At 46.1% G+C, this 137,822-nt stretch overlaps 1 protein-coding gene across 3 annotated transcripts; it reads left to right on the top strand.

Moving 5' to 3' along the window:
- Window positions 1-39,641: 39,641 nt before the first annotated feature.
- On the top strand, window positions 39,642-135,052 carry RCAN1 (regulator of calcineurin 1). 3 transcript variants are annotated; one of them, XM_032396935.1, is made up of 4 exons: window positions 39,642-40,060; window positions 127,538-127,711; window positions 130,234-130,393; window positions 133,285-135,052. In XM_032396935.1, the coding sequence occupies exons 1-4, from the start codon at window positions 39,818-39,820 to the stop codon at window positions 133,455-133,457; spliced, it is 750 nt and encodes a 249-aa protein (XP_032252826.1). In that variant the 5' UTR covers window positions 39,642-39,817; the 3' UTR covers window positions 133,458-135,052. The 3 variants fall into 3 exon arrangements, with proteins under 3 accessions (XP_032252826.1, XP_032252828.1, XP_032252827.1); XM_032396937.1 differs by lacking the exon at window positions 39,642-40,060 and adding an exon at window positions 40,433-40,662; XM_032396936.1 differs by lacking the exon at window positions 39,642-40,060 and adding an exon at window positions 123,336-124,909.
- The last annotated feature ends 2,770 nt before the right edge of the window (window positions 135,053-137,822 follow it).

The following is a 137,822-nucleotide window of genomic DNA, read 5'->3' as shown; positions in this document are numbered from 1 at the left end:
CTCTCTCTCTCTCTCTCATTCTCGCTCTCTCAAATAAATAAATAAATCTTTTAAAAAAAAAAGTGAGCACCACATCACAAAATTAAGTTATCATCTCTGTATAATATAGTCATGAAATTGTCCTTTAGAAAAACCATTTCCATTCTACTCACATTGAGCTTTGAGAAGACCTACCCATCCATCCATCATCCAATCCACCCAATCCACCCATCCATCAATCCATCCATCCATCATCCACCACACCACAATTTTTTTCTGAGGACCTTTCTGTGGCACAGACTCAGCTAGTGTTGGAGAAATAAACACAAATGCAACAAGTGTCCCACCCTGCTGTGGAAAAACCTTACTACACTATAAACCTGCTGATGTTCATGCTGGCTCATTGCTGGTGTTTCATGCCATGCTTCCTCAATAACTTTGATTACGCATTTGTTTATTTTGAAGATATTTAACCACACTCTATAAACTCAAATATGCCAAGGCCATGCTTTGTAAAAATATTTTTGCTGCTCATATTTTGAAGCACATTTCTTAAAAACTTGGAGTGAAATGTTTGAAATGTATTTTTGTTCATTTATTCAGCACTCTTAGAATGAGATCATTTAGCTCATGACTGTTACACCCCCCAAATCTTACCAAGATTTGAGCTTTCCTTTTTAATTTGGTTGAGTTTAATCTGATTGGACCAGAAAGAGATAAAGCCTGTGAAGGAGGGTCTACTTGAGCCTCAGCTCTGTGGGCACACTCTCCCCAGAGGTGCATGGGTGTCATCAGGAGAGTGGTGAATTCAGTGACCTTGGGAAGCCCCTTTCACTTGATGGGACATCATCCTGAGTGAGAACCTTGAATCAGATGATTGTGGGGTTACTTCAGTACTCCAATTCTGTAATCTGTAATCTATGATCTAACATCTCACATACTTGGAAATCACTAATCAGAGCAGAACAAAGCTGAGAATCAGGAAGTGAGCAGAAAAGGTCTCCCCGAGCCAAAAACAATATAACTGAGTTTGCCTCTTAAAGTGTGAATGTTTCCCCAAGGATGAGCAACTGAGCTCTCATTCCAAGCCCATGATTCTATCCTAAATTCAATCGAACCTATTTTCTGGTGTCTTGATCCAGAACACATCACAAACAGCAAAATAGGAAGGCTGAAGCAGTCATCTTCATGAAAACAAAATGCTTAAATTAAAAGCAAAACACTGCTTACAGTTTTAAGTCTTAGTTAGCAATGAGGTTTACTTCCTTATTTCAAATGAACCAAGAAATGACTTATTGATTGAAAGAAAGAAAGGAAGAACCCAAGGAAGGGGAGGGGGAGGGAAGAGGGAGGGAGGGAGAAAAGAAGGAAGGAAAGAAAGGAAGGAAGAGCCCTATATGCCTAGCACATAGTACAGAATAATGAACCAAAATCTCAAAAGCAGACTGGTGGTTGCGTGTGTTGGGGAAAAACAATATAGTTATTTGGTTCTATTTTATTATATTTATTTATGAAATGGCACAGTATTATTGGAAAAAAGCCCCATATTTAAATATTTCAGGTACAGTGATTTAATATACATACATTATATATAACTACTTATTATATGTTATAATTATCCATCTTGCAAATAAAGCATTATAGTACCAATTCGAAATTTAACTAGAAATTTACATGGCACGGTAATTTCTGCCCTTTATACTTCCTTTATGACTGTCTAAATGAGGTTTAAAATTCTTCCATAATTCTATTGCAAGTATGGTTACTGAGAGCAAGATCAAAGACCTTAAAGACTGTTCTGTCTAGTTCCCTCTTCTAAATAGATTGTTATGCATTCTGCCGCTATACAGAGCATTCTTTATACACGATACATTATTTTAAATCACTTAATAATCTCATCAACCCTGAGAAGTGGTCACTGCCCCGGAGTAGAAATAGGGGATGCCACAGAGTGAAATGACATGGGATTGAACTGGATTAAATTATGAGTTGTGAATTTGACTCTTTAAAATGATTTTTTTTCCTGAAATATTTCCCTGAGGATAGCTTGATCACTTTCAGGCCCTTGTATAAAAAATATAATTGTAATAATCATCCTTGGCAGTCGTGAAATAAGACGTTGTGTTCCACTTTTTTCCCCAGCTTTATTGAGATCTAAGTGACATATCGCATTGTGTAAGATTTAAGATGTACAACATGATGATTTGATGCACATACATATATATGGCAAGACGATCACCACAACAAGGATACTTAATACCTCCACCACTTCACTTAATTAACATTTTTTGGTGTGGTGAGCAACATTTAGGATCTACTCTCTTAGCAACTTTCAAGTATACTTCCAAGTATATTTCAGTCTTGTTAACTGTAATCGCCCAGCTATAGGTTAGCTCGGCAGAACTTACTGATCTCATCACTGTAAGTTTGTACCCTATGATCAGTATCTCCCCATTTCCCCACCCCCAGCCCCTGGGAAGCACCAATGTCTTCTCTGTCTCTATGAGTTCAGGTTTTGTAGATTCTATGTATCAGTCAGGTTGTGCTCCTCCTTAATGTGGAACTCTGTTTTGGGAACCTGCTTCCCTCTCCATGCAGGTGGCTGGCTTCAGGCCACAGCCTCCGTCTTGTAGGCTCGCCATGAAGGTTGCTGCCCAAATCCCACCCCTATTCCTACCAGCCTGCCAACACTGCTGCTAAATCTTGTTCTCTGTTCTCTTGTTTATTTCTTCTTGAAAATAGGGCCAGTTAGTGCCCTGGAATGTGAGGTCCTTCCTGTTCTTTAGCTTGTAAACAATTGCCCCACCAGAAGCAGTGATGAGAGGCACAAGTACCTTCCTCAGACCCTGTACTGTAGCCCCCAAACCCATAAAATATTCTGGAAAGATCCCAGTGCCCAAGGTGTTCTTGGCGGAGTGGAGGGTCTCCGTAGCACCTGGCACTTTTCATATATCCGAAAGCAGCAGGTGGGGCTCTGGGGAGCCCTGGCTTCCTTCTTCTTAGCTGTCTGACTTGGGGCAAGAGAATGGGTCCTTCTACTAGGGGTGTTATGAGTCAATCTGTACAAAGTATAGCCAATCCTTATTATCTGAGGATTCAAATACTTCGTAAAACTTTTTTCTTTATTTGTATACATTCGCATCCCCATTTATACTAGTCAATATTTGTAACCCAAAAATCAAGAGAGTCCAAGATAATTGACCAGCCCTTTCTCTACTGAGACAAGGATGGCAACTTTCTCGCCAAGAAAAAAAAAAGAAAGAAAGAAAGAAAAAGAAATACATCCTTACCATCCAGCTGAAAGATTCCCTCTGGAGGGCTCCCGACTCCATTTGCAAATGGAAGCAGGCTTTCCTTAAAAGCCCATTTCGTATTTAAGTCCCTGGTTTCACAGATGACACTCACGGCATTTATTAACATACAAGATTGTCTTTAAACAAAATTTCAAAATAAGCCAAGGGCAGACCAGCTCTACTTTCTTCCTCTTTTACTTGTGCTTGGTTTCTGGGTGTCTTTGGACAAGTTTCCCAACCTTACTATTGGGAAGTGGTCCCTGCCCTGCCCTTACAAGGTTATTTGGGATGAAACAAGAAGTTTGCGTGAACAAAACCCAGGAACTGTGGCCATAACCAAGGTAAAGCACTGAGAGCAGACCGTCGGTGCTCAAAGGCAGCAGTGCCCAAGCCCAGCTGTGCATCACAATAGGAGGGGTGCCGGGCGTGTGTCAGAATGAAAGGTCCCCTGGCCCTGTCTCCAGAAATGATTTATCCAACTGGTCGGCCTGGAGGCCCTGGTGTCTGTTCCATTCCTTCTGCAGGAATGTCTCGCGTTCTTTCAGGTTTGGGAAGACCGCCTTGAGGATCACACATCTACTCCTTCGTGTGAACTTGGGTCAATGAGCTCCCACACCAAAGAGCATTTACACTTTAAGTCCCTACCTCTATTTGGGAAATAAAAGCTTTGCACCCATGAACATGTTAAGAGCAAGTGAGAAACTATTTTTCAGGTAGAGAGTCTTTGACAGTTCCCTGAAGTTAACCCACCTGGGACCTTTGATGAAAGAATAAAAGGAAGGTATATGTTGGTCATATGGGTGTTTATAGTGAAGGAGTGAATAAGGGACTTGGTGGGTGTGAAAGCAATGCAGACATACGGCAGTCAAAGGGGGAGGGAATTCTAGATTGTTTGAAGGAATAAGAAAAAGGGTAAACAGCTAGATTTCAAAGCAACCTTATTTGGAGAAGATTTTGTATTTTTTGGATATAATTATTCTTCCTTGTAAATCTCGGTGGTTTATAAGACATTACTGGTCTCCATGTCTCTGGTGCACTTATGTGCATTACATCTGAAAAAATCCAGTTGGGTGAGTGCCGGAGCATTCGATATACACCAAACTTGAAAGCTGTTTTCTAAGCCTGTCTTTACACCAGGAAGTTGAATTTTCCCAGAATCATACTGGCTCATGTTTCAATAAAAACTCAGAGCTCACAAAATGTGGGTTACGGGTTGTATTTTTCTACTCTTGGCTAACCGATTCTTGCCTTTTTGTTCATTTGTTTTTTGCTTCTGCTTTAAGTGTGTGTATACTGCTATAAATTCAGGTGGCAGGTCTCCTAGGTCGAGATAAAAAGATGTTTCACCTCCCCGAGGACTTTGAGGGCTTTGTTCCAGTTTTCTTTCATGGGATTTAAAGGCATAATGGTTACGCTGCTGTAAGCTGAGCAGTTTCTAAAGTCACAAAAGCAAGTCCCGACCAGGCACCTCCCTGAAATAGGTGTTTATGCACCAGTCAACAGCTGGGAGTCAGCAGAGAGAAAGACCCAGGCTCTGTCTCTGGGAATATGGAAGTCTGCAAAAAAAAAAAAAAAAAGGTTGACCCGCCATCTCCCTTTTAGGGTTGTAGCAACAAAATGAGCTAGCTGGATGTTCTAATTACAACAAGGCACCATAATCCAAGTCCCCAAAAGGCGCGTGGATAGAATTCTGGAGGTTCCTGGGGGAAAATCGTATTTTATATTCATGAAACTCAAATTTGGCAATTCTTCCAGGGACGAATGTAAGGAACAAACTATTCCAGTAATTGTAGCTGGGGCTTTATCCCCAACAAAAATCAGAGACATTTTTTATCCACTTCGAGAAGTGAGTTATCTTAAAGTGTCATTTCCGTTCATCACTACTTGGAAATTTCAGTAGTTATCAGACCTGCCTCTGGAGTTTATGTAATGGGTTCATAAAGAAATACATATATTGTTCCTTCATTTCTTCTTGTATTTCTTCTTAATCACACATTTCTTCTTATTGTCTGCTAATTGCATTTCAGTATAATTGGCTTCCTTTGAGATCCTATGCATTTGATCTTAGGCGTTGAAAGTGTTCAGAGAGGGCTCACCAAGCTAGCAAAGGGATCCATAGCTCAGAAAAGGTCAAGAAGCCTTGAAGTAGAATTTGTTTCTCAGTGGTATTTTAAATGAAACCTATACGTGTATCTTAAGAGGGGTACCAGTTACACAGGTATATTGATTTGTCAAAATTGTTAATGAAAACAATCTAAATGTCCTCGCACCAAGACATGGATAGACAAACTGTGTTATATCCGTACGAAGGAATACACCTCAGTAATGAAAAGGTCCAGCTATTAATACATGCAACCACATAGATCAATCTCAAATGCATTACGAAAAATGGAGGAAGCTAGACTCAAAAAGCTCCATAACATATCATTCCACTTATCTGACACTCTTTCCAAGCCAAAACCATACAGACAGAAAACAAATCAGTGTTGGCTGGGGGCAGGGAGTGGGGGTGTTCCTGGCACAGGAGCAAGGGGATTTCTGGAGATGGAATTTTTGTATTTTGATGTATGTAGATTTAATAGATTTATAGATTAAAATGCTATAAATACGGCCCATTTGCTAGTTGCCTAATATCCCCTATCTTTCAGCTCTCCCTAAAGATGCAAGTGGCTGGCAGCCCCATCCTGAGCATGGAGGGCACCCCTGCATCTCTCCCGTTTCTCCCTCTGTGGCTGGCTCCCCTGGTCCCCTCTGGCCCCCAGCTCCTATGTCTGCCCCGCCCCCAGCCCGTCTCCACCGCTGCATCTCTTCTCCTCCTCATCTCCGCCTCTTTGCCTTCATTTTCCAAACACACCACTGCACAGAAGGTAATTGGAGTAGTTAGGACGTAATTTATAGCCCAAACTTGTGCACTTTTAAAAGTGAAGGTGATTATGCTTGGGCTACAGGTGTAAACCACAAGACTGACCCAGCAAACGAGGACCCACAGCTTCACGGCACAGCAGACGTTTACTTCAGAATCAGGGCTAACGATGGGCACTGGGTGAGTAGGTAGGTGACATCAGAGCCAAACAGGTCCAAAAAAATGTCAAAAAATTGACATGTGGCTTCTTAAGGGCGTTAGGTCATTCCTGGCCCCAGAAGGTGTCACTAGCCTGCTGTTTATAACAGAACTAACACTCTCTCTCTCCACCTCGCCCTGAATGCTCCCCCTTAGCTTGCTCACACTCGTCCCAAAAATGCCCAGCAACAGGCTTCTCAAATCAGCTTTCTCCTGATAGGAGCCGTCTCTCTGCTCCTGAGCTCCAAAACAGAGGCAGTCACACTGCTAACTAACACACCATGAGAGTGGACCATCTCGTTTCAACCTTTGAGACCTCCATGAGGTACCTGAAATGACTAGCCCCATTTGAAAGATGAGCAGGTTGAGATTCAGAGGTGTCAAATATCCTCGGTAAGTGGCAGAGCCAGGAGTCCAAACCAGGTCTCTCAGGCAGCACGGGTAACGTGCAAACTCCTACATCCGGCCATAGTTAAGCTTGCCTCACCCAAGGGCACCTAGTGCCAATGTCAGGCACGTGTTTGCATGTGTCTGCCTACCTTCTTGCTTGATTTAATTGTTTAAACAACCAAACTAACTCAGCAGCTGACAAATAACCTGATGATTTCCATTGCATTCAAACCTCAGGAGCTTAAATAATCAGTAAAGGTCAGTCTGAGCTCACGAACGCAGGCTCAGGAATCAAGAAAACATTCTTGTTCTTGGTTCTCGAGTCGTGATGACCTTGCTCTGAAGTCCAAAGTCATTTCCCTTCTAGATTTTAAAACTCAGTCTTGACACCACACCAGGTTATTTCTCTGTAACTCCAGACCTGTGAATGCAAACTGAAAATGGTGGATGGAAAAATTTAGGTTTTCATTTTCTATCCAGTGGGCATAGGTTGGAGAGTTAGAAATGCCTCCAAGGCAGGTTTTAAATTTTTCTATTTTATCCAGATGCTTGAGAATAGGAAGAAAACATCGTGGTTTTATGTAACAGGCAGTCCCCTCTTTTCTAGTGATTGTGTTGACCGCCAGTAGGTAAGAACGTAAAATGTATGTTTCCACGGAAATGATGTGATAAACTGAGAGTCAGTGTCCAGAGAAGCTTCCTCACATGAGTCCTGGGGAGAGAGCCAAAGAAGGGAGGAAGGAAGAAAGGAAGTTCCATTCTCCTTTCCCAGATCAGAATTAACCTACCACAAATTCTGATAAAATGAATGAGTTTCTAGAATCTTCCCACGTCTCCTGCACTCTTCTCCAAGGTCCCAACATTATCCTTGGGAAGTCCAGGCTCTTGGTTTTCTCCTACACCATGAGGACTCCCAGCCCACCCTGTCTCCCTTTCCCTCTTGATCCCAACCACCTACCATCGCCCTCAAACCTCAACTCTTACCTTTTAGTGTAGGTAGGTTCTATCAAGCATTAGGAAGCACCAGGACGCCTGGCTGGCTCAGTCGTTAAGCGTCTGCCTTCGGCTCGGGTCATGATCCCAGGGTCCTGGGATGGAGCCCCGCATCAAGCTCCCTGCTCAGCGGGAAGCCTGCTTCTCCCTCTCCCACTCCCCCTGCTTGTGTTCCCTCTCTCGCTGTCTCTCTCTCTGTCAAATAAATAAATAAAATCTTAAAAAAAAAAAAAAAGCATTAGGAAGCACCAACAGCAAACTCATATAGTGCTGGCTGAATGCCAAGCACTGTTTTAAGTACGTAACATATATTAACTCGTGTGATTCTTACAATAATCTTCCAGGGAAATGCTGTTATGACGCCTCCATGCTAAAGATGGAGAGACTGGAACAGAGAGGGTAAGTGATTTGCCCAAGGGCACCCAGTTACAAACCAGCAGAGCCCAGAAACATACCCAGACAGCCTGGCTCCAGAGTCTGTGAACTTAACCCTATGAACTTAACCCTTCTTAAAATTTGGGAAGCATGTGCCTAGTGCCAGGCACTGTACAGTGTGGGCGTGTGTTTAGCCCTGAGATATGCCCTGAGACCTGGGCTGTACCAGTCACTGTGCTAGCGCTGGGGACACAGGGGTAGCCAGGCCACATGGCCCATGCCCAAGTGGAGCCACACTCCTGGACAGCCTCAGACAATTAGCCAAGCCATTACAACACAGAGGAAATAAATGTTCTGTTAGGACCATGCAGGAGGGGTGCTCAACCCTGACCTGAGACTGGGAAGGTGTGGAGTGAAGCTTGGTCAGTCTAGGGTACACCTGAAAGAGGAATAGAAATTTAGCTGGTCAAAAAAAAAGGTAGGAGACAACATTCCAGGCAAAGGAGTGAGCATGGAAAACCCAGAGCAGGAAGTACAGTGAGGATGGAGCTAAGCATGGATGGGCCAGTTGGGGGAAGGGCAGAGAGCCGTCCAGAGGTAGACAAGGATCAGGCATTGAAGGGCCCTGTGAGCCCCATCAGAAAGTCTGGGCTTTATCCAAAGAGCATTGCAGCATCCCAAAGCGTTGTTCGCTGGGGGCAATATGAACTGACATGCATCTAGAGAGAGCACTTGCAGGAACAGGTTGGAAGGAGGTGGCCATGGTCCAGGATAGGGTCCACTCTCCGCAGGTCTAATGTAACTGCTTCCTGGTTCGTGGAGAGCTCCAACCTGGAAGTCTGGGCCCTGACTGTGGTTCTGGGCTCAACATCAAAGGGTGACCGAATTGGCGATATTTGTAAAGGGCTCACCCAACTGTAGGGCTGTGATTTTCCACCACTAGTTCCCAATGGGGGCAATTGTGTCCCACAGGGGACATTTGGCAAAATCTGGAGGCATTTTTGGTTGTCAGAGCTTGGGGGAGTATACCAGATAGAGACCCGGGTTGCGTGCTACGAGGCCCAACGCAGCCCCCGCACAAAGAATGACCGAGCCCAAAATGCCAGTAGTGCCCACGTTGAGAAGGTCTGCACTACTGCACAGATGACCCAAACAAAGCAACTTGTAAACAATTCAGAACAAGCTTCCCATGGGACAATGAGGGAGTAACAGCACCCTCCCAAGAGGCTAAATTCAAAAAGTCAAAACAAGTAATACAATTCTCTAAAAATATTCCAAGCAGAGAAATAAACACCGTAAAATAAATGAGCCTGCCCCTGTGCTGGACCCCAAGTCCAGTCTTCAGCTTCCTGACTTCCTGCAGCAGGCCAGCCATGGAGGTTCCCTCCTGCTCCCCGCTGCGAGCCTCAGCCGCCTCACCTGACACATGCAACAGGGACAAAGTGAGTTGGTGGCGTGCTGGTCTATCACAGACACTCAGGAAACATCCGTCTCCTTTCCACTCCACCTCCTCCCTGTAGGTCTGGAACACGAGATGAAAGGGTGTCTAGGAAGGTGAACTTTCAGCCAATCTAGAACTCACTTCTGGGATCTGGGGACAGTGGGACAGTGGTCCCCAAAAGAGTAAGGTGTCCACACCCGAGGGGTGAAGGAAGTAAATATAAGCACATATTGAGACATTTTTTATCATCAACACTCTTTAATACATATTTTTGCATATGTTATATAGTATAACATTCTCTTACTAATATATGAAATCTATGAATAAAATATTTATATATACTGTTTTAAAGATTTATTTTTAAGTAATCTCTACACCCAACGTGGGGCTCAAACTTACAACCCCAAGATCAAAAGTCAGGTGCTCCACCCACTGAGCCAGCTGGGCACCCCTGAATAAAATACTTATATAAATAAATGTGGGGTTAACATTTATTAATTAATATATTTACATATATTGGGATATTGGAAATATACATTCAAAAAATTTTTTTGCTCATGGGGTGCTCAGTCAAAAACTGTTGGCATTGACGGTAGACCATTAACATGGGCTCTAGATTGGGGTGATTCGGGGAGGGATGGGTCTGGGGGATTGTTCTATTTATCCCAATGCCTTAAAAAGTGTTTTGAGACCAAAGGTTTCTACCCTTCCAAAATTCAACTCCTCTTAAGGAACTTTTTCAGCTTCTGGCAAATGAAACTTGAAATAATCATGCAGATGATTTGGATTTTCAACACTAGGCCTGGTCCATTTCTAGCACAATCCTAGGGCCTCACTCCCCTTTCTTAGGTGGGTGACCCTTCCCATCAGGTGGAAAGGGGCCCCAGATTAAAGGTGCTGCCTCCTGGCCAGAGCTGGAAAGGAATGTTGTGTTCATCAACCCCGTCTCTCCCCATTCCCACATTCCCAAAGAGGTGGCAGATACTGCTCACCAGGGCCTCTGGATGGTTCCACACAGAGACAATAACAATACACAGTTACAGGGGAGTGGGTGAGGGTGGGAGTGAGTCATCCCCGTGAATGCCTTTTCAGTATAGCTTTGACTTTTGGATCCTATACATTCATTTTATTACATTAAAATTTTTTAAATATTAAAATTTAAAAATTATTTTGCCAATACAAAAATAATAATTAATTTTTTTAAAGAGGTTAGCAATTCAGATTTTCAAATCTCTGTCCCTTCTGAACTTTATTTGTAAACTCTGGATTTTTCTGATGACCTTTCTTCTTAATAAATCAGTGGCATCTTTATCACAACACCATACTGGCTGGTATCCCCTTCCTGTGAAATTTACACAGCTGATGTGCACCTTGTTTCTTTAAAAAGGCTCAACTTCCCCCTTTAATCTTTCCTGAAGCCAGGAGTGATCTGGTTTCAGTGAACCTTGTTTTGTTCCAAGACTCACCTGTGCGATGCATTTATTCTACAGGGAAGCTTTTGAATGGACCCACCACCTGATCCCTCCCTGGTATCCATAGGCTCTGAGAAGGTCAGAATCCTGTTTTCTTCCACTGTGGCCACTCTCCCTTCAGAAGTCTTTTTGAAGGCTGGCTGGCTCATTAGGAGAGAGGATCATATATCCAAGGTGTGTAAGCCCTCCTTTCAGGACATGTCCACCTGTAAAGGGGTTTTTGGCAGGTGACCAACTTCCAGGAATTTGCTACCTCGATCATGGGGCCCAAACTCCCCAGTCTTGGGGTCAGCCCATGGGACTTATGATGCACCTAGCTGTATCAGGAAGCCTGGCATGCTTCTACTGGGCCCAGATAAATGGAATCAAAACCCTCCCTGTAATTCCAGGGGCTGGCCCTCAGCCGGCTCTCTTGGGAGGTAATGTGAGGCAAAGAGGATCCAGAGTCTTGGCTGGATCCATGGGAGTGAGTGAAGAGGGGACTCAGTGCAGAAGGAAATTCAACGTCCTGTGCAGGAGGGAGCTTCCCTTCTCTATAGGACTTGAGTGACATGTAATGTCATCAAGGGACACGCTAGCACCAGAAGTCTTCCCCCTGGGGACAGCATGTAATTTTTTCATTGAAATAATTTCAAAATGCAATAGTTTTACTGATGTTGAAGCAGCCAGCCATTAGCACTGGAAATAACAGCATGAGGGCACCTTTGTAAGTGCCTATAATGAAGTAGCCAAATTGGCTTTTATTCATGCACGAATAAAGATTGTCTTACGGACACATTGAATAAACTTGTGATGGGAACCAAAATTTTAGTCTGTCAACATGCTTTTCTCTTGAGTGGGTGTGAGATTATAGAAAAAAATATGTTGGCCGCGCCTGGGTGGCTCCGTCGGTCAAGCGTCTGCCTTCAGCTCAGGTCATGATCCCAGGGTCCTGGGATGGAGCCCCATGTCCAGCTTCCTGCTCGGCAGGGAGTCTGCTTCTCCCTCTCCCTCTGCCTCTCCCCCTGCTTGTGCTCTCTGTCTTTCTCTCTCTCAAGTGAATAAATAAAATCTTTTAAAATATGATAAAAGAAAAATATAGGTTGGCCCCTACCCACGGTTCCCGGTACGGAGATGAAATCTCCTTGTAACTCCCTAAGTGATAAGGGCACTAGGAGCATCTTTTGTTCTGAGATTTGGTCTTTGACTCCAATTCCTGACACAGGGCTCCTGAAACACTTGTAGTTTCCTGGATGATCAGAGTGTCTTTTGTTCTAATGAGGTGACTCTGGGTGGGCTCCTGCCTGGGCTCCTGGATGGGGGCTGGTCACCAGAAAGAACAAGTCATGATTAGAAGCTTGGAATTTCCAGCCCGCCCCTCACTCTCTTGAGAAAGGAGAAGGGCTGAAAATGGAATTAATGATTGACCATACTTACGTGAGGAAGCCTCCATAAAAATCCCAATTGTATGGGGTTCAGAGAGCTTCTGGGTTGGTGACCGTGTAATGTACCTGAAGAGAGCATGGAAACTCGGCCCCTTTCCGACATCCCTTGCCCTGTGCATCACTTCTGTCTGGATGTTCATCTGTGCCTTTTAGCATACCCCTTTATGATAAACTGGTATGCATAAGTAAACTGTTTTCTTTTCTGTGAGCCACTCTAGTAAATTAATCAAACCTAAAGAGGAGGCTATGGGAACCTCTGATTTATAGCTTCTGGGTCAGAAGCACAGGTGACCACCTAGACTTGAAATTGGCATCTGGAGTGAGGAGCAATCTCATGGGACTGAGCCCTCAAATGCTATTTCCAGGTAGGGTAGCCGGGGTCAGAATTGGGTTAAATTGTAGGACCCCCAGCTGGTGTTGCAGAATTGCTTGGTATGGGGAAAACCCCCAGAGATTTGGTGACTAGAAGTGTCAGAATTGAAGTTTTCTGAGTGAAAGTAAAGTAAACACACAGTGGGGGGAAATGGTCTGTTTCTATTTTCTGACTTAATGGGACACTTTAAATAAGTTAAACATAAGCTCTGGTTTAACAGCATAAGACAGACGTAAAAACTTGTGATGCAGATGGTATAATACTATAGAGGAGGATTTGACATTATCTAGCAAATTTATCTATGTATTTGCCCTCTGACCCAGCAATCCCACTTCTAGAAATCTCTCCCAAAGATATACAGGCAAAATGCGATGGAGCTGTACACACAAGGCTAGTGACAGAAGCTCTGTTTTTAATAGCAAAAGGCAGGAAACCATCCATATGTCCATCAACAGGGAATGGCTTAACAAATTAGAAACTGGTTGAATAAACTCAGGCATAGGTACACAGTAGAATGTAGACATGAATGAGGAATAGTTCCACTCCAGAGTAGTGATTTCCAGGAAATAGCATTAACCAAAAAAAAAGCAAGATACAGAAAACAGTAAAACACACACATATTAATAATGTTAAGCTTAAAACTGTCAGTTATTTTACCAGCAAGAAAAAAAAAATGTGTTTATTCTGGAATACAAAGACAATTCAGGACAGGAAACCTACGGCAAAACCATTGGCAATTCTACAGAACAAGGGAAAAAAATACGCTCTTTTATAAACGAAAAGAGACTGGGGGAGGGGCTGTTATCAGCAGAAGGTCCATAGGAGCAAACTGTGAGTTTGTAGTGGCTTCTCATTGGCTGAGCTGTGACTGTGTCTCATTGGCTGGGCTGTTGCCGGGGGAGGAGAAAACCTTCCTTCCTCCTGCTGGGGTCGTAAAGTAGCATCCCTAAGCAAGGCACCTCTCTTCCTGTTGGAGTCAGTTAAATGCAAGTGGTAGGGCGTGAGAGCTCCCTCTGCTGGCCTACAACTCCATTGTAGCGAGGTTTCCCTTCATTAATTTTCACGATACCTGTTCCCCACATTGGGGTAGGACTTGCAGGTGAGGAGTTCTAGGATTCCCTGAAAGGTTCCTCTTTTTCTAGGCTATTCCTAAACCCCTGAGTCCCTCAGTGGTAGTCTACTCTGACCACCGTCTCCAGGTTCTGGCCCCTAGGGCAACCATCTAATTATTATTGTGGTGATGTGACGCTTTCTTTTGAGTATTATTGAACTATCCAGAGGCGCTCTTCAGAGGAAAGGTTATATAGAGACTCATGGTGTCTTATTATCCAGGCTTGTTCACTTGAGGCATTTTATAAGACCCTAAATGGTAATGGGCTAGGAGGATGAAATAAATGAATATATGTACAATTCTTTGGTTATAACATTTGCAACCTAAAATCAATCTGAACCCCTTACCTTGCATCTGGAAAGAAATGCAGTGTGCTCACTGATATTTCAGTAAATTTCCAGGGGTAACAGTCATTCCTATGGTTATTGTGACCCCCACCCCCAGTCTGAGTCTCATTCATCTAAACTGGTTTAGTCCCATCTCGCCACACCCAGTCAGGCTGGATTCCAGAACTCAAACCTGAGTCAATCAACAGATGGCATTTTCCCACCAGAGATTAGTTCAACAGTGGACCCATTGGGTGATGGGTGTGAAAGGAGGTTGGGGAGGGGGGGTAGTTCTGGGAAAAAAAACAAAACAAAACTGCTTTTTAGAGAAAATCGCAGAAAGAAACATTCTTCTCTTCCTTAGGATTTTGTCCTGCCTTGAGGTGAGACCTAGAACACTGCACCCATCTCATTAAAGGGCAGAAAGAAGAGAACCATGGGACGTGGAGCTGAAGTCTGACCTGCCCCAAGACTTACAGTTAGGTGAGTCAGTAAATAAGCCCCTTGTTTGAGCCAGTCTGAGTTGGGTTCTCTTATTTATGGCCAACTGTGTCCTGATACAGAGACCTCTGCTTCATATTCCTTTTCCCCCTGAGGTCTTGAACTCATTCATATCTCACCATTGGTGGCTCTTCTCCGCTAACCCGCATGCAGCAGGCATAGAGCACCCCTCTAATACCCTTCACCCCGAATAAGTGAGTGTGTCCATGGACTGCAGGTTTGGTCCATGCAGCTATATTGCAGTGAAAAAAGCCCAAAAGGAAAGCTCTATTTATTTTTTTTTCCTGGGAAGTTCTTCATCTATATTTGCTGCCACCTTCCACCATGTTGTCTGACCCCCTTCCCCTTCTCTATGCCATCCGAACAGTGATTCGCTCTGGGATGGGGAAGTGGGTGTGAGCAGGGAAGGCACACTGGAGCTTCGAAGTTACTGGAATGATCTGTTTCTTAATTTGGGTAGTGAATACATCGATATTTATTTTATTACTCATGAACTTATAGGGATATATTTTATACTCTCTTAGATCTAATATGTATTTCACAACAAAAAGAATTTAAGAAGCAGCTGGGGGATAAGGTGGGGAGAAAGTGGTAGCTCGCCCTTCTTAAAACAACCACAGCAGAATGCTGTGGTTCACAGATGGATGAATCGCACTCCGTCCTGCCCCCTCAGGGATGGTGTACAGCTCATCAGCCCACAGAACAAATCCCAAAGTCCTCAGCTTCAGCCTCTTGTTGTCCAACCCACTGACCCTTCCAGGACTTCTTCTGTTGCTGGTGCTTTTCCTGAAACTCCTTTAGCCCCCCAACACTGCAAGTCCCAGCCCAGAATGGGTGTGAGAGGCCTGTGCTCTCTATCTGCCTTCCTATCCTCTGAACTGTGGTTGGGATGTCATTGCACGATGTGCGTTCCCATAGGCCACAACCATCCTCATGTCCCACTGGGTGCCAGCACCGAGCACCAGGCAGGTCTCTCCCCTGGAGCTCTCCCTGTCCCCCAGCTGGGGATCAACCTGGGAGGCAGTAGGTTTGAGAACCCTTTCTGGTTTGCCAAGGACCCTACACTCCCATGCACAGCAAGCAGGCAGCCATGGCTGGGCAGTGAGGGAGTGAGAACAGGGCAAGATCCAAAGCCAGTGTCCTGCCCACGCTGTGGCTCTAGTGACCACCCTGGACCCCTAGGACTTACAGCGGAGACACATTTTTGACTCTGTGGCTTTAATGGGAAGCTCAGTTTTGTGAGTCTTTGGATTCAGTCTGGATTCAGGCCAAGGTTTTGAGACCCGTGGACATTGGGAGGAATCAAAAGATGACCCAACACAGGGCAAGTGGGACTCAAGTCTGTGTATCGAGGGAAGGAAGCCTTCCCTGAATGGCATCACCATGCACGTGATACTGGCTGAGCACACAGGTAGCTGATGACTTTGGGTTCCCATCAAGAGCTCTGCCCACTGTGGGCAGACTGTGCTCTCTTGTGAGCCCTATATCTGCCCTCTGGCCCCTCAGAGTGCCTTTTATCTCTAACAGTGACCCAGCAATGGACTTTTGTCACAACGTCCTGGGGCACTCCAGGCTACCATCCAAGGCGCTGCTTTTCTGCCATGCAAGTATTTGGGACATCAACTGGTAATCAGTAGGTTGCTTGTTGAACATGGACTCAGGACAGAGAAGCATTTATCATGGGTTGTGAGAAACATCGGATGACACAGCATTGGCTGCACCCCTGTGTGTACCAGGATGCTTGTAACTGCGACTTTCTGACCTTCCCCCCCCCCTTTTTTTTTCTCTAGACTCCTCGCTGGTCACATTGTTTAAATATTCCTGGCCAACCATACCTTTCTATTACATTCAGTGGGTCTCCCAAGACTGCCTTCTAAGCGCCAAGGTTACCTTGGTCACAAGGGGGAAGCGATCCTGTTCCCTTCGAGGTCCTACAGACAGCCCCGTCTCCTCCGTTCTGTGGTGAGTTTACCAAGTAGACCTCCAAGAGCACATTAGCACCTTCCGCATCTGGGCTGCCTGAGGTAACCACCTTACACAGGCTGAAATAACGAGTGCTCTCAGTGGGGGTGAATCAGACAGAAGGAAAACTCTCTGCTGGGCGGAGTTAGGTAGGCAGAGCAAGGAACTGGATGTGCAGGTCAAGGAAGAAAGAAGGATCAAAAGTGATGGAGAACTTGAGTGCCTGTGACAGTTCATTTTATGTCAGGTTGATTTGCCATGGGGTACCCAAGTTCTTTCTGGGTGTGTCTGGGAGGGGGTTTCTAGAGATTAGCATTTGAATCAGGGGACTCAGTAAACTAGAATCCGCTCCCCAATGAGGCTCATCTAATCCACTGAGCGTCTAAATAGAACAAAAGGCAGAGGGAGGGGCGATCCGGCCAATTGCTTCAGTGGAGACATCAATCTTCTCCCGCCCTGGGCTCTACTCAGACTGAATTTCACCACCAGCTTTCCTGAGCCTCCAGCCCACAGACAGCAAGAGGACTCCTCAGCCTCCATAATCCTGTGAGCTAATTTACCGTAACAAATCCCCCTTTCTCTATGTCCTACCGGTTCTGTTTCTCTGAAGAGCCCTGAGGGATACAGTCCCTGCACACCAGATGATCGGTGAACTCCACTCACAAACCTAGTGCTGGGGGAGGAGAGGCTGATTTTGCCCCAAGGTGGGGAGACATTTACCAAATGGGAAAGGCTGCTATCTTTGCCTTCCAGAAGCCAGTCACCGTCTGGTAAGTCAGAACCCTAAAGTGTCTCCAACAAACTCAGAGTCCATGAGACGAACTCAGACATGGCTGGATGTGGGGGCTGCTGCAGGCGTCTTACCATCACGTAGAGCCTGAGGAAGACGTGCAGGTGGAGGTGGGCAGGCAGGACAGATGGAGCGAGACCAGCAGAGGATCGAGTGAGCCCCCATGTGGGCTCCACCTCAAACTTTTCTGTTACAAAGCCAAACAAATCCTTTTTATTGATTAAACAAAGAGAGAGAAAATGCAAAATGGTGCAGCCACTGTGGAAAACCTCAAAAAATTAAACACAGAGTTATCACATGACCCAGCAATTCCACTTCTCGGTGTAAAACCCTGAAGAATCGAAAGCAGGGACTTGAACACGTATTTGTGCATCAGTGTTCACTGCCACGCTGTTCACAATAGTCAAAAGGTAAAACAACCCCAGTGCCCATCAACAGATGAAAAGAAAACCCAAATGGGGTCTATACCTACAATGGACCCTTGTTCAGCCATAATGAGGGATGATGTTCTGCCACATGATACAACGTGGATGGGTCTTGGGAAACTTTTCGTTCAGTGAAACAAGCCAGACAGGGAAGGACAAACACTGTATGATTCCACTTATAGGGGGCACCTAGAACAGTCCAGTCATAGAGACGAGACAAAATAGAGGTCATCAGGGGCTGGGGACAGGGGCAGAGAGAGATCTGTTGTGTAACGGACACAGAATTTATTTGGGGGCTGATAATGTTTTAGGTGAAGACAGTGGTGGTTATATAACACTGTGAAAGTATTTAATGCCACTGAATTGTATACTTACAAACAGTTAAAATGATAAATATTCCATTACGTATATTATACCGCAAGTAAAAAAAAAATAGAAATTTATTCTCTCAGAATTCTGAAGGCCTGAAGTCCAAAATCAAGGTTTTGGGGGAAAAAGAAAAGAGGACCGGAGTTTAGATTTTTTAGTGAAGTTTGCACAATCTACTCTGATCAACCAAACATCTTAAGTTGCTTTAGAATAAGGTGGATGATAAATACATGCATATGTACTTACTCCGAGATCCGGGATGGCATAAGATGGATGAATATTCTTTCAAGCTTGTGGACAGGTGTGTGGTATGAGACCTGGGGTGGCCCCTACCCCAGGCAGCTGAGCCATCAGATGCCCTGGAGGAAAGAGCCAGTTGAGCCTGTCCCCCTTCTCCTCCCACACTGAGCCAAGCATGCAGAACAACAGCTCAAAGCTTCTCTGCTCAGAAGCTCATTCTTTCGCTCCTCAGATTCCTTGGAAAATATCTTGGGACAGGTATTAAAAGATCTGGTCGTCACATTATTCTGATGACAAGAGTGCCTAAGACCAGTGACTTCCAGATTTTAATCATCTGAGACTTTTATAAATCGGAGACTTTTATAAATGCACCATTCCCAGAAATTCCAATTCAGCAAGTATAGACTGGGCCCAGATATCAGAATGTTTAGCCCAGGACCCCAGGAAATCAGAAGTATGTGGTCATTGGGTCCATCACAATAAATCCTGCATGAGACACCAATTTCCTGATGGAAAGAAATTTTGCTTTGTCAAAAGCTATTAGTTCGTTTTTTCAAGCTTGTATCACAGCATCGGTTTTATCAACATCAACACTATGATTACTATAGTCTTGGAAATCTCCTGGTGGCCTCAACCACTGTGGCAAATGGCCACATAACAAAATACAGTGTTGTAGGAGGTTACTTTCTCCAATTATCGATACACCATGGAATTCTCTTCTGTCTTACACTCAGGGCCATTTGAGTCCTGTTGCAGATGCAAGTGAGATACCTGGCCTGGGAGCATCGGAGGGTGACAAAACTCCTGAGCTTCACCGTCAGGGAAACAATCAAATCCAACTGTTCTCGGGTGTTGCAACTTCCTACATCAGCTCCTGGTTGATGCCGGTGGATTTGAATGTTCTGCTTCAGACTCCATTCTCCGTGTCCTTGAACCTGTGCAGTGAGCTCTGTGAATTCTCCCAAAATCTGGGGAGGGTTTGGTGCTCTCCAGCACAAAGGCAGGACTCTGGAAATTTCTAAGCTGTGTGTCTGAAAGACCAGATTCCAGAGGAGTCACCACATCCCTATCCACCAGCTTCTGGGGACTTCAGAAACAGAAAAACAACCAATTTTTGGTTGGTTCTGGAATTCATCAACATTCCACCTGAGTCCCAGAGCCAAAGGCACCAGGCTTCCCACTGAAGCCTGAGGCGCCTGCCTGGCCAGTGGGATGCACCTATACCCCAAGCTTCCTTCTGCGCCCTCATGCCTGGGACACTGCCATGCCTCTCGTTCCATCCCTCCTAGGCCAGCTTGCTAAGGGGCACCTGTACTTATGTATTCCCTGGAAGTCTTCTCATCCTGTACTCTTGTTGTCCCTTCACTGAGTGGTCTTCCTACTCTTGCTCTCGGTCGACCGTGTCTGCGGGAACCACAGCACTTTGCAAACACACTCCCCGACACCATCCTGCCTCGTCTTCACTGGGTCATGCACCAGTGGAAGCACTTAGGGCCTCTCCAACCCTGGGTAGCTGTTTGTCTTCTAGGTCTCACTGGGTGTGAGAGTTGCCCTCTGTAAAACCAGGCAGGGTCCGCCTGTGGTTCTAGAAACCAGTCCAGCTATTTTAAGCAGAAATGCATTTAATAACATTTATGTGCTTCTAAAACCTTCAGAAGGGCTGAAAAGGCAGGCTGCAGAGGAGGCTTTCAGAAATGACTCACAGGCCAATACCTCAGAATGAACCCGCCAGCGGAGCTGCCGCTTCTAACTAACTCCATGGAATGTTCTGGAATCAGGAAGCTGCACAGTCCTGGAGTCTCAGTGACAGAAGCTTTGCCTTTGCTTCCGGTAACAGGACACCTTCGGTGGCTCCTCAAACCTGATAAATCTGCATGAGAGGGGAAAAAAAAAAATGCCCCCAACTGCTGCCTCTCTGTGCACTTAATCCTGCAAATTCTACGCTCTCTTGGCCACATCCAATCTGCAGCTCCCAAATCCTGTGTGGAGCCCTGTTGGCAACGCAGGCTGGGAAATGCAGTTTCCACTTCTCCAGCCTCTGCAGAAAAGGAAAACCCAGTAGAAGGAGGTTGGAATGAATGAATGAGATGGATCAGAACTGGCATGCACCCTCACAGAGGTGTTGGGGGGAATACAGCCAACGCCTCTGCTGTCCTTATCATTCGTTCATGCATTTGTTTACTCAGCGAAGATTTATTGCCACTTATTGTACCAGGAGCTCAGTGGGGAATGAAACACAGTCCCTGCCCCCAAAGAGCTTGCAGTCTATGCTCCGGACTAAATTGTGCCCCCACCCCCACCCAAATTCATATGCTGAAGCCTTTCCCCTTAAGGTGACTGTGTTTGCAGACAGAGCTTCTAGAAGATATTTAAAGAAAAAAGCGATCATAAGAGTAGAGTCCTAACCTGATAGGACTGGTGATCTTCTATAAAAAGGAAGAGGTAGATCTCTCTCTCTCTCTCCATGGAGACACACAGAGGAAAGGGCATGTGGGGACACAGCAAGAAGGTAGCCATCTTCAAGCCAGGGAAAGAGCCCTCACTGGGAACTGAACCCATGCTGACACCTTGAGCTCAGACTTTCAGCCTCCAGAGCCGTAAGAAGATACATTTCTGCTGTTTAAGCAGCTCAGTCTATTGTATTTCCTTACAGACGCCCCAAGCAAGCTTAGACAGTCCAGCAGGGGTTTGGTCAAGAGAACAGGCAAGTATAACACAGCACGGTGGGTACCAGGGGACAAGCGCCAAGGACTCTGAGAGCACAGAGGAGGGGGCATCTTGGTAAGCCTTGCGGGGTCAACAAAGGCAGTGGGGAATCTGAGGGAACAATACATGGAAAGTTCCAGAAGGAAGAAAAACCCTGGCGTGTTCAATAGGGCTAGAAATGCCCTATTTCTAAGAGATTTGAGGAGTTTGAGGGGAGGGGCGAGTGGTCAACCTAGAGCACTGCATCCTTTACCCAGGATCCAGCCATGGAAAACACTCATGGGTGCACCACGAGGTTACTCACATGCGGCTTTGATAAAGGTAGAGATATGGCAACAACCACGGAGAGGTCCCAAAACTTCCAGGCACAGATCCCCCACTGCCCTTTCTCAGTCGCACGGGATGCCCTGATCTTCAAATTCTGAACCGCCAAGATGTGTGTGCACCATCTCTATTTCAAGGAGGCTGTGGACCTGGGTGAAGCCAATGTACCCCCACGGATCTCTACATCCATAAACAGTGTCGACAAGCTAGCTCCCAGCACCTCCAGGAGCTGCATACATAAACAGCACTTCTGCATCACTAACTAGCTCATCTCAGCATGACCTTGTCCAAGAGTCGGTAAGCAGAGAGGGTGTCCCGTCTATCTGGGTTTTCCCTGGACTGGGTGCTCGGCGGGGGGGCGGGGGGAAGGGGGTGCGCAGAGACAGGGAGATTCAGTGCAAAAACCAGGCAAATCCTGGGCAAACTTGCACAAGCTGGTCATCCAAGCGCCTTCAGGAAACTTAAGATCCGCACAGAGCTCTCCCCGTCTTGCGATAAAACAGCCCCGTCTCACACAAGAAGTAGGCGTCTTCAGACCTGCCTGGCACCCGGAGGCACATAAGGCAGGCACCCCGCCCACTCCCGTCCGTGCTCACAAGCCATCCACATCCTTCCACACACACCTGAAATACCCCTGAAGACTCCTCATCCGCAAGTGCTGGAGAGTCAACACCTCCAGCAACCGTCCTTGCGGGCTTTTGGAAGACTCACACCCCAGCTTCCACATTCTTTGGGAGCACAGCTGAGAGGCATGCTCCACACTTCCTCACAAGGAGCCACCAAGCTGGCCTCGGTCACCTGCCCACCGATGCATCCAACGTAGGCTCCTTCCCCGCCTCCCTCCCCCACTTCCCTCAGAGTTTCCCGGGATCACTTCCCTTGCGATCAAATTTTTATCTTCAGGGCCCATGACTGGGGGGAACATGGGCTGATCCCTGTCTGATCCTACAGGAAGACCATCGGAGATAGTAAAGGAGGACAAGTAAGAAGATGACGTCATCACATTTGTATTTTTACAAGAATATAGATAAAAATTCCTGCTTTCATGAAACCTACATGTGCGGGCAGGAGGCCGCGGTGAGCAGAGTAATGCCCCCACAAAGCGGTTCACGCCCTAATTCCTGCCATCTGTGAATATGTTACATGACGAAGGGGAATTAAGGTTGCTGGTGAAGTGAAAGTCGCCAATCAGCTGACTAGAATAAAGAGATGATATCGGACTAAGTGGGTAGGTCAGTGTCACTCCATGTGCCGCAAAAAGATGGAAGACGGGAGGCAGCAGAGGCACCAGGGGAAGAGAAAGAGATGGAATGACAGAAGCCAAGGGTGGATTGGGAAGACGGAAAAAGACCACAAGCCAAAACTGCACGCAGCTTCTAGAAGCCAAGAAGGCAAGAAAGCTGGTGCTGGCCCCAGGAACGAACGAACGCAGCCCTGCCCTGCAGACACCCTTGATTTTATTGAGACCAGTAACACCTGCCATGGCGTTGACCCCTAGAACTATAGGACAGTAAATCTGTATTTGGTTTAAGCACTATGTTTGTGGTGATTTTTTTTTCAGCAGCCCTAAGCAACTAATGCCGGAGCATAGACAAAACAAAATAATCAAAAATCTGGATAATATTAGAAATAAAAAATCGACTGCCTAGGATGATGATAAGCCTCATGGAGAAAACAGAGCAGCAGAGTGGGCTAGGCTGATGGACACGGCCTGGTTTTAGCTAGAAATTTTTTGTTTGCTTGCTTCAAGATCATGTAAGATGAAAACTTGTCAGCGTGGGAGGCCCCCGAAGCGATTTGACCACCATCAAGTACCTGCTCGCATTCCAGTGGGGAGAACGTGTTCAAATTTGTTACCAGCCGACTGCTCCGGGGGGTGGGGGTGGGGGGACCGCAGTCCCTTTCCTCCTGAGGTAATGCATTCAGCATTTGGGAGCAGAATGACCCCACTTGCGGGTTTTCCGTTTTGTAGGAATCATTCTGGTTATCAACGATGTTATCAGGCTAGCTGGTTACAGGCTGCAGAAAAGCCGACTTCCGACAGCCGGCCCTTTACAGGGGCAGAGACATCTGAGCGGAGATTCCCCTTGACTCAGAAGAGCCCAAAGTCACAGACACACCACGGGGCCAGAAACACCAACATGGAACCACTGTGCTTTCCTGACATGACGCCACACGCCGGACCATAAGCAGCTCTGGCACCTGGGGAAAGAACGCAGTTCTTGGTGGATAATTCTCCAAAGCAACTCAGGAAGGATATTGTGGGTTGAAAGTGACCCCGAAAAGGTATGTTGGGGTCTTAACTCTCAGCACCTGTGAATATGACCTTATTTGGAAACAGGGTCTTTGCAGATGTGATCGAGTTAATAGGAGGTCACCTTGGGGTGGGGGGCCCTGGAATCCAGTGATGGGTGTCCTTATAGGAGAGGGGGATTTAGAGTCAGAGAGGCCAGAGGGGAGGCCATGTGACCATGGAGGCAGAGGCCGGAGCGACGCGGCCACAGGCCAAGGAGGAGCAGGAATCACCCAAAGCTGGAAGAGGCGAGGAAGGATCGTCCCCTGGAGCTTCAGAGCAAGCATGACCCTGCTGACTTCTTGATTTCTGGCCTCCGGGACCGTGAGAAAGCACATTTCCACATTTCCATTGTTTTAAGCCTCCCAGTGAGGAGCAGCCCTCAGAAACTGATACACAGGCTAATCTGGGAAAGAGCTGCGGGGCTGAAACTCTGCTTGGAGCCCCTTCATAATAGGGATGATCCCCTGTCGAGGCAAAGCCGCCCACAGTCGGTCACGCATTAACCAGCCAAGTGTTCCTTCGGAGGCTGCTGAATCTGCTTGTCCCCACAGACCTGAAGCAGAGCCATAAAGCGGCTCGCCCTCATTCTCACTGCCTCCCTGCCTCTTGCCCCGTGGGTCTCCCCCACGTACCTGGCAGTTGGTGTCCCACTAAACATACCTTCTCGGCCAGAAGCCCTAAGTTCTCCCTCCTCCAGCTTTAGAGTCACCCTCCAAGGTGTTCATTCTTGCTCCCCTTTCCTAGTCAAGGGGTCCATCTCTTTGCACCCAGAAAAGAGAGCTAGAAGGCTGGTCATATTTCCAGAAGATGTGGGCAGACTTCTGGACATAACATTCCCCCCCCAAGCGCCTGTAAGAGTGCCCGGTCCAGAAAGAAGCCCCCAGTACAGACTCATTGAATGAGGGGTTCCCTCCGCTTTGGCCGGTTGTGTACGGTGGGAATCAACATCAAGCAGTGTGTATGGGCAGTATTACCTGGCAGAGATGTTTTTAAGCAAACAGATCCTTCAAGATCCTTCCGTGCCTTACCTGTGTAGCAACCTTCTGGGCTCTCCTCACCTGACCCTTCTGCCTTGGTCGGTCTGTCGGATGGAACATGTTAGGGACGTGGCCCTTGGACAGCCAAGCTCTCCTTATGCCTCGCATTTACCTCCCTCCTACCCCCACTCCTTTTTTCTCCTAGCTTTTATAAAGGGATGTGGGCATAGCCATAACATCACAAAAAAATGGACCGTGCCAAGCCACGCTTTTGCAAGTCTGCCTTCGACCACTAGGTGGTAGTGTTGCCATGGCTTGCCCTCCTTACCGGGCAATTTGCTAGCAGTGGCCCCCAAGGAGGCATGACTTCATGCTCTCCATTATTTTGACTCGTCTTCACCAATGTTACCCCGGAGAGGTACAGTTTGCAACTAATTTGTTCTGGCAAGTTGACTTCGCTTTCTTGCTTTCCATCAGGTGTTTTGTGGCCATATTATTAGACAACTTTTAAAAATGAATAGATTCTGTTCTAGAGAAGTTTGGGGATTATAGGGAAAAAATTGAGCACAAAGTACAGGGACTTCTCATCTATCACTTCGCTCCACACACAGCATACAGTCTCCCCTGTTGCTGACATCTTGCATTGGCCAGGTACATCTCTGTCATTGAGGAGCCAATATTGATACATTATTATTAACTGAAGTCTGTAGGTTACCTTGGGTTTCATTCTTGGTGTTGTATATTCTATAGGTTTGGACCAAACATGTAATGGTACATATACATCAGTACAATGTCATGCAGAGTATTTTCACTGCCCTAAAAGTCCCCTGTGACTCCTATTCATCCCTCCCTGACCCCCCATCCAAGCCCTGGGAACCACAGATCCATAGTTTTTCTTTTTCCAGAATGTCATGTAGTTGGAATCACACAGTATGCAGCCTTTTCAGATTGGCTTCCTTCTTTTAGCAATGTGCATTTTAGATTGTTCCCTATCTTTTTGTGGCTGGAAAGCTAATTTCTTTTTAGCCCTGAATAATATTCCATTTTCTGAATGTACCACAGTTTGTTTATCCGTTCACCTGCTCAAGGACATCTTGTTGGCTTCCAATTTTTGGTAATTATGAGTAAAACTGTTATAAACACATGTGTGCAGGTTTCCGTGCGGACATAAGTTTTCAACTCATGTAATATTAGGGAGCACAATTGGTGGATTGTATGGTAGGACTGTTTTATTAGGTGACTTTTATCAAGAGGTTTGACTGATGGTAAGGAATGGTTGGAACATTTTTATCTCAACACCATCTACAACATTGGGGCCCTTGCTGTTTTCTAGGGATAATCTTGGTCCTTCCTGAAATAGACATGAAGTATCACAGGGGTCCAGGGATGGGAGCTTCCAGTGTGTAAAAGGAACCCGACCCCCCCAACACACACGCCCCCCCATCCCTGTTCACTTGATTGATGAGCAAATGGACCTGCCTTTAACACACTAAGTAGAGTTCTACAGTCTAAATAAAAATAGACTGTGATTCTCTTCTGACTAAAACTAAATTCAAATGCTCAGGTGAAGTGGGTTTAGTAGAAGAAAAACTTTTTTTTTTAAGATTTTATTTATTTATTTGACAGAGAGAGACATGGCGAGAGAGGGAACACAAGCAGGGGGAGTGGGAGAGGGAGAAGCAGGCTTCCCGTGGAGCAGGGAGCCCGACGCGGGGCTCGATCCCAGGACCCTGGGATCATGACCTGAGCCGAAGGCAGATGCTCAACGACTGAGCCACCCAGGCGCCCTGAACAAAAACTTCTTTAAATAAAATAAGTTGGCGATGGTGATTCTGCATTGTAGAGAGATGGCCTTGGTCTCGCAAGTGACTCAGAAACACCCAGATGGGCCCTGAAGAGTAGTTGGGGGTGAGAGACAGGAGGCCCCCTTGGCATGCCTGCAAGGGGGGCTCAGCCTGCCCCCCCCAACCCAACTTAGTAAAAGTAAGAAACCCACACAACAAATGCAGCCTTGGAGGGAGTTGAGAATCTCCAAGGAGCCATGTAGCTGAGAGAACAGAGAGCAGCCCAGGGCCAAGATTAGCAGACGATTAGGGTGGAGACAGGGACTACTTGAAGCCTCTGTATAGGGAACAGCATCCCAGTCAACACACGGAGGCATGCACACACTCACGTGCGCGCACACACACACACACACGCACGGGCATATACACATGACGCATACCCATGCATGTATGCATATATGAGCAGGTGTGTATGCACACCCCCCACATAAACACACATGCATGCTGTGTGTGCGCACACAGACATGCACACATGCACAGACATGCATAAACATGCACGTTACACATACATACCCACAAGTACACGTGCACACAAATACTCATGCATATATACACGCACATGTACATATACACATACAAATGCACACACATGTGCTTAGGCACGGACACACACAGCACACGGAATATAGCAAAAATCCAGATGCCTCTTCCAATAAATGGAACCAACTGAGGGAAGCTAAATCTATACTGGTTAATACTGGCATCCCAAGTGAAGCCTTTCCCTCTGGCATTTGGAGGCCCCCAGGCTGCTAGCTGGCTCAACGCTACATTACAGACCATTGGTTTCCTCGCCCAGAACCCCTGTCCCTTCTTGCACAGAGCTGTCACTCGGCATCCCCACTGGACCAGAGGTCTCTGGGAGATGTGTCATTCGCCAGCAAAGGAAACGCATGCTGGCCACCTGGTCCTTCTTTCTCCGGGAAGTCAGGCTCACCAGACACAGAGAACAAGCAAGATAAACCATCAAAGTAAAACTGCTTTGGAGTCCACAGAGGCAACTCAGCAGACCGACGAGTGTTCTTAATTGAACTAAAACTCTAGAGAGAGATCAGGTAATAAAGCAATAATTTAAGAGCAGGGAAGGTAGGTAAAGAGAAGACAGAACAAGGAAGCTCTTAAAGATTAAATACAGACTAGCTCAACTCATCTACAGTGGCAGGAGGCAGAGCAGGGGTGACTTAGGGGTGCCGTGGAAAGGAAGTTTGAGGAAACTCAGCAGATGGGTATGTTCACTCTCTTGATTGTGGTTGGTGATGGTTTTGTGTGTGTCAAACTTACCAATTGTACAGGTTAAATATGTTTAGTTTAGAGTACGCCAGTTATACCTCAATAAAGTGGTTTTATTTTATTAAGATTTTATTTATTTATTTTAGAGAGAGACAGAGTATGTGCAGGGAGGAACAGAGAGGGAGAGAGGTAGGGGGGAAAGAATCCCTAGCAGACTCCCCTCTGTGCAAGGAGCCCGATGTGGATCTCGATCCCAGGACCCAGAGATCAGGGCAAAGCAGCAGAGGATCTGCACGACCTGAGCAGAAACCAAGAGTCACACGCTTAACCAACGGAGCCACCCAGGTGCCCCAATAAAGTGGTTTTAAAAATACACTTGCTCCAGGATGAGCGCTGAGTAATGTATAGAGCTGTTGAATCATTATGTTCTATACCCAAAACTGATACAACACTGTATGTTAATTATACTTCAATTAAAACCACAAATGCTTGCTCCTCAAAAAGCCATGGGAACAGTGGAAAATGAATGCAAGTTTGAGGAAACTGATTAGAATGAAGAACACACTGACCCCCGTCCCATCTGTGTAGTTACCCTCAATAAAAAATGTGCTCCCGAATTAAGCCAGACTGGGGGCTGCAGTGTTGGCTCCTCACAGAATGGCTTTCGTGTACTCAGCAATGCTTCGGTTCATGTCCCCCAGCTTGCCTCGATGGAAACTCTGAGAAGCAGTCTGATAAAATATGCTATTCCGATTGTCGGAGGGATATTGTCAATCATCCATCCATTCCCGCAGCAGTCGGTTATCCGGTGCTTGGGCCTGGGATCCACAGACACTTCCAGGCAGGTTCTATAATTATTGAATATTGAATACCTGTGTGCCTGGAATCATGCAGCAAACAAGGAGAACCCCACTCTCCCTGTTCTCAGGGGGCTCTCAGTAAACAAGGCAGAAGCAAGACAATGAAGTGTTAGAATGCAGCATGATCAGTATATTTAATGAAGGTGATAAAGAGAGCAACTATATAGAGGGGACTGCGTAGGGACACCAGATCTCATCCGAGGGGGTGGTGGAAAAGAGGGAGGAAATTTGATGGCCCTTATTTGGATGCCTAATCCTTGGAAGTTCCTGGTGATTAACTCAACCATGAATGGAGAAGGCTCCTAAGTCCTTGGCTCTGCTACCCAGCTTCGATGACCCAGCTGTGGTCCTGAACTAAGAGACTGGAGATAGAGATAGAGATGAAGACAATGGGGTAACCTCAGCCAATATTATTCCACAGGAAGTGTGGGCAGGATGTAGTGATGGTCACCTGGACTGGGGAACGGGGGAGGGAGGTGTAAGGAAGAGAGAGCAGTCCACAGAGCTCCTGCCTTCGCCCTGGTGACCGGACAGATTGCAGAGTGCAAATTAAAACAGAACAGAGTGGGATGAACACGTTTGATGGGAAAGATGATGACATTCTTGTTGGCTTTTTGATCTGAAGTGTTCTTTGGAAATTAGCCTGTATTTCAGAGGCCAGTAATGGGCTGGGAAGGTGGAAGGGGCAGAGCTTGCTAAAGCCCCAGACGCCCCCCATCCCCAGCCAGAAATCACAGTCCCAGGTCAGAGTGAAACAGTCCAGGTGGAAGAAGCTGCCCCTGATGGAGTTTTGTGCATTCTGTTTATTTGCCCTACTAGGTCAAGGTCACTCACCGGGATGAGTGAAAAATACTAAGACTTTTGTTTATATTGGTTTCTATCTTTAAAAGAAAAGAAAAAGAAAGGAAGGAAGGAAGGAAGGAAGGAAGGAAGGAAGAAAGAAAGAAAGAAAGAAAGAAAAGAAAGAAAGAAAGAAAGAAGAAAGAAAGAAAGAAAGAAAGAAAGAAAGAAAGAAAGAAAGAAAGAAGAAAGAAAGAAAGAAAGAAAAGAAAGAAAAAAAAAGAAAGAGGGAGGGAGGGAGAAAGGAATGCTCTGCTGCTTTGCCATGTGGGTTAACTCTGGTACCCATTCCCCCTGCAGTAGCCAGACTGGCAGGTGTCATGAGGATGCTCATGGCACCCTGAAGGGACAGCTGGAGCTCCAGGTGGCATGGGGTGACACAGCTCTTCACACCTTCTTTGCTTTCCAAATTTTGCTGTTATTGCAGGTCCCAAATTCCCATTAAGAGAAATTGCAAATCACGTTATCCAGTTTTTAACTAAACTCATCCTCATGAAAATGGACAAGTGCCTTACAAAGATGCCTGCTAGACAATGGTGTGAAGAGATTTCCACGGAAGGAAGCAGGGGTGAGCCGAGAGAAAGGGACCAACCGCCAGCCAACTGATGAAGTAGTTTAAGATAAATAAATAACCTGGCCCTTTGGGGTCAAAGCGACATTTAACAGCAAATGAGAAAATAACCACTTTCTGCTGGAAACATGTACTACGGGGAGAAGATTCTGAAAACAGTAGTTTGGAAAGGTTTCTATCATTGGTGATTTTACTGCCAACAAACGACGTGTGACATCTGTCAGAGCTCTTGTATCTCACACTTGAAAACTTGGAAACACAATTTCCTAACCTTTTAAAAAGCTTCCAAGGGATTCTGTGCATTTTAAAACCCATTTGTGAAACATATAAAAATGAATAACTTCCAATTAATTTGCCAGAACAACTCACTGACATCAAGGAGCATGGAAATTTACTAACTGCATCACGTAATAATAATAATAAATAATAACAACCCCTGGCATGTTTGGCAGATGGGATTGAAAAATGAATATCCTGATTTAGTAAGCAGAGTACATAATACCTACCATGTGACTCATTATGATTTCCCAAAAGGATGAAGCACATTTAATCATATCACTCCCAATAAGACATCATTAGTAAGTAACTGAGAGTTACAGAAGATTTTTGAGAAAACAGGGTATTTTTGATGGTTGATAAAGACTTTGCCTTTTTGATCTTCCAAGCTAGAGAAGATGAGGGTAAAAACATGATAAACATTCAGGAGTGCCTGGCTGGCTCAGTCAGTGAGCATTCAACTATTGATTTTGGGGTTGTGAGTTCAAGCCCCACGTTGGACGTAGAGATTACTTTAAAAAAATAAACACTTAAATTTGTATTTATTTCTCTTTTCTTATACTTTTTTTCAAAGATTTTATTTATTTGAGAGAGAGAGTGAGTGAGAGAGAGAGTGAGCACAAGTGGGGGAGGGGCAGAGGCAGAGGGAGAAGCAGACTCCCTGGCTGAGCAGGGATCCCAAGGACGTGGGGCTCAATCCCAGGACCCTGGGATCATGACCTGAGCCGAAGGCAGATGCTTAACCGACTGAGCCACCCAGGCACCATTTTATACTTTTAATAAGTTTATTTCTATGTATGTTTTATAATAAGCATCACACACATTATGAATAGAGTGAAAGAGACCTAATTTACAAATAAATGTTTTTAATTATACATAATATAGGTTATTAATATGTTATTACATACATTATCTGCATATATTTCTATATTCATAGATGATGGATGAACATATATTAATATACCATATTACATATATATTAGATACTATTGATTATAATTATTTTTTACTATATTATGCATACTATACATAAATATACTTGCTTACATCTATCAATGCATATGTATATATTATAATCATGTACATATATTTATATAATGTATGCATGTATTATACTCATACCTACATTTGTAATCCTCCTACCTTTCTCTAGTGTATTCACTCTCCCACATTCCTGGAAGACTACTTCACATCTTCTTCTCTTGCCTTAAACTCTCCATGCCACATTCCTCATCCTCACCCTCAGGTGATGGTATCACTTCCTATTTCACTGAGAAGACCAGAGCAACCACAGGGAACTTTCACTTTGCCACCAGCACCAGTGCTGAGCTTGCTACCTGCTCTCGGTGGCGATAAACGGATTCCATTCTTCCCTCTGGACCCGCCTCTCCACACTGATACTAGGTGCCCTCCCTCCTATTGGCACAAAGATGGCTCCAGAAATCCCCCTTGCCCCACCCAGTCATCAAACTTTCTTTGTCTACTGAGTCATCTCCGTTAGTACACAAACCTGGTATTTCTCGTCCCATCTGTAAATACAAACAAAGCCCTTACCTTACTCTGATTTCTTCCCATTCCTCTGTCCACCTCCATAGCACAGCCTCTTGAAAGAGTTGCTTAGTGGGGGCCTGGGTGGCTCAGTCATTAAGCGTCTGCCTTCAGCTCAGGTCATGATCCCAGCGTCCTGGGACCGAGCCCCGCATCGGGCTCCCTGCTCTGCGGGAAGCCTGCTTCTCCCTCTCCTGCTCCCCCTGCTTGTGTTCCCTCTCTCGCTGTGTCTCTGTCAAATGAATAAATAAAAAATCTTAAAAAAAAAAAAAAAGAAAGAGTTGCTTAGACTCATTGAATTCAATTCTTCTTCCCCCAGTTGGGCACTTATCTCCCACCATTTCTCCAAAATTTCTCTTGCCAAGACCAGTAATGAAATCCAAAACTCAGTTCCCCATCCTCCTCAAAGCCAACCTTTTGGCGGCATTGGACGTAGAAAACCCCTCTGTCCTCCGTGAAGCACTCTGTCTCTGGTTTCCAGGACACCGCACCTGCCCGGTGGCTCCCTGGCCTCTCAGCCCACCTTCCCAAGCACCACTGCTGACTAATGTCTGAGTTCATACCCCTCTCCTCACTCCGAACGGGATCCTGATGGCCTCATGTCTTTATATTCTATCTAGAGCTGCATCTCCCACAGCATGCCTCCAGCCTTCTCCCTGTAAACTCCAGATTCTTTACCCAACTGTCTCCTGGGCAGCTCCACTTGCAGCCCTAAGTGGTCTCTCGAGCCTAAAGTGCCCCAAAGTGAGCTCCTGATAATGTCCCCTCCTCAACCTGCTCCTCTCAGAGTCTTTATCTAGGTTAGAAGTGGCTCCTTCCCTAAAGCTATGCGGACCTAAGCCTCTGAGTCGGCCTTGACCCCTCTCTTTCTTTAAGTATGGTAGATACAATAATTGTCCCCCCAAAGATTTCAACCTGCTAAAATCCGGAACCTGTGAATATGCTATCTTACAGCCCCGGCTCCTTGTGCGTTTGTGAGCACGAGGTCGTCATTATTTAATACACCAGGCACTTCTGGGTATCACCGGCAAATGAGATGTGGTTCCTATGCTATAGGGTAAAATCAAAGAAGGAACTCATCACATCGGTTAAAAACCGTTCCTAGGAGAGGTCCAGTGATATCCTACCCCACTTCCTAAAAGGAACTACCTCCTGTTGGAATGATGACAATGACTTCAGCCTGACCTCAGGACAGTCTAGCTCAGCACACACATGTGCCTTCCAAGGACAGGCTGTGAATAGACTGGGTATGAGGTGGGACTTGTCCTTATGTCTCATCCGTCTTGCGATCTGAAGAGAAGAGCTCATTAGCATAAGAGCTCATTGGTCCCTAGACCCTGTTGGTTCGCAATCCTCTTGGGAACTTCCCAGCAGTAAATCTGAAACTGGCACCCATTCGCAGAGGGCTGGGAGAGACCAAAGAAAGAGGCCAGCCACTCAGGGCCAGTGGGTGCCAGGTTTAATAAGCAAGGGAACTTGCCTACGAGGCTCGTCTCGGGCAGCAGCGAGATGAATGGATCCCTGCATGGGCCCTAACACCAAATCTTAAAAGTGGATAAAGAGGCCCTAACCGGGTTCAGTCACCTGTACCGTACAGGTGTTCTCAACACCGCATTCCCATCTCCAGGTTGTGTCTCCCAGCCTCTGGGAGCAGGAAAGGCCAGTGGAATCCACATTCCAAGGACAAGGAAGGTGGGGAGAAGCCTCCAAATGCCCAGGTCCAGCTTACAGGTCAGCTGGCAGTCATGTCTTTTCAATGACCTTACCCAACAGGTCCAGACCCTGCCCGGGTATTCATTCCCCTAGACGCTGGCCAGAGGGGAAGATCCACTTACCTGTATTCTCACTGTTAAAGGACTTTAACATAGAAGAGAGAAGGGAGTTTCCAAGTGGGAGACACAGGACCAGGAATATAAGTATAATCTTCCATTCTGAGCCTCTCCTCTGTGCCAGGCGGAGGTCGGGCACTGTTTCTAGCCCTTCAACACTTCTGACAGGAAGCTACTTACATCACCTTTCTATACAAGAGGATTTGGAGAGTCAAAGAGGGCGAGTGATTCCCCCAAGGCCACGGAGATATAAGGGACAGAACTGAAACTTAGACCACATGTCCCTGGCTTGTGAGGCCACACGGGAGATTGCGTGATACCATGACAGGATTCCTGATTTCAGCTCAGTACGAAGGAAGATATTTTGAACAAGGAGAGCACACTGAAAATGCATGGCTATGAGTTTCCAGAGGTAGATACCTCTTTTCTTATGTACCCATCCTCGACCCCCAATGGCCTCAAGATGGCTCAAGTGACAACCGGCTTCTGGATAACCATTGAGGTACACTTTCTAGGACTTTCCTGAGGCCCGGCTACATGGCTGCCCTTGGCTACCATAAGGCACCCTACATTAATTTAACATTTTTTTCCCAAAGATTTTATTTATTTAGTTGACAGAGAGAGAGAGACAGCGAGAGAGGGAACATAAGCAGGGGGAGTGGGAGAGGGAGAAGCGGGCTTCCCACGGAGCAGGGAGCCTGATGCGGGGCTCAATCCTAGGACCCCAGGATCATGACCCGAGCCGAAGGCAGACGCTTCTCTCCTGTTTAAACTGGCTCCAGAGGCTTTGGTTACTTGCAACCAGAAGAATCCCAACTCACCTAAAAACTACACAGGTTTCAGCTACCTTGAAAGACAACTTAGGATGATAGAGAAGCCAGTGAACTCTCTAAACTTGGAAAGGCAAAAGAACCAAATTCCAATATTTCTCTCAAAACCCAGTTTATAACTCAAGCTTTCTGATTTAAGAAGCATCAGAAGACCATAGAAAATAACAGGGATTTTAAAAGTGGAATTTAATTTTTATTTTTTTATTTTTTTAAAGATTTTTATTTATTTATTTATTTGAGAAAGAGAGAATGAGAGAGACAGCACATGAGAGGGGGGAGGGTCAGAGGGAGAAGCAGACTCCCCGCTGAGCAGGGAGCCCGATGCGGCACTCGATCCAGGGACTCCAGGATCATGACCTGAGCTGAAGGCAGTCGCTTAACCAACTGAGCCACCCAGGCGCCCTGGAATTTAATTTTTAAAAAGATTTTTATTTTATTATTTATTTGAGAGGGAGAGAGAGAGAGAGTGAGTGAGTAAGAGAGTAAAGTGAGAGAGAAGCAGACTCCCCGCTGAGCAGGGAGCCCAACGAGGGGCTCAATCCTGGGACGCTGGGATCATGACCTGAGCCGAAGGCAGACGCCTAACCCACTGAGCCACCCAGGTGCCCCTAAAATGGATTTTAAGAATGAGACTTGATTAGGCTTGATCAGGGGGAAAAGTTCCTTTCCCTAAAAAAAGAAAAAAGAAAGCCAAAACAGCAGCAACAACAACAAAATAGCATATATTTTTATTCGTTTTATGGAAGGTAACAAAATAGAAATTTTCAAATGACATATTTGAGAGGTTTACTCATTTGAGCAGCCTTTGGAACAGTTAATCCTTTGTAATGGCAAACACTCATAAAGTCAGCTATTTGCCTTTTATCTTAAATAAAATGTTTAAATGTCTATAATTTCTCGAGTGTGCAGAAATGCCGTTGGCTCATTTAATAAGCATTCAGCAAGTGCCTACTGCACGCAGCCCCCTTCAATTTCCACAACAAAATAGAAAGCAATAGAAAGTGTCATCCAATGAAACTTTCCCACCTGGCAAATGAATAGGCTGGCTTTTCTGGGCAGAGGCATGTTTGCATAACTGGGCTGCATTAAATGTAAGAGACAGATGCTAAGAACAAAAATAACCAAATGTGGCTTTCTGGGCACCTCGTCTCTCATATTCAGTAATTACAATGGCCGACGTTGAGGAAGGAGTTAGGGGAGGAAAATGAACGGGAAATGGTAGGATATATTAATTAAAATTTGTGTCCCTTCCCTCATTTAAAAAAAAAAAAAAAAGAATCTCTGAGAGCAGCTCTTTACCCACGTTGGTTCCTTTCCCTTTGGGGTATCTGAACATCTGGATCAAATCTATTCCTGCAAGCCAAGGAAAAGGGAAGGCTCTCTACTAGATGCCCAACCAGGAAGCAGGAGTCGGTCTTGGATTCCATCACCACAGTTGGAAAAAGAGGAACAGCTAACAGTTCCCAAAGGACACGTTAGGAATTTTTGTACCTGTTTGATGGTAGAACAGCTCTTAAAAGATTGCCCCCAAGTTTAATGGATTTCACCCTTAGCAAGGTCTGCAATCAAAGTTAAGCAGCATCTTGGGCTTGGTTTCCACCTGTGCTGTTGACAGCACATTTTCTCTTTTTTTTCCCCTACTTGGGAAAGGCCACTGATCATTAGCGTTAGCGTCAGTGAAGGCATAAGACACAGGGGTCTGCCTTTCTTAAATTTATAAGGCATGACAAAGATGGCAGTTACTATAAAAGTTTATTTTCAAAGTGGAAGGAAGAATCGGACATTTTATGACTAAGTATTCTGCCGGCAATAGGGCAAGAACCCCAGGCATGCCCCTAGATGAGGAAGGGGTGATGTTAATCCTAATTATTGAGAGATTCCGTCATTTAGCTCTGATATTTTTTTTAAAAGATTTTATTTCTTTATTTGACAGAGAGAGAGAGCACAAGCAGGGGGAGTGGCAGGCAGAGGCAGAGAGAGAAGCAGGCTCCCCGCAGAGCAAAGGAAGCCTGATGTGGGACTCGATCCCAGGACCCCAGGATCATGACCTGAGCCGAAGGCAGTCACTTAACCAACTGAGCCACCCAGGCGCCCCGCTCTGATGTTTTGAGAGCTCTCTATCTCTCAAGCATCACGCCCAGCGCTGGTCCTGAGTACCTGAGAGTGAGCCCTTTCTTAGGATCATCACCCTGCCCCCCATTTTGAACCTCAAGCACCTCTTTCCTTTGCTCTCAAATTCTTACCTCTCACATCCCTCCATTTCTTTTCTTCTCTTTTGTTTTTCCCTCTCCTCTCCTTTTCTGCACTGTTTTTCTTTGGTTTCTTCCCATTGTTCTGTGTCCTAGAGTCCCAAGGGGCAGAGGCAGCTCAGGATGAGAGCAGAGTTGGTGCTCTGCTTTGCCATTTGCTACCTCTTTGCTTGTGGGAGGGTCATTCAATCTCTGAGCCTCAGTTCTAAGAACTGGGATTGATAATACCTGTGTGGGGGGACTATGTGAGCTGGTTTATGTGTATACCCTTAAATTAAAAGCTACCCAAATGAAATCGGTATTATTATTGGGATCACATAGACAGCTAGGAAAAAATGTCACCGTCTTTACTTTGCTGCCTAGAGAGGGAGAGGAGAGAGACGGTGGTGGGAATCCAAAGTCACTGAAGGAATGTGTGACTGTGCGTCTTAGTAATGACTAAGTCAATGACAGGTAACTCTGTCTTTACCACTTGCCTGAGGTTGAACTTGTGCCTTTCTCTTCTTAGCTCAGCAGCTGGCCAGCTGTGATGGCCTGCTCTGTGTGCATTTTAGGTCTCTTTTTCCTGGTGCATTTCCCGCTCACATGCATTGTCCCCTGGCCCTCTCTGCTTGCTCTAAGCAGCTTAGGCTAAGCCTGGATTGAAAGAGCATCCTGTCCTAAGGGTGATGACAACAGGGACCCAACCCAGCAACGGGTTGCCTGGGTGTTGTTTTTCCAAAACTGGTGCCTCATCCCCTTTGTTACCCTTTTCGGAATGTCCGGCCAAGTTTACAGAGAGTTTTCGACTCTGCAGTGTCACCCACTCTGCCACAATTCATCTAACCCCTTGTGGCCTTTAGCACATTCTCTGTTTCGTAAAGACTAGCTTCATTTAGATATAATTTACATACCATAAAATGCGCTCTTGAAAGTACAATCCAGTGACTTTTAGTGTATTTACCGAGTTGTGCAAACATCACTACATTCCAATTTTAAGAACATTTTCTTTACCCCCTCCAAAAAAAAAAAAAAAATACCCTTTAGCACTTACTGCATCTTCTCTCCTCTCCCACTCCCTGACAACCACTAATCTACTTTCTGTCCCTGTGGATTTGCCTATCTTGGACATTTCATATAAATGGGATCATATAGTATGTGGCATTTTGTGACTGGCTTCTATCACTTAGCTTGATGTTTTCAAGGTTCATGATGTGGTAGTGTGTATCGGAACATCATCCCTTTTTATGAATGAATAATATTCCACTGTATGGATGTACATCTGGCTTACCCATTCATCTGTTCGTGAATATTTGGGTTATTTCCACTTTGGGGCTATTTTTGTTTTATTTTGTTTTATTTATTTTTAGAGAGAAAGAGGAGAGAGAGCACCAGCAGGAGGGCAGGGGGTAGGGGCAAAGGGAGAGAGAGAGAGAAAGAATCCTAAGCAGGCTCCACACTCAGGACGGTGGGGCTATTTTTAATAACAATGCTATGAACATTTGAATATTGGTTTTGTGTGGACATATGTTTTCATTTCTCTTGGGTTCATACCTAGAGAGGAATTACTGAGTCCCGGGGTAACTCTATGTTTAACTTTTTGAGGAGCTGCCAGACTGTTTTTCCAAAGTGGCTGCACCATTTTACATTCCCACCAGCCATGATGGTTCCTACATTTCTTGATTTATCTCTGCATGCATATTACTACTCCACTTGGATTTAAGCTCCTAGTGGCCAGAAACCCCTGGGAGATTGTCACAATGGGAACCACAGCACACGGATATGTTCTGAATAAATCTCAGCTATTAGTTGGATATACTTTTTATTATATTCAGTTACAGTTCTTAGCTAAATTGGGTAAGCCCACTTTAGGAGAAACCACAGGTCTGATTTCACACCTTCCAAAGAACCCTACACAGAAACAAGAGTTACCATGTATTGGGTCCTTACTGGACTCAACCATATACAACCTCATTTTGCAGATAAGGAAACTAAGATTCAGGTTACTCATCCAAATAATTAACAGCAAAGCTGAAATTCAGACCCAAGTTTTCACTGCATCACGTTGTCTTTCACGGTGAAGCAATTCTATCTATTCCGCAGGGAGAGAGAGGCTTATTTGAGAACTTGTGCTTTCCCTCTATAAATTTCCCAAAGGTAGGGACCAGTGTTTTGCTCCTTTCGTTAACTCCACTTGCACATAGCGTAGCGGCAACTCAATTTACTTCTGATTATATAAATTTTGAACAATGATATAATGACTAATACGGGGAAATATAAAAGTAAGGTATTGTCACGGTCTAGTTCAATCTTTATTGCGACTATATGTGATGATATACGGTAAGTCTCTAACCCCACCCCCCCACCTTGCCAATGGCCACGGAGCCTTAGCCAAAACTGGATCTCGCTTAAATCCCCCAAAGTTGGCCTTTGTGCCTCAAAGCGTCACCGCCTGGGAACCAGAGAAGCTCTGCCTCTGCAGCTATCATTCGGGCGCCCAAGACACTGACTGGTGCCATTCAGCTGACACCAGCTGTCGGAAAAGCGGAACTGGCTGAAGAGGCCTGTGCCCCTAACCAGCATGGCCACCCTGAGGCTTCGGACTGAGGGCGGCAGAATGGGGATCACGTGAGGAGAATTCCGTTCTTTTATTGGCTTTCTCTCCTGAAAGGGCGGGATACAATAACCCGTGGGGGCCGGCCTTAAAGGGCCCGCCGCTAAGTCCGCCCGAGCTCCGCCCCCGGGGCTGGGCGGGGCCGGCGCGCGGAGGCCGCGTTCGGGGGAGCCGTGGTGACAGCCGCCGGCTGCGACGGGAGCCGGAGGGGGTTAACCGCCGAGTCGGCGGGCGGGAGAGCGCGAAGAGCGCGCGCTCGAGGCCGGCTCAGCCGACGGGGGCGCACGGGGGCGCACGGGGGCGCGCGGACTCCGGCGCGGGGATGGAGGACGCGGTGGCCGGGCCCCGGCTCCGGGCGGCGGCCGAGGCGGCCGAGTCGCGGGCGCAGCCCGGGGTGACGCTGAGGCCCTTCGCGCCGTTCTCGGGGGCGTCCGAGGCCGACGAGGGCGGCGGCGACTGGAGCTTCATCGACTGCGAGATGGAGGAGGTGGACCTGCAGGACCTGCCCAGCGCCACCATCGCCTGCCACCTGGACCCGCGCGTGTTCGTGGACGGCCTATGCCGGGTGAGGACCGGGCCGGGCGGGCCGTCGGGCGGCGGGCGGACACTTGTTGCCCGGAGGAGGCGACGCGGGTCGCGGCGCCCAGGTCCCGGCCGGCCCGCGGCAGCCTCTCCAGCCCGGGCCGCCGGCGGGGCCGGGAGGCGACCCTCAGCGACGCGGCGACGCCCCCGGCCGCCCTGCCGCGGTCCCCTCCTGGCCCGGCGGGGGCGGGGGCGCGCTCCCGAGGGTCCCGGGTCCCTGAGCACCTGCCGGGCCGCGCGCGCACCCGGCGCAGGGGCTCTCTGCGCCTCGCCTTTGACGGTGGCTGGTCACCGCCTCCCAGGGACGCTCCGGCCCCCGGGTGTCTACTCGGGTGGGAATAGTAGGGGTGGGGGAAATGAAGTAAGGGACAGCCAAGGGATGAATTCGCACCCGGAGTGGCCGGGAGCTCACACTGCCGCCCCTGGGGCATGTACCGTCGCTCTGCACTTCTTTGGGGAAGGGGCTCCCCTCATTCATAGGGAGCAGGAAACAGACGTGGAGCGGCGACGTGACTCACTGCTCATAAATAGGACAACGTCTCTGCATTCTCAATCTGCACTGTTGGAAGAAAAGCCAATGTTTGGGTGAGGATCTGTGGTTGCTCATTATCCTGTGGCTGGCCAGTTTTAGTCGAACGGTGTTGGGAGGAAGGGACCCATTCTCTAGGCCTTCAGGATAGTCAGGAATCTTGCTCCCTGAAGGGGTGACATGCCACCATCAGGACACTCAGTACATGAGGAGCTGATTTTTTTTTTTTTTAATCTACCCAGTTTAGAAACTTAGGAGGCTGAGGGGGCAGGTATGAGTAATTAATGGTGGTGGCGGGGAGGAGTTTATTTCAAATCTGCAATTAGTGTGCAGAATAAAATTTGGACAACATAGGCATTGCAGAACAAAGCCTGTCTTTGGGAGACAGGCCTCATGAGGAGAGCAGCTGATGCTTTCCATGCCTGGCTCTGGGTCTGCATATACTGTCAAGGAACTTGTAGTTGAAGGTTGCTGCCAAGAGGAACACCACTGTGGAACAGAGAATGGTGTGCTTGCGTCCCATTTATTTGTATTTTACGTGCGCATCCACTTTCAGAAAGGATTTACAATGGCTGTGTGCTTAGGTGAGCTGTGCGTGCTTTCTAAAGCAACGATTGTTACAAAGGCAGGGTCTCCCTCATCGTATTCTAAAACCTTTTCTCTTCCTGAGGCCACGGTCTAGCCAGTGCGTCGAGTCTCTTTCCTAGGGGTCTGAGGCGGTCTTTCTAATGGAGCAGGGTCAGGTCGTGTAAGGCTGTGCTTTTTACTTGGGTGTCTAGCAATTCATAGTTTTACAGTCTTCCCAGTAAGTGCTAGGGACATTCCTGAAATTGCCTTGTGTGTGATTTTGTCCACTTTGCGAGCTGTTCATTTTCACAAATGTTTGAGACTCTGCCTGGGCCAGGCACTATTCTAGGCTCTGAGGGGACGGCGGTGAGTGGCATCACAACCCTGCCTGCGGGGCTGACCTTCCTGTTGGGGCAACAGACTGTCAACAAATATTAAGTATGTCAGGAGGTGATCTTGCTATAGGAAAAAGTAAGACGGAGAAGATAGGGGAAGAGGGAGTGGGGGTGTGGGAGGGGAGGGAGATTGCTGTTTCTGTTTTATATTAGATGATCAGTGAAGAGCTTACTGACAAAGTGATATTTTGAGCAGAGACCAAGGGCTTAGCATTCAGTCCTTTATTTATTCTTTTGCTGTGTGTGGAATGCTTCTTATGTCCCCGGCACTGGCTTAGGCCCACGGGGTAGAGCGGTGAACACGAGGAGCTTTCTGCTTATGCTCTAGTGGTTGAGGAGGGGTCTGATAACTGAGAAAAATAAGTGAACAAGTACAGTGGAGAAAGTAACATAGGATGATATGCTAGAGAGTGACCAAGGAGAGGACAGGGGCTGAGTCCTACCGGTCCTAAGGGGGACACGGTGATGGTTCGAGTTAGTAAAGAACAGGTGAATCGGGGCAGGACTGAGGGAGTCAGCCAGGGGTGTTGGATCGAGGGGAGGAGGCGGTATTGCTGGAGTCCTAGGCTGGCAGGCTGGAGCTGCAGAAGTGAAGGGGTGGGATTAGGGTGCAGGGAGTGGCAGGGAGGGGACACCCCCCACTTGCCCTGGCTTTCTGGTCTCCTTGGCGGAACCCAGCTGGCAGCCAGGAGGCCAGGGAGCCCAAGCAGTGCAGTCCATAGGTGGGGTCAGCCTTCCAGAGCCCAGAGAAAGGGTAGAGGGGGCAGCGCATGGCCCTGGGGTCAGTGCAGGCAAAGAGGACATGCAGAGAGGTGTCAGCGTAGGACCACTGTAGAGTGAGTGGCCCCAGAAGATCTCTCGGCACAGCTTGGACTTGGCTGGCAGGAGGAAGCTCCTTGCGTAGATTTTGTGTGGCCAGCGTCCAGGCAGAGGGAACAGGAGGGAACAGCAAAGCCAGAAGTTCTCGGCTAGTGGCGAACTGACTGAGGGCGTGAAGGGAGCCATGGCCGAGTGAGAGATGGTAGGGGGTGGCTAAGGTTGGACACAGCCGGGGGATGGTTCCATGGGGGGCCTTGGCGGCCCTCGGAGGGGTTGGGATGTTATTCTAACAGAGCAGAGTGGAGAATTGTCTCTCAGGGAAGGAGGGTGGGTGGTCAAGAGAGGAGGCAAGGAGACCCCTTAGGCAGCTCTCGCCTCTCGTTGTCTAGGGGAGCTATGAGGATGTTTGGATTTGGGTGGGTGTGTTGGAGTTGGAGCCTGTCTTCTCCACCTGGAGGGTCCAGAGCTTCAGAAGGGGGCGGGGAGCTTTGTGCAACATTTCTTGCACAACCCTAAGCTCCCGTAAGATGTCAAACAATCAGTGAAGACACAACATTCACTGGGCTAAGGGAGTCACAGGCCCCGAAGGCAAAGAGCTCTGCTATGAGGGGCAGTGAGAGCAGAAATCACTGGGGGGCGGGGGGAAGGGGGGCCTTTGGTGAGCCTTCCAGTAAAAAGAATTTCTCCTTCCGCTGAAACCATCCCTCTAGGTGGGAAGGTATGGCTTCCGGAAGCCTTATTATTTTCAAGGCGGTTCTCCCTCAAGGCCGGCCTGATCCCACCTTTGGGTGGTGTAATGAAAATGTCCTGCTTCGGGTCTGTGTCGTCTGACCCCTGAGTGGGCGGACCACTCACTGTGTTGCTGACAGAGGTCCCTGTGCTGGGGGCTGGCCATCCCCCCTCCTGAACCAGTCCCTTGGAGGGTCACCTGGATGAGTGATGGTTAGCCTGGTAGGGCCGCTAGAACGACATGCCACAGCCTGGGTGGCTTATAAACAACAGACGTTTATTTCTCACCATTCTGGAGGCCAGCGTGGTGGGGTGATGGTCCTCTTCTGGGCTGCAGATTTCTCAATCCATCCTGCTGCGGTGGAAGGGAGGAGGGGGGGGGGGGGGGGGGGGGGGGCTTTTTCATCAGGGCACTGGTCCCATCCAGAGGGCTCCACCCTCGTGACCTGAACACCCCTAAAGGCCCCACCTCCTCATACCATTACCTTCAGGGGTTAGGATGTCAACGTGTGAATTTGGGGGGGGAATATAAACATCCAGACCACGGCAGACGATGTGAAGGAAAAAGACTGTGCCAAACTTCTTTCCCCATGTTCCTATTATTCTCTGACCATAGTCCTGATAGAAAGAAATTGATCTGAACCACCAATTCATTTGGGAATTTATGTCAGAAGTCTTTTTCTAACCATAACAGTTAGGTGTGATAGGTAAAGTTTGTCAGCCAGGTCATCGTCAGTGCTGTAAATAATTTACAATAAATGTGTTCGTTAAATGCTTGTCTAAAAAACAACTGAAACTGTATCATCATTAATTTCAAGTAGTATTACTAGAGAGATTCACGCCATTACAAATGAGTGACAACTTTTATTAAAAGAGGATCATTTTCGGGGCATCTGGGCAGCTCAGTAGGTTAAGTGTTTGACTCTTGATTTCAGCTCAGACCGTGATCTCAGGGTCCTGAGATCAAGCCCCATGTCGGGCTCTGCGCTGGGCGTGGAACCTGCTTAAGATTCTCTCCCTCTCCCTCTGCCCCTCCCCACCCCTCTCTCTCCCTCTCTAAAAAAAAAAAAGAAAAAGATTATTCTCTCTTGTACAAATATTAGCTTAGCATATCCCATTACTGTTCTGTTTTTGCGAACCTTTTTTTTTTTTCCTGAGAAAGCAAAACAGTGCTTTGAACCAGTAATTGCATGCGCTTTGGCTCATTGGCGGTGGTCCGTTGGTTCCCTAGAATAAGCCCATTTATTCAGTCCTCATCAAGCTCACCAGAAACTTAGGAGTTCTCGAAGAATATTCTGTGAGTTTCCAGACAGCGAGCATAGTTCCATAGGGTAATAGAAACAAACACCACTTTTCCTGTTGTCTGAAACATGAATGCATATTTGACTGATAGAGCTTTGCCCGAAGGCTAAGTCAGAAAATATTAATCATCAGAACATTTACTCTTCTCTAGTGAATAAACTCACTTTCCCTAAGACAAATGTCCACTTCAGATTTGTGATACTGACATGCTTTTCTTTTAGTAGCAGGAAATATTCTGAGAGTCATAAAAGGAGTTTGAGTGGTGGCTTTGAATTCTTTGTATCAGGGAGGACCCCAAGTCCCATCGCACCTTAGCTGCACATGAGAGTCCCTGGGGAGATTTAAAAATCGTCCAGGCTCCGGGCCACCCTGACCAGCTGCAGTCTCAGGGGCTGGGAACCGCCTGGAAAGAGTTGCCTAAAAATCTCCCCCAGGCGATTCTAATTGCGAGTCAAGGATGAGGACCATTGTTTTACCTGGAAGGGGTTTTGCCTGACCAGAGGCCTTGTTGTGCCGTGAAAATATCATTGAATAATTGGTCATTGGGTTCCATTTTGAGCCAGATCTGTGCCTTGATTTCCTCCGAGTCTAAAATAGAGTCAGGCTCTTGGTCTGGCGCCTCCCTCCTCTGAGTGGTGTTTGACCTTGTAGCTGGAAAGCTGGATGATTGGCTGTCAGCCCTGGAGCCCTCGCCTTTGGGAGGTGACATATGAGATAAGAGCCTGTACTTTAACATGGGGTTGCCTCCCGGGGCCTTCCTACACATCCCCTCCCGCATCCCCTCCCGCTGCTGCTCAGTCTCCAGCCAAGTGGCAGATCCTGGGCTGGTCCTCCCTAAACTCCTGCTTTGGTAGACAAGACACCATCCAGCAGTAATTGATGACTGAGATGTTTTTGAGGTCCAGGGTAGCAGGGCTGGTATGCATCGTTTCTGCTCATAAGATTGTAGGTACTTGGCGGTGTTTCTGCCTGTCCCTGTTCCAAGTCAGTCTGTGGCCGCGTGTTGGAAGATGGGACATTCCAGCAGATCCGTAGCAGGCAGGGTCTACGGCAGTATAAACTCCAGGCGCTTGCAGGCCTTTTTACCTTTCGCCCTAGTGTCATGGGCGTGTGGTTTCTCCAACTGAAACTATGCCTAAAGTTGCCCCTGAAGCCCCCTGAAGAGTAGAGAGGCGGTAAACCGATGTGGTATGGTTTGATTTACTTGGAAGAGTCCAGAATGTCGTATGTTAAAAAAAAAAACCCAAAACCTACGTGTTATATACGTGCAAAGTTTATTTGAGAATTTATCCACTATTTCCCTAATTTTAGAATTTCTGACGCTTACATAAGTCATGATTCTTCATATCCGTGAGCTCCCTTTGATCCCTCCCCAGCACTCCCTGCGTGAGCAAGTGTGTGGTTCCCTTTCAGCTCCAGCCACCGCCACCACCACGCATCGCCACAGCATTTTTCCTCAGCAGCAGAAGCTTCAAATGTCATTGCCCGTAGCTGCAGGCTTTCCGAGCCCCAAGACATTACATCAGAGAACAAAAAACAAATCGGCTTTGTGATAGAACAAAAGAGCTAAAGCAGAGGCTGCAGGTTCCGATTCCTGTGTTGATATTTCAGGCTGTAGTCTTCCTCTCTTTCCTTTTAAAAAATGTAATCAGATGGTCGAGTCCCCACTTTGCGTCTGTGTCACTTGAGGGGGGCCCGTTGGCCCTGGTCTGTGACTGCAGGACTCCAGCAGTGGGGAGGGGGGGTGGCAGAGAGAGACCCCCTCGGCATGCATGTTCTACACCCCATTGTCAGGACACACGCCAGGGGCGGTGGGGGAGTGCCAGTCCTTTGAAATACAATTCAGTGGTGAGAGAGAATTTTTTTCTTTTGTAAATACTAATCACCACCCAAAATGTGGGGATGCGTAAAAAGAGCTCTTCTGCCCTCATGGGGCAAAACAGATACGCTTTTAGGGGCACCTGGGTGGCTCAGTCGTTAAGCGTCTGCCTCCAGCTCAGGTCATGATCCCAGGATCCTGGGATTGAGCCCCGCATCGGGCTCCCTGCTCGGCGGGAAGCCTGCTTCTCCCTCTCTCGCTCCCCCCTGCTTGTGTTCCCTCTCTCGCTGTGTCTCTCTCTGTCAAATAAATAAATAAAATCTTAAAAAAAAAAAAAAAAAAAACAGATACGCTTTTAAAACATAACATTAGGAAAATATTAATTACCTTGACTCAAAGTTTGATGTTGGGGAAAGGGTTGGCTTCGTGTATGGATGTCAATCATTGTCGAAACCCTTTGCTCTATTTGATTTAGTTGGCACAGAGTGTTTTAATTAATTTATTTTTAACCTCAGGAGATTTATTTATTTATTTATTTATTTATTTAAAAAGATTTTTATTTATTTATTTGACAGAGAAGGAGATAGTGAGAGCAGGAACACAAGCAGGGGGAGTGGGAGAGGGAGAAGCAGGCTTTCCGCCAAGCGGGGAGCCCAATGCGGGGCTCGATCCCAGGATCCCGGGATCATGACCTGAGCCGAAGGCAGTCGCTTAACCGACTGAGCCACCCAGGCGCCCCTAACCTCAGGAGATTTAATTGGGGTTGATGTGCTCCCATTCTCCGTCCAAGTGTGTCCATGAAGAGGCAGTGAGTATAATAGCTAAGGTGTAGATCTTAAGCATACCTGTCCCACGCATGTATACACTGTGAGGCTGAGGAAGCTATTTGACCCCCTGTGCCTTAGTTTCCCTGCCTGTCAAGTGTGGGGGGTGATAATAGAGCATACATATTATGATGTACATAAAGTGCATATTATTATTACATATTATGATGTACATAATAGTGCATACATATTATGATGTACATAAAGCTCACTGACTGGGACAGAGTAAATGTACGATATACGTTAGTGTACTAGTTATCTACTACTGTGCCCCAAACTAACTCAAAACTTAGTAGTTTAAAACAGGAAATGTTATGATCTCCCAGCATCTGAGGATCAGGAATGCAGGGCTGGCTGAGCCTCGAGGCCTCCCTTGTTTCCCTGCCACGGGGACCTCTCTGTAGGGCAGTTCCCGACCTGGCTGCTGGCTTCCCTCAGAGCGAATGAGGAAGGACATGTGAGGGGCATGGGATTCACAGTCTTTTTGTACCCCGATCTCAGAGGGAGATCCCGCCCCGTGGGCTCCATTCACGAGAAGTGAGGGGCGGGGGGAAGTGAGGGGCGGGGGGCGTACAGCAGGACAGGACCCCGGGAGGTGGTCCCCGGGGCCATCTCAGGCTGCCGGCCGCAGGGGCTATTCATGAGTCCACTTTTTTCTTTATAAATGTTTCTTTATAAACGTTTTTGACTTCCTGGGGCAGCTAACATTCAGAACTGTTCATTAAGGTATTTTCTAATCTGATTTTTTTTAGCTTCAGCCCTAGAAAAGTTTTATTCCCCACAGTTTTAGACCCCATCACTGAACCTACAATTCCTCATTGACAGGATTAGAGCTAGGTTATTAAGTTTCTAAAGGAGCAAAAGCTGTTATAGCCACTACGTTTGTGAAGGAGGAGCTCGGGAAACTAGATCCATGTACTTTGGGAAAAGCCTGTATTTTTCCTTTTGGTACTAATTTCAGCAGGTGCAGGATGAAACTCCCAGGTGAGGTCCTGATCAACGCCACAGAACGAGTATTTGAGGTTGGCCTGAATTGAGATTTAAGAGACGAAAATGTTGCTTAATTCAGAGAGCCGAGTCTGGATTCTTTTTTCACTCAACGTAACAGTAGCTTGTTTTCCTTCCCCCCTTGATATTTCTTGTTCAACCTTCTGCTTTATTTTAAAGATAATAAAGTAGTTCCCGCCCATTAATGTGAAGGCCTTATGTGTAATCTTCTCTTTTCATCTTCCTATGAGGACTCTATGCAATAGGTATACTCTTACTGTCCCCATTCCATAGATGTGGAAACGGAGGCCAGCAGAGGCCAAGCAGCCTGTCCCGGGCCACAGGGCCAGGAAGTGCCGGCCCTGGGATTCAGACCTCATTTTAGCCAACTCCAGAGCCTGTGCAGTAACCATCTTGCAGTGTGCAGTAATGCACATGAATTTTTCATATCTTTCACATCTTATTGAAACCCCAGGGCAGCTCTGTGAAGAAAGTATTTTTATCCACAGGAAACTGAGGTTCAGATGAGTTACAGCTCTGTTCTTCTTTCAGCCATTTATTTATACTTAGCGGATGTAGCTGAGTGCTTGTGGTACATCAGTGACAGCCCTGGCCATATTTTGTGCTCTAGCAGAAGGCAGGGCCAGGGCGCTGGAGCCGGGTAGACCTGGATTGGAATCCTGGCTCCATCGCTTCACTCACTCACTCATTCACTCACTCATTCGTTCATTTGTTCATTCATTCATTCAACCAGTATTTACTGGGTGCCTTCTCTGAGCACTGTCCTGGCTGCAGGACCAGCCACGGGATCCCAGGTGAGTCTGTCACCCTCCCCAGGCCCGGCCTTCCCAGCTGCAGAAGGAAGACAGTGACCCCTACCCCACAGTCACCGTGAAGTCAGCACAAGGGGGCGCGTGGTGAGTGACAGACACCATCCCTCCCTTCATGGGGCTCACAAGCTAGCAGCAAAGACACGAAATTACATTTTTAAAGTTGTGTGTGTTATGGTACATATAACCAAGGAGCTTGGGAGATCCATAAAAAACCATGTGTCCTTGGGCTGGTTGCTCAGCCCGATCTCCGTTGCTTCATCTCTAAAGTGAGCAGGTTGAGTTGGATCATCCCTGTGAGGTCATTTCTGGCTCTCACAACCATGGGCTCTGCACCGTTCCATCAGCGGAACGCAGCCCGTTTGCCCCTTGCTCCTGGGCACCCCCACATGTTAAATCAGACTTTTCCAAGTAGGAAGTTGCTCCAGAAGAGAATTTCTCTAACGTGAATCCAGTTCTCTTCCGCCCGACTTTCCAGCCTTCCACCTGTAGGGGAGACAGAACTTGACCTCTGCTCATCCTTGGTTTTCAGCTGCAGCTCCCTAACAAAAAGATTAACAAGAGAAAAACAGTTATTAAAGTGTGCAGTGCACATCACAAGGGAGAAACCTCAGGGAGATGTAACTCAGCTTATAAGTCCTCTTGAACAAAGGACAACACTTCTGTCGAGGGACAACAGGGCAGAAAAAAGCCATCTCTGGCTTCCAAGGGCAGCGAAGTGCAGGAAGGTAAATGTGTGGGAGGAAGCTAATGGAGGAAGATTGTTTGCAGGTTCCTCTGGTGCCTTCTCTGGGCTGATAGGAGTCTAGGGTCCTCTCCAGTAAAAGGAGAATTTATATCCTGGCTTTAGGCAGAAAAAGGGGGAGAAGATAGTTTTGTTTTTTGTTTTTTTGTTTTTTGTTTTTTTTCTGCCTGTGCTCTTAATTGCCTTCAGCTCAAAATAACTTTTATATCAACGAGGGGTATTTTGGGGTGGCATATTCTGGTTCCTTCACACCCATACGCCTGCCTCCTGTCCTGCACTGGTCAGCAGGAGGCCTGTCTGCTAGTTTGTAGCTGAAGAGAAAGTATATTTCAGCCCCTTGGAAATTTCTGTAGAACCAACCTGAAAAGAAACCCGTGTCAAGAGAGCATTTTACTGACTCCAGCACCGATTCTGTCCCGTTAGCATTTGAGGCTTTGCCGAACATAGCCTCCCAAAGCCAGAACACTCATATGAAATGTGTTTTTAAAAAGTCTCTTGTTTACTGGGGACTTTTCCAAATCCCCTGATGGCTACTACTTATTGATAAGGTGACGGTATATCCCATTTGCATGTCCGATCTATGCCTGTCATCCCAGGAAAGTTATTAGTAGTACCCCCTTTGACCCTTAAGTTTGGATGATAAATTATATAATCAGTAATTTATATAATTAGTGATTAGCCCCCAATTTATTTGGCACCATTAGTGCCAAATATTTTTGTGTACATCATTTAATCCTTCTTACAACCTTCTAAGATAAATACCATATTTGCCTATTTTATAGAAGAAGAAGGCTTCTTCCCCCTTTGCAAAACTACTCATCACATAGAATCCATTGCAACTGGGCCTCTGTGGGCACAGAACCAGGGCACGAAGGGCCCTGGGGCGCACACCTTGCATTTCTCCAAGGAGGAATCAAGGCTCAGCGAGGGGATGATGTGTCCTCAGGGGTGCTCCCTGAATACTGGCTAGCGCTAGAACAGGTCTCCCTGCCCCCTGGTTTTTATGCTGCTCATTTAATTCTCTGCGAAATAATGTCCTCCGCACTCCCACTCCCGCCCCACCTAGAAGAACCCAGAGCGTGCAAATAATGAGGAGGACAGCTAGAGTCAAGTCAGCCAGGAAAGGCAAAACTGTCCCCGTGCCACTGTTAGGGGACTGCACAGAGAGAGGCAGAGTGAGCTTGGCCCCAGAGCCGATCCAAAATACCAGCACTGGCCACCAGGGGGCAGTAACCTCGCGTGTGTTGTGTGGTGGAGCCGGACTCTGACTCAGACTTTAATTCAGGCATCCACAGAAGGTGCGTTTTCATCAGGAAGCAGTCACGCCTGTGCTGCGAAAGAAGCTATTTGAAGATAAGTTTGTAGTTGAAACTTTCAAGTGGAAAGACACCTCCTCCGCTTCCCATGGAAGACCAAGGTTGTGGGAGAGCCACCTCCGGAGGAGCCCCTTCCTTGCTGCTGGGCGACACCGCCGCCTTTGGAACAGGAAACACTCGGTCCTGTGTTCACCTACAGCCATGGTCTTCCTCCTCCAGCCACGCCTGGCCCCCGTTTGTGACTTCCTCTGTCCCATGCTCCGCTGTGCAGTGTGTTGGGACTGTGACTCCAATTATCAGCATAAAGAAATACAAAGGGAACTCACTCAGATGAAACAAACGCTATTTCAGAGATAGTGGGAGTTTTCTGAGCTGGTTACTACATAGACTATTTTTTTATTTTATTATTATTTTTTTTTTTTTTTTGAGAGAGAGAGCGGGAGAGAGAATCTTAAGCAGGCTCCACGCCCAGCACGGAGCCGGACGCGGGGCTCGATCTCATAACCCAGAGATCATGACCTGAGTTTAAATCAAGAGTTGGACACTTAACTGACTGAGCCACCCAGGTGCCCCTACATAGACTACTTGTAAAAGGTAAAGCAGATAGGTCCCCAGACCTGCATGGTGGGAAGTGTTCTCTCACATTGGAGAGCCTGTCCTGGATGAGTCCAGAATTACCCACTGCTCAGGCCATGTGGTGACAGTGTTCTGGGCTGGAGTGGGGACTCCCGGGAACTCGGGCAGATCTTGGCTGTGCCTGCACACCCACCTTTGTGTCCTAAGCTGCAGATCTCGGACAGTGATGGAGACCACCTCAGGTCTGGGTCAGTACTCTGTAAACTCTTTTGCAGCCCCTAAAAACAGACCACCCATCAGAAAAATCTGCGAGGTTATCTACAGTTGAACGGTCTGGAAGACAGTTGCAGACGTCTGGCAACATCAGGCTTGGTTTGTATCTGTATCTCTCTTTCTAGCAGAGCTGAATCTAAGATGTAGCCTTCCAGCTCAACCACCTGTTTATCCCAACACGATATTTGCAGAACATTTTCATTTTTAAAATAAATTCTGAATCTGTGTATTTCTTTGAAGTGGTCAATAAATTTGCAGGACTAACACTTTGACCCTAATTTGCTCTGTTTTGTCAAATATTTATTCTTGATGTATATTGGGAAAGACTGTTACTCAACAAGATGCATTGTAACCTCCACATTTTGAGTATTTCCGTTCCGTAAAGCAAACTGGGGAAAATGATCTGGTTCTCAGCACAGTGAGTCGGCCCTAGCCTGTGGCGTGAGCGAGGTGGGGTGGCAGGTAGGGAGGTTGTATGCTGGGGGATGACTCCCTGCCCTTGCTGGAGAGGGTTTTTGTGCAGAGGACAGAATGGAGCATCCCATGCTGGAATGAAGCCATACAGCGGGCCACCCCCTAGGCTGTGGCTGAGCTTCTGAACTTCCTCTTCAACCTGTGAACAGAGGATGAGGTGGTGCGTTCACTTTTCCTGGATGCTGTGAGGATTAAACCCAGCAAGGCAGTGTCTGGGGTGGCATCTGATGGCAGGAGATACTCCAAAATATGTGTGTAGTCTTTATTCAGGACCCCGTTTTAACAGCAATGAATATATCATTAGATGATGTTGTATATTGGGTTGCCATTTAGTTTTTGTTTGTTCATTTATTACCTTTTCCTCCTTCCTTTTCTCTGCTGGATAGCATGGGGGCCACCTTGGCAGGATCACCTACTTGCAGGTTCCCCTGCTGCTTATCATTCATCTTACTTGTATGGCTCATCCCCATAAGTGCCCACCCTCTTTTATGGACAGATACATACCGTGCTTTGGTGCTGTACATGGTAAAAGGTGGTACGATGGTGAGGTTAGGAGGGTGAGCCCCAAAGCCAAGTCAGCCTGAATTCAAATCCCAGCTCTATCGGCAACTGCCGTGTGACCTTGGGCAAGTAACTTTTCTGTGCTTTGGTCTCTTTGTTTTTAAACTGGGTAATCGAAGTACCCACCTCACGGAGTTGTGAACATAGGGAACAAGGGCAGGCCACCCCAAAATGTACCACTTTGGCATGTGGGTTATTTTAAATAGAAGTTATTTAAGAGCCAGCCTGTGCAGGAAGGACACTCCTACCCCCCTCTGTCCCCCTGAAAGCGGGAAATAAGCCTCCCTGCAGAAGGTACCCTCCCTGTACCAGGAGGTGAAGAGACAGCCTTATCACCAGAAACGAATTCAGGGCCAAGAAAGCTATATAAATAACCCTGTTGCTTTTTACTAGCTTACTACCCCAGCCCAAATTCTGATTAGAACTCCTTACTAATTGAAGCCCCCAAACTTAAGTCTTCTTTGTCCTGTCAATTCCTTACGGATTTATTGTCTCTTTGTCTAAAAAGTATAAAAACTGTCTTTTTCCTTGGTCATTTCTTTGGTCAGTTTCATTATCGGGCCTCCGTGCACACATAATAAAACTTCATGGTTTTTAAAATTTTTTCTCCTGTTAATCTATCTCACGTCAGCTTAATTTTTAGTCCTGCTGGAAGACCTTAAAGGGTAGAGGAAGAATTTTTCCTTCCCTAAATAAGGATGAGAGAAGAGCATATAAATTGTTAACCTTAAAAATAAAACTGTCAGTATTATATGTCAACTGTACTTCAATTTAAAAAATAAACAGTAGTCTCTAGGTAACTAAAAATAAATAAAGCAAAATAAAGCTATTAGTTATTTTACCAGCAAAAATGGGTTTATACAGGAATAACAGAATTGCAATCCCAGACAAGCTATGGCAAAACTACAGGCAAGTCTGATAAAGCAGAGGAATCCTCTTTTACAGAAGAAAGGGAGAGTTTGGGAGGGCCGTGTAAACAAAAAAATCCATTGGCCTGAACTGGGAGTTCAAGTGTAGTGGCTTCTCATTGGCTGGGCTGTGACTGTCCCTCATTGGCTGGGCTGTGACTGTCCCTCATTGGCTGGGCTGTGACTGTCTCTCATTGGCTGGGCTGTGACTGTCCCTCATTGGCTGAGCTGTGACTGTCCCTCATTGGCTGGGCTGTGACTGTCCCTCATTGGCTGAGCTGTGACTGTCCCTCATTGGCTGGGCTGTGACTGTCTCTCATTGGCTGGGCTGTGACTGTCTCTCATTGGCTGAGCTGTTGCTGGGAGAGGAGAAAACCCTTCCTCCTCCTATGGGGTGATAAAGTAGTATCCTTGTGCAAGGTACCTCGCTCCCTGCAACTGACAAGAGGCAGGGTGTTAGCTCCCCGTACTTCTGGCTTCCCGTCTTAGTGAGGTTTTCCTTTATTAATTTTCACAAAATAAGGCGCTAACAATAATACCAGTCTCCAAATAAGTGTTTAGTACTTGTTAGCAATCTCATTAAAATTATTAAAATGCAAATATTAAAGTGTCTGTTGCTCACTGCTGTTTATCCTGTGCGTACAACAGAGCCTGCCACATAGTAGGCACTCAATAAATATTAAGTGCAGCAGTAGAAGTAAAACACATACAAATGTGTTTTAAGTCCATTAAATATTAAGCCTTATTTTCCCAGGAGTTTCCCACACATGTGAGCACACGTATGAAATTAACAGGCTGAGGTGCGGCTGAATGTAGCAAGAGGTGTCATACCAGAATATTACAAATGGCTTGTCAGCACTTGTAAGTGCTTAGATAAAGCATGTTTTCACGTGAAATGAGCGCTGCTACAAAGTTGAAAACAAACCTAAGAAACGAAACACTTTGTAAAAATAATCTCAAAATAAGACAATGGTTGTAAAAACCATTAACTAAAGCATAAAATCATTAATGCTGATGATAAATCCTAGGCTTCCTGGCACAATTAAAAAAAAATTCTGTAATTGAAAAATAAATAGCATATTTGCTGGGGAGGCTTTCTCTCACTCTTGCCATCTATTTCTTCTTTCTTCTTTCCCTTTTCTTCTCTCTCCCTTCTCTTTCATTGTTCTTAGAATGCCCTTGAGGAGACACACACGTCTTTTCAGAAATTCACTGACATCTGCTAGATCTCCATTTACTGCACCAGCCAGCCTCTAGCACCCTTGATAGAAGGTGGCTGGTCATTCCTTGCCAAATCTTGTCCCTAAGAAGGCAAAATCAGCTTGTGATCTTATCTCTGAAGGCTGCCCTGGTTTCCATTAGATGGTGCCAGGAAAGATGACCTTCTGTAATGAAATGCATGCTGTCTGCTTAGTACTCAGTGGCCTGCTGTGCTTTTAATTAAATGAACCAATCTTTGAAAACTTTATTGTTATCCCCATAGCAGCATGTCACCCACCAGTGTGTCCCCAGTTCCAGTAATTCCAGATGATTCCATCATAGGGCCGCAGCAGTGGGGACCCAAGGTTGGGCTTTAGCAGTGTGGGATCTGGGCTCATACTTCTTAGAGCCAGTTCTCTGTGCTTCTGGTCTAGGATAACTCACCCCTTGTCCTTCTAGGCAGAGAGCACTGCTATTATAAGCTGGCTTTAGCAAAGAGTTTACATACCATTGTGTGAGGTCCACAGTGTGCTGGTGGAACGGTATTTAATGGCATTAGGGAGAACTTTCTGAAGAGCACAACTCATAATAAGTACATTTGCTGAGTGCCAACCATGGCTTATTACATTTGCCTAGATTGCTGTTTGATTTGAAGAGTAATTCATTCTAAAAGTAATATTTAGGGGCGCCTGGGTGACTCAGTCGGTTGGGCGTTTGCCTTTTTCTCGGGTCATGATCTCAGGGTCCTGGGATCAAGCCCTGTGTTGGGATCCCTGCTCAGCAGGGAGTCTGCTTCTCCTTCTCCCTCCACCTCTCCCCCTGCTCATGCTCTCTCTCTCTCATAAATAAATAGAATCTTTTAAAATAAATAAATGTAATATTTGGTTGTCAAAATGAATAAAAGCATTTACTAAAAATTCCCCATCCTCTTCTCTCAACCTGTTTGTTAGAAATATCCTCTGTTGAGTTTTATGTGTACTGTTTCATGCATATTCTATGCATGTATAAACATGTATGTGGTGTATATAAAGAGATAAATGCAGCTAAATATATACCATGTATATATATTTATATAGTATCGTACTATATATGCTCTCTTGCCACTTATCTTTTTAAAATATTTTGGACATCTTTCCAATAATTCCGTGCATTTCTTTTGATGACTACATGGCATTTCATTATAAGAATGTAACATTTAACCAGCAATTTCTACTGATAGACATTTAGGTTGTTTTCTGGGGTTTTTTTTTCCCGCATTATAAGCATTATTGCAAGCAGCTCCTTATGTATATATATATTGGTTTACTTCTGTAAATACGTATGTGAGTTAGATTTCTAGAAGTAGAATTTCTGACTCAGAGGGTATAGGGATTTTACATATTGATAGATCCTGCCAATTTGCTCTCCAAAATGTTTATACGAATATATATTACCTCCTGCATAAAACTTCCTCTTTCCCCACATTCTTGCCAACAACGGTGATTATAAATCCTTTTGGATCATTGCCAAGATCATTCAGAGGTGAAAAATAGTATCTTTTTGTTTGAATTTGTTTTTCCTTAATTTGGAACAAGGTTGACCATCTTTTATGCTTATTGATCATTTGTTGATTTTGTTTTGTTTTGTTTTTGTTGTAGTTGTTGTTCCTGTAAATTGATTGTTTATATCTTTTGCTACTTTTCTGGTATGTTTCTGGACTGTACTTATGCATCTGGAAGAATTTCCTGTATATGAAAGGAACTGGTATTTTATCACATATATTGCAGACATTTCCCCCAGTTTGCCATTTGACTTTATGTAGTTTTTATCCCGCAGTAATTTTTACTCTTTTTATTTGTAATAGAGATGTAGGAATTTTGCCTTTTGGTCTTCTGGGTTTGTTTCATGCCTACAGAGTCCTTAGCTGGGCCAAGATGTATAGGAGTATGTTTTTTTCTAGTACTTTAATGTTTTATTTTTGATGTTTGCCTTTAATTCTTTTTTTTTTTTTTTTGCCTTTAATTCATTGGCCATTTTGGTATAAGGAGTAAGATAGGCTTCTGATTTTCTTTTTTGCATGTTACCTGTGAGTTCCAAATCGTATAGATTTGAAATATACCCAGGTGGCCAAATGTACTGGAATCAGGGCTCTGCTGTGAATCTTTTTGTCCATTTCGGAACCAGTTTCGTGCTACTGTGCTGACTGCGGCCTTGCATGGTGGCCCTTGTATAACAATCCATGCGACTGTTCCCCCCCCCCGTTCTTCTCTTCCAGTATTTATTTTCCTGGCCAGTTTCATTTGCTTATTCTTCTCCGCAAACTTTAGAAGCATTCACTCTGTCATGTTCAAACTATCCTCCACCCCCTACGAATAACGACATAAGAAATGCAACAACCAAACCTGTTGGTATTTTGTGAGATTGCTTTGGGTTTATAGTTACTTAGGGAATATTGGCATCTTTAAATATTATGTTTCAATAATGTTCTACTTATTTGGGCCATCTTTATGCCACCAATATATGCCAGTGTCTTTGTATAGATCCTGTCTATTGTCTTTAGTTTGTATTCATGTTTTAGATTCTTAGGTATACATATTTTTATGTAAACTTAAGAAATGTGTTAAAATATGAGCTTGCTTTTTCTATTATACTGACTTTTACTTTCATATAAAGAAAATTCTTGTTTCTATGTATTAACTTTGTAACCACCCACCGTACTAAAGTCTCTTACAGTTTCTAAGAGGGGTTCAGTTGATTGTTTTGCATTTGTCAGGTATAAAATCATATCATCTGCAAATAGTGATGATTTGCCATCTTCTTTGCAACACTTTGTGTTTTATTCTCTTAGCCACATGGCACTTGAACAATAATTATATGGTGCCAGATGGCATCCTTATCTTGTATCCACCTTCTAAGGGGAGCGTGCTAGTGTTTTTACCATTGACCGTCACCTTGGTGTGGCGGTATGGCATTTTAACTTACCTGCAAGTATCTTTAACAAATGGTTGCACACAGAAAACACATCGAGCACTCTTGTTGCTTTTAAGTAGACTCTAATCTCGCACTCGATTCTCCTTTTCAAGAAGTGACCTGAAGGATGTTCTATGAACCGTGTGTCTCCGCCTCCCCAGTCTCGACACTGCCCAGTGGGACTCTGTGTTGATGGAAAGGTTCTTTATCTCTCCTGCTCAGTACAACAGCCACTGAGCCAGTGAGCATTTGAAATATGGTGGATATGAACAAGGAGCTGAATGTTTAATTTCATTTCACTTTAATTACTGTAAATTATCACATGCTGTGGAGCGCTTAAAATGTGGCTGGTGCTACCAAGGAACTGGATTTCTTATTTTAAGTTGAAGTAACTTTAATTGAAATAGCCACATGTGGCTAGTGGCTGCAGAATCGGGCAGCATGGTTCGGCCTTCATATCATGCAAGGATAGGACACGAGCTCTAGAAACCCCCTGGTGGCCCCTTGGTGTGCTCAGAGAGGTTGGGATTGGCCCCAAATCACACAGCAAGTTCACGACTAACCTGTAGTGAGATGCCCAGCCAGGCTCCTTGTTCTCGTCTGCAGCTTGTCCCACTATGCCTGATCCTCCCCTTCCTCCTCACTTCCTGTTTCCCTCCTTGAAGTGACAACCACCTCCGGGTGTGTGCAGACCAATGAGCAGTCACTAAACACGCCTTAGCCCCACCGACTTCATCACCAGGTGGGTTGACCGTGGGGCCTGTGCCGTTGGTGAGTTTTCAGCTGAGCTTCCTTGCTCTGTTCTGCAAGGGGAGCAGGTACTGCAGGGGGCCTGGAGCCCGTCCCTGGCTGTCCAGGGCCCATGCCTGGCCTCTCTGCAGGCGGGCTTGAAAGCACCACTAGGCACTGTGTTCTAGCCTCCTCAGGAAGTGCTAGTCCTGTGCCCTTTGGGTCCAAATGTATTTTCTAGTCTTTTTCCTCCAAGAGGGTAAACATCTGCGCCTCCAGCAAGACAGCAGAATGTTGCTTCTACCCCCATGACTAATCTAAACCTGAAGGGAACTCATGTCGGCTGAGTTGGAGAGTTGGAGAGTTGGAGAAGAGTATAAAGAAAGGACAGCCAGGGCGCCTGGGTGGCTCAGTCGGTTAAATGTCTGACTCTTGATTTCGGCTCAGGTCATGATCTCAGGGTTGTGGGATCGACCCCTCTGTGCTCAGCGGGGAGTCTGCTTGAGATTTTTCTCCCTCTTCCCCTCCCCGCACTTGCTCACAGGTGCGCTCTCTCTCTGTCTCTCTCACTGAAAAAAAAAAAAAAAAAAAGGCAGAGCCTCCAGGAGGGCCCTGGGCCTGGGGCTCCAGCATCGGGTTGGGTGTCCCGGTGATGAAGAAGCCACGGCAATGCTCACAAGTCATTGGGAACTTTCCGACTCTAACCAACCCTGTCCCTCTTACCCCAGGGCTTTCCTGGGCAGTCCCTTGGGGCCACCGCTGGCATTCTCCTTGACTTTCCCTTACCGCCAGCCAGTCAATCCCATGAAGCAGGAGTGACCGACCCCACAAAGAACACTTTGCTTTGCAGCCAGGCAGTCTTCCGTGAACGTGAAGACCCTGTGAGGTACACACTGTCGCACTGTCATTCGAGGCTCCCCCAAAGGGGTAGTTCTCAGCTCCTCTTCAGGAAACATTCTCTTTTATAGCTGTGTCTCTGACTGCAACATCCTATCTTCCCACATGCTTATTTACTGGTCCTGTTTCCTCTGGACAGGTCATATCCTTTGCCTGATTCAGTGAGCAGACTGTTTATTTTAGGTAGGTCTCGTTTCCTACCGAAGGGTCAGGGCAGAAATTCCTCTGATCTTATCAACCGATATGTAACATTTTGGTACCTTTTCGGTGTTGCAGTAATTCTGAAAATAATCACTTGCCCATTATGCTGAATGAGAGCATAAGAATACAGATAGCAGCTATCACCCAGCCCTCCAGCCTCAGAACAAAAAACAGGTGTAAACAAGCGGTTCTTTCCTACATATGTTTTAACACTGTAAGTCTGCCTGGGGCAGTGGTCACCCAGGGCATAAGTTACTCTTGTAATCTGTGCACCTGCTCCTTGAAGGCAGGACTATCCCTGGTTCGCCCTGTACCCCGACCTGAGACCTGGTATGCAGGAACCCTCTATCAGTGTCTGCCCAAGGAATGACAGTGGGCAGCTCACGTATATTTAGTGGGAAGGGAGACCCAGGAAGCCAGAACCTACGTAGCCCAGAACTTTCATGAAGAGAATGCCCACAACAGTTTTATTCTGTTTTTCTAGACCTTCTACTAAACCTATTTGCTGTTCTGGAAACTGTGCATATCCTTTGTCCATGCTTCACTCAGCAGCCAGAGGGCTCCTCAGCCCCACCGCATAACCCTTGGGGCCCCTTGCCTCCATCTCTTGGAGGCTCGGTGTCCTCACCTAGAAAGCCGGCATGGTTGTTGCATTTCAGGCTTCCTCAGGCTCCCTCCCCAGCCTGAGTGGGCTCATCATCCAGGAACACTTCACGTTCTTAGTACACGCAAAAGATAGCAGACATACTCGCTTGGTTAGTGTCCCTTTGAAACATCTCTCAGGGAAGCTCGTGATTGGGGGTGGCACCTCAGCCCACTCATAAGCCAAATCTTCTTCATAACTATTCAATTATTGTTTAATTTGTGACGAGGCACTTAGAGGGTCAGCCAAGGGACAGTGAGCTTCACATATGCTAAAACTAGGTTGTGCCTTGGCTGGCAGTCATAGGCACTTTGCAAGCTCGTGGTTGATGGGTTGAGAGCTAATTAGTATCATGTCAAAACCTGAAATTGCCAGTATCTGAGCATTTTTCACCTAAAGATATTGGTGCTTCACTGTTATGCCTCTGTCCGTGACCGTGTTTCCCATTTAAGACCATCTCCATAACGAAAGCAAGATTGAGAGCATCCTTTGAGGTCCTAGTGTATACAAACTGGGGTCCAATGTTAGTGTAATCTGGGTGAGGGAAGATCTGGCTCATTTCCCAGTGAAGGCCACCAGCGTTTCTCTGTGACACCGCCCAGTGTTGGCGCATAGCCGTGCGCACGGATGGGTCTTCTGTGCCCTGAAGCCCTCGTGACTGCTCAGCCCCCAGGGCCCCATCCTCTGTGTCTCCATGTTTCCATACACACTTAAGAGAAACGGCACTACGATCCATTCCCACGTTCTCCTGGAGCTCCAGTGAGGTCAAGCCATTGAGGCTTTCCTGTACTTGTAGATTGACATCTCCGCATTAATCACTCGAGTATATACAAGTTATATAGGAAAATCTGGTCGTGGACAGATGGCCTCAGCCACGAAGCGTTTTGTTTTGTTTTGTTTTTTTCATGGAATCAGAAAACACAACTAACAGATGATTGGCTTCTGTTCTCTTTTTAAGGCTGCGTAAATCAACGTGGGCCCTTGATAAATGGTTCTATTCTTAGAGACTTTGAATCCTGGTGTCGAACAGTGACAGGCACCTGGATGGCCCCAGAAAGGTGGCTTGGGTGGGAGAGGGGGTCCGGGATTTGTGTGGGTGTGAGGGGACAACTTGTCCCGTTTTACTGACTTGCTGCCTAATCCTAGTGTTGGGGAAGCGGGACTTCCCGCCTCTCCTTGAACCTAATCACCTCCCGACCAGTGTTTGATTCCGGCAGGGATTTAGCCAATCTTTTCTTAGCCAATCAGAGGACAGTGTCGACAGCGTGTGGGCGTGGTTTCGGGCGCCGCCGTCCTGAAAGCAGGAAGCGGGCGGCTGACTGCGGAAGGGCGCTCGTGCGTCGTGAACTGGGGTAGTTTCTCAGGTTTTCGGGCCCCCCATCATTTTTCTTTTGTCTATATAACCCAGAGGAAGATTTGGTAAAGACGGTGGGATCTGAAACTCTGGCAGGGTGTGGGGGTGGGCGCTGCTTTATGACCCCTGATGGCACTTGGGAGCTGGAACCCGGGGCCTGCTGCAGTTTGCTGTGTGACCGCGAATACTGTAATGGGGGCGGGGGGCGGTCCATGACGGCTCGTTCTGTGCACACGTGTGAAATAATGGCCGTTTTGGTATCAGCCTGACAATCATAGGATCCGGCTTGTGCGGATCTTGAATCCTTTAGATCAGTTAATCAAATTGGCCTTCAGTGGCGGTTTCAAAGACCCAAGCTCTGTTTAGTCTTGGAATAGTCGTGTTTGAAGCTCAGCTTTGATTTGCATCCCCTCTCTTCACACCCTCCAGCGTTTCACGCGGTCCTGGAGTTTGCGGGGTCCCTGCAGTAGCTGGCCAGCCCCCGTCCCCTGCCCGCGTGTTCCGTGAGGTCCCACCCCAGGCCTTTCTGCTTGCTCTTCCCTCCTCCTGGCCTAGATTTTGCCCAGAAGGCTATAATAGCCTCCTTTGGGTCGTGGCTCAGATGTCATCTTCCCAGGGAGACAGTCCCTGGCCATCTTAGTTTGGGTGTACCCCCTCCTCTGCACTTTCTGTCCCACGTGCTACGCTGTCGTCCCCCTGGGGCACTTCTCACCACAGGACACACTGTGTACTTTCATTCATTAATTCTCTTCCCTCTCTTCCTTCCAGACTGCGACCTGCACGCCGGCAGTGGTTGGTTTCATTTTTGTTCCCAGAGCTGTGCCTGGTACACAGGAGGGGCCCAAAGAAACATTTATCAAATGAGGGAACGAATCCACGCTGGCGGCGGCTGGGGAGCGTTCTGGAAGTGAGGACTGGACCCACGTTCTCACTTGATTCCATGCTTTTCACCAGGAAATAGCTTTTCTCTAGCAGGTTTCTTTTCTGAACACTGTACAGGCATCGCCGGGACACAGATTATAAAAGTACAGCTTGATGAGTTATGACTAAGTAAAAAGTCCTTATCACTGCCCCCCCAAGTCAAGACAGAGAATGTTACTGTGCCCAGAATTGTCTAGGCCATCCACCTCCAGTCGTTCTGATGCTTTGATTGGCTGGATACACTTTATCTTTCAACGAGGGCATAGTTTCACTTCTCCGTGAGGTTCCTGGCTTCTCAAGTGTAGAAAGCATGTCTTCTTGTCTTTTTCTGACCTTCCTTCTGTGGCTTTGCACTCAGGGACAGTCACGCTTGTGACAGATCAGCCCTTAGACCTGGCTCCACCTTAGGACAGGGTGTTGGCTAAAATACAGCATCCTGGCCTGGTGGAACCCCATAGGTTCCTGGGTGCTGGCCATTGCTGGGATGGAGGAGCCTCGTGAACGTGGGGCAATGGGTCAGGAGAACATGGAGAAAGTATCAGCTGAAGAGATGTGATTTAGAAAGGGGATTGAGAACATTTTTTCTTAGGTTTCTAGTTCTTCTTCCCTTCCCGATCAGAGTGCTGAAGTTCATACCCTGTGAGGTGTGCTCATTAGACATTCTTTTCTTTATTCAGTCACTTGTTTATCCATCAAATCTGTCCTCCTGGAATGTGCCTTTTCCTGGGAGAGAGAGATACTAGTTATAGATTGTGATTCCTGCCATGAATAAACCAAACAGGAGCCTGATAAACAATAACAGGAAGCACCCAGTGGGGCCCCAGAGGGTCTCTCTGAGGAGGTGACTTTTAAACTGAGGTCTGAGGGCCGCAAAGAGCCAGGTAAGATCCAGGCAGGTATGGGGGCTGGTGCAAAGAGTGTTCAACCAGGAAGCCAGCGTGAACAGACAATAGTGAGCAAATGGGAAATGGGTAAGTATTGGAAAGTGTTTACTGGACATCTGTATGAGTCAGGGTTTTCCAAAGAAACAGAACTAAGAGATACAGATAGATAGATACATAGGTACATTGATATATAGATATACAAAGTGAATCCCCTTTCCTATATATATTATATATGTAATATTATATTACATATGAATATATAAGTATATAATATACATATGATATATATAAATACATAGGCTATCTTAGAATTGGTTTTGCTTGCTTGTAACTTAAATACATGGAAACATGTTTTTCATTATTTGTATCTGGTTTCTTTTGTTCAACATTCTGCTTGTGAAATTCATCCATGCTGCATGTGGTATGGTAATCTTCCAGAGAAACAGAACCAATAGGACGTGTGTATTCATAGAGAGAGATTTACTTTAAGGAATTGGCTCACACGATTATGGAGGCTGGCAAATACAAACTCTTCAGGGTGGGCCGGCGGGCTGCAGACCCAAGGAGGAGCCGATGTCATAGTTCAGGTCCAAAGACAATCAGGCTGAAGACTCAAGAGAGACCCAGTGTTGCAGTTCAAGTCTGAAAGCCTTGTGTTGCAGAATTTACTCTTGCTTGGAGTAGGTCAGTCTTTTTGTTCTACTCAGGCCGTCAGCTAATTGGATGAATCTCACCACATTAGGTTGAGCAATTTGCTTATTCAAAGTTCACCAATTTAAATGTTCATCTCATCCAAAAACACCCTCCAGAAGCATTCAGAATAATGTTTGACCACACATCTGGGCACCATGACCCAGCCAAGTGGACACAAAATTAACCACCACACCCATAATAATAGTTCATCTTCATTGTTGTTTCTATCCTATGATATGAATATATCACAATTTATTTATTTTTCTATTGTTGATGCCAGTTGAATATTTTCCTGTTGGGGATATTGTAATAATGCCTCTAAAACATTGTCCTACTTGTCTTTCAACATACACGCATTCACATCTCCTTGATCGTGGTGTTCTTTTTTTGTAACTCTAGCTTTGCTTTACGTTATTTTTGTCTATGTTTGTGAGAGACATAGGTCAATAATTTTTCTTTCTTATAATATCCTTGTCAGTTTTTAGGATCAAAGTTATGGTAAAATCATAAAACACGTGGGAGGAGTTGCCCTTTTGTGTGTCTATTGAAGAGTTTATGTAAAATTGATGTTATTTCTTAAATGTTTGGAAGATTTCATTGATCTGTGAGGGCCTGGAGTCTTTTTTTATTTTAAAGATTGATTGATTGATTGATTGATTGATTGATTGATTGATTTGACAGAGACACAGCGAGAGAGGGAACACAGCAGGGAGAGTGGGAGAGGGAGAAGCAGGCTTCCCGCGGAGCAGGGAGCCCAGTGCGGGGCTGGATCTCAGGACCCTGAGATCATGACCCAAGCAGAAGGCAGATGCTTAATGACTGAGCCACCCAGGCACCCTGAGGGCCTGGAGTCTTATTCTGAGAGGGTTTTTAGGTTAGAGATTCAATTTCTTTAATAGATGTAGACTCAATTGATTTCCTCTTGTCGGTTTTGTGAAGTTGCAATTTTCTAGGAATGTTTCCATTTTATTTGAAATGTCAAATATGTTGTCATAAAAATTTTTATCGCATTTTTATAGGCTTTTAAATATCTGTAGGACCTATGGTGCTGTCTCCTTTTTCAACTCTGACAGTGACAACATGTGCTTTCTTTCCCTTTTTTTCATCTGTCCCATCAAAGGTGTATTGAATTTATTAATGTTTTTAAAGAACCAACACTTGACTGTTAATTTTTTTCTAGTGTATATTTATTTTCTATTTCAATATTTTCTACTCTTCCCCCCCTTCTTTCTTTGGCTTATATTTGTGTTCTGTTTTCTTGCTTTTTGAGATTAATATGAAATCATTGATTTTTAGTTTTTTTCCAATATATGCCTATAAGGCTATAAATTTCCCTCTATGTATGGCTTTTGGCTTTTGTTGCATCTTACAAGTTTTGGTATATCATATCTTTATTACCTTTCACTTCCAGATATATTCTGATGTCCATTGTAATTTCTTCTTTGACCTATGGATTATTTATAAGTGCATTGCTTTGTTTACAAATACTCGGGGATATTCTAGTTATCCTTTATATCATTGATTCCCAGAATAGTTCCTCTGTGTGATCAGAAAACATTCTGTCTCAGGCCCTTGACATTTTTTTCAGACTTGCTTCATGGCTCCACAAAGGGCCAGTTTCATGTATACTGGAAAAGAATGTTTGGGTTTTGTTTGTTTGTTTTTTTTTTTTATGATTTTATTTTTAAGTAACCTCAGCACCCGACGTGGGGCTTCAACTCATAACCCTGAGATCAGGAGTCACACACACTACCAACTGAGCTATCCAGGTGTCCGGAAAAGAATGTATATTTTGTAGCTTGTTAGGTGCACTAAATAACAACTTATAGTCAATTGGGTTAAATTTGTCATTTGCATTGTTCAAATCATCTATTGCCTTACTGAGTTTTGGATTCATGATGCTGAGAGAAGTATATTAAAATTTCCAACTACGATAGGGATGTTTTTCTCCTTTCTTTCCACTTTTGCATGCTCACTCTCTCCTCAAAATATAGAGTTATTTTTAAAATTATTTCATTGTTTCATTATTTCCTTCCCTCCCCTAATTTGTCTATTATACATTCCTTTACTATTCTTTTAGTGTTCTCGTGGTGGTTGTTTTAGAGATTACAGTATGCATCCTTGACTTATTAAGGTCTGATATGAATTAGAAAGTGGAAATAATATCTTAGCATGTGCTACTTCTGTAGCTAATGTATTATTCTGGAGATGCATGTAAATTTGCTTCTTTTTTGTGCGTATCAGTAAGGTTCTTAACCTCTTACAGCTCTTAATGTTATAATTATAACATTATAACAATTAAAAGAGTGAAGTTGAAATCTTACATAATCTTTAGAAATTATTCAACTCTTGAAGTTATAATTTTTCTAGAAAAAGATAAAATTTATTTTTTTTTTTTTTTTTTTTTTAATATTTTATTTATTTATTTGACAGAGAGAGACACAGCGAGAGAGGGAACACAAGCAGGGGGAGTAGGAGAGGGAGAAGCAGGCCTCCCGCTGAGCAGGGAGCCCGATGCGGGGCTCGATCCCAGGACCCTGAGATCATGACCCGAGCCGAAGGCAGACGCTTAACGACTGAGCCACCCAGGCGCCCCTAAAATTTATTTTTAAACAAGAATGATTTATAAATTATTTTTATAGTAATCCCCAAGTATACAATTTATGTAAAATTTTAGAACATTGCCCTTTGAGCATACAGAACTGGTGTCTGTTAAATGCATATCAAAGCATGACCCTCTGGTAACAGATAATTGTTGTTTGTAGTTCCTAATGCCACACATTTGCATGAAGCTGTGGGGACCAGTGGTTAGTGTGCATTTAATTTTGTCATTTGGATTCAAGATGCTCTTGTGAATCCTCTGGCGAAAGTCAGGCAGAAAATGTTCAGGTTTATTTTCAAAAAGACTGGCACCAGGCGAGCAGGTACATGCTTCTCTGCAAGGTTTGAAGAAATCTAGCCTGTGAGCCCTTTCTAATTTGTAAGCACCTGACCCAGAGTTAAAAGCAACTTAGGATCTTTTCATTATTTACCTCCTTGGGACTGGTGTGCTCTGCATCCTTTGTAATTTTCCCCTGACCTGTCCCTAATTACACCATCTCACCTAGCAATTTGATGCAAACCTCAATAGGTGTTAATATCAACAAGATTATATTTCATAGGGGAATGTAATTTTCCACTGCAGTCAGCAATAGGAGATGAGTAGACTGGTAAAAGAAGCCCTTGTGCGAGAAGGATATATTTGAGGAGTTATTCACGAGAACAAACTATAATTATGAAGCTTTATTTTTACGAAGGACATTTTTTTTTAACCTTGGTAATGTCTATTTTCTTAGATTTGGTAGAAGCATTCGGAAAGAGAGATACTGTCATGTTGGAAGGGCTATTTTTCATTATTTTTTTTTTTTTTTTTTTTAAAGATTTTATTTATTCATTTGAGAGAGAATGAGATAGAGAGAGAGCATGAGAGGGGGGAGGGTCAGAGGGAGAAGCAGACTCCCTGCTGAGCAGGGAGCCCGATGCGGGACTCGATCCCGGGACTCCAGGATCATGACCTGAGCCAAAGGCAGTCGCTTAACCAACTGAGCCACCCAGGCGCCCTTCATTATTATTTTTGCTTTGAAGTTGTTTGCTGAATTCACTCTGAATGAGACCTTTTGGATATTTCTGGCTCACTGAGTTTCCGATTTCCCTTTGGATTCTTAATATCGTCTGAAGGCAGGGAGGGATATTAACAGAGATTATTGGCAATAAGGTGTGAGATGTTTCTGTCTCTAGAATACAGGTAAAAGGTAAAGTCAAATTGTTGCATGACAACAGCCAGTAGTAGGCTGGGGCACCCCAGGTGACTCTTGCAAACTGCCCTTGACAGAGAGAGAGAGAGAGAGAGAGCACAAGTAGGCAGAGCAGCAGGGAGAGGGAGAGGGAGAGGGAGAAGCAGGCCCCCCACGGAGCAGGGAGTCCAATGCAGGACTCTATCCCAGGACCCCGGGATCATGACCTGAGCCAAGGGCAGACACTTAACCGACTGAGCCACCTAGGCATCCATCTTTTTTTTTTTTTTTTTTTTTAAGTAAGCTCCCTGCCCAACATGGGGCCTGAACTCAGGATCCTGACATCAAGAGTCACAAGCTCTACCATCTGAGCCATCCACACACCCCTCCTACCTTCTTCGTAAGAGCACACCAGTCAGACTGGATTAGAACTCACCCTAAGAGCCTTTTTTAAATTTAATTACCTTTATAAAGGCCCTATCTCCAAATATAGTCACATTCTGAGGTACTGAGGGTTAGAACTTCAACCTGTGAATTTAGGGAGGCTGGGCGCAATTTAACCCATAACACCGTATTAGAGTAATGTGTTGGTTATAGGGCTACGGGGTATGAGCGAAATGAGGAGATGTTGGTCAAGGGTGCACGCTTTGGTAATAAAAGGAGTAAGCTCTGGGGACTAATATACAGCGGGGTAACTATAGTTAATAATACTGTATTGTAGACTTGAAATTTGCTAAGAGGGTAGATCTTAAGTATTCTCATCACATACACAAAGAAGAGGGTAATGATAGTTATGTTAATAATCTTGATTGTAAGAATCATTTCACCATATATATTATATAGCCATCATGTTGTACACCCTAAATATATAAGATTTTTATCAATCAATAAAACTTGCAGGGGGAGAGTATCTGTAGGAACTTATTAGCACTCTTGTTCCTAAAACAAGTATCAGGGTGGGGCACCTGGGTGGCTCAGTCGTTAAGTGTCTGCCTTCAGCTCAGGTCGTGATCCCAGGGTCCTGGGATCGAGCCCCGCATCGGGCTACCTGCTCCGCGGGAAGCCTGCTTCTCCCTCTCCCACTCCCCCTGCTTGTGTTCCCGCTCTTGCTGTGTCTCTCTCTGTTAAATAAATAAAATCTTAAAAAAAAAAAAAGTATCATGTTGTTCTCTGTTTGAAATGAATGACTCTACTGATCAGCACAGGAGACCCAGTTCCAACATGTGTGTGTAGGATTTCCCCACAGCACCAATTGTCAGACGCCAACTGGGTGTCAGACAGTCCAACTCAATTCGGACACTATCTACCTGGAAGTCACATCAAATAGCATAGGTTAAGGGCTCAGTCCTACCAGACAGCCCCATCCCCACATCCATGCACTTCAGATGCCAGTCACAAGTCCAAGTTGTCCCCTGTGTTTCTGACCAATCAGCGATAAATCCGAGGTTCTCACAGACCCTCCTTGGGTTTGATTAATTCGCTAGAGTGGCTCCCAGAACTCAGAGAAATATTTTACTGGTTTATTAGAAGAGGCTATCACTCAGGAACAGCCAGATGGAAGGGAGGCATAGGGCAAAGTATGGGGAAAGGGCACGGAGCTTCCATATTCCCTTTCCAAATCTGTCCACCAACCCAGAAGCTCTCTGAAGGCTTTTTGGATTTTTATGGAGGCTTCATTACCTAGGCATGGTTGATTAAATCCTTGGCCTCCAGGCCCCTTCCCCTCCCTAGAGGTCCAGCCCTCTCATCACAACATTGGTGCCCCAGCAACCAGCCCCCATTCTTCGGGGTGGTCCAAAATTCACCTCATTCACATAGCAAAGACACTTTTATGCCCTCAGCACTTTGGAAATCCCAAGAGTTTTAGGAGTTCTGTGCCAGAAACAGGGACGAAGGCAATATATGTATCTGTTTCTTATAAATCACAGTCTTGCAGATACTCTTTCAGGTGGCACCTACCTCCATCTGGCAGCCACATCCAGCCCAGGTGCTAGAGTAAATGCCTCATCTGGCTTGAAAGAGAGCCACCCTGTTGGCCTTTTGATAACAAATTCAGAGCCAGGAGGTCACTGAGGAGGGCAGGCTAATTCTGCGCCCTAAATAGAAAGACACCTGCTTTGCAGGAATGCTGCAGATCCCCTGGGAGGCGCCCTTGCTGTGCACTCTCCCTGGGGCATCAGGCCACTTCCCGATCTTCCTAACTTTAGATTTTTTTTCTTCTCATTAATATTCTGTTGAAGCTGTCATGCTGGGTACTCTGATGGTGTTTAATACTTTTTAGGGCTGGGGCGCCCGGGTGGCTCAGATGGTTAGGCGTCTGCCTTCGGCTCGGGTCGTGGTCCCAGGGTCCTGGGATCGAGTCCCGCATCAGGCTCCCTGCTCCTTGGGAGCCTGCTTCTCCCTCTGCCTCTCTCTCTCTCTGTGTCTCTCATGAATAAATAAATAAAATCTTTAAAAAAAAAAAAAAATACTTTTTAGGGCTGTAAACAGTAGAGGCTTTTCATTCTTCGGGATTTCTCTTCCGTTAGTTAATGGCACCCGACACCTGGGAATGACTGCTCCTTTCTCTTTGGGCTTCTTCATCCTCCGTGATCAGAATTTAGCAAATGGAGAGTGGACAGGCCGGGGTTGGGAAGGGTGGCAACTTCCTCTTCCTCCTCCTCTTCTTCCATTCGAGGAAACTTGTCAAATAAGAGGAAAGAGGGGGTGTGAGTAATACTTTCTCAGTTGAAAGGGTCATCAAGGGGACTGTCAGCTCATTTTCTGACTCTTGGGGATGTTCCTCTTTGTTTTGTTCTGGTGTTTTGGAGGGCTTTTTGTTTGTTTTTAGTTTATTTACTTATTTGTTTATTTATTTATTTATTTTAGCAATCTCTGCCCCCCACATGGGGCTTGAACTCATGACCCCAAGACCAGGGGTCGCATGCTCTTCTGACTGAAACAGTCAGGCGTCCCTGTTTTATTCTGTGTTTTCATAAGGACTTTGCCCCTAGCCTTCCTTACTGTACCCAGTTACGGAGCTTTCTGAGAAGAGCAGTCTGGATCCTAGACCAGATCTTCATTTGGTTGAGATGTTAGAATTGGGGTTTATTTGAACCATAAGATAGTCTTTGAAAAAAAAATCATGGGACATGCTGTTGATTATTTAAACTTTCCAGCTTGAAGGCAATTCCAATGGATCTTTCCCACCAGAGCCTAAAACTTCTCTGAGGCAACTGGGCCCATCTCTAGAAGGACCTAGAACTCCGACTCACTGCTCAGTGGTTTTGGTTTTGGTTTTTTTTTGGGGGGGGGGGGGAGTGTTTCTAGTGCTTGTCAAAAGATATTTTTGAAGTTCTTTGGCCTAAAACTCTCCTCTCCCTCCAACATACCAGTCCCATTCACAAACATCCTCTGCAGGGCTTGCCTTCCTATGCTTTTTCTTGACTTGGGGCCAGCTTTTATGCGTCTGTCAAGGGACACAAGCCCGGGAAGGCATGCGGATCTTGGGTCTTAGACTCACAGCACCTGGGGTTTGGATGCCCACTCTGTGCAACGTCAGGCAAGTCAGGCAAGTCCAGCAATCTCTGGGGTTGGATTCCGTCATCCATAAAAAAGTGGGATGAATACTGCGTGCCTCTTAGGACCACAAGGTCGCCTGGAGGTGAGGGGCCTAAGAAAAGCATCCAGGGCCCCCAGGGCAATCACCACACCCATCTCATACTCCCCCACCCCTCCTTTCACAGGAGTCCAAGCCCAGTCTTTCAGCTGCTCAGGGTAGCCGCACGCATTCCCTGCTGTGCAAAGGACAAAGGACGTGACTGCATGATGGCCTGTCAAGTGAGCCAAAGTGATATTTGAACATGAGCCCTGATCTGATTATTCTTCCGTCATTCAACCCCAGGCAAGAATGGATTCATACTTTCCACTGCTGCCTGCGCCAGCCGGTTTCCATATCAGCCGGAGCCTCAGGAAGAGGGAAGGACACACTGTCATTCTTTCCATTCGTGCAGACCCTGCTCGCTATCAGGCCTGAGTGCCAGCACGTTTAGCTCAAGGAAGCTGCGAGCGCGGAGCAGGCTGTGCACACCGGCTTCCGTTTCCAGCGCACGTGAGGGTAGATAAGACGGCTCTTGGCGGGCTAAAGCTGGACTCAGCTTACCTGAGAAAGCAGCATGAACAGGGCCTCCTCCCCTCTCCTCGGGAATCTGTGGCTGGGTTCGCTTTGATTCTGAGCCCTTGAAGTAAATGCAGTGCTGACCCGTTGGGTCTGAGAGTCCTGCGATGTAGCATCCCCCCCCTTCCCTGATGCCTGCTGTTAGCTGTGAAGAGTCAGATTGATAGCAAATCCCGTATGAATTCTTCCCTGGGGAGAGGTTGGTGGCTGTTATTTCTATTTGACAGAAGAGAAAACAGTGGCCCAGATGGAGTTGGAGCTCATGACCCTGAACCTGCCAACCCCCCACCTCCCCTGAGCCCAGGGACGTTGCTGACACTCTGTTTCAGTTTTAGAAAACTCATTCCAGGGAAATGAGAGATGGGTCTATTTTGGGACCCTTGACTAATTCATTTTATTCTGTTTTCTGTAAAGCAAAGAGCGTTATTCATCAGCAAGTATAAGTAAGGTCTAAGTAATGCAACTCCACTGTTAGGTTTGGGGTCATGATTATTGAATCGGTCCTGAGCATTTACCAAGTACATGCATTGACTCGTATATTATTAAAGCTCTGGGAGGGGCTTTGGTAATCATTTTCTCCAATGGCTCCCAAATCTGGCTGTTTATCAGAATCACCTGGAGGGCTTATTAAAAATTCAGGTGCCCCGGTCACTCCAGGCCCAGGGTCAATGATCTGGACTCTGTCTTCAGCACTGCAATTTTAGCAAGTTCCCTAGGTGGTCCCTAAACAGCCAGCCTGAACATCTCTAAAGGACCCACATTAGGAAATCACTAAGAACAAATCCTTCTTTCTTCATTTCCTTGTTTTTTTGTTTGTCTGCTTGTTTTTGTTGTTCTTCAAGTGAGTGGCCCAAATGCTGGGTGACCTTGCCAGGGGTCATAGGACTGAACGGGTGTTGAGTTGGGACTGGTCACCCAGCCCTGCTCTTCCCAGGGCATCAGTGTGAATGGAACCCGACGGGATGGCCAGCAGAGGCCGGGGGCCAAGGCACCGCATGCAGAACCACACAGACCCCTCGTGGTAACATTTTGTAGTATGCCCAAGACCCCTGCGAAGTCACTCTGGCCAAGATGAACCTCTCAGAGGACCCACTAAGTTCAGGAGATTCTTCTCCAGCCCTTAGGAAGGTTGTTTGTAGGTCTGTCTACAAAGTCTTCTCTCCCTATCTGGGCAGGTCCATCTCCCTAGGGCCCAGAGGGGGGCCCAGCAAGACCAAAGCAGATGCCAGTCTTGGCCCTAGAATAGAGCTAGTCTGTCCAATCACCTGCTCCTTGTGACAGCAACTTGCATTGGAATTCTGCCTAACTTAGACAACCATTCATCTGAGACAACGAACGTCCGCTGTCAGGGTCTTCAGCCAAATGGCCGGTTTAAAAAGGAATGTCCAATAGGGCTTTGGGTGCACACTGGTTATCTTATTACTTACTTGGCTCAGAAAGATGATAAGAATATATAGTTTGGTCTGTCTCCCGACTTCTAGGGGTTCTGGCTGATTGGTACTCACAGCAGGAGACCTACGAAGCTATGATATAATACTTTTCTTAATTTCCTCCTGCAAGATGATTCTGATGTCTTTTTTCCACACCACCCCTTCCTGGAGTTTTTCAGTGTCATAGTCTAACTTCTTTCCAGATCGAATAAGTAGAAATTCATTTTCCAGACTGTGCCCATCCTTGGTACTCATATAGCATGGAGTCCAACAGGATGGCCTCATTTGCTTACCCAAATTATATATTCTGGGGGTAAAAATCATGAGGGAAGTTGTCAGAGAAATACAAGGGTCTAGGACAATACAGAATCTTATGTTTCTGCATCACACAGCTGACCCTTTCACGTTTCTGAATTATCCCCTCCAGGTTGGTGGCCCCTGGGCTCTGACCTTAGCGGGTCCTCGTCCACTTCAACCCGGTCAGTAGCCTGCAGACTGACATCCAGACCTCTGCGCAGGCTCCAGACCTGGCTAGTGCCTTCCCAGCGGGACTTCGGCTCCAACGCTCGCCGGCCTCCCAGGCTGTGTGTGTCCAAACCTAGGCCATCATCTCTGCCCCTGAACTTGCCACCCCTCTCTGATTCTCTCCCATCCACTGAGTTGTTTGGGACCAGAAACAGGAGAGATGTTGCTAACACCTTCTTCTCTCATCCTCATTGATTCAGCCAAAAGTTTTGTAGGTTTCACATCTAACCATGCTTTCCCTCTGTTTCCACTTTCCTGTCCTCATTAGACCTGCCTCAGTGCAGTCTCTGAGACCATCCCTTGCCTAGGTGACTACAGCGGCCTCCTACTTAGCTTTGCTGTCCACCCTGGCAACCTCTGATCCACCTCTAGCCTGCTCCCTGAGGGGTCTTTCTAAGATCTATTCAGTCATCTCCCTGCCCTGCTTTGAACAGCTCTTTCACGCTTATTCACTGTCTATAAGATAAAGTTCAAAATCCTTACTTGGCAAATAAGGCCTTTTGTTTGGCTCCTGCTCATGTCTCTGCTTCTCCCCTGCCTTTCTCTAGCATGGCTCATTAATGCAGGGCTGGGGACCCACTGGGGTCCCCAGGATGCAGGCTGCTGGGTGATAAAGCTGGTCGTGGCTCTGCCTGGGATGCCTCACCCCACTCCTGCATCCAGTTGGACCCCACTGGTCCTTCTGGTAGCCTCTTAAAATTGTTTTTGGGGGGTTTTATGTTTTGTTCTAAAATTTGTGTTTATTTGAGAGAGAGAGAGAGAGAGAACAAGTGGGGGGAGGGACAGAAGGAGAAGCAGACTCCCTACTGAGCAGGGAGCCTGACATGGGGCTCTATCCCAGGACCCTGAAATCATGCCCTGAGCCGAAGGCAGACGCTTAACCGACTGAGCCACCCAGGTGCCCCTACTCTTAAAATTGATTTTAATTTTTTTTTAAGATTTTTTAAAATTTATTTATTTGAGAGGTGGGAGAGGGAGAAGCAGGCTTCCCGAGGAACAGAGATCCTGATGCAGGGCTCAATCCCAGGACCATGGGATCATGACCTGAGCCAAAGGCAGACGCTTACCAACTGAGCCACCCAGGTGCCCCTTAAAATTGCTTTTTAAAGAGACTTCATGTTTTAGGGTAGTTTTATGTTCACAGCAAAATTGTGGGATGATGCAGAGATTTCCCATATGGGCCTGCCCCGCCCCCCACATGCACAGCCCCCCCATCATTATCCACATCCCGCACCAAGGGGTACATTTGCTACCATGGATGCCCCTGCATGGATGCATCATCATCACCATCACACAGAGTCCACAGTGCAATGAGGGCGCTCTCCTGGTGCTGTGCTGTGCGGCCTGGGGGTCTGGACAAAGGTATGATGGCATGTATCCACCATTACAGTATCAGATAGAGTATTTTCACTGCTTTCAGAATCCTCTGAGCACTGCCTGTTGATCCCAGATCATCTCTTCTCAGTAGAGGCTGACTCTTCCCAGTGAACCTCTGCTCTTTTCCAATGAAGAAACTGTCTTGGTCTTGCTCTGCTGGTTCCTCGCACGTGCTGCCTGCTTGCCATGTAATGTGTTGTTAGTAAGTGCGATGAATGAATGAATGAATGAATGAATGAGTTGGCCATACATTTAAAAACCAAGTCATGATGGAACCAAAGGGGAAAGCATGATTCATTAGGTATCTTTGGGTCTTCTCCCAGCTGTTCATTTGTATTATAAAGTTCATTTGACTGCAAAAGATTTCCTGTCAAGCAGCAATTAGACCCCCTGGAAATCTGCCCAGTTTCAAATTTAAAACATCTTATCTGTTTACCAAAATGTGCGGACTTCTGTGGTACCTTATTCTCAACCTGCTATAACTTCTTTCTTCTAAAGACTGTACTTCCTGGCTGGTTTTGGTTTTATTTTTAATCAAATTCATCATCCTTCCTTAAAAAGAAATGTAGAGCTTGAAAGCATTCAAGGCACTCCTAGGTTGCTTTATTCAAGTAAGAGGAGAACTCCGCCAAGCCCGGAGCTCCTAACAGCCGCCCACCGCGCAGCTTGCTGTGTCTGAGTTGGATGGTGTCCCGGGGGCTCTCTTCTCCTTGTCACAGGCTCCTCTGGAAGCTGTCCAGAGCCCCGTCCTGGGAGAGGCCTCAGTTCTCCCTGCGGGGAAGAATGGCTCAGGGAGCGGGTGTGGCCCCCTGGCTGGGGTGGTGCAGGTGTGTGAGGCTACCGAGCTCACGGCCTCGGTTATTTGCGCTGATCCGACAAAGCGCAAACCTCTGTCCTTGTGTTGGGAGACAGAAGGAAGAACTAAGAGGCCAATTACGGAATCGCGGAATTTTACCATTGGGTGGGAGCTAGGAACCATCTCCGGTAAGCGACATTGTTGAGCTCTTGGACCCAAATCAGAATCTTCCTCAAGCTTCCCTTCATGCTGTACTTCTCCAGCCATCACATCTGGGGTGCAGCATTCTGGAGACTTCGTTGGACCCTGGGTCACTCATTCACTAGAGTCACTGAGAGTTAACCGTCCTGGACAGGCTGATGGAAGGAACCCGAGCTCTGGATCCACATAGGCCTGGGTTGAGTTTGTTTCCTCATCAGTAAAACGAGACCCCACCTCCAAGAGCTGGCCTGGGGATGAAGTAAAATCATGTGTTTGAGGGTCACACACGGGTCCCTCAGCAAACTGCTGCCTCATCTGCTCTCCTTTGCTTCCAGTAAGCAGATTTTTTCCATGCGTCCTTCCAGTTTGTGGGATCCTGCTTTGGAAGTCCTAACCACCGATCTTTCCGAGTGAAATGCCTTTGAAGAAACACTTTTACTCTACACCTTCTGCTTTGTCACCTCCAGGCAGAGATTCCCCAGGCTCTAGGCTTCACTTTCTTTAAGATGGGCTCACCCCGAGAGCAGGACCACCTCAGCCATCATGCTGGGCATACACAAGAAGCTCCATGGTCAGGAGAGGAGAGGGAGGGGGAGTAAGAGTGGAAGGTATCATTAGCAAGTTGAAAGTATCATTAGCAAGTTGAGTGTGGTCATTCCAGGCGGGTCAGGATGAAGAACTGTGTGTTTTCCTGTGGCGTGTTGCTGCCCCTGCTGAGGGTGGGCCTGGGCCACGTGGGACCTCCCAGCCATGGATGGCAGCGAGGGGCCAGGTAGCCATTGCCAGGAGAGGCTCATCCTGACCAGATCTCCGCAAAGCCGCAAGACCAGTTTTGGTAAAGAGGGACCCATGATGCTGCTCAAAAACTCACTTGATCGCAAGGGACTGGTTTTAGCAGATGCCCTCAAATTTTGCTGTTGAGAGTGCCCACCTTTTTTTCTTTCTTTTTTTTTTTTCTTTATTTATTTGACAGTCAAAGAGAGAGACAGAGAGCAAGCACAAATGGGGAGCAGCAGAGTGAGAGGGAGAAGCAGGCTCCCCGCTGAGCAGGGAGCCCCAATGTGGGGCTCAATCCCAGGACACTGGGATCATGACCTGAGCCGAAGGCAGATGCTTAACCGACTGAGCCACCCAGGGGCCCCGAGTGCCCACCTTTCTTTGCCACTCATTTCTTCTTGATTCCCTTACATCTGTCCAGTTCACCTTCTAGCGGCCACGCTTTGGCATTCAGGTGGTTAATATTTACATACTATGCTGTGACCATTATCCATGTTTTATTCATAAGCTGATTCTAAAACCTGAACATAAGTAAGAAGGGTTTACGCTGTTAGAGCTGTAAAAATATTCTTCAGCACTGGGCCAACCAGTTGGTTAGGATTACATTTCCTTCTAAGTAGGTCCAACTTCAAGACCCAGGAGGCACTCGAAGAGAATGTTTTAAAATCAAAGGCAAATGGATGGATACTCCTTTTATACCCTCAAAAATCTGCCAGTTTGAAAATCATGTCATGTTAATGCATTACTTCATATTTGGACCTGACTTAACTGAATAACATTTTTATTTTGCTTAGAGTTTCTATTTGTGTGTGTGTGTGTGTGTGTGTGTGTGTGTGTGTGACGTGCTTTATCATAGACTTATGTTTTTGCGTCTTCTCAATGACGGGAAACTTTCTATTATTCACATTTTTGCATTCTGGACTGGCTTTTCTCAAGATCTGAGGCTTCCCAGGCACCTGGGCACTTCTTTTCACTCCTCCCCTGAGCTGGATCCAGTGTTTCCAAGATCCCATGTCTTTGTCTCTTGTGGTTCATGCCTTCATCTTGCTGGACTACATTCACTTTAACTCCCTCCTCATCTCCAAGAGAGAATGAAAAGTAAATTATCTGATTTCTTGAAATATCTTAAAACATGTGTATTCACCGTTCCACTTGATTGCTGGTTTTTCTCTGCATGTGGAACTCTCTAGTGAATACTGTTCTCTCCCAGAACTTTTAGGGAAGCCTCATTTTCTTCTAGGGTCCAGTTTGGCTGATGTGAAAGCTGATGGCAGTCTGACTCGCACACTTTTGTAGGTAACTTGTGGGTTTTTTTTCTCTTAGAACATTTTTATTAATCTTTTATATTTTGAAATGCTTTGCAGGTATGTTAATGTGTGAGTCTTTATTCATTATAGTCTTTGTTTGGTGAGTTATTTCCATCTTAAGACTCATCTCCTTTGGGCACCTGGGTGGCTCAGTCAGTTAAGCATCTGCCTTCGGCTCAGGTCATGATCGCAGCGTCCTGGGATCGAGTCCCACGTCGGGCTCCCTGCTCAGCAGGGAGTCTGATTCTCCCTCTGACCCTACTCCCTCTTGTGCTCTCTCTCTCTCTGAAATAAATAAAATCTTAAAAAAAAAAAAAAGACTCATCTGCTTTAAACCTGAGGATTTTTTTTTTTTTTTTTTGCATTCCTAATGCATTTATTAGGAATGCAAAAAAGACTTTAGCAGAGACCCTCGAATTTGGGAGACCAAAAGCTTCCAACTTTCATTTATTTCTCTTCTTTCTGGAACCCTAGTACTTGATTGAATGTTGGGCCTCCTAAACTGGTACTCTCTATCTCTTCTTATATTTTCTATCTTTATGTGTTTTTGTGACACAGGTCATTTTGGCAATATTCTGCTAACTAGAGAGGCAATGTGTTATAATAGCAATAACAGACATTATTAAGTAGGAGTGATTATGAGATACAGGAGGGTCTTGGAGGAGGCTAGAGGGATGGTTCTTATTGACAAGATAGAGAAGGAGCCAAGAATGAGTCAAAATACAGAAAAATGATGTAGTACAAAGGGAGACGTTAATTCAAGTTTCTTGGCTTTGGTGGTCTTAAAAAAGTAGAAGTTGAGATAGCATTGACTCAGGCCAAAGACTCAGGGGTATAAGGAGGTATGAAACCCCTGCAGAAACAGCAAGTGGTGAATGGAAGTTTGACCTGGCAGCCATGAAGATGCGTCTGAAGTTATGTAGGATGTATTTGTAGGGGGATCAGTTGGCCTGGCTCTATGTCCAGTCATTGGAACCTGTGAGCAGGAGTGGGTTGGAAATTGAGCAAGGCAAGCATGGTAACAGGACATTGATGAGGGAACTCAACCAAGGCAAAGTATTTTCATCAGTGATGTTCATATGAGAGATTAGCTACATAATCCTGACTTTATCCAAGTCCGTGACATGATGTTCTCTCTGGGTCCCTCCCTGCTCCCTTAGTCACCATCACTGTGCCAACATTTGTCCCAGGAAGAACTGAGACAGAAAGTTGGAAGCTTTTGGTCTCCCAAATTCGAGGGTCTCTGCTAAAGTCTTTCCATATACATCAAGTCTGTTTTCAGACATTATCCTTGGATCGCCGTCATAAAAGCAAAGTCTCACCCAGGCGAGTCATTTCATCTTGTACCAGAATTTCCAGCTGACATTGGCTTGGATCTAGGGGCAGAGACCAGATAAGCCAGATTTACTCACTTTCATTGACTTTAGAATGTCGCAACTGGAAGGAATCTCAGAGGTCAAGCCAAGTGGTTTTGAAATGGTCTCATTTTTGGGTTTTGTTGTTGTTTTTAATGAAATAAATATTATTCTAAAATGAACTCTTCCACTGAACCCAACACCCGCCGTGGAGTAGCAGGCTGCCCTGGGGCCCCACACCGAGTTCCCCTTCACATCCATGGACTCCTAGGATTTCCCCTTGCTTCATAATCAATGACACGGAGTCCAGGGGAGGCCAGGCGGGGTCAGAACTGTACTCCGGCTCCTGTGTTCTGTTCCCTGCGCTCTTCTTGCTGCCACCACGAGGCGGTGGATCCGGGACAGGAAAGGGCTCTTTATGAAGCCAGGTTTTGACATTCTAGCATGGGGATGAAAGGAGCTGTCTCAGGAGAGTTTTAATCCAAGGCTTTTTTTTTTTTTTTTTAACCTTAGCTCTAATAAATCCCTCAGGATCACATAAGGGAGCAAACTGCTTGTGTTCTCACCCCACAGATGCACGTGAGCATCTGTGGGACTAGACAGTGTGCAGGTGGATTCTGCAGAGTTCCCAACCTACATCCTTGGAATCGCCGGGCACTGTGTCTCCCAAGCAATAAACAGGGCTCTTCTTGCCCCGGGATGACCATTCTCTGCCTTTTCTTGGTCACCTATTATGTTAGTGATAATTAAATTATGTCTCTGATAGGCAAGCAACTAAAAGCAGTTTGTTGCAATTTACCACATTAGTCTTAATGACTAATCGTGAAGTCATTTAAATTTTTTATCTGTATTGTCTGTGTCATTTTAAGTTTAAGTGAATTAACTGGCATTATTAGGGAAATCTAATTTCATTACTTAAAAGTACATTCATGTTTTGACAGAATACGTCTTTTTGAGAAGTAAACATTTTATTAATTAATTATTTATTTACTTTGAGAGAGAGAGAGAGAGCATGCTGGTGAGCAGGGGGAGGGGCAGAGGCAGAGGGAGAGAGAGAATCTCAAGCAGGCTCCACACCCAGCACAGAGCCCTACTTGGGGGCTGGATCTCACGACCCTGAGATCGTGACCTGAGCCAAAATCAAGAATTGGTCGCTAAACCGACTGAGCCACCCAGGTGCCCCTCATCTTTTTTTCTTTTTAAAATTATTTCCTTACTTGATTTGTTCTCTTTTATTTTCTCCAGAGCATATTTTAACTGAAACAGTTTTTTTTTTTTTAACTCTGAAGTTTTAGAAAGGGTCCTTTTCATTGTTTGGGATCTTCTGGATTGATGGGTTTTCTTTAAAATCTCTACAGGCACCACACTGTTGAGAACTCAACTCAGACAGGAGCCTGGGGTCCTCAGACAGGGTCCTGGCGGCCATGGGCTTCGGTCCTCCCCTTCCCTGTCCCCTGTCCGTCAACTTCAGTCTGTGGCTGGACAATGCTGCGGGCTTCCAGGAGAAGCAATGGGAATGCCTCCGTGTTCACCCCCACTGCTTCCTGCCTCCTCCCGCCCCAAGGGCCTCCACCGGAGGCTCCTTAAATCCTGCCCTGAGCCCAGTCAGTGGTCTTTGGCTCCAGAAGGGAATTAACAGGTGACCTCAGGCAAGGTCTTTAACCTCTTTGAGACTGTCTCCCCTCTGTAAATAGAAATAATGTATACCTCTCCTCACCAAGAGGAGAGCTTTTTTTAATACTATTTTTAATTCAAGTATCATTAACATACAGTGTTCTATTAGTTTCAGGTGTACATTATAATAATTCAACAGTTTTATTCATTTCTCAAAGAGGACAAGTTTTAAAGGCTAATATACATGAACACCCACACACAGTTGCTGGCACGTAGGATGTGCTGAAATTGTTCATTGCTTTCGCTTTCCTTTCTTTTCCTTTTCTGTCCAGTAATCCCTCCATCCCCACCCCTCAAACGCTCCATTCTGGAAACTGCCCCGGCTTTTCCACCTGCAGCCGCTCATGCGCCATGTTGCTTTCCAGGAGGGAGACTCTTGCCTTCTCTCTGCGGCTCCGGATAGTGTTTCCCCTTGGATAACAGTCAAAAGTGGGTCTCTATTCTAAGACATGCTAACTTGTAAAGAATCACCACAGAATAAAGGTAACATTCATTCGTTAGTATTTGTATTCAATTATTTTAAATACCTGAAAGGAAATGGCTCAGTCTTTTAGGATTTATGGTGATTCCTACATAGCAGTTCCCCCCCCAACTTCAAAAATAAGATTTATTTCAAAAAATCTCCCTGTGAGCCTGCCATTGAATACTCGAGAGGCACTTTCCCACCTGCCAGTGAAAAGGCAGGTCTGAGTGCATCCTGTTCAGCTGGTTCTGCCCCAGTCGTCCCTGAGCACAGAAACTTAGAGAAACAAAGCTCTCTTCCACTTAGAGCCCCTGGCCCTTAACATAGAATCCACAGGGGACGCCCGCATTGATGTAAGGAGACCCTTCTAAGGAGTCGATCTACTGTAAACGTGAAGGAACCCAGGTGGCCCCAACACACCTCTGCCTCCCAGGCACCACTGCCATGTCTCATCAGCAAACACACTTTTTAGACTCAGTTACAGCTTCACATTATTGCAAAGCTGGAAGCCTGAATTCTCAAAGTTAATCGAAGAGTTAAAACACATTTGACAGGTGCCCGGGTGGCTCATTCCGTTAAGCGTCTGCCTTCAGCTCAGGTCATGATCCCGGGGTCCTGGGATCGAGTCCTGTGTCAGGCTCCCTGCTCAGTGGGGAGTCTGCTTCTCCCTCTGCCTCTGCCTCTCTCCTCTGCTCATGCTCTCTCTCTCTCTCTCTCCCCCTCAAATAAATAAAAATCTTAAAAAAAAAAAAAAAAAACACGTATTTGAGGTCATCTTAACAGCCAATCTAATTATATTAGCAAGGTCTTTTGATGGGTTTGGTGGGGGAATAATTGCATCAAATAAAGAGTATCTTCAGTTTGCCCTTTCTCCTGCCCAGCATGAGTGCAAAAAAGTGTGTCCCTTGCAGGTGGAATCTGACTTGAAGGAGCTGATGAGGCATTAGCCACACTCTGAGTAGTCAGCTGCAGTGCTGAAGCAGGAGGTCAGCTTTCAGTGGGTGTGTTGCACTTCCTCTTAATGGGACCGTGGTGGGCTTTCAAAGCTGGAGCTCAGGTCCTGAGTGGAAGGCTCAGATCCCCCCTGGAAGCTGCTTTAAGTGCACTGCCCCACGGATCTGCCAACACCTACCCCTGTCCTCAGAGCTAAGCCCTTTTATGCAAGTGGAATTTGGTCCTGACAGTGAAAACAACCAACCAAATGCATGGGAGACATAGGACAATATCTCTTTCACTCTGATTATCTTCTGTCCACGGAACAGACGGAACTCTGGAGTATAAATGGAAAAAGAGAAGCACATGGTCCCTCCCCCCTTTTTCCTCTTAGGCTACTACTTCATTACACCAGCAGCCACAAGTAGGAAATTCTAATGAAGCCCCGACTCGCTAGAGACTTCCTTGGTTGTAGGTTAAACCTTACAAAGACTTCCCCAAGCATTTTCCTGTCAGTAACAAGGCTGAAGTTTTCCGTTTCGAAGTTGATTTGAGATTCTGAATGGTTGGTTACCTCTTGCTAACAGAGGGATGCCTCTTAGAGCTTGTGTTCTCAATCTTTTAAGTATCCAAGTTTCTTTTTAGTGGAAATGATCTGTACCTGTCTTACTTGAAAGCAGTGGGGTTGTGCCCACACGGCCTCGAACTGCAGAAACACGCAGAACCCCAATGGGTTTGGGGGTGTGGGGATGGGTGGAAGGCAAAGCAGTACCATTTATCAGATAATTAGTTTAGAGCGGTCGGTCAAACAACACTGAAGGGAGAGTGCTAAGCATGATTCTGATCTCCCCTCGGGCCCCTCTGCAGGTGACGTTTGAGTCTTACCGGTCCCGTGTGTCTTCAGGGTCAGCCACTCTCTGTCTGACCTGGGGACCGAGTGATTGGGCCGCAACTATGTTCTGTACGTACTTGTGTGCGCTCCTGTGCGTGCGTGCCCGGGTAAGCACCTGTGCAGGTGTTTGCCAGTGCGTGTGTGCGTGCACTGAGAAGGGAGAAAGAAAAAGGAGCGGGGAACAAAAAGCAAGGAGACTTTAGTTGTTGCCACTGAGAAGCCAGAGGACAAGGGAGCCAGGTTTTTTGAGGGGTGGAGTGCGGATCCTGGCGGTGCTTGTCTTGTTATCAGGATCTCCTGTAGACCCGGGCACTGGGTTTCTCCACCGCAGCCCTCCTCTGGCCACACCCCCAGTTCCCAAAGGGACCCACCACCCTAACCCTACACCCCTCCATTTATGCCATACTCTGGGTACCCAGGACCCTGCAGCTCCTTCCCCGGATGGTCCAAATCCTCTTCCCAGGTCTGTATGGATCTCTTCCCCAGGTCCGTGGACCAGCCCCTTCTAGGCCACAGGGTGGCTGAGGAGCAGCTGTCTCCTGGGGTTAGGGACAGAGCTTTAGGGGTTTTTTTTAAAGATTTATGTATTTGAGAGAGAGAGAGAGCTAGGGTGGGGGGAGGGTGGCAGAGGGAGAGGGAGACAGAGTACCAAGCTGACCCTGCTGAGCATGGAGCCCAATGCAGGGCTCGATCTCATGACTCTGAGATCATGACTTGAGCCAAAACCAAGAGTCTGTCACTTAACCAACTGAGCTACCCAGGTGCCCCCTGGACAGAGCTTTAATGTGTCAACTCGGGTGCCCACCTGGAGTGGGCAGGGCCCCTTGGAGTGTGACCTCAGGGTATGGGGTGCAGGCAGTGGTAGGAAGAGAAGGGGTTAGTTCTCTATTGTCACATTCCAGCGAGGGACCCCAGGGAGTCTGAGAATCCTAAATTTGTGCCTGGCCTTGCAGGTCACTATGACCATCTGTCAGCTTGAGCTGCTTTAACAAAGTACCATGGACTGGGTAGCTTCTAAACAACAGAAATGTATTTCTCCCAGTTGGTGAGGCTGGAAGTCTGAGATTGGGGTGCTAGCGTGCTTGGGGTTTGGAGACAGCCCTCCTCTGGCCTGCACACGGCTCACCTCTCCTTGTCTCCTCACAAGGCAGAAAGAGTGAGCTAGTTCTAGGCCCTCTTCTTGTAAAAACAGCAACCCATTCATGAAGGCTCCACCCTCATGACCTAGTTACCTCCTAAGGGCCCCACCGTCAGGTACCATCACGTTGGATTAGGGCTTCCACATAGGAATTTGGGGGGCGGGGGGGACATATTCAGTCCATTATAGGAACTATCTGTTTTTTTCCCAAGGTAGGAAGATAGAACATATTTTATTTAAAACTTATTGTTGATGTATACCTTTAACCATTGAGGTACATGGTATGCAGGCCTGCATTTGTTCGGGAAAGGCCGGTGCTGGGATATCTAGCAGGTGTGGAGTTCTCCACATAGGACGTGGAGACCCGGGGCTGGGAAGAGACCACCTCCAAGGAGCCAGCTGTGCGGGGCTGCCTGGCCACACCATGCGCATCCATGCCCATGCCACAGGCTTGCCCGGCCTCAGCCTCGGGAAAGGGCACCTTCCCCTGTGCCCAGGCAGCCTGTTCCATCCTTCCATGGCTCTGAAATATTTCCTTCTTCTCTGCAGCCCAAAATACCCCCATTTCCACTAGTCATCCATTCCAGCCCATCCCACTGGGCATCGCCTAGTACAATCCAGAAAGGCCGCAATTTAGGCAGGGAGTCCAAAGTGTTCCTGAGCCAGCACAGCAACCGCCTTCGGGGCAGGAGACAGGGTGCGGCTCCCCCAGACAACAGGTGGGAAATGGCCTTAAACAGTCACACCTGGGGGGGGGCGCTCCTTCTGGGTCCCTGCTTGGTGCTGAGCAGGCATGCATCCACCAGGTAAATGGAACCACAGCCAGACTTGGGGGCAGGGGACGGGCTGGGCGGCCCTGCTGCTCAGCCTCGGGGAGCAGGTGCTTCTGCGTGGAGCGCGCCAGCCGGAGCCCGGCAGCTATGTGGGCTTCTCAATCACTGCCGCCCAAACTGTCTGTGAGGATGACCTGCTTTGTTTCAATTTCCAACCTCTTGCCAACGAATAAATACAACATAATAAAAATAAATTACGAGAAGAATGCAATGGAACAGAAAGACCTACAATACACAAGCCCTAACTTCTTCTTATTAGATGCAACAGACATGCAATTTTTCTGATAAATTGCTTTAAAAGTTTCTAAATGCCTTCCTCCCTGTTTCTCTTCTGACCTCATTGCGGACTGGCCCCCGTCACAGACCATACTTGGGCAGCACTACCCTAAATGACAAGTAGAGGTCAAAGCCTGGATTTAAAATTATAAATGTGTATATTTATGATGATGAGGTTTTGATAAAATTTTCAGGAAAAAAAAAATCAATGCACATCGTATTCAATTGGCATTACTTTTCATCTATTTTAAAATCTTTTTTGGTGAACAAACACACATTTTACATGGCTATAGTCCTTAACCGTGTTTCTATTCTGCTTTTACTCACTGGCTCTTTTCTCAAGCATACATCCCTAGAGCCCCTTCCTGGGTCTGAGCCTCCTCACCTGCCACCTGGTCACCTGGTGGGTGTCCCAGCTTGCACACTGTTCTCTCACCTCTGTTCCCCGTTCAAGGCAAGCCCTCTGAGGTGCCCGAGTGTCTTCCAGAGTCCTTCTTTCCAGCATCCCACACCTTACAGGACAATGTCTCTGTTCCTCCACGGCCTGATCTGGCCCCCACTTGCCTCTCCGGCTTCATTTCTGATTTGTTTCCTTTGCTGTGACCCTTCCCAATCCACCCCATGTGCATCAGCCTCTGAGTTCCATGCCATTCTGGAAGGTTCCCGCCCTTCCATGCCTCCCTGCCTGGGGCAATGATAAACCACCCTCCTCTCCTTCGGCACTCACTGAACAGAAGCTGTTTGTTCTTATGGAGAACTCCACATTTTGCTGCATTTCTCCAGATAGTTTTCTATAACAAACAGCGCCCACTTTAAACACTTTTGTGCCACCTTTTTTTTTTTTTTTAAAGATTTTATTTATTTATTTGACAGAGAGAGAGATAGCGAGAACAGGAACACAAGCAGGGGGAGTGGGAGAGGGAGAAGCAGGCTTCCTGCCGAGCAGGGAGCCCAATGCAGGGCTTGATCCCAGGACCCTGGGATCATGACCTGAGCCGAAGGCAGATGCTCAACGACTGAGCCACGTAGGCGCCCCTATACAACCTTTTTTTTTAACATAGGAATTGATTCCCCCAAATGCAATTAGAGAGTCCAAGATTATGGACCCATTATAAACATTGTCACATACTGCTGCCTTGTCTTCTAGAAAGGTTGAACCACTTTTCAGTGTCAACATTAGGAAATCCTGAATTTTAACTCAGATATATTGTGCCAACATTGGCCCCAAGATAAGGTTTAAGCTAGAGTGTACAGTGTGTTCTTATGTTTGTAATAGCTAATGTCCAACCGATTGGCTTCCAGCTGTATGTTAGTTCTGCAAAGGCAAAGGCCTGTCTTCCAACATTCTTTTACCCTGAAAACAATGGACACATAATCGATACATGATGACAGTGATGTTGATGATGCCAAGTCTGATGTGAGGCGAGCAGAAATGAAGATAAAAGGTTTGTCTTTGGAAGCTGTCCCTCCTTGTGTGTCCAGCAAAGGGGGAGACGAAGAGTAGCACAGATAGCCAGCTCACAGTATAGGATACATCTAGGCATGTTGGTTTCAGGGGGCTGACACTCATACACCATCAGCAGGGTCTTTGATTATATGCGGTAAGAATAGCCTAGTGAACTTGGGTGCTTATTATAAGTGCCAACGAGAACCACACACAACCCCTTTGAATCCTCACAACTGTATGAGCCAGGAGCGGCGTGCTGTCACCCCTCTTTACAGATGAAAAACTACAGCAATAGGCATTCACTACCTCGCCCAAGGTGGTAAGCGCGCAGCGCACAGGTTGAGGCCAGGATGCGATCCTAGGCAGCCGAGAGCCTCACACCACCCTGTGACAATGCCGGGTTTCGCCTCTGCACTTTGCCCACCTTGATGGAATACTTCTTTTTGCAGTTGTGATTGTGATGGTTATTATTACTATAGAGAAACTGCAAGTTCAATATAAGAAACTTTTTTCCAAACCACTTGAAAATAGTTACCAACCTGATGCCCGAATACGGTATAGTATCTCCTCAAAACAAGGACATGCTTCTAGATGATCACAATGAAACTATGAGGATCCCGAGGTTAACACGGATACATTGCTGCCATGCAACCCTGAGGCTCCATTTACAGTTCCCCGCTTGTCTCAGGGATGGCCTGTGTAGTGAAAGGATCCAGTTGAGGTTTGCAGGTGGCAAAGGGTGTCTTATCTCCTGAGTGTCCTTCAGGCTAGAACAACACCGGTCTTTCCTGCCTCTCCTGACCGGAACACATGTGAGGGCTGCAGGCCCATCACTTGGTAGAATGTCCTTCCGTCTGGGTTTGTCTGACGTTTCCCCATGATTAGATTGAGATTGTGCATCTTGTTTTTTAATTGTGGCAAAATACCTATGACATAAAATTTACCATCTTAGCCATTTTCAAACAGACGGGTCAGTGGTGTTAAGTTGTTTTGCAAGAGTGTTCTTTGGTGAGTGTCTTAGACACTTCAGGTAGGCGAGAACAGTGTGGGGGGGCTCAGCTGGTGCCCCACCCTTCCCTCCTGCCCTCCCCCTGGTGTAACCCCGCGGGCCCTTTGCAGGTGCCCCCCCTCAGGGCATTTGTCACGTGATTTCATGTGCCACGTGGGTCTGCACCCCCCGCCCCCGAAAGACACTTTCTTAGGAATGTCTGGCACATAGTAGGTATGCAATCCATGATGACTGAGTGAAGCAGAATACTTGGGGGAAATTAGGGAATATAGAGGAATTTGATTTTCCAGGAGCATAAGAAGGTACCCCAACTAATGTCACTGCAGAATTCATCAGTGCTCCATGAAGTCCATATTGATTTTTCGCCAAAATGTGACCTTAAGAGATTACCCCCGAGGGACATGGAGCAAGGTGATTATTCTATGTGCTTTCGTAATGGAATTCACAAAGCATTTGGTCAGATTTCCTTGAAGTGCTTGTTCTGCATGACCTCAGAGAAAATATGAGGCTGAGCTGGGAGTGTCCCACCTCAGTGAAGGCACTCGCATTAAAGAAAATGTAATTGAGTGCAGCACTAATGCTCGGGAGTGATAAACAACCTGGAATTTTCTGGGAGGATTCCTGAATTGGAAGAGATAGGATCTTGGGCCTTTTAAGGAGTCAAATCCCTGAATCCTCTGTGCCCGTGGAAAATGCAGTCAAGTAAGAGCTGACTGTATGCTTCAGCTCTCCTGAACAGCAGAACTATTGTGGCCCCTGACATGGGGCCAATAGTGACAATGTTTCTGTGTTAAGATTCAGATTTTATTGGCCTTGACACCGTGTATTAGCTTCTCTTCCTTTCATAAACAGATTACTCAGGTAAGACCTTCTATGTAAAATAATCCAGAAAGAGGTAAACATTTTCCAGAAAGTGCTAATTCTTGCAGTTCTGCTTTCAAGTATTCAAACAGCCAAGTAAAACTAACAACAATATTTTTAACTCTTGGAGGAAGATAAAACTATTCAAATGTATTTTTGTTCACATACAGAGCATTAGGACAGTATTTAAAATAAACGGGGTAGGCAGGCAGATCACTATTTCTGGCATTGCAAAGAGTCCAACCAGGCTTACAAATATACTCTGGGGATTATTTTTCTCTGTACTAAAAATAAAAGTTTTAAAATAGCCGCTTGCCAAAAAGAGTTTCTTGGTGCTGGAGAAAGGGACATAGATTGGGAACTTTTCTCCTGTATTTACATGGATCATGATTTGGACACAGCCTTTAGTTTGTAAAGACAGGGTTTCCCCCACTGTCTGAAAGTAGAGTGTTCCCACGGAAAATTTGTCAGCCGAAATGGTGTAAAGTAAAGAAGCAGTTATCATTAATTTACATGGAAACGTTTTTTGAGTGTTTCCAGACCCCCAAAATCTTAGAATGCATCTTGCGAAAGGATGCGCGCGATCAGTCAAGACGGAGCCCAGGTGCTCGCAGACACAGTTCAAGGCGGGGCTGATGGCGGAGATGCTGGATGTAGTTCCTGGGGAAGGCGCTGGGGGGCGCCACCCTTGCCGCTGGCTGAGCACTCCCACCCTATGGCTCACTGCAAAACCAACACTGAATACTGTTTTCGCTTTTTGCCCTTTTTTCATAGAAGCAAAAGTCCTCTTTAGATTTCTTTCAGTTAAGCGAAGACGGCTAGTGAAACAGGCCTCTGGTAAAAGCCAAGGGCCATAATGAGAACTTTGGAAAAGTGGGGTATACCTGTATCATCAGAACCTCTCTGCCCGACATTACTCTCCTTCATTTCTTTATTTCACCACTCATTCTCCATTTAGCTTCCCCCAGGCTCTCACGGCAATTCCCAAACAGATGGATCATTCTTCTGATGTCTCTGTAAAATCATGTTAATATTTCCGATTTTTAACACATTATTTTTTTGGTTGCCATTTCAACCCAATGTACTTCTGGTACAGTTCAAATTACTATATTAAGTATTAAAATTATTAAAGAATTGCAAAATAGTTTCCCTTATAAAACCCTATTTTCATCATTTAAAACTTTACAACAATCGTCTCGTAACGATGTTTTCCAGTAACTGGATGTCCCACAGAAATCAACAGCCTTGAGATGAATATCAGTCTGGATATTCTTCATTTGCTTCTGTTCTTTTTCTTCAGTTCTCATTTTTATTCTCTATTACCTGTTTGTTCTAAGTGTAGAATATGGAGAAATGATACAGGAAGAGCCTGCTTTTAAATTCTTACAGAAGTCGAGGGCGCCTGGGTGGCTCAGTTGGTTAGGCGACTGCCTTTGGCTCAGGTCATGATCCTGGAGTCCCGGGATCAAGTCCCACATCAGGCTCCCTGCTCAGCAGGGAGTCTGCTTCTCCCTCTGACCCTCCCCCCTCCTCATGTGCTCTCTCTCTCTCTCTCTCTCATTCTCTCTCTTTCAAATAAATAAATAAAAATCTTAAAAATAAAATAAAATAAAATAAATTCTTACAGAAGTTGAGGTTGGGGTCCTTAGGTGGAGCAGTTCACAGGAGGAGTTTTAAAATTTGCCTACTCACAGAAACTTGCAGCCCTTTCCAGTGTGGGTTCTTCCTCACTAGCACCTTCATGCGTTACCTGCACCTGTGCCAACATAGACTAGAGCAAGCTTGTTAGAGTCATAAATCCGTGCAACCTCTGTTACTCACTCAAACAGATTCTAGGTTTGTATCAGAGTGCTCAGCAAAGCAGGAAGCAATATCCAATGGAAAAAAAGACAGTCTCTTCAATAAGTGGTGTTGGGAAAATTGGACAGCCACATGCAGAAGAATGAAACCGGACCACTTTCTTACACCACACACAAAGATAAACTCAGAATGGATCAAAGACCTAAAGGTGAGACAGGAATCCCTCAAAATCCTAAAAGGAACAAAGGCAGCAACCTCTGTGACCTCGGCAGCAGCTTCTGGCTAGACACCCTTCCAAAGGCAGGGAAACAAAAGCAAAAATGAACTATTGGGACTTCAACAAGATAAAAAGCTTTTGCACAGCAAAGGAAACATTCAACAAAACTAAAAGGTAACCTATGGAATGGAGAAGATATTCGCAAATGACATATCAAATAAAGGGCTAGTATCCAAAATCTATAAAGAACTTATCAAACTCAACACCCAAAAACCAAATAATCCAGTCAAGAGAAATGGGCAGAAGACGTGAACAGACATTTCTCCAAAGAAGACATTCAAATGGCCAACAGACACATGAGAAATTGCTCCACATCACTCAGCATCAGGGAAATACAAATCAAAACTACAATGAGATACCACCTCACACCAGTCAGAATGGCTAAAATTAACAAGTCAGGAAACGACAGATATTGGTGAGGATGTGGAGAAAGGGGAACCCTCCTACACTGTTGGTGGGAATGCAAGCTGGTGCAGCCACTCTGGAAAACAGTATGGAGGTTCCTCAAAAAGTTGAAAATAGAGCTACCCTATGACCCAGCAATCGTACTACTAGGTATTTATCCAAAGGATACAAACATAGTGATTTGAAGGGGCACCTGCCCCCCAATGTTCATAGCAGCAATGTCCACAACAGCAAACTATGGAAAGAGCCCAGATGTCCATCAACAGATGAGTGGATAAAGAAGATGTGGTGTGTATATACACACAATGGAATATTACTCGGCCATCAAAAAGAATGAAATCTTGCCATTTGCAATGACATGGATGGAACTAGAGGGTATTATGCTAAGCAAAATAAGTCAGTCAGAGAAAGACAAATACCATATGATTTTAGTCATATGTGGAATTTAAGAAACAAAACAGACAAACATAGGGGAAGGGAAGGAAAAATAAAATATAAACAGAGAGGGAGGCAAACCATAAGAGACTCTTAACTATAGCAAACAAAGTGAGGGTTGCTGGAGGGGAGGTGGGTGGGGGGGATAGGGTAACTGGGTGATGGGCATCAAGGAGGGCACTTGATGGAATGAGCACTGGGTGTTATATGCAACTGATGAATCATTAAATTCCACCCTTGAAGCTAATAGTACACTATATGTTAGCTAAATTGAATTTAAATAAAAAATTTTAAGAATACCTAGACTCTGACTTCTTATATTAAAAGATAAATCTGGGGGAAAAGTTTTTTTCAGTGATCTTAACCCCATCTCAGTTCAGAGCCCAAGACCTGAAGGAGCTCACCAATATTCCCTTTAAGTAGTGTTTACTGGCTCACCACCATAATCTTGAGGGCATGTCCATGTACCCAAACTGTCTCTTTTTCAGTACTATCTCGGGGATTTACAGGAAGGCATATTTGGATACAGCCATCCTGGGTCACAATGAGAAGGCACCCACATGCTTGTAGATGCCACCAATTATGAGCTACATGACCTTGGGCAAGTTATCTGAGCTTGCAGAGCCTCATTTCTGCTAAGGTAAAGATAAGAATGCCTTCCCTTTGTCCTCTCCAGGGTTTCAGGAAACTCCAGTGAGTTAATACATTTGCAAAGACCATGTAGATTGCAAGGCGTAGGTTGAATGTAACTTAGAATCATCAGTCAGAGCCTGCATAATAAACTGGAAAACGTGAGCCACAGTCTTAGAACATCAGGACCTTCTGTGGGACCCAGTTCCGTATATTTCAAAGGACTTAATCCACTGGAACAAGGGGATATTTGAGAGCTCGTGGCATTTAAAGCAATAGGCTGATTAGACCATTACCAGCAGGACATTTGGGTACATTACAAACAAGTCCTTTATCTTCTTGCTTGCCTGTGAAACTTAGAGAAACACCTACATAATAGGATTCATCATGGAGCTTGTGCTTGTCTGAACTCATTTATGAGCATGTCGGTCTTTATCCAGAACAAACAGGATTTAATGAAAGTTCTTACAGAAAGAATCCTGTGCCGTGAATCAAACACAGTATTAAACTTCCTGACACTACTTAATTTGTCAGACAAGTTTCTTTTATTTTTTTCCCAGTCCTGGCCTTGTTCTGAATTTTCCAACGATTCCTGGAATAAGTAGGCTACGTTTATCCATCTTAGCCTTCTTAAAATTTCCAGTGACTCGGATGGGAGTTTCAGGCAGCTGGGTTGACAGCAATTTATGATTTTTATTTTATTATTATGATTACTTGGAGGCCTGTTTTTAGTATTCAGGTGAAATGTTTTTATAGTGCTCCATTAGCATAGACACTTGAGTGTCTTTGCACTTTGCACTTGGTTCCGTTATATACACTGAATCAATCATATTATTTGGGATTATAATCTTTCCTATCTCTGCTGTTGGCCTTTTTGAGGCTTTGGATTCAGAGTTTTGGAGCTGAAGGATCCTTTACCATTGACCTTGCAACACGTGAGACCTCACAATCCAGGGAGGTGGAATGTTCTGCCCAGTGCAGCTCGGCTTGTTTTGGCTAAAAAGCCGGGGCTAGAAACCAAACCTGACTCCTGGACCAGCATCCTTTCTAAGATGCCGTGGATCCTTGGAAAGCCAGAGTAGAATCTCTGCTATTCAAAAATCCTTAGATAGCCAGGTTTTCTGTAGAGAAGGGTATATAACAGTTTGATTGTTAGAAGTTTAATATCTGACCATTTTGACTAATTGTCCATTAAAATGGACAGTTCAAACCTGCCTTCTTAGATAGGGGTGAAAGGCTTTTTCTTGATAACCTCCTTTCTTGGTAATTTTTGAGAGTGCCTTTTCTAGATCATTCCGGGTCCTCAGTCATCCTGAACCTCAGTCGCTGTGTTTTGCTAGAGGCAGTGTTGGTTGGTGTATAGGGTGGAAAGGCAGCTGGCCTTGCAAACCTTTCGTTCTTTGCCTTTCTCCACTGTGTGACTTTGTTAGTTTGGTGACATCTTCCATAGAGTGGCCAGATGTTTCGCAAATTGTCAGCAGCATTACGAGAACCGTGTGCTTTTTCCATCGGTGGTATGTGGGACCACAGGCACCTCCTTGACAGCTTGAGCTTGTCAACATAGTTTGCCACTGGGCATGATGGATCATTCTTCACTATTTTAAGAATTTGTGTTAGGCTGGGTACAGTTTCACTGTCGCCTTGCTTCAGGTTCTGATGCTGAGTCAAACATCCGAGAGAATTCAGCATGACGCGGAGCCTTAGTTCCTCATCTGTAGAAGAGAAAGCGCGCCCACCTCACCGAGAGGTTGAGGATGAAGAGGGGGGGTGTATGCAGAGTGGCGGCCATAGAACCTGGGGGACTGGGAACTGTCATGTGATAGCTGCTACGTGGACCATCTGCATCATTGTCAGTGTCGTGATTTGCTGCTCAGTCTTTGAGCGTCCCCTTCCGTGAAAAATGGGTACCACCCTTCTCATCCTTTAAGTGCGGTTAAATGTGAAAGTTGTTTGAGTGTTCGTTATTTTTTCGAATTATCTAGAAATTTTAAAACGCACCACATGTCCTCGCTAGCATGCACCTGAATATAGCATTGAGGCTCGCGTCCCCCCCGGGCCTGGGAAGAGTACACCACGATGGTTGAAAGGGCACAACGCGATTTCGCTGGGTTGGGTTGGGTTTTATTTCTGGCCTTCCTCTTGAGCCACTCGCTGCCTCGAACCTTCTTCACGAGACCTGCGCCAGGCTTTTCGTGGCTGAAATGAAAACGCCCAGGTCGCCCCCTCCACCCCTGGGTGGATTGTTGTGGGTCAGGAGTTGCTGCTTCTGCAACAGGTGGCGAGAACGAGCCCCACGCGCGCGGAGCGGAGCCCATGCGCGCGGAGCGAACAAGTCGCGTGAAGTATCCCAGTGTTTCTCCAACAGCGCAGTAAGAGCATCCTTGTGAGCCGGGCCCTGAGACCGCTCAGGTCATGCGATTGACCTACCGCAGGTCCGTCCCAGCAGGAAACAAAGACCTCCATACTACTTGGCCCTCCGCTGAAAGGTGTGCTGAGATGTTTCCCTGTTTATGTTTTCCAGCACTTTGAAAAGCGTTCTCTGTATTTTCCCTACTGACCGTATTGCCAATAATGGCGGAAAGAATCCAAGTCCGAGAGAACTCGGTTGTGTACTTGCAGTGTGTGTATGAGACTTTCTATCAGAGACCTCACTCCCTTGAAAAATTGTTAAAAATTAAATTGTGTATTTTCACCTTGCATGAATTGTACATTTTATTATGAAGACCATCTTATACATGTCTATTTAGAATTTATACAGAGTGGTGACTTCATTTTAAATCCCTTTCCAATTCTTTACCACTTTTTTTTTTTTTTGCCTTCTGACTCTCTAAAAAAACCTTTTTATTTATGGAGTTTTCCAAAGAGGTATAAAAGCAGAGAAATGATCTAATGAACCCCATACTCAACTCATCACCCAGTTTCCACAATGATCAACACATGGAATCCCCCCTCCCATCCTCACACCATGGGGTAATTTTAAACATAATCCCGGGTATCATATCATTTCATTTGTATTCATCTCAAAGAGATAAGGACTCTTTTCTTAAAAAAAAAAAAAAGATGAAAGTGCTTTCTTAATATCAAATATTCATTCTGTGTTCAAATTCCCCAATTGCCTCATGAATCTGTTTTTATAATTGGCGTGTTGGAACCAGAATGCAAGTATGATGCATCTGTCACATTTGGTTGATCTATTTCTTATGTCTCTTAATATCCAGTTTCCCAACCATAGTCTTTTGTATTTGAAGATATGGGGTGATTTGTCTGGTAGAATGTCCCACAATCCAGGAGCAGTGACTGCCTCCCCTTAGCATTGTTTAGCACATCTCTTTAGCACTGTGTTTGCTAGAAATTCATAGGTTTGGGAACTTGATCAGAATCAGAGTGTTTTGTTTATTTCATTTTTATTTACGCGAGATGTCCTGTTACTGCTGTACATGGAGGGGTGCATAATGATTGGCTGTCTCTCGTTTTCTGTGTCAGGTTGATCCTTCCGTGGATTACAGTGTGTAATCCAGTTTATAAAATTCCCCATCAGCTTTTCATCTGATGGTTTCAGCATCCAGTGCATAACTCATTTTGAAAGATTTTTCCAAAATTCCTGAGAAGGTCTTAGAAATACTCAGTGATTTCTAACAAAATAATGAATTCCAGGTGAATATTCAGGCAATTCATTCATTCAGGCGATGGCATGATTCAAAGTGTTTTCACATTTTTATATAGAAACATGTACTTTTCGGGATTCTAACTAGAAAAGTAACAATAATTATAACTCTCAAAGAAAGAAAATAAGTATGAGAAATAATTAGTTAAGGGTTGGCTTATTTACTCTCTTCTCATAAATCCCAACTGGAAATGTGCATAGTTTCCAAGAATTTTTTTAAGAGAACACAGTGATTTTAAAGCCTTTATCTCCCATAAAACACAAGCAATTCAAGGCAATTTAAAGTGCTCCACATTCCTTTTGGTAATAATGTAAAAAAAAAAAAAGAAAGTCAGTGATTAAATAGTGAAATACCCCTTTAAGTAAAGCATAATGGTTCGCCGTCTCACAGAGCAGGTGCGTCTATCCTGCTTCTAATCCCCTTTGTATCCTAATCATACTTCCTGATTTCAGACTTCCCTTTGGTCTGAGAAGATTTTTGCTTTATAGCTTATTTGTTACGTTACATGTAGATCTGATTCTGGAGCTGAATTTACTAAGTTTTGATCCTGAGCCCAGTGCTGCGCTCCAAACTCATCTACTGGAATATATGATGTCCTTCAGAATCCAGAAACATAGGTCCATCTTATGAATTTATGGCCAAAAGTTTATTTAGGACCTACAGCCAAGACTCTAAAATTATACCTAGGTTTCTGGGTTTTACATATCATTCCACTTTTTATGTGGAAGAACCTTCATCGGAATCATTTCAGGAAATGAGAAAAGTAGGATACGGTCATGAGTCAGACCTGGAAAGCTACAGCATGGAATGAATTAGTCAGAAGAAGGGTTTCGGTGGCCAGCATGAGCTGTGTGCTATCAGGAAGTGGCGTGACTTTCCATGATTTTATATACTGTAAATCATGTGGCATAATGCTTCAGACACCCGGGGTCTTTTTTTTTCAATCATAATTTTTGAGATAAAATTGGAAAGTATTAGGGAGCACTCCATTCCTTTCAGCAGTTGGCTGTCCCTGCTGTCAGCTCGAATGGATTTCCAGCTATTCCCACTCCCGTGGGGACAAGGACATTCACCCCACGGCCCTTTGGGATTGCGGGGTCAAGTCCAAAAGGATTGGCCTTGACAGAGCCCCATTACAAAGGGAGGAATCTGTCTCTTTGTTTCTAATACTTTCTCACAAACCGCAGGTCTTGCGCCTTATCCAACCATGCCATTTATGGTCTGCAGCAGGGTTGCTTCACCCTGTGGTGTGCGAGCCTTCAGAAAAGGCACTCTGAAATTCAGAATAACACAGTGCCCCATCGTCCTGTTAGAAAAGAAACACCTGTGGAAATGCGGTGGATTAAAAGCCTGAGTCCCGTAAGGTCTGCTGAAAATATATAGTTCCCCGTTAAAACTGCACACAGAGGGAAGTGTGTTGTTTTCTTGGCCACACAAGTCAAGTAATCAAGTCATCTCTTCCCCGTCTCTATGCTCGATTGCTTGATAGGGACATAGAGCATTCGATCATGATGGCTTGGAAGAATATATATATGTATGTATTTTTAACCAGCATATCTAATGGGATAATTCAGTTAAGAGTGGAGCCTCCCTGTGAGCATTGACATTCCCCATTCAGCATCGATGACGTTCTAGGTGACTCTGATGTCCTTGGCAACCCGGCAAACATTCTTTCTGGAAGAATCCTGTACACCGGGTTTGCCTTGTTTGCAATTTGTAGCATACTCTGGCAAGGTTCCTCTGGAGGGTTGTTGGTCTACAAGTTGCCCGAGGATGGTTTGATGTTCTTGTCCCATGGTATCACTTAGCAATCAGATGGTAATCAGCACAGTTCTCTCCCCTACCTAGTCTAGGGTAGAAGCGGAGGGAAACCTTCTCAAACCTCAAACCTTACCGTGTGCCCTGGATGGAATGTTTGTGTCCCCCTGAAATTCATGTGTTGAAATCCCAGCCCCCAATGTGATGGTACTAGGAGGGCGGCCTCTGGGAGGTGATTAAGTTATGAGGGCAGAGACCTCATGACTGAAATTAGTGACCTATATAAGAGACCCCAGAGAGTTCCCTCTCTCCTTCACGAGTGTGATGACACAGTGAGAAGCCAGCTGTCTGTGAACCAGGAAGTGCGCCCCAACAGACACCAGATCTGCTAGCGCCTCGATCTGGGGTGTCCCAGCCTCCAGAGCTGTGCAAAATAAATGTCTGTCGTTTATAAGCTGCCAGGGAGTGTGCATAGGTGACCTGGGAATCTTGTTCAAATGCTGACTGTACTTAAGTAGATCTCAGGTGGGGCCACCTCTCAGCCTTTCTCACAGGCTCACAGTGCTGCTGGCTCAGGGCCACCCTGTGAAAATCCAAGCTGTCCCTGGCCAGGGGTGTATAAATGAGGTGTGTCTGCAGAGTCAGCAAGAAGGCAAACCCTAAAGGGTGTCACTTGCTGCCTGAGGCTAATACATACAGAGCCCGTGTGTCCAGGACCCAAAGTCTCTTTACATCGCGTTCAAGCCACCCCCAGCAGGCATATCTCCAGGACGGAGCATGGGTCCCCTGCTGGCCTTCCCACCCAGCATCTCAAACCTCATTTCATCCTCTGAGTACATGGCCATGTGCTCCTAACTCTGCCAAAGCCTTGGAAAGTTCTGGTGATTCCCTCCCTTTCTCCATTGGCTAGACTCTTTCTTAGTATGAGGATGATTTCTACGACTCTTGGTCATTCAAGTCTCCCCGTGGGACCCACGAGACCTACTCTTAAGCATTCATTCTGAAAATGTTTTACACACCCCTCTTGCCTTTATCCTCTGACATTGAGGGAAAAGGGCCCAGAAAGTTCAGAAAGACAATAAGGGATTTCACCCTCACTGACCAAGGGGGCAATGCTAGACATCCTGTGAAGGAGGTCTCAGAGATTTACGAATTCCTTAAGGCTGATTTAAAGAAAGAGTCAAGAAAGAATGTTCACGAGGGGAGTCTCCCAGCCCAGACATTTGAGCCGATGCTGGATTTCAGAGCCACCCATGGTCAGAACGTGGGTTTGGACTCGCTGAATAATCGGGAAGCCAAAGTGACAGAACTGATTTCCGCCGCCTTTTTTCCCCAACTGCCCCAATGGAAGGAGTTTAAATCTTTAACTGGTTATTTTATTACCATGGAATTTTCAAATAAACCAGCAAATCGACATCATTATTTTAAGATCCTAGGAAATATGATTCAGGATTCGTCATTCATTTTTCCAAGGAAGAAACTGGTATAGATATTTTCTGCGAGGGTAAAATTTCTGTGACTTTTCCAGTTAGAAGCCAGCCGGCCGACCTTTCGTAAACTCTAGTTGAAAAGAAACAGTGTTCAGAATGTAGGAGTAAAAATAGTTACCACTGGCATGCATATATCCTTGATGGTTTCCCGGAGTAAATGGGTGCCTCAGAAAGCCTTTCCCTGTTTTGTTTAGGGGAAAAGAAAAAAAGAAAAAAAGATCCCTTTCCAAATGATTGCCAAGAATGTGGAATTTGAAGAGGTGAGTTTAATCATTGTCATAGAGTGGCTTGTCTTTATCAACATCCCCGTTGTGGTTTTGCATATATGAAGGACTGACTTACAGCTGGGTGTCCCATGGGAGGATGCTGGATGCAAACCCCATCAGATGCGTGATAAAGCTCTGCACACAGCACAAACCTGACGAGGCAGCTGCGTGTGCGTGCGTTCCATCGGTGGCCTGGAGCCCTCCTTACTAATCGTTTTCTTCCAGAGAGTCTTCCTTGAAAACATGAAGGCAATCTGCAGGCAGGAACTGGTGCTCTGCAGAGTCCTTAAATAAATAAGGATGTTGACGGAAGAGTGGTAGTTCGAGATGGGTGCATCTTCTATGGTCACATACTCTTAAAATACTGGTTGTACTCGTTTCCCATGAGGGGTTTAAACAGCAGATATTTTTTCTCTCATAGTACGGAGGCTGGAAGCCCCAGATCAAGGTGTGGGCAGGCTTGGTTTCTTCTGCAGCCCCTCTCTCCCTGGCTTGGAGACGGCTGCTTTCTTTGCTCTCTCACTGTGTCCTCGTGTGGTCTTTAGTCTGTGTGTGCAGGTCTGGAATTAGAGCACAGAAGTACGAACTGCGGGGCGCCTGGGGGGCTCAGTCGGTTAAGCATCGTACTCTTGATCTCAGCGCAGGTCTTGATCTCAGGGTCGTGAGTTTGAGCCCCACGTTGGGCTCCACACCGGGCATGGAGCCTACTTAAAAAAAGAAGTTAAGGATTGCAACAACAGGGGCGCCTGGGGGGCTCAGTCATTAAGCGTCTGCCTTCGGCTCAGGTCATGATCCCGGGGTCCTGGGATCGAGCCCGCATTGGGCTCCCTGCTCGGCAGGAAGCCTGCTTCTCTCTCTTCCACTCCCCCTGCTTGTGTTCCCTCTCTCGCTGTCTCTCTCTCTCTCTATCAAATAAATAAATAAAATCTTTAAAAAAAAAAAAAGAACTGCAAAACAGTCACAGAACTTTTTAAATGATAGTTTGGGCCACCAGAGATGGTTTTACTCTGTGAGAAGACTTCTGGAGAAGTACAGTGTGGGGAGGCGGGGGGTGGGGGGCGGTTTCTGCAGAGAACAGGGTGGACCTTGGCCACTTAGGAGTCTCGGTTATGCTTCCCCAATTCTGACTTGCTCCTCCTTACCCTCCAGGTGCCCCTGGGGGAGGGGCCTCAGGATTACACCTGGATTCTGGTTTCAGGAGCTCCTGGGTTCAGTTTGGGTGGCCAGGGGTCCCCTGGGGGCCCATCGGCTCCTCAGGGAATCTGGTGGAATCTCTTCTGGGCCATGGCACCTGGGCCTGTCGTAGATACTTAACGAGTGGATGAATGAGCGAATGAATGAATTGACGTCAACAGCAAACCGGTTCACACCCACCAGCACATGGCTCAGCCGCGGAGGCTGTGGCCCTCCCGCCAAGTCCCCCATCATTGGTCTCCCTGTGTGGTCCTTTAGGGAGGGACTGCCGGGGTCGATGCCCCCGGCGGAGTTAAAGCCCGTGTTGCTTTATGTGTAGTGGAAACAAGGTAGGTTGGTGCAGCCCCATTTTAGTCTGGACTCGACAGGGCGGCAGCACCACCCTGGCTGTGAGAGAGTATTCGTTCTCCAAGTTGACCGCCAGAAATCGTCATTCTGGTGTCTCGGGCAGCCACCCACTAATACCGATTCTGAACGACCACAGCGCATCATCTAGAAGATGCCTTTCCAAACTCAAAAGCAGATGAGAACATCACCTAAACCACCACCAGGTTAGAAAATGAACATGGCTGTAAAGAAGCGAAAATAATAATTCTAGAAAGTCAGAGGCTGTCCTAGAAAGTGCCTTCGTGGCAGATTTCACCTTTTTTGCACACAGGCTGCCACAAGTGTGTCTCCTGACTGCCTGACTCTCTTCTTCGGCCCAGTGCCTTCGAGGGCGGCTGCCAGCATGGGTCGGGGCGTGCTGGGACCCCGACAGCACAGGCTGACACAGTACTTTGGTCACGGCCAGGGACAGGCAGCCGCCCATCCTCACAGGGGATGAGACAGCAGAGAGCAGGAGTAACAGAAGGCAGACGAAGGAGGACTTGAGACATGACCGGTCAGATCTCAGCACGCAGCAAACCTCCCCATTCCTCCCGGGTGGTTGACGGCCAGTGTGTTGGCAGTGCAATTTAGCAAAATCATCCAAACTGCGCAAAATAAGAAACACACAAAACAAGCGCCGACAGGAACAGCATGCATGTCTTTGTAATTGCTTTATACTCTGGTATAGTCCTTCACTTGGATTTACAGTATAACCTAGAAGAAATAGCATTTTATTTAGATGGCGTTAAGACAGAACTCAGCATTCTTCTGCCGGCACATTTTGTACCAGACATTAGTAGATTTACTGGTGGATATAGAGGTTAATCATAGCTTTTGAAATTATCATGAACAATGTTTTTCAGCCATCACAATATTTCTTATGATGTTAAGCAAATTACCAGTTTGTCACAATATAAAGACAGATTTTCAAAGTATTATAATGATATTTAAATTATATCTCAAATAAGGCTGTTTAAAAAGTACCATACTCATATTCGAAAAATGTTGATATTGCAGAGAATTTAAATCCTGAGCATGTACTGACTTGACATTTTTGATCATTTTTACCCTTTTGAAAACTGCTTTCCCTATTTTTTTTTTTTTAATTTTAATCTTTTTTTAGAGAGAGAGAAAGCAGGGGGCAGGGGCAGAGGGAGAGAGAGAGAAGCTTAAGCAGGCTCCATGCCCAGCACAGAGCCCGATTCGGGGCTCGATCTCCCAACCCTGAGATCATGACCTGAGCCGAAATCAAGAGCCAGACACTTAACTGACTGAGCCACCCAGGTGCCCCTGCTTTCCCTGTTTAAATCTGAAAACCCAGCTTTTCCGGTTTAAGAGGTCATCAGGGAGCTTTTGCAGATATCAAAGATATGTCATTTTATTAAGAGAACTAATCTGATTATTTAAGATTTTGTTGAAGTGTAGTTGGCATACAATCGTAATTCATTTCAGGTGCACGACATAGTGATTCCACATTTACATACATCACAAATGCTCACAGTGAGTGTAGTTACCATCTATCACCATACAAAGTTAATACCTTTCTGACTATACTCCCTATGCTGTACTTTTCATCCCTGTGACTTACTTATTTTACAACTGGAAGTTTGTACCTCATAACCCCTTAAACATTGACAGGCTAATTTCCAAATTCTTATTCATTCAGTACACACCTAATCATAGAAAACAGATTTCATTTGTAACTTTGAAAGCAAAAAGTACACTGAATGTCTTGATTTAGGGCTTCTCAAAAAGTGGTAAAGCACAGTTGTTAAGAACATGGGCTTAGAATCCACAGCCTTTGGTTCAAAATCCTGTTTCTAAAGCTGAGTGGTAGGGGGTATATTAGCTCAGGCTGCTAGAACAAAATACTGTATAGACTCGGTGGCTTCTCAAGGTCTAGAGTCCGGGAAGTTGGAGATCAGGGAGCGGGGCTGTCTGGTTCTAGTCAGAGTCCTCTGTGCCTCTGGGGAAGCTTGGTGCCTTCGTGCTGTGTACTCACTTGTGGGAGAGGGAGAGAGAGAGAGAGAGAGCTCCCCGCCTCTCCTCCTCTCCCTGCGAGGACACTAATCCCATCATGGGAGTCCCACCCTCATGACCTCATCTAAACCTAATTACTTCCCAAAGGCCCCACCTCCTAAGACCACCACAGTGGGAGCTAGAGCTTCAACTTAGGAATTTGGGAGGACAGTTCAATCTGTAGCAGTGGGCAAGATATTTAATTTATCTCATTTTCTTGGCCTTTTTACTTTTTCTGTTGGGACTATATTTTCCAAATTCTCTATCTTCTAGGGGCTCTCTGCCTACATGGCAGGGGTAGGTGAGGGGGAACTGAGAGGGGGATGCGTGGCATATCCAGAGCAGTAGGCCTGAGTGACCACCTGCTTGCCCATGAAAGCTCTCCTCTTGGCTCCACTGGAAATGCCCCTGTCTCGAGTGTGCTGGGGCGAGGGGATCCCCTGTACCTGGGCTCAGGTTCCTGATACTCCTGGGCGCTGGGGGCCCAAGCCATTCCCTGACTCCACTGCCCCTTGATTCTGGGGGCAACATGGCTGCAGCATGGTGAGAATCTTTCTGTGACCCTTGGGGTTCCAAAGAAAACACCACCCTCCAGAATCCACTATCTTGTTTACTGTGTAGAACTTTCCAAAGTGTGGACACCAAAAATAGAGCTTTTGGAAAGTGTTCATTCATGCAGGTTATGTCCCTATTATCAGAAAGTCATTTTTAATAAGTCATGCACTTATGACTAATCATTTTCTCAACCTTTTCCATTTTCCAAATACAACATTGTAACAGGTCAAGCTACTTACACCTTTCCTGTTTCCCCTTCTTATGGGAAAAACATACTGTCTTTCCATATCTCGAATGGAATTGAACATTTCTTGTAAAATATACATCTCCGGGGAAAACCCATGGCTATTCTGAGCCTGCTTCCTCCTATCCTTCAGTTCCTGGTACAGTGGATGTTGCCAGGCCTTGTGACTTCTACTTTCTGATCTGGAGAGCTGTCGTGACTTATTTGCTTGCTTAGTATTTGAGAATGCTGTGTTTATCTGCAAACTACAAAGACAGTTTTGCTCTTCAGCTACGATGATTTTGCCTTCCTGTGTACATTTATGGAGCCTTTGCATCAGCTTCTAGAATAACTAGTAGTTAACATACCTGCTGACAACAGCTTATTAGCGGCATTATTGGGGTTTTTCAAATAACTTAATGCTCAATTATACCAGTCAGTGACTTTAACTTAAAAGCTCTTTAGTTTGAAATGGAGAAAATGGTTTCTACATTTAAAAAAATTAATGGTGAGGAAGAAACAGCAAACAAGTACATAGAGTCAGTATTTTTATGTCATTTCTTAGAGTCAACATTTAGTAAATTGTAAAAGTTCTTAGAGCCAAAGTTGAGTAAGTCTGCTGGTAAATGTTTGGAGCAGGAGATTGGTAATAGGCAGAATTTTTATTTTTGTGGGTTTTTTTTTTATGGAAAAAGATGAACTTTCGCCTCATGTGATTGCTAACCATCTTCTGAGTCACTGAGACATTTGCTGTTAGCCGTGATATTTCTGCAAGTCACTTTCTTTTGCGGTCCTTCAGATGATCAAAGAGCGTGCTGTATCTCTGAGGAATTTCATTTCATTCAGGATCGACCGAAATCCTTCAGCATTTCTGCCTGGGTTTTTCAACCAAGCAGTTGAAAATCAGACGATCTTTGGACCCCTTTGAAATGATACGTTTTAAAGGTGCCCTGTATGAAAAGAGGCCCTCCTTTGCTTTTGACCAAGAAAGTAGGTGAAAGTACGAATGTGTTGGCGTGCCAGGGCTGTTCTTAGCATGTTGGAACAAGCCTGCTTCATCTTAGATCCCAGAGTTGTCCCCTTGGGGGCGCTTTAAGAGCCAGGGGAGATGTCGGGGTCACAGCAATGGTGGGGAGAGTTGCTGGTACTTGGGGGGGCGGGGGGGAGGTGGGGGACCCACGCGCTGATGAACAGTGTAGAATGGGACACGGGCTCATCTCCCTCATTCTCCACAAGAGCAAAGGGAGAGCACACATCTGCTTTTCTCAGGGTTTCCTTTTACCCCTGCCCCACATTGCTGCAGTTTGCATCAGAAACCACAAGGAGCCCGAGATCCACTTCCTCATTTCTAAAACGACTTTCTTGGTCACGGCTCACATCGGTTTTCTGTGGGCCACCAGCACTAGGACTCCACCAACACAGGCTTCTGTGCGGAAATGCCAGGCGGGATTGAGATGGAACTCTGGCTGGGTTCTGGAAGCGTGGGTAATGGGTGCTGACCGGCAGGTGCAATGCTCTTACCTCCCATGTGAGCAAGGGGCAAACTTGAGGTGATGACCCTGAAACAAGGCTGGGGGGTGGGGGGGTTGCTGCTTTTGTGACTTTGCTTTGCTTTAGTTTTCTGATTTGGTTTCTCTGAGGGATCACGTCCCACTGAGAAGTATACGGGGCTGCTGAACCCAGAAGACCAGTCCAGCCTGCCCCACCCCGCCCCATGCCCCTTCCCAGACTGCAGGCACAGGGCTTAGGAGGGGCCCTCCCAGCGGCTGTCACACCAGTGACGGTGGGCCGGAGAATTCCGTTCAGCTTTGTCAGCATAAAGTCACATATAAATTACCTCCATCTATCTGCTTCCCGACCTTGGAGGACTTGCTGCTCCCTGTTCTGCAACACGCGTGGCTCACACCAGTGCTTCCTAACACTGGAGGGTTAGGTCTGTGTCTGGGCCTTTTACTCCGACCTGGGTGGGTGCTTCCCGAGAGCAGGGCCATGTCTCAAAATCCGGATCTCATGGGGGCCAGTGTGGCCCCTCAGACACTGAAGATGCTCAGATAATGCTTGTGGAGTGAATAGGGAAAGGAGTGCTAGATGACCGAAATATCAACCCCCACTCATTTACAAGGTTTTTTTTTAAAAGATTTTATTTATTTATTTAAAGAGAGAGAGAGCACACAAGAGCATGAGCCAGGGTGGGGGGCCAGGACGAGGGGCAGAGGGAGAGGGAGAGAATCTCAAGCAGACTCCACAGTGAGTGTGGAGCCCAAAATGGGCTCGATCTTACGACCCTGAGATCATGACCTGAGCTGAAATCAAGAGTCAGACGCTTAACTGACTAAGCCACCCAGGTGCCTCTCATTTACGAGTTTTAAAAGGTGCCAATCACTTTTTTTCCCCTAAATTCCTCTGTCTGGGTCAATATTTTGGAGTTTACAGAGTGCATGATCATTAATTCATTCAGTCACTTGGCCAACAGATAGTGACTGAGCACTCCTGGGTGCCCAGAACTGGGCCAGCTGTGGAAACACAGTGGGTTTTATTATAAGAAACAATGCCATCAGGTAAAAATGCCCCCAAACTGTGCAATTATGGCAAAACATTTCAAAATATCCACACATTGGGGCACCTGGGTGGCTCAGTCAGTTGAGCGGCCAACTCTTGATTTTGGCTCAGGTCATGATTTCAGGGTTGTGAGATCGAGCCCCACATTTGGCTCCACACTGAGTGTGGAGCCTGCTTAAGATACTCTCTCTGCCCCACCCCACCTCAAAAAAAAAAAAAAAAAAATCCACACCTTTGTCCCCAAAGGATTACAGCGCTTACTGCTTACCTGAGCACTGAATGCCATCTGAAAATGCTTCACAGAGGGAATCATTCCTTGCAGACCACATGCGCTTTTTCCCATGTGCCAGTGAGATCAGCCTGATGCTCAGGCACCAACTTGGTAGGATAACAAAAGGAAGATGGACAATAAAGAATACAACCACTACTTTCCTGTAACATAGTTACACCAAGTCAAGGTTTCAGTGCTATGTATATTCTTCAACTACAAAAACAAAGTTAAAGTGTAGTTGGCATATGTTAGACCTACATTTTTTTTATTAAAGCATAATTGACATACAATATCCTATTAGTTTCAGGTATAAATCATAGTGATTCGATATTTTTATACATTATGAAATGATCCCCAAGGCAAGTCTAGTTACCACCTGTCCGCATATAAAGTTATTACAGTCCTACTGACTGTATTTGCTGTGCCACTGTACGTTACATCCCCATGACTCATTTATTTTAAAACTGGAAGTCTGTACCTCTTTATCCCCTTCACTATTTTGCCTGCTCCCCAACCCCTCTCTTCTCTGGAACCAACAGTTTGTTTCCTGTATCTGTAAGTCTGGGTTTGATTTTGCTTTATTTGGTTTTGTTCGTTTGTTTTGTTTTTTAGGTTCCATACATAAGTGCAATCATACAGCATTTGTCTTTCTCTCTGATTTATTTCACTTAGCGTTATACCTTCTAGATCCATCCATGTTGTCCCAGATGGAAAGATTTCATTCTTTTTTATAGCTGACTAATATTCCACTGTAGATACATAGACACAGATGTACACACCACGTGTTTTCCGTATCCAGTCATCCATCGATGGACACTTAGGTTGCTTCCGTATCTTGGAAGCTTGGAAGCCTTGTTGTAAGGCTGCAGTGAACATAGGGGTGCATATATTTCTTTGAATTGGTGTTTTCATTTTCTTTGGATAAATATCCAGGGGTGAAATTATTGGATTTTATGGTGGTTCTATTTTTGATTTTTTGAGGAACCTCCTTACTGGTTTTCCCCTGCGGCTGCACCAATTACATCCCACCACGGGGGACAAAGCTTTTCTTTTCTCCATATTCTTACCAACACTTGTTATTTTTTGTGTTTTTGATGCTAGCCAATCTCACAGGTGTAAAGTGGTATCTCATTGTGGTTTTGATTTGTTATTTTCCCCGATGATGAGTGATGTTGAGCATCTCTTCATGTGCCTGTTGGCCATCTGTATTTCTCCTTTGGAAAAATGTCCATTCAACTCCTCTGTCCCATTTTTTTAATCAGGTTTTTTTTATATTATATTGTGTAAGTTTTTTATATATTTTGGATACTGGCCCCTTATTGGATATATGATTTGCAAATATCCCCAGTCAGTAGGTTGTCTTTTCATTTTGTTATTGGTTTCCTTCACTGAGCAGAAGCTTTTTCATTTAATGTAGTTCCATTTGTTTATTTTAGCTTCTGTCACCCTTGCCTGAGGAGACTGGCTCCAAAAAATATTGCTAAGGTTGATGTCCAGGAGCTTACTGCCTTTGTTTCCTTCTAGAAGTTTTATGGTTTCAGGTCTTACATGGAAGTCTTTAATCCATTTTGAAATTATTTTTTTACATAAGAAAGTGATCCAGTTTCATTCTTTAAAAAAAAAAAAGATTTTATTTATTTATTTGAGAGAGAGGGAGCATGAGTGGGGGGAGGGGCAAAGGGAGAGGGAGAATCTCAAGCAGACTCCCCACTGAGCAGGGAGCCCAACGTGGGGCTCGATCCGAGGACCCTGAGATCATGACCTGAGCCGAAGGTCCCAGGACCCTGGGACCATGACCTGAGCTGAAGGTCCCAGGACCCCGGGATCATGACCTGAGCTGAAGGCAGATGCTTAACTGACTGAGCCAGTGCCCCCAGTTTCATTCTTTTGCATGTAGCTGTCCAGTTTTTCCAGCACCATTTATTGAAGAGACTGTGTTTTCCCCATTAGATATCCTTGCCTCAATTAATCTATGATGACTATATAGCGCGGCTTTATTTCTGGGTTCCTTTTCTATTCTATTCCATGGATGTGTGCCTGTTTCTGTGCCAGCGCCATACTGTTTGGAATACTATGTTTTGTAATAGAGTTTGAAATCAGAGAGCAGGTACCTCCAGCTTTGTTCTTCTTTCTCAAGATTGCTTTGGCTATTGGGGGTCAGCCCTGTACTTTAACCCTATAGCAACCCTTGTGCCTTTTATTTATATTCTTATCACACTACGCAAATGCACCTTAAACATCTAAACAAATACCCACCTGTAGTCTTGATTTTAGTTTTTTAGGACCTCTTCTTTTTTTTCTTTTTTTTTTTTTTTTAAAGATTTTATTTATTTATTTGACAGAGAGATAGCGAGAGCAGGAACACAAGCAGGGGGAGTGGGAGAGGGAGAAGCAGGCTTCCCCGCCGAGCAGGGAGCCCGATGTGGGGCTTGATCCCAGGACCCTGGGATCATGACCTGAGCTGAAGGCAGACGCTTAACGACTGAGCCACCCAGGGACCCTTTAGGACCTCTTCTGAATTCATTTTAAAAGTGGCAAGATAGCCTAGCTGTGTAATTTAAACAAATCGCTCTTCATACAAAATTCAGTACGTATTCTACTCCCGTAGCAAACTCTAAACCTTGGCTTTGACACACTATACGTAGATTACACCCTCTGTGTAAATTGTTACAGCAAGAGGAACAACTGTGCTGCAGATCATCAGAATAAATGTACTGCAGAATTAAGCCCAGTGTGTCATATTCTGGTACACCAGACATCACATGTAAATTGCTAACTTGATGCTCTATGTCATGTTTTCAAATAATTGAAAACATGGTTAGACCATTGTTTTTCCAACTTCTGAGGAGGGCACAGCAGGGAAAATGGATGTTAAAGAGATCAACCCAGAAGCAATTGCAGGCATCCTAGGTGCTAGGAAGGAATAGGAGTGCTTAACAGAAAAGTTAACCACATCCATGGGCCCTGGGGCAACTTTGGTGCTCCCGGACATGATATTCAAATTATTATTCAAGTGGAACTCGGCCAGGAGAAGATGAGGTGCTCCAGGCAGAGGAAGCAGCTTGGATGAAAGCCCCTGAGCCCTGAGCCCTAAAAGCCTGGGGAGCACTGATGAGCCAGGACAGCGTGGCGGGACCTGTGTGGAGGTCACAGGAGCCTCTCGTGCTCTAGATGCTGGATTTTCTCCTGAGAGCCAATGGAGGCCAAAGCGGGGCTGACAGGAAGAGTGGGACAGGCTGTTTCCTAACGCCCAAGTTAGGAATGTCTCAACGAAGAGGCCGTGGTAGTGCGTTTTCCAAGGCTCACCTTCTAGAATGTTCCCAAGACCTGTCTTCCTCCCTGTGTGCCAGGTCCTGTTGCTGTCAAGTAGCATGCAGAGAACTGGGTAAGGCTTCCAGACATCCGTTCCTATAAACAGGCCTGCCCTAAGCCTATGTAAAGACACCCATGACCACCCACAAGATGGTATCCTCCCTGTCACCCCCATGGCAGCCCCCCCAGTGAAGGCGCCCTCCTAGTAGGGGAAAGGGCAGTGGAGGAACGAACCAGAGAGATAAAAAGAAGGAGGGGGAGAAGAAACAGGCAGGGATTTAAAAAAGAGTCAGAAACTATAACCAACATGGTAGCCATGAATCCAACTACATGAGATCACTTTGGAATGTTCAGTGATCTAAATGCACCAATTAAAGACTGAAATTGTCAGAGGCGATCAAAAAATGCAATCCCACAATGTCATCAACAAGAAACTGACTATAAATACAAAGACACGTGTAGATTAAAAGTAAATGGGCAGAGAAGGATAGACCATGCTAACGCTAGTCAGAAAAGGCTGGAAGAAGTGAGTGGAATGCTGAAGGGTGGGATGGAGGGCGGGAGAGGAAGGGGAGTGCGGTCACGGTTCACTCCGACTGCGTATCCACTACTGGCCAGGCCCTGTGCTAAGCCCGAGGGGGGTTCTCTCACACCTCTGCTGAGCCCCAGGTGGGGTTCTCTGACGGCTCACCACTGCCCTAAGAAGTAGGTCCTACCTTTACGGTTTTGGAGACTCAGGTCCACCTCCCCCTGGTGCAGCCTCTCGGAATAGGGCATGCGGTCCACCTTCCCCGCCCTACTTCTGTTAGAACTTTTCTTCCGCAGCTACTTCATCAGAATTAGCCTGGGCTGCCCTTGACCCTTAGGCTGAAGGGGGAAAAGGGAATTTTGCATGGCCCCCTTGTCTGGCATTTGCAGAATGTCCCGTGATCAGTCTGATCTCACACCTGAAGGGCAGGTCAAAAGATTTTTTTTTTTTTTTTCTTTTGTACTTTTAAAAACTGTTTCAAGTGCAACGAAGTAGCCAGAAGATCCCCAGAATGTATAATGGTAGTACCAGCTACCATTCACCCCAGACTTGGTTGCCCTGAGCTGTGCTGTGTGGGCCCTTTATGTACACCAGAGGTGCTCAAACTTGAGCATGCATCCCATCACTTAGATGACTTACTAAAACATAGAGCTTCTGGGCGCCTGTGTGGCTCAGTCGGTTAAGCGTCTGCCTTCGGCTCAGGTCATGATCCCAGGGTCCTGGGATCGAGCCCCGCATCGGGCTCCCTGCTCAGCAGGGGAGCCTGCTTCTCCCTCTCCCTCTGCCTGCCACTTGCCCTGCTTGTCCTCTCTCGCTCTCTCTGTCAAATAAATAAAAATCTTTTAAAAATTTTAAAAAAACACAGAGCTTCTGATTCGGGAAATATATTCTGTAACTGCATGATCAATTATCACAAATTTAGTGGCTTCACACAACACCCAACTATTAGCTGACAGGTCTGTCGTCAGAAGCCCGGGCATGGTGTGCCTGGGTTCTCTGGTCAAAGTCCTACAAGGCTGGGGATTCATAGATGATAGTTGAATGAAATGCACAGATGGATGGCTTTTCTTTACACTTGAAAGTCTGTTCTTAATCCCAAACAGCCCACATAAGAATCCGCTCAATAAAGGTGCTCAAAACATATACGTTTCATCTCCAGGTAGGTAGAACCCAGCCCCAGAAAAACCCACCTGTCTAGGGGAGTTTTCCCCTGTAACTTTGCTGCCTGGAATTTTCCTCTTAGCCATGCATTCGCTCCTTCGGGGATGAGACTTTGCTGTCCATGATTTGCGGCTTAAATACATCTGCTCTGGGAGGCCTTATCCTCATCATTAATGCTGTAATGGGCAAACAAGTTCATTAGGTAACATTCCAGTCTTGCTAGAAGGGAGATGCGGAGGGCAGGGCCATCCCAAGGAGAAAGGAAGAGATCTGGAATGTGACTCTGGGACAGCAAGAAGAGTAGAGAAAGCACAGAGGAGGAAGGAGGAGGGGTGAGGAATGGCAGTGACAAAAAAGAATTTGAGAGTTCTGCTCAGAGCAGGCAGCATGCTGGGGGTCATCTGCAAGGCCTGGGTAGGAGATTTTCCAGAATCAGATATGTTCTGCCAGCCACACCCTGGAGCCTGCAGAATGTACCTCGTGAGACTTGTTCATGCTTGTGCAGAGCTCAGCACTGTGGAGCAGGACAGCCTCGTGACAGTCTCCGGGCAGGCCGTGGCCTTGACTCTAGCGAGAATGGCCCAGTCAACACAACTGATATTTGGCCGCTTCACCAGATAAAAATGGTTGGCGAAAGAGGTTATCAAAGAAAAACAAAAGATAAAGAAGATGTGGTCCATATATACAATGGAATATTACTCAGCCATCAGAAAGGATGAATACCCAGCTTTTACATCAACATGGATGGGACTGGAGGAGATTATGCTGAGTGAAATAAGTCAAGCAGAGAAAGTCAATTATCATATGGTTTCACTTATTTGTGGAACATAAGGAATAGCATGGAGGACATTAGGAGAAGGAAGGGAAAAATGAAGGGGGGAGAAATCGGAGGGGGAGATGAACCATGAGAGACGATGGACTCTGAGAAACAAACTGAGGGTGTTAGAGGGGAGGGGGGATGGGGGATGGGTTAGCCTGGTGATGGGTATTAAGGAGGGCACGTACTGCATGGAGCACTGGGTGTTATACGCAAACAATCAATTGTGGATCACTACATCAAAAACTAATGATGTATGGTGACTAACATAACATAATAAAATTAAATTAAAAAAAAGAAAAAATATTTTCCAGTGAAATCCATTTTTTAAAAAATATGTAGGTAAGAGATGGGATTCTTTCAACAGTTAGCACCCCATAATATTCATGGGTTATAAATACCAGGTTTGGGAATGGTGTGTATCAAATACTCGCAGCACAAAGAAATTAAAGCCACATACCACACCATTATGCAAAAAAAAAAAGGAGGTAGATTTCCTCTCCCTAAGTTTAACCTTGAATAGCTTATCTGTTAACCAAGGTTTCTGTGACCATTGATATACAAGAGATAGTGGGGGAGGGGAAAGAGGAGTCTTTTGGTTATTACAAATGTCATAAATGTTCACCACGGAAATACTAGTAAGTCCAAATAGGCAAAAAAGGAAAACATTGCTATCTCATACTAACACGCACACTTTTTCTTTTCACCAAAATGGATCACAGCAATAAACATTGTTTTGTAACCTGCTTTTTTCTCTTAACAGCAAGTTGTGAATATCTTTATTGTGTCATGAGATAGTTTTCACCTCCTTATTGTGAGAGGCTCTGTAGTCAGTGGAGTGGATTCAGCATATTAATTAGCTGGTCACTGGTTGGATGTTGAGGTTGCTTTTGGTATGTGATTTGCATAAGCAGCATTGTGGGGGAATACGTTTGCGTCTAAATCTTTGCGCACAGCTATGTGGATTTCCTTAGAATAAATTCCTAGGAGTAAAATTGTTGAGATTTCAATTGACATGATTAATGCTGAGAGTCTAAAACTGTTGAGTTGGGGCGCCTGGGTGGCTCAGTCATTAAGCGTCTGCCTTCGGCTCAGGTCATGATCCCAGGGTTCTGGGATCGAGCCCCGCATCAGGTTCCCTGCTCGGCGGGAAGCCTGCTTCTCCCTCTCCCACTCCCCCTGCTTGTGTTCCCTCTCGCTTTCTCTCTCTCTGTCAAATAAATAAATAAAATCTTTAAAAAAAAAATAAAACTGTTGAGTTTACTGCTTTTTTTTTAACCATATATTTTTTTTGAAGTTCCTTAACATGGATAGGTGAGCTAATGATCTGGAGTGGAATCAATAGTATCTCATGGTGTCCAATTTAAAGTCTGTCCTATTTGTGAGCTATTTCAGATGATTAACTTAGTGTCCAAATCTTTGACGTCGGAACTTACTGGTTCCTTGATCTTGGGAGTGATGGGTGGTTGGTTGGTTGGTTGGCTGGTTGGTTGGTTGATGGACACAGTAACACACTCCAGGACCCTTCAGTAATAAAGGATTTGCCCCCCAGCTGCCCTTGGCGATTGCCCACTTTGAGGATTACTTCAGCTGAGGAGAGCCACCTCCCTAAGTTCCCCACCTCTTCTCCAGGTAGCTGCTCTCCCAGAGCTGACCAATGTGGGGGTATCAACACCCAGCCCTTCTGCTCCAGTGAGGTTCGGGCCATCTTCAGAACACCCCACAGGACCAGCAAAGCTTCCATTGGAACACTGTAGTCTTGGTCTTCCTCTGCCCAGTCTCCTTTTCTCCTCTTACCACCCCCACCCTCCTTTCCTTGGGTATTGAGCCCAGGAGCACCCCCCCAAATAAACCTCTTGCACAGAACATCTGTCTCAGGGTCTGGAAGCAGCCAGTGCCTATTGAATTTATTCGTTGGTTGAGGGGCTGCAGGGGGTGGGGGCTCAGCAGACCCCAGTGGTTGATTACTATATATGCCACCTAATTCACCTCTACAGAGGGTAGTAATACCACCGTGATCTCCTTCAGGATCGAAGAGCCAGGCCAGCTTAGACTCTTGGGGAGGGTTTCTTTAAAGGATGAAGTCAGGCGCAGTCTCCCTAAGAGTTATTTCAACATAAGAAGATTGATCAAACTGTATTCTAGATTTTTACAAAGGCAGCTTAAATGGTGTTTTTTTTTTTAAGATTTTTTATTTTTTTGAGGGGGGGGCCGGGCCCAAGCGGGGGGGGGGGGGGGGGCAGAGGGCGAGGGAGAAGCAGACTCCCTGCTGCGCAGGGAACCAGAGGCAGGGCTCCATCCCAGGACCCTGAGATCATGAGCTGAGCCAAATGTAGACGCTTAGCCAACTGAGCCACCCAGGTGCCCCTTAAATGGTCTTTTAAAGAACGATCTTAAAAGCCTCACTCTGAAAATACCTGCATCTCTGTCTACTTTGCGATCATCTCTAACCCCGTCTGCTAAGGCCACCCACGACCAAACCTTCCTGCCTCCATCAAGCACAGGCTCGTTCTGTAGAAGTCTGTAAGTGCGTTATGAGTGCGTTAAGGTTCTGATTCTTGGCTGTGTTGTGCTGTCTGCCTTCCTGGTATGACCCAGTCACGTCCTACGAACAATTTCCAAAGAAACCAACTGTGGTTTGTAGACGTTTGAGCAGAATCTGTGTCATCCCTAACCTAATGTCTCCACCGTTTGCTTGCATTACCATATAATTTCAGGGGTGGAAGAGAACATTCGGCAAATGTCCAGAGAGTCACTTACGGAAATGTTGTGCCAGTGAAGGGGCCAGAAAAAAATAAAGAATTGCCAAGTGAGGGGTGACGACATGCTCTCTGTGTGTATTACTCAAAGTGGATTATGTGACAGAGAACACTGTGAGCCCTGGGGGTGGGGGGGTGGTGAGCAGCTTCACGCGTCCCCTACCCCTCTGGGTCTGGCTCACAGCAAGGGACTAATAATCTAGTTTTGCTGACTGCTAAATTAAGCCAGAGGCCAAGAGCTGGAATGCCTTTGGGGCCTGGGGTCGGGAGCGATGGGGACAATTATGTCTGGAGAGCACAGGGTTTAGCCTCCCAGGTCAGCCATAGCCCTGTGGGCCTCTGGGCCCTGAATGGCTACATCTTCCTTTCTTTACCCCCCCAAGAAGCCAGATCCTCTATTTCTATTTGAAACCTCCCAGTTTTTCAATATTGACAGCTAACTTTCTTAAATGTTGGGGAGCTGACAACTCACAACCAGTAAACTGGTTCTAGACCCAAGCGGACAGACAGCCCTTCCCTCCCAGACGCCCGGGGTGCAGCGGAGTGTGGCCAAGTCCTCGTCACTTGACAGCAACACCCTAATCTCCCCAGCAAAGGTGGCACAGTTGTGTTCTTTCCTGAGGGCGAGTGTTAATATCCAAAGTTGTTTGTTCTGTGTGGATAGTTTATTTTTTTTCTAAGTATATTTGAAGTCATTGTGTCATCCTCATGAAGACAGGATATGCTTCCTCCTGGAACTTATTATCAGACTTGTAAATAATCAGCGAAGAAGGCCGCGTAGGTATAAAAGGACAGCATATGCTCTGGCCCCATTGGTAACTTCTCAGCTACAGACGGGACACAGGGCCTGGGGGTGGGGATGCAAAGAGCAGGAAAACACAAACGACGCACTTTTTTCTCCCGCATTTGGCAGAAAACAATTTCCAAGCAGACTCCTGAGTTTTTAAAGTGGGTGTGGATACAAACTGCATAGGAAAGTTCTCGAAAACTGTGTTTTCTATTTGGTCTTACAGACTCAGAAATTGCGATTTTGCTCCACGCTCCTCCCTCCGCCTTACATAGTTGGACGCTTTCCCCCCGGGATCCACAGGCTATTGCAGGGCCCCAGCCCTGGGCCAGGTTTCCCCGGGAGAACCTACTAGAAAGACACCTGGCCTCCGCCTCCCGGCAGCACACATCCTGGCCAGGGTTCAGCTGCGTCAGTTCTTCCCAGATGAGCATGGAATATGGCACCGAAAGGATGAGGGCTCTTCGGTCAGTGTTCACACGAGAAAGGAGAGCTCATGCTTTGGAGGGAAAGGGATTTACTTGATGGGAATGAATGAGTGCAGACTGCCTGCTGGAATGAGAGAGAACCAGGTCCTGGGGAGTGAGGAGCACCAGGTCCAGGGATTTGTCACCTCAGGATCGCGCCCCTGCTGAGGAAGGCACCTGGGCAGAAGTTAAAATCAGTAATTAAACCAAGATGGGTCTAGAAAGGAATAGACTAAAGAGAGCAAATAAGGGATGATTAATTAGGGTGGCTTTGGCCCCAGTCATCTCTAAATAGACGTTACCTCCCTTAATCCCCATCTGCTGGTCTGCAGGTCATTCGTTAAGTATAGTTCTGATTTGCCTATGGCTGTTTCTCCATCTTAAGCCCTGTAAGCAGTGCGTTTCCAAGAAGTTACAGAGGGGTGGTTAACCTTCATGTACTAAGGAAAGAGTGAGGTAATAAGGAAACAAGAGTTAATGGGATTTTGAGCGCCTGTGGAATTTAACAACTGAGATGAAATCTTGTATGAACCCTGACCTCTTTTTTAAGGTATAAATTTGAACATGCTCTTCCTCCCTGCTTTTTCCTAATCAACTGATTATTTCATTTTATTTCTTCTCTTCTCTTTTCTTTTTTTTTGCTTTTCCTTTTTTTGATGATAGCAATTTTTTTTAAATCTCCACCATAAGCTTTAACAGAGCATGCGTGCCCTTCTGCTAAAATACATGGTTAGCAGCTTCACCATTGTTTTAAGATTTTATTTATTTATTTGAGAGAGAGAGAGAGAGAGAGAGAGAGAGAACGCGAGCAGGGGCAGAGGGAGAGGGAGCTTGATCCCAGGACCCTGAGATCATGACCTGAGCCAAAGGCAGCCACTTAACCCAGAGCCACCCAGGCGCCCCTAGCAGCTTCACCACTGACTGTATCGATCCTTTTTGGCGCTGGCATTAATAAGCCACCCATATTATTTATTTAAGTCCGTGAAAGTTCTGGATTATCCCAGAAATACAAATTATATGTACACTGTCTTGTATGAATCAGGCTTTTCTATTTTTCAAATTATCAGAAATGTGCCAGGCTGAAAGTTAGTATTAATATCATTTCTTCTGTGTTACCCTACAGATCCAGAAGATTAATGTTTATTAAACATAAAGGTGATCTTCATTTAAGATGGTTTTCTTATTTCAGATTTGGAATTCTTATTTTAGGCATCGTCCCCCGTCCTGGGAGAACCACCACTTGCCTGTTTGTTCTAGGCGGTTCTGGTTAGAACCTTGAAGCCCATCAGCAGAAAGGTTACCTGCTTTGTTTTACATTTTCTTTGAAATGGAGGCCCCTCCCTGTGACTGAGCAGATTTTACCAGTAATAAAGCAATGCTAAAAGCAATAAATTCCTGCGCCCAAATCTGGCCTCTCAGAGCCCAGTTCCCTGATTATTCCTAAAAGAGAACAAGAATGGAAATTCCTTTGGAGATCAAAAAAAAGAACATTTTTCCTGCTGTCTTTCTTAACTTGATCGTTAGGACAAAGCTCAAAGAAAATTGGGACTTCAATCACAATTCCTGTTGGACAAATGGTCTCCATGGGTTTTGATCATGAATCTCATTGGTAAAAGATTTTTGAGTACATCTGCCAGCAAAAGCATTTTTATTCGTAAATGCGACACAACTTCAACTCTACATTGGGCACTTTATAAAACATACCCTAAAAGTAGGCATTTAAAAAGGACATAAAAAGGCATTGAAAGAGGTGAAAATATATTGAGTTGAATATGTTCTTCCCACATGCAGAGGGTTGTCAAGATGGCTGCCGTGGCCTCTGGTAGTGTCTCGTGGGTGTGGCCTCTGAGTCTGGAGTTGATGGCTCAGTCCCCCGTGCCCGGGCGGCCCGCGGGCTCCCACACAGCAAGAACAGAGAAGGTACGCCCAGGAATGAGACTGGCACGCTCCGAACACACACATGCACCTTTAACGATGTTACACCACCTCCTGGGATGAAAAGGAAGGGCGTGGCCTTTGCTCAGACCAAAGACACGGGGCACCTTTAAGTCAGGAACACCAAGGGCCATGGCCCTTGGATGCCCGGTGAATTCTGGCTCTTCACCTGCTTCAGATGGGCCCTCCCTGGGGCAGTCTCTGAATGACACAAACATTTATCTGCATCTCCAGAAGAGTGAGTGGTGTTGCCCCCACGTGGCTTTCACTGCAGTCGGGAGAGTGGCAGATAAGAACAGAAGTAGGAGGCCAGGCAGACTACAGTGAGAGCCCCGGGGCTTGCCAGGGCTAAAGGAGGGAGAGGACATTTAGTCGGGAGGGGCATCTCCTGCTTTGGCGCCTTTGTGTATTCTGTTCCCAGAAGTGGAATGCTGTTCCCCAACATCCCACAGTTCACTCCCCTACTTCCTTCAGATCTGATGCATTCACATGCCATCTTCTCAGGAATGCCTTCTCTGGCTAATCTCTCACTCAACATCTCCTTTTCCCAGGTCTTCCTATCCCTGCTCTGTGCCTTTTCCCCAGCACATAGCACTGTCTAAACAGACTGTGTATTTTACCCATTTATCTTGTTTCTCTTCTTTTTCTTTTCTTCCTGTCTAGAATGTAAGCTCCATGAAGGCAGAGAGTTTTGTCTGTTCACCCTTGAATCCCCAACACCTAAAACTCCTTGGGTGAAAGGATGGATGGATGGATGGATGGGCGCATGGATGCATAATTGGATGGGCAAATGGATGGATGGATGGATAGACAGATGGATGCATGGATGCATAATTAGATGGGCAGATGGATGGAGGCATGGATGCATGGATGGATAGGTAGATGGATGAATGGATAGATGGATGCATACATGCCTGGATGGGTACAGGGATGAATACTAAGTGAAAGTCTTCATCTTCAACCTAAGGAACAATGGGAAGTCACTGAAGTTTTCCCAGTGGGAGAGGAATGTGATCAAGCCCAGCTTCGGGAAGTTTTATGTTGTGGGAATTATGTACAATACTGGAGCAATGAGAAATTGGCCACAGCGAGGCCAGTTAATAGGTATTGCAATTGCAGAAGCTGCCTGAAGTGGTGTGCTGGGAGTGCAAAGTGGAGGGTGGTACAGAGAATCCACAGAACTCTCCATGGACCTGCAGGTGCGGCACTTAGAGGAGGAAGACATCCAGGATGCCCAGCCAGAGGGACTGAGAGAACAGAGATGGGGAAATGAGCTAGAATACCATAAGGCACTGCTGCTAGGTGGGCATGGTTCTGTGGTTCCATGAAACAAGCCTGGAATCTGCAATCGAAAGACCAGGGTTAGTCCTGGCTCTCCTTAACAAAGTGTGCCCTTCTGAACCTCAGCATCATTAGAGGTGAAATAGGAAACTGAAACACAGCTAAGACACAACCACCACCAGTTGTATTTCGGGCGCTGTGCTAGGCAGTCGGCCAACATCACATCATTGGATCTGAATTTGATATTAACCCGGTTTACAAGCTGAGGACAAGGACACTCCCCTTAATTAATAACATCTTAGACTGGGAAATGGTAAGGAAGAGTCAGAGTGAGCCCCTGTGTTCTTCTACTGCATAGTAACTCAGGTTGGAAGAACAAAGCGCCACATTATCGAGAAAAGGGCTACAAATATAAAGTAACAATAAAACAATTCCATTATCTCAGAAGCTAAAAACTCGACTCAATCACAAGTTCCATTAGCATTCAAGATAAATGCTCTTTAAAATGACACCTTTTAGGGACGCCTGGGTGGCTCAGTCGGTTAAGCGTCTGCCTTTGGCTCAGGTCATGATCCCAGGGTCCTGGGATCGAGTGCCGCGTCAGGCTCCCTGCTCAGTGGGGAGCCTGCTTCTCCCTCTGCCTGCCGCTCCCCCTGCTTGTGCTTGTTCTCTCTTGCTCGCTCTCTCTCTCTGACAAATAAAAACTCTTTAAAAAAAATAAAGTAAAATGACACCTTTTATCCGAATCAAGTGTGTCATTCCCCCCCCCACTGCTCCCCCCTCCCTCAATCTTTTGCAGATTGCCTCATTCTTTGCCCTGCTTTGGTTTGCACATCAAAGCCCAAACTCAGTTTCCCTCTCTGGTCCTTTGTAGCAAGTTTCCCCGGTGGCACATTCTTGGCATAGTTGTAAACTCCTTGGGGTTTATAAGGACGTGCTGAGGTCATCCTCACTTTGCCTGAGGAATGCTGTAATGGGAATGGTGGCATTCAACATAAACTTCAGTTTTTCCTCACTGAAAATAGAAAATTTCTTGGTGAAAATATGCTCTAACTGCATGGAGCCAGAGGAAGCAAATGCAAGTTAAAGAGATTCATTTAGGATTTTTATGGTATGAATGGAGGAAATGCAAAACATCTAAAGCTTTCAGTTAACTAAAGTATTTCATTTCTTCTTTAACTTCTGGTGTCAGTGTTACTATTTTAAGTACGAGTTTTAGTATGCTTTTCAAGAGCTCTAATGAGACATCTTCAAATCACTTATATCCAACTAGCAAACAAGAATCAAAAATGTACTTGTCTCCCAAATGACGAGGGATATACATGTAGGAAAGTCCACTCTCTTAATACTTGTTTTGGAACAATTTTTATCCTCTATGGGGGAAAATCGCTATTTACAACGTAAGTCTTTTGCACAGGACGTTTAGAAATCCAGGTTCATGTATAATAGACATGCAGTCGAAAAACAGGCATTCCTAAGGAGAGCTGTCACATTAGCAGAGGAAGGGAACCTGAGGTGGGTTTGTAGCAGTGTCACCTCTGGGTACAGGGACAAGTGTCTGTCCCCTTGGCCAGCCAAGTCTGGAGCACCACTCAGGCAGTAGCCGAGGAAGCCTGTGCTGCTGGCCCTGGGCGCCCCTCTCCTGGTCCAAGGCCCCAGTCACTCTGTGACCCAGTGAGGTTTGCCACAGAGCTATCTTTTCAACCTCCCTACAATTGGCCACCATTTTGAGCTCCTCTTCCTGGTGTAAAAATGGGAGCACTCAGGTTCAAAATTGGATTCAAGTGGGGTGCCTGGGTGGCTCAGTCGTTTAGCGTCTGCCTTCGGCTCAGGTCATGATCCCAGGGTCCTGGGATTGAGCCCTGTATGGGGCTCCCTGCTCCGAGGGAAGCCTGCTTCTCCCTCTCCCACTCCCCCTGCTTGTGTTCCCTCTCTCGCTGTGTCTCTCTCTGTCAAATAAATAAATAAAATCTTTAAAAAAAAAAATTGGGTTCAAATGAGCTTGAAATCAATTCAAAGGCAGGTACAGAATTACACATTTTTATTAGGCATTTTGGGCAGCCTGGTGAAAGATCGATCATTTGTCATCTATTTCTATGAACAAAGACAGATGAACAATATTCCGATACCTCACTATTCCTTTTTTGTTGTTGTTTTCATCCATATAATGAAACAAAAACTGTAAATTTGGATGAGCAGCAGTACTCTTGTCTCCGATGAACAAAAATGTTTCAGATCTGCCCACACAACTGATCTGGAACTTCATGTCATGATTAAAAAAAAAAAAAAAAAAAAGAGGGGCCGCCTGGGTGGCTCAGTTCGTTAAGCGTCTGCCTTCACCTCAGGTCATGATCGCAGGGTCCTGGGATCAAGTCCTGAGTCAGGCTCCCTGCTCGGGGGGAGCCTCCTTCTCCCTCTCCCTCTGCAGCTCCCTCTGCTTGTGCTGTCAAATAATTAAAATCTTAAAAAAAAATAAAAAATAAAACAAGAAGAAGAAGAAGACAGTGAAATCAGCCTCTTCTTCCTCCTCCGATCGCCTTTTAACTCTGTTTGCTAAGGTGGACTCCAGGAGAAAGAGAAAAGGGGTTGGAGCTTGCAGGGGTGGGGGGGCACCTCAGATCCGTCCCCAGACTCTCTGGAGGAGCGGAGGCAGTTCTGTGTCTCCTCCCTCCCCCTCCCCTTCTTTCCTCCAGCAACACCTCCCCTAGCCACACTGAGGCCACCGGAAACTAAAAAGCCATGTGTCACGGACCCACTGCCGACCACATTGAAGATGCAGCACACCCAAGCACACTCCCCAACACCAAGCATCAGCTCACGTGACCATTTGCCCTTGGTGTTCGATGCAAACCCCTACTATTCACAGTGTTCCAAACTTTGCATTCAGATCTTTTCAGGTTGGGGGTGAGGGGTAATTTGGCGAAGCAAACACCGTAACTGGTTTCTTATATAACCCTACAGTTGGCAGCAAGGCAGCGTGCATCGAAATGAAGCAACGCTCATTCATCCAAGAAGGCTTTGCTTTTCCTTTTTTGGAGGGATAAATGCTCTGGTTTGTTTTTTCTCCGTGGCATATATTCATTTTATTATTGGCTGGCTTTAATGATTCTTTGAAGTTAATCTTTACGTGTGAATGGCAGGGTTCTGTTTAAGTTTTGGAAGCTTCCGGAGGAGGTGTCTCTGTATGCCTCTAGACAAGAGAATGCTTTTATAAGTAACTGGATGCTTTTAGGTGACAGTGAAATTGGGGAGACTGGGCAGGACCTGGGACCCAGGCTGCCATAGGGATCAACGCTGGTCAAGTGCTTAGAATTTCAGAGTTGCAGCCTTTGGAAAGAACTAGCATCCTGCCATCCCAGTAACTTCTCCACACCAGACATCGCACCTGGAAAAGGGGCCAGCTGAACTAACTTTTCAACGTAGCATACGTTCTTTCCATTTCTTCTTCCTTTCCTATTAAAACAACAACAACAACAACAAACTTTGTCTACGTGTCTCAGAGCAAGACAACTGCCCGCAATGTTTCCTTTCTCAACTTCAGAGCTGAGATTCTCTTAAAATGTTTTTGTATCTTTTTCGGAATCCAATAGCCATTAGAAAATGATCAAAGGGTTGCATATTCCTAGTTCCCAAATTACTAATAATAAAGTTTTCCAATGAAAAATCCCAGGATTGCTTGAGGATCTCTTCCCACGTTCCCACTGTGGAATACAAGCGGGAATTGGGACATTCATCCAGTAAAGTTCAATTAGGGGGGAAAAGCCATATTTCAAAATGAATTCCACTTTTTTCTTTAAAAACAAGAGTTCACTGACCAAGAAAGATTTCAAAATGTTTTCTCTAATACCCCAACACGAAACTTTGAGGTTTTCAGGGAATTACAGGGATCAAACGACAAGTCGAGACTTGGGTTTCCAGGTTTCCCAAAGGCTCGAAACTCCCTTAGAGGCTAATTGCTGTTTACTGCGGAGACCTTCCTCATTTTTCTTCGGTAACATTTTCCATCTCAAGAAGGGTCGTCCCATTCAGCCGAGGAGCATGGTGTCTGAGTGGCTGAATGGAATTGCTACCAATGGAAAGTATGCTGCAAGAGGCGTTGATAAAGCAGCTGCAAGGCAAACCTTGGCTGTTTTTTCCATCCTCCCCAAGCAAAGTTAATTAGCATAGGGAAAATGACTAAGGTGTTGACGTCACCTCTTTCCAGTAGAAACTTACACTCTGTCTCCGTCGGCCTGAAAGCATGCAGGACTTGACTCAGGAATTTGCTGTCCAAACAGGATGCTCTGGAAGCTGTGCTTTTTTTTCCCCAGGGGGCTGGACTTCAGTGCTTTATAAAGGGCTGGCTGGAGAAAGGACCTACAGCCTCTTGCAAAGGAATCTCACTTGGGGCTTGACTGCCTGAGCTGCTAGTCTTCTCACTGTAAGAAAGCAAGATGCACTTTAGAAACTTTAACTACAGTTTTAGCTCCCTGATTGCCTGTGTGGCAAACAGTGATCTCTTCAGTGAAAGTGAAACCAGGGTAAGGCTTCTAATGTAATGTGATTTTTGAGAGTTTTCAAAGCATTATGTTAATTGGGACTATTAACTGAAATATTTGCAGGGTGTTATGTGGCTGTCTTGTGGGTTTGGGGGTTTGGAATAAATCCAAAATACTTGGAGCTTTATCAGTCAAAAGCCGTTGCCTGAGGACTTAACCGTGAAGGAATTTTTAAAGCTTTCAATATTTGAAAACATCTAGGTCCCTTGACCAACTGGTAACGCAACTGGTTTTAACAGGGTATTTTTCGTTCTGTGTAGGTCGTAGTAAACTTTTAGAGGGAAGCTTTTTCTGACAGTGAATGGAGCTTTTCACTTTGACATCTAGAGACCAGAATAATTTTATCTTAGGAAATAAATATCATAAAGATGTGTGTATGTTTGTAGTAATTACAAAGGCCTGTCCTCAAGTTTTCAGATTTCTTTAGTAGGGAAAATGAGGCCATAGCAAGTAATAAAACTGGATAAATAACTTAAGTGGGGGATAAGTGTACCTCCTGGGAAGCAGCTCTCATTGATGGTAATTAGTATAATTAGTAATTTTAATTACTGTGCTTTTCTTCATTTGATTAAGATGTAAGATTTCCATCACTAGCTACCCAGCTGTCTAATTGATCTTGAACAGTACTGTATATGGATGAATTCTGTGTGTTCTGTTTGGGGGATGGTATTCGTGTGATATGCTTTATACTCAATGCCATATTGGAGCCTGTGTTGTTGTTGTTTTTAAACCAAATGTAACTCCATAATTGCGTATGATACTTGTGAGCCAGGACTGGTCTTTTTTTGAACTAGATATCAGAGCACATTCTACGTATGAAAGTACTACAAAATCTGTGTATTTCGTATTAGCCTTATATGAGTCAAAATCAGTATTTAATTAATTAGAGATGCCATCCAACAACTGTAATAACCAGATACCGGTTATTAGAACCAATAAGATTACTTTATTGGAGAATGGTATCACAGTAATACGGATTCAACAGATACTGTGCTTCTCTTGTGTTCTGGTCCTGAGCCCTGACTTGTATTCTAAAAATATTCCTCAAAGTCCTCTCCCCCTAAATTCTGAATCATAACTTCAAAACGAAGCAGTTGGTCACAATGCCTATTGATGAGGTCATGCAAAATTCCAAATTTATGCCCATACGCTGTGCCAGAAACTTGCCCGTCCTCATGCTCGAGAGAGGTGGAGAAAAAAACACACGCAGCCAGATAAAATCCTCCGCGAAGCATCTGCTGTGCGTTGTTCTCATTCTTTACCTCTGCAAAACCCCTCAGAACTGTTCGTAAACTAAAGAAAAGCCACGGAATTCAAAGAGAGGAAGTGTTCCCACCCACCACCACCCCCCTAACAACCTGCCCAGTGGAGGCAGGCTGACCACTGGCCCCACGAGCTGGAACACAGGTCCTGTCCTGCCTATGGGGCGCCTTGGCCCCGGACATCCCATTCCCTCCCCTCTGTCTAGCGCCGAAGAAGAGTCTTGAAAATGCTCTCCCCTCTTATACACCATCCTCCCGCCGCCCCTCTGCAGAAGCCGTGCTTTCCATAGGTTTCCGAGGTGCTCGGTGGGCCCCACCCACCTCCCCTTCTGCATGGATCCCCTTTAGAGAAGGCACGCTGCCCGCACCGGACCCTCAGCCGGCCCTTTTCTGCCTTACACAGAATTCCCACAACCTGTCCTCGGTGTTCAGTCTGGAAAAAAAGACTCGGAAAGCACGACGACTCAAAGTCCATACAATCTTTCTGGAAGTTTCGGCTGTCAACTCCCTCTCTGGTTGGAACCCTGAGGCCTTGCAGTGGCTTCCCAGCTCCCCCCACACCCTCCCCCTCCTGGACCCAGCCCAGCAGGGGGCGCTCTCCAAAGAGCTTTCCCAGAAGGCTAATGAGCTCCCTCCTGAATGGAAGCCTAATAACACCCTTGAACTTGGGCATTTCCATTCTAAGAGCTCATGCTGTTTCATAATTTTCACTAGCCTTTATAACACTAGAGCTAGAAATGTACATATATTAAAGCCAGCATGCAGAAATGGGTCCATTTGCAGCACATTAATTTTTAAACCAGTATTCTTTTAGAGTTAAAAAGTAACAGACCAAGTGGGAAAACAATAGGGGGATTTCTTCTTAAACCTCTTCCTTTACACTAAGAAATGCAAGGTTTCTTTTAACTTCATTGTTTCCCAGTGCAATAAAAAAAATTTTTTTTTTCAAATGAGCTCCAGTGTTCTTAAGCCCTAAAGAAATATCTGCTGCACACAGCAATACCCAAAACTGAGCAGTGGGATCAGTTAACGGGGCTGGGGAAGGTTGTTGGACGTTAGGAACTGTCCTTTTCCACTTTAAAAGACTGTTTCTGTGACTATAAGAGGTGGTTAAGTATTGGTACTTGTTCTGCTCATTCTGTGAATTTAATAAAATCACCTGTCTTAGACGTAAAAGGGCAGAAAGAGCAAATCTTCCTCAGGGGGTGGCTCTCCGTCCCCTCTAAGAAAGGAGTTGGCTGTTCTCGAAATGATACGAGTTCACTTCCCCAAGAAGAAACCAGTGGAGTTGTCAAGACTCCTACGCAGGTATGTTCTAACTCCTTTTATTTTTGTTGTTACTTTTCAGGCCAAATTCGAATCCCTCTTTAGGACATACGACAAGGATATCACCTTTCAGTATTTTAAGAGCTTCAAACGAGTCCGAATAAACTTCAGCAACCCCTTATCTGCGGCAGATGCCAGGCTGCAACTGCATAAGACTGACTTTCTCGGAAAGGAAATGAAATTGTATTTTGCCCAGGTGAGTTGAATCCATTGATACGCATGCTTCTCCCTCTCCCCCCTTTTAAAAGTAGCTTAAACATTGATTATGCTATACCTTGATTTTTTTGAATGCATATACATTTGGACTGTAATATTGGAATTACGAAGTATATCCTATTCCATACCCTTCCTCCATGCATCATTATTCGTGACCATTTTACTGCCACATGAAAATGTGTTTAAAAAGATCATTATATGGGGGCGCCTGGGTGGCTCAGTCGTTAAGCGGCTGCCTTCGGCTCAGGTCATGATCCCAGGGTCCTGGGATCAAGCCCCACATCGGGCTCCCTGCTCCGCGGGAAGCCTGCTTCTCCCTCTCCCACTCCCCCTGCTTGTGTTCCTGCTCTCGCTCTCTGTCAAATAAATAAATAAAATCTTAAAAAAAAAAAAAGGAAATTTAAAACTCTTAAGTTTTGAGAAAGGCGAAGTTCATACTCTAAATTTTCAGTGCCTCACCTTTCTTAAGAAAACATCAGCATTGGGGCGCCTGGGTGGCTCAGTCGTTAAGCATCTGCCTTCAGCTCAGGTCATGATCCCAGGGTCCTGGGATCGAGCCCCGCATTGGGCTCCCTGCTCAGCAGGAAGCCTGCTTCTCCCTCTCCCACTCCCCCTGCTTGTGTTCCCTCTCTCACTGTGTCTTTCTCTGTCAAATAAATAAATAAAATCTTTAAAAAAAAAGAAAACATCAGCATGTGTTTGAAAGCAGGCAGTCTCAGAAATGGCCCTGACCCTGGTTTGAGGAACTCTGGGAGAACCTTTCCTGCTCCTTTAGGAAGGTGGTCCGTAGAGTGCAAGGTTCTGGCCGTGGCTACTCCAGCTAGGAGGGTTTGTGCAGAGGGTTTCCAGGAAGTTGCTCCAGGGTTAGGGCTAATGATGTGCTCCAGACGGAGAGCAGACCTGAGTGGGTCCCCACTCTGTGCAGTTTCTTAGCAGCACCGAGCTCCATGCGATGGAGAGCCCGCAGCCTGCAAATGCAGGCATGCACATGGGCACAGGGCTGCCAGGCCTGGCTTGAAAGGAAACAGGTAGCAAACGCTAAGAAATCCTCCTGGTAGCAGGAGTCCCAGCCCCAGGACATTCACGAAGGGCTGTGCATGGGTTTGCTTTTTCCCTGGCTCACCATCCTTCCAGTTCTCCCCGCTCCCCTCCCTCCAACCTTCAATGATCGGTGACCCATTTTCAAGGCAGCTCACAAAGTTCTATATGATGATGTAACAGGGATCCAACAGGTTAGCGGTGGAAGGAGAAGGAACTTCTTGGATGCTGCTTTCTGGTTCTAGCTGGCCCACACTGGGGCTCTGAGCTCCCCAGGGCGGTAGAGGAGCAGACATTATAGAGAGGCTTCCTGACCTGGGCAGGAGGGCTTGCTGGCCCCTCAAGCGTAAATTAGAGCTGGGATGCCCTGCCCCCTGGTGGCCTGTGGGAGGCACGGGTTTTGACCTTGGATCCTTAGTTGTGAGCACACTCCTTTCTGAGTTTGATCATGTTCTGGATCATTACTTAGTCCTCCCACAGCTTTCTTCTCTCCCTCTTTTTTTTTTTTAAAGCTGGTGATTTTATTATTTATTTATTTTCTTTTTTTTTTTTTTTAAAGATTTTATCTATTTATTTGACAGAGAGAGACACAGCGAGAGAGGGAACACAAGCAGGGGGAGTGGGAGAGGGAGAAGCAGGCTTCCCACTCAGGAGGCAGCCCGATGCGGGGCTCGATCCCAGGACACTGGGATCATGACCTGAGCTGAAGGCCATGCTTAACGACTGAGCCACCCAGGCGCCCCCCACAGCTTTCTTCTGATTACGAAAGTAAATATGCGCTCATTGTGAAAATTAAAATACAAAGAAAACCCAAACTGGTTAGACGTTGATGTAACACCTTTGTGGACAGCCCTATAGCCACTGATAGGACTTCTAAGCCCAAGCTAGCGTCATGGGTTATTGTTTCATATTATTATTATTTTTTAAACTTCCTGGAAGGTGGATCCTTTTTCCCTTCATCGCTTTTGTCATGTGATTTGGAAGCCCAGAGGGAGGGAATTGCGGGGTACCACCGGATAGACGGGAGCCCTGGGCCCCGTCCCTGCTTTGGCCCCTGAGAAACTCTATCAAATCTTCGAGCTGTAGCTTAGCCTTTTGGAGCTTCCGCTATGCCTCCGTGATATGAGGAGCCGGAAGAAATGGATGCTGAGATCCCTCTGGCCTCAAGCAACAGGGCTTTATTTTTCCCATTTCTACTAAAACGGTACTAGTTTTCCATCAGTCTGGGTCAGTGGTAATTACTTGCCGTCCCTGCGCCTGTGGGTCCCGGTCCTGGGAGGGGGCGCCCCATAACCCCACCTTCTCCAAATAGACCATATGGCGAGCCGTCCTTGAACAGCATGCGTTCCGCTGCCCAGACGTGGGGTCATCCTTTGTCCCCTGTCCCCCGCAAGCTAAGTGCTGTTGCATCGCGTGGCTTCTTTCCTCCAGAAACATCCACCTGTGTTTTCTCTCTCTCCTCAGACTTTACACATAGGAAGTTCCCACCTGGCTCCCCCAAATCCAGACAAGCAGTTTCTGATCTCTCCTCCCGCCTCACCGCCGGTTGGTTGGAAACAAGTGGAAGATGCTACTCCGGTCATAAATTACGATCTGTTATACGCTATCTCCAAGCTGGGGCCAGGTAAGCTGTGCTCTGGGGCAGGAGCAGGGAAAGAGATGGGGAGAAATTGTGCTCGGGGGCCAAGACCGAGATGCACACCTGCCTCAGGGAGCGGCCAGAGCCTTGTGGCCCCTTTCGGCTGTCCTTCGATGGATGCGAGCGGGTTCTGTGAATTGTTCCTATCCGCATTCATCTGTGTCTGTAACTCAAGTTGTTGGGAGCATACATGCCTGCCTCTGGCCTTAGCCAGTCATGGAGACCAAGCACCGTGACCCCTCACGGCCGGCATCTTGCGAATCCTTCCCGTCACTGAGCGCAGCCTGTGTGGGCAGCTCCAGACCCAGGCCCCAGGCCTGTCACCCCAGGATGAGCGACTGGACTCGGAAAGGGAAAACGGACCATCCCACACTTGAGAAACTTCATTTTTAGTCAAGGTGGTTTCATCCATTGATCCGATTCTCACCTGCCCTTTTGAATGTTCAAGAGAACCACAGAGTATAGTGAAGAAAGAGCCCCTGTCATGCATGCCCCCTCTTGGCCCCATTGGGGTGCTCACACCTTTTCAAATGCAGAGAAAGAAGAGGTTCCGGTCCTCTGATGCGAGGAAGGTGTGAGTATGCAGAGAGGTAACAGATACTCTGGCCTCGGTCTTCTTCTCCATACAATGGGTATCACCCAGTGGAGTTAGGAGCAGTAGAGGAGATTGTCTAGAAAGTACCTCAGAAGTGCCTGGCCCACAGGCATTGCCCAATACAAGATTTCTGGAAACAATAAAATGTTGGTGGTTCCTGTCCTACCTGCTAGGGTTTGAGTGAGAGGCATGAAGTGGTTTGAGCCCACCCTCCTTACTTATCCATAGAGCAACCATAATAAATGCTGAGACTCTCAGCTCCTCATTTCTCCTTGCCCAGCAATCTGATGATGTTCCTTTGGCTGGAGTGTTTTATTTCTTGGACCCTCAGCAGTTTCATGTTGAAAAGATTATATTTCTGAACACACCGCCCCAGTGGAAATTCCCTCTGAGGGAGAGAGCAAGAATCACATTACTTACTGGTAATGGTGGCGTGAAGGTCAAGACGGCCAGTCTGAGGAAGCGGGTGCCCCTCCCCACAGCTCCTGGCTCAGGTGCATCAGCAGAGCTGAGGAGTGGAGTCTGCGGGGATGCTAAAGAAGAGAAGAAATGGGACCTCCATCAGGGAGAGGTGACAAACTGCTCTAGAGGCACAAGTCCAGCTAAAGACAATTCGTCACACTCCAGAATCTACCACGCCTTTACAGAAGCTGATCTGAGAAGCCTTTTCAGAAACTAGACATAATAAAATCCATTCACCCTTAGTTTATCTCACAGTGAGCTGGAACAACATTCATATTTGGCTGTGCTTTGCAGCCAACAAGATTGCAAAGATTTTGCAAATATGGCCCTATGCAGAAGCTTGCTGGGTTGTGGCCAATTGGTAGGTAGATAAGGATCCTGACCAACGTGATCTTGTGACCCTCCACTTTCATTCCCTCCCTGACATTCCAAATCGAGAAACAACAACCACCTTTTTTCATGAGGAAAAGTGCCTTCCAGATTCCGAGGAGTCCCCAGAGTAGTGTGAGGCAGGAAGGTCTGGAATCCGGGCTGAGGAAAAACACACAGAACTTGGAGGAAAACCCACCCCTGGGCACCTGGGGGGAGGGGAGGAGCGAGCTGAAGCAAACCCTCCCCCCACCTGTTTAAATCCTAGCTTCCTACTGCACCCAGCTTCCCACCAGTAATGGTCCATGCTCTATTTGTAAACATTAGTAAAACTAAGTGACACTTATCAGGCCTGCCACCTGGGCACCAGGACCTAAGAACTTGGCTTGCACTTACGTAATCGGCTCAGTGAGGTCAGGGCCATTATGATCCCATTTTACAGAGGAGGAGATGGAGGTTCACAGGGATGCGAAAGAATGTGCCCACGGGCTCCGGGTACTGAATGGCGGGGCTCCCAGCCCACATTTGGCCACCGCCTCCCTCAGCCCTGAAGAGGCAGCCAGAGCAGCACCATAGATTGCTTCTCAGTTACTTCTGGAAGATTCATCCATCCTATCCTTGCTGTGCCAGAGGGCCCTGAACTGGACTGAACCTGGTCAGACTCAGGCTGACCTAGAAATGCAGGACACTCCTGGCTCCCGGGGGTGCAAGTTGTCCAAAGCAAAGGGATGCTGTGGTCAAACATGTTTTGGGAGCCCCTGGTTCAAACCAGCCATAATTGAGTCCTCTCGCGGGGCCCCCGGTGTGTGTTGCCTCCATGCAGGAGCCTTGAGAGGGAGGCTGGCGATGTCCCTTCCTACCGTGTTTTATTCATGCACTGTCTTCTCCTGAATGCACGCTCCTCACACTGTGCTCGGGAGTCATCTGGGAATTTTAGGAGGCCTGGTGAGCATGTTAAGTGTAATTAAAAATGCACCCCTTGGGACACCCGACTGGCTCAGTCTGGTAGGTGTCTGACTCTTTGGCCCAGGTCATGATCTCAGGATCATGAGATCGAGCCCTGCGTTGGGCTCCGCGCTGGGTGTAGAGCCTGCTTGGGATTCTCTCTCCCTCCCTCTCCCTCTGCCCCTCCCCCATATAAATAAATAAATAAATAAGATAAACTCCTTCCATACACCTCAATTCAGTGTTTGAAAGCAGAATAATATATAATGGTGATTATATGTGTGTGTGTGTGTATGTTTTTGTATTATTCTTATATTTATATATATACTTTTATATATAAATTTTTTTTCTGCTAGAGCAAAAAAGAGGTATACCAAAAGAATACCCATCCAGAGCGTATCTGGCCGCGTCCCTCCGTCCCCGCTGACCGTCCAGAGAAGCTTGGCCGCGCAGACCCCTCCATGTTTCTTGCCTCAGTGACCCTGCATTTCTCTTCCTTCCCTAGGGGAAAAGTATGAGTTGCACGCCGCGACCGACACCACTCCCAGCGTGGTGGTGCACGTGTGTGAGAGCGATCAGGAGAACGAAGACGACGACGAGATGGAACGAATGAAGAGACCCAAACCAAAAATCATCCAGACCCGAAGGCCGGAGTACACGCCCCTGCACTTAAGCTGAACTGGCGCCCCCGGGGGGCAGAAGTATTCTGAATCACACTCGCGGGGAGGCATCTTGTACTGGGGAAGTGGCCGCTCACGACCTGGGAGGTGGCAGCCGTGATGGGCGGGGCAGACATTCCAGCGCGCCTGCTCAGAAGGGAATCCGGGCTCCGCCCCCTGGTTCTGATGCTCCGCCTCCGCCAGCGTTCCTGGCTTCCGGGAATGTCCTGGGCCAATCACTGAGCTCCGGGTGATCGCACAAGGACATTTGGGCCCGGCTCGTTGCAAACTGATCACGATAGTGTTTCCTACTTGTCCTTTTCTGGTAGGTTCCGTGTTTGTCGAGGGCAGCTTCATCCCCGGGTGTGGGGAGAGCCTTCTGTTGCCGAGCAGCCTGCGGGGTAGGCTCTCTCTACCGGGAAGAAGAGGCACCACGAAGCCACAAAGTGGTGCAGAAACGTCGTGAAAACGAGAACAACGCAAATGTGGGATTTGTAGTGTTTCATTTTTTTTCCCCCTCATGTTCTAATGTTTGTGCATGTATATTACAGATTTTCAGAACTAAGCTTTGTTCGTGTATAGAGTTACGCCATTGTTGTTTTGCATCTTTTGGGAAGACGGGAAAGCGTTTGGAACATCTGTCACCTTTCCAGATTCATGACTGTCCTTGCAACAGCACTCACACGGGGCATCCCAGCTGGAATACATCCAGCCCGCACCCTATCCGATGCCGCATCTACCTTGTGCTTTGGCAAAAGAAGTCGATCTGAAATTCCTATGTCAAGTTTCGCTTTATAAAATTCAGAGAATAGCAGTTTCACTGCCAACTTTTAGTGGGTGAGAAATTATAGTTTGGGTCTTTTGGGTCATTGTTTCCATTTCCTTCTTTTAGGTGGTGGTTTATACACATGAATCATAGCCCCCCAAAAAAACTTTTGTGGGAGCTGTTGGTTGAGATAGTTGATTTTTTTTTTTACCCCACTAAAACGTCACGATAAACTTGTAAATAAAGCTGATAGCATATATTCATACCCATTGTACACCTGGGTGAAAAATACGGCGGTGGAAGAATAGTGTCGGAATATTACCCTACCTGTGACTTGTATGTTGTAGAAAACGCTGTTAAATGTTGGACAGGACTTGAACTCAAAGCATGTGAAGTGGATAGTACATGTGTGGTGGAATGAAAGAGATGCAGTGCCTTCCCCATTAATTCCTGATGGAATCGTTACACTCGATTAGTCTGTAATTTTTTTTTCTAGTTGTAATGTGTATGTCTGGTAAAGAGGTATTCTATTTTGGCCTTACAATACCCGAGCAAAATTGGTCGTTTTGAAATACCTAATGCCAAGTAACAGTGCATGCTTTGGAAGTTTGGAAGGTGGTTTCCTTTTAAGAAGCAAGTACATTTGATCGTTCCTATCAAGAAATTGAATGTTCTCAAACCCCTGTTTACAGTACTTGGTGAGGTGGGGGGCAGGTGAGGGAGAGACCATTGCATAGCTGTTCAAATGTTCCTGGTTAAGTGCTTTTAAACTGGAGAGGCTATAACCTCAAAATATTTTTTTTAACTGCAGTCTATAATAAATCAACACAATATGCTCTTTACGGAAAGGTTAATCTTTGTGCCCTTTTATTTCTGATTGACCGGTCTGTGAACTCTTTGAATCCTGCAGTCTCAAAAGGACACATTCCTTCACCAGTTTCTGTTTAGAAACTCCTAATTCTTTGCTCTGGTTCACGGAGGGGTGACCACACTAACCAGACACCACTTAGCAAAGGGGAGAATAGATAAAACTGAAATCGGGGGTCTGAGTATTTGCTTTGTGTAGGGAGATGATACTCTGACGAGAAGCCGACTCACCAACAAAACCAGCAGCTCCACTAAACAGCAATGTTTTTGACTGTTAATGTGAAGAGTCGTCTTTCCTGTTAGAAAAGATGTCCACGAAAGATACTGAATTACAAAGGCCAGTTATGTTCAGAAAAGTCTGTCTCTGAACCTTCTGTTCGAATCTCAAGCAGCCTTTTCCCTGGAGCCCTGATGACACGAGGTGGTGAGCTTCCTGCCCAGGCCAGCCCACAAAAGCCAAAACAAGCCAGGGTTTCTTCGCTGAACTCGCAAAAATGACATTAATCTCGATCAAGATTAGCATGAGGCATTCTTCCGTGAAAATTCACATGCTCTTCTTTTTTTTCTCTTACGAAGAGCCTCATCCCATCACGTCCAGGAGAATTTCCATATCTTAAACCCATTAACGTTTGAGGTTTAAACATTGTCGGAAAATCCACTTTTCAATCTGGTGGGCAAATCGGATTATCGGGCAGATTCACTAATTGCCCACCTAGCGAGGGAGGGGGCTGTCCTTTATCATCACGTTGAATAGCAAGGAGCCCACCGGGTGAGTGCAGGTGGATGACACAGCGTGCCGGCCCAGGATCTTTTCTCATCAATAACCCTGGGATAAAATCAGAACGTGGTGTCAGTTCACTTAGATTTCCAGTTGGTCCCCTCGTACACCTGGGAAAATATAAGCAGATGCAGATATGGTCCCACTGCCCATGAAGATGACAAAGCCTAGCGTAGAAATCACAAGTCACTGAACATCTTCACTCGTGAGGACGACGGCTGATGAGTTGTTCTGTGGCAGCCTCGGCTGGAATCCCGAAACCGTGCACTTGCCGCTTCCCAGGCTGGTGGATACCAAGGGCCCCAAATCATGAGCATGCTCAGGACTCATGCGTCTGTTGGTCCCGCCCTGCTCATCAAAGGGCTCTGTAAAATGTGAAACAACAGACACAGAACAGGCGGCACCAGGCAAAACATACCCTTTTGCCATTGACTGAATGCGTTCCTTAAATAGATTTTGATAGAATACATGTCTGATCTGGTGGGAACCAGCATAGAGTCATCCAAGAAAAGAAACCCGGCCCCCCTGAAATGGATGCTAAACCCAAGTGAAGGGTGGTAATCGATGGAGAAGTATTAACATTTCATGCAGCTATTAATACTTGGGTTAGGAAGATTGATTTGCAGTCAGCAAGCATTTAGGATTTTATATTTCCAGAATGCAGTGTGAATTAGTGCCCATGGGGGATGTGGGTTTTCAGAGAGCCTCGGTTTTCAGTGAAATGTACAGAATTCACTACAAAGTAAACAGACAGATTTTCTCAAATATTAAATTGCAACAGATTCAATATACTGTATGGACATGTTATGGCCCAAAATGAATCAGAGCCAGGGTATGTCGTACTCTAAAATGTATGTCGTAGGGTTGCAGAACCCTGTGGAATATTTGCCTCAATCTATTAAATGCCTATCACGCAATAGTCATCTAAAGGTCAACAAGTCAGATGGAGACTATACATAATCTAAAAATTATTTAGGAAGAAGTTAGAACATACAGAAGAAATGTATTCTTTCTTCCCTAAATTCTCTGGTCTTCTGATTCTAAAGACACGTAGGGATTTTTTTTTTCAAGGATGCCACCATGCTTGGCCATCTTTAATTCACATCTGAAATTCCCGTTCCTGTGACGCAGTGGAGTTACATGGCAATCAGGTAGATGGATTGTATCCTCCCATACCTTCTTTTCTTCAGCACTGCCTCTCTGCTGCTCAGGAAAGGTAACATGGCTTTGGTTCTGAAAGGCAGGAGGAAATGATTTGAAAGTGATTGAACTGTGGTTTCTACATTCAACGTTTCTTTGTCTTTCAAGATTCCAGTTAGGGATTCAGTGACCGTTCTACAAGGCCAATGAGAGCCAACCCATTGCTCTAACCACTGCCACAGCTCTGGCCTAGAGTACCACCGGGGGGTCCCCCCTCCTGGCTGACATTCAAGCTCTGGTCACGTGGGATTTCCAGGGTTTCTAACTCACCGTATTGTCTCTTTCCTATGCACCATCACACCTGCCCTCTGTGCCTAGACCATTATCCCAGTGCCCCAGCCTGGCCTGGGCTAACTCCATAATGCTAGGCACCCCATGAGAGCAGGCCCATGTCTGTCCTCTGAATCCCTGGCGGCTACCACTGGCCCCAGCCCACGGCAGCCGATAAATACTGCTGACATAATTAACTGACTCACTGATACTTATCCTACAGTTCTGCATCACTGATGTCTCTTTTCCCGAGAATCATTCCCAGCCAGTCCTGCTGAGTCTCCCATTGTGTGCCATACTTTCCCTTTAGAATATGCATTGACTTTTTAGCATAACTGTTAAATTATTTGTCTTCCCTGTTAGAACCTAAGTCAAGTAGAGGCAGGATGTCTGGGAACCTGTGCCTCAGAATAGATATTCAACACAAGTTGGATGAGTGGATGGATGGATGGATAGATGGATGGGTGGATAGATGGATGGGTGGTGGGTGGATGGATGGATGG

The sequence above is a fragment of the Phoca vitulina genome, unplaced genomic scaffold, assembly GCF_004348235.1.
Source record: "Phoca vitulina isolate PV1807 unplaced genomic scaffold, GSC_HSeal_1.0 scaffold95, whole genome shotgun sequence".
Taxonomy (NCBI): Eukaryota; Metazoa; Chordata; class Mammalia; order Carnivora; family Phocidae; genus Phoca; species Phoca vitulina.
The sequence above is the reverse complement of the archived record's forward strand: the minus strand, read 5'-3'. Positions and strand labels throughout refer to the sequence as shown.

Bases quoted from the DNA above. Each gene is read 5' to 3' on its own strand.
- RCAN1 (XM_032396935.1), top strand. From the start codon at position 39,818: ATGGAGGACGCGGTGGCCGGGCCCCGGCTCCGGGCGGCGGCCGAGGCG. The intron at 40,061-127,537 runs GTGAGGACCGGG...GTTACTTTTCAG, and splicing joins TCGTGGACGGCCTATGCCGG to GCCAAATTCGAATCCCTCTT. The intron at 130,394-133,284 runs GTAAGCTGTGCT...TTCCTTCCCTAG, and splicing joins TATCTCCAAGCTGGGGCCAG to GGGAAAAGTATGAGTTGCAC.